This window comes from Anguilla anguilla, chromosome 2 (genome assembly GCF_013347855.1).
Source record: "Anguilla anguilla isolate fAngAng1 chromosome 2, fAngAng1.pri, whole genome shotgun sequence".
NCBI lineage: Eukaryota > Metazoa > Chordata > Actinopteri > Anguilliformes > Anguillidae > Anguilla > Anguilla anguilla.
The window spans coordinates 67,364,685-67,503,401 of record NC_049202.1 but is presented as its reverse complement, the minus strand read 5'-3'; the positions used below and the strand labels follow the sequence as shown (position 1 = coordinate 67,503,401).

The following is a 138,717-nucleotide window of genomic DNA, read 5'->3' as shown; positions in this document are numbered from 1 at the left end:
TGCACACTGGTAAGAAATACACGGAGCACTGGCTAACCTGACCCCTCCTCCACGCTTCCCTAAGACAAGTGTACTGGTGGGTGTATTTTTAGTTTTTCTTTTTATGTGATTTAAAATAAAATAAAAAAACTCAGCACAGGTTTCCTTTTGTTGAGACTTTTGTTGAGATTTTTTCATTTTGGTTCACTTACACTGTTTGTACCATATTCTTTGCGTTTTCCACACCTCTGTCTCTGTTATTTATTGTAGGCTGCTGTGCTTGTCCTTTTTGGTCGATGGCAGGTGGAGGCAAATGGAAAGCCCCTCCAGACGAGCACAGTGCTCAAGCTGACCAGAGGACAGCCTGACAACTGTAAAACAAGGATCCCTGAAAACGACTACCTCCGCACACGGGATGCACACATAAACTGTGGTGAAGCAGCCCTGCAAATAACAGTTTCTCTCTGTCTCACCGACAGACTGACAGAAGAGGCAGCTTCCCCAAAGTAATGGCAGTACTTTTATAGGTCCACCAGATGGCAAACATGCCATAATAGCAGGTTCCTCTCAGGCAGGGTTGAACAGGGTCCACTCTTGCCCATGTTCAGCTTAAAGACAGAGAGAACCTATGTGAAGGTTTGTCCACATTAGATAATATCACTTACAGTATCAATGGAATCCAGTTACCAATACCGTAACTTACATAACTTTCCATAACTTTTTCAGACTTCTCTGAAATTTTCCATGTAACCAAGCCTTGTAAGTTTTGTTAAATCTAGTGTCAGACAATCAAGTCAATACAAAATTTGACCTTGACTTACTTACAGACGCAATTTATTTCACTAATACGGCATTACTGTTCTCACTGTCTGCTTGCTTCATCTCAATCATGGCCCCTCCTATCAACCTTAAATGTCAAACACTCACATAATTCATTTATGCTGTGTGAGCCACTTGACACTGCAGCTAGATGTCCAGTTGCTATCTCGTGAGGCATAATAGTAAATACACAATCCTGTGACCTCGCCCATTAATGTGCACTTACAGTTCAAGATTTCTTATCAACGACACCATGTTTTGTGACATTATATTTTCAAATAAAAATAGTTACACTTGGATCGCATTGCTGACATGTGGGAACATGTTCTGTATTGCCACAGTTATGTTTTCAGTATTATTTACAAAGAATCATAATCTGGTAATGGCATGCTATACACACTTGAATGAAACTTAAAATGTCTAACTTTAGGTTCTGTTTTGGTTCTATGCCCTTCTATTGTGGATCACTGAGTGACAACTGTATTCCAAATAAAATGATACAAAATGGTTCTTATTAAAATAAAATCTGTGTATTTCACAAACAAATGTTTCAGTTATTTTTGCTATTTATGGTGCTTAGAGAAATTTGCCGTATTGTCTAAAATTAACTACCAAACACAAGTAGGCTATAAGGAAAATGACATCACCTTAACTCATCCACAACATTTTACATTGGGAAATATATTTCAAATAGAAGAAAGATAGTGTTGCTTCACACACTACACAAGCAGTCAATATATTGAAATCACTTTTTAAGAGTAATGTCTACTTTTAATATAAAGAATGATAACAGCATTGCAATGATGCCATCTTATGGTGAGTCACAGTATGAAAATTGATCAAAGAAGGTTCTGTTACTGTAATGCAGTTGTATCGTATTTCTTTGGCAAATACCATGTGTCATGAAAATAATCTATGTAGTTTATCTTCATTGGTCAAATGACATGTCTGTCTAATGAAAGGCAGCATAGTGTTGTTTGAGTACTCAAACCAAGCCATTTTTCAGTAATGGTGTGCAATTGAACTATTGTTCTTCAGCGTGTGCAATAGGCTACTTGCTTACCATCATGTTGGCATTCACATTATGTTAATTAACAGACGCAATTATTCTAATGAACCTCTATTTTAACCAGGTGTGTGGCTTACCCCAGAAGGAGCAGGAGCAAAATGAAATTTAACCGAAGTTACGAATAACTTCGCCTTACGTTCACATCGCCTGGTAAAAGTGACCCACTTCCGATTTTTTGCTCACGTGGCACATATCGGATATACTATGACGTGTAAACAGGAAAAAGCACAATAGCACATGGAATTGGATATTTTCAGATCCGTTTTTGGGCCACATTCATATGTGGAAATAAATCTGATAGGCATCGGATATCTGACTATGCGACAGTCATTAACGCATCCGCTGGTAACCGTAAACGTTAGAAGATATGTTTAAAAAAGTTAAGTGGAGGATGAAGGCTCAGTCCAGTGGCGAAAACCAAGGTTACGTTCGTAGGTTTAAGTATATGGGGCATAGAGTCGGTACAGGCCAAAAATGTTCGTTGCAGACCTAAGACGCTTCAAAAAGCAATAATTTGAATAATTATTTTTCTCTCTTTTTATATACATTGTAGATGGCGATATGTCTGTGTTGGCGTGGTTTTTTACTTTGGTATCGGTAACCAAACCATTGTGTGCGCATGCGGGTTGTTCCACGTGTAAATCGTGTGAGCACTGGTATCGGATATGGGTCACTTGAAATAGTAGATGTAAACAGGCGCTCCGGAAAATCGGATGTAGGGAAAATCGGAACTGGGCATCAAGACCTGTCGTGTAAACGTAGCTTTATTCAGCATAGAGTGGTAATCACACTGAGGTAGTAGTGAAAAGTAGTGGGTAGAATGTTATCCCCATTGAGCACATGATGCTTCCAATGAGTATTGTGTAAGTAGGGCCGCCAGTTTGTCTCCACCATGAGAACTGCAGGGTTTGAAATGTGTAATTCAGTGGTTATCCTCCAGGGGTCCCAAACATGAATGGGACTGAACTGGCAGCTGGACAACCGGGAAGAACATTAAAGGTAAGCAGGGACTGCCAATGTCACTAGTATTCATGCTAAGCAAAAACAGTGACTAGACTCCACAATATACATGCTGGCATGTGCAGCATATTATTATGGTAGTACCAAAGGATGCCCAACACATGCTGTGCCTGTATCACACACACACACCTTCCAGCCACATCATTATTCACACCAGGGATGTAAGGACTAGACTAACATTTCACCCCAGATGGGACTCGAACTCACAATCCTTGGCTTAGGAGGCCAGTGCCTTATCCATTAGGCCACTGGGGCACATGATGCGCAAGATGAAGCAGAGAAGAGAAGCAACTTTTTTTGGTTAAAAAGTCAGTTTTTGATTGGTTGAAAACAGCAAATTAGCACTGTTTTTCAAGATGATTAAATAAAGAACAACCGTTAAACATAGCAGAGGATGGTTTCGATCCATCGACCTCTGGGTTATGGGCCCAGCACGCTTCCGCTGCGCCACTCTGCTAGGTTGCTCTCTTATGTTTAGGCCCACTTGCATTCTGGTCATGCTATGAATCCTAAAAAGTTCCAGTTACATTATCAACCCTTGAAAGATTCATAAGTTGATTGTAGGTTTGTATGGTCTGTACACTTGAGAATTTTGATTGCTGTGTGTAATGTTGTTGACAAATTTACCCACCTGTAGGCTTGTTCTGCAGGCCTACAGGTGAGTAGAGGTGCGCCTAGAGGTGGGTATTTTTGTGAAAATAGTACCCACCTGTAGGCCTGCAGATCAAGCCTGTGGCTGGCCCAAGCCAGTAATAGTAGTCCAATGATTTAGGGCCTACCTTGTGCTCATGTCACAAATTCAGGTTTTGAATGGTTGGATACAATTAGCACTGTTTTTCTAGGTGATTGAATAAAGCACAACAGTTAAACATAGCAGAGGATGGTTACGATCCATCGACCGCTGGGTTATGGGCCCAGCACGCTTCCGCTGCGCCACTCTGCTACATTGTGTAGACCCACTTGCATTCCGGTCATGCTATGAATCCTGAAAAGTTGCAGTTTCATTATCAACCCTTGAAAGATTCATAAGTTGATTGTAGGTTCGTATGGTCTGTACACTTGAGCATTTTGATTGCTGTGTGTAACGTTGTTGACAAAAGGAAAATAGTACCCATCTGCAGGCCTGTAGAACAAGCCTGTGGCTGGCCCAAGCCAGCAGTAGTGGCCCAAGGATTTAGGGCCTAGCTTGTACTCACGGCACTGTCTGAGTAATGAGCAGGGCTGGGTAACAAAAACATGGTCAAAGTTAAACATAGCAGAGGATGGTTTCGATCCATCGACCTCTGGGTTATGGGCCCAGCACGCTTCCGCTGCGCCACTCTGCTACACCGTGCTGTCACAATGTTTAAGGTCCACTTCTGGTCATGCTATCCTGAAAGATCCCAGTTACATTATCAACCCTTAAAAGATTCATAAGTTGATTGTAGGTTTGTATAGTCTGTACAATTGAGAATTTTGATTGCTGTGTGTAATGTTGTTGACAAATTTACCCACCTGTAGGCTTGTTCTGCCGGCCTACAGGTGAGTACAGGTGGGCCTAAATGTGGGTACTTTTGTGAAAATAGTACCCACCTGTAGGCCTGCAGAACAAGCCTGTGGCTGGCCCAAGTCAGCAATAGTAGTCCAAGGATTTAGGGCCTACCTTGTGCTCACGTCACTGTCTGAGTAATGAACAGGGCTGGGTAGCGAAAACACAGTCGCACTACAGCACCGGTTCCCATATGACCGGTACCCATCGGACCAAATTGCGACTTAGATTTTGATGTTTCATATTGGTGCCGTCTTGGCTGATGTTACATTCGTTCTATTGACTAAGTCAGTGACAGCAGGTACCATTAGCATTCTAGCTAATGCAAAATTTGGTCAAAATGTCAAAAGCGAAACTCTACTGCAGTGGTTCCCAAATTTTCAGACCCAAGGCACCCTTAGAAATAATTTCCACAAGATTACATTGCAAAGAATCTACAGTATGTGCAATGTGTTTCAATTTGCAACACCTTAAAGCTCTAATATTCACACAATCAGCTTACAAATGCTCTATTGTGACTTGACATCAGCTGACCTAACAAATGCTTCATTATCAATGGAAAGTGTGGCTAACTTACCGAAAATTTCAGAACAGGAAACATGTCTGTAGTTCAACATAATGTTTGACTTGATTCATGGTCAGTCTTTTTTAACAAAGGTATGACAGTCCCAAAGAACACCAAACACATCGGGAGCACGCATCTTTGATAATTTGCTTTTCTGTCGCATTGTTACTCAAATCTGAAATGCAAGGACTAGGCTAACATTACACCCCAGATGGGACTCGAACCCACAATCCCTGGCTTAGGAGGCCAGTGCCTTATCCATTAGGCCACTGGGGCACATGATGCATGAGAAGAAGCAGAGAAGAGAAGCAACGTTTTTTGGTTAAAAAGTCAGTTTTTGAATGGTTGAAAACAGCAAATTAGCACTGTTTTTCTAGGTGATTGAATAAAGCACGACCGTTAAACATAGCAGAGGATGGTTTCGATCCATCGACCTCTGGGTTATGGGCCCAGCACGCTTCCGCTGCGCCACTCTGCTACATTGTGTAGACCCACTTGCATTCTGGTCATGCTATGAATCCTGAAAAGTTGCAGTTTCATTATCAACCCTTGAAAGATTCATAAGTTGATTGTAGGTTTGTATGGTCTGTACACTTGGGCATTTTGATTGCTGTGTGTAACGTTGTTGACAAAAGGAAAATAGTACCCATCTGCAGGCCTGTAGAACAAGCCTGTGGCTGGCCCAAGCCAGCAGTAGTGGCCCAAGGATTTAGGGCCTAGCTTGTACTCACGGCACTGTCTGAGTAATGAGCAGGGCTGGGTAACAAAAACATGGTCAAAGTTAAACATAGCAGAGGATGGTTTCGATCCATCGACCTCTGGGTTATGGGCCCAGCACGCTTCCGCTGTGCCACTCTGCTACACCGTGCTGTCACAATGTTTAAGGTCCACTTCTGGTCATGCTATCCTGAAAGATCCCAGTTTCATTATCAACCCTTAAAAGATTCATAAGTTGATTGTAGGTTTGTATGGTCTGTACAATTGAGAATTTTGATTGCTGTGTGTAATGTTGTTGACAAATTTACCCACCTGTAGGCTTGTTCTGCAGGCCTACAGGTGAGTACAGGTGGGCCTAAATGTGGCTACTTTTGTGAAAATAGTACCCACCTGTAGGCCTGCAGAACAAGCCTGTGGCTGGCCCAAGTCAGCAATAGTAGTCCAAGGATTTAGGGCCTACCTTGTGCTCACGTCACTGTCTGAGTAATGAACAGGGCTGGGTAGCGAAAACACAGTCGCACTACAGCACCGGTTCCCATATGACCGGTACCCATCGGACCAAATTGCGACTTAGATTTTGATGTTTCATATTGGTGCCGTCTTGGCTGATGTTACATTCGTTCTATTGACTATGTCAGTGACAGCAGGTACCATTAGCAAGCTAGCTAATGCTAAATTTGGTCAAAATGTCTAAAGCGAAACTCTACTGCAGTGGTTCCCAAATTTTCAGACCCAAGGCACCCTTACAAATAATTTCCACAAGATTACATTGCAAAGAATCTACAGTATGTGCGATGTGTTTCAATTTGCAACACCTTAAAGCTCTAATATTCGCACAATCAGCTTACAAATGCTCTATTGTGACTTGACATCAGCTGACCTAACAAATGCTTCATTATCAATGGAAAGTGTGGCTAACTTACCGAAAATTTCAGAACAGGAAGCATGTCTGTAGTTCAACATCATGTTTGACTTGATTCATGGTCAGTCTTTCTTAACAAAGGTATGACAGTCCCAAAGAACACCAAACACATCAGGAGCACGCATCTTTGACGATTTGCTTTTCTGTCACATTGTTACTCAAATCTGAGATGCAAGGACTAGGCTAACATTACACCCCAGATGGGACTCGAACCCACAATCCCTGGCTTAGGAGGCCAGTGCCTTATCCATTAGGCCACTGGGGCACATGATGCATGAGAGGAAGCAGAGAAGAGAAGCAACTTTTTTTGGTTAAAAAGTCAGTTTTTGAATGGTTGAAAACAGCAAATTAGCACTGTTTTTCAAGGTGATTAAATAAAGAACGACCGTTAAACATAGCAGAGGATGGTTTCGATCCATCGACCTCTGGGTTATGGGCCCAGCACGCTTCCGCTGCGCCACTCTGCTATGTTGCTTTCTTGCAATGTTTAGGCCCACTTGCATTCTGGTCATGCTATGAATCCTAAAAAGTTCCAGTTACATTATCAACCCTTGAAAGATTCATAAATTGATTGTAGGATTGTATGGTCTGTACACTTGAGCATTTTGATTGCTGTGCGTACCGTTGTTGACAAATGTACCCACCTGTAGGTCCACTTGTACCCACCTGTAGGCTTGTTCTGCAGGCCTACAGGTGAGTAGAGGTGCGTCTAAAGGTGGGTATTTTTGTGAAAATAGTACCCACCTGTAGGCCTGCAGATCAAGCCAGTAATAGTAGTCCAATGATTTAGGGCCTACCTTGTGCTCATGTCACAAATTCAGGTTTTGAATGGTTGGATACAATTAGCACTGTTTTTCTAGGTGATTGAATAAAGCACAACAGTTAAACATAGCAGAGGATGGTTTCGATCCATCGACCTCTGGGTTATGGGCCCAGCACGCTTCCGCTGCGCCACTCTGCTACATTGTGTAGACCCACTTGCATTCCGGTCATGCTATGAATCCTGAAAAGTTGCAGTTTCATTATCAACCCTTGAAAGATTCATAAGTTGATTGTAGGTTTGTATGGTCTGTACACTTGGGCATTTTGATTGCTGTGTGTAACGTTGTTGACAAAAGGAAAATAGTACCCATCTGCAGGCCTGTAGAACAAGCCTGTGGCTGGCCCAAGCCAGCAGTAGTGGCCCAAGGATTTAGGGCCTAGCTTGTACTCACGGCACTGTCTGAGTAATGAGCAGGGCTGGGTAACAAAAACATGGTCAAAGTTAAAGATAGCAGAGGATGGTTTCGATCCATCGACCTCTGGGTTATGGGCCCAGCACGCTGCCGCTGCGCCACTCTGCTACACCATGCTGTCACAATGTTTAAGGTCCACTTCTGGTCATGCTATCCTGAAAGATCCCAGTTACATTATCAACCCTTAAAAGATTCATAAGTTGATTGTAGGTTTGTATGGTCTGTACAATTGAGAATTTTGATTGCTGTGTGTAATGTTGTTGACAAATTTACCCACCTGTAGGCTTGTTCTGCAGGCCTACAGGTGAGTACAGGTGGGCCTAAATGTGGCTACTTTTGTGAAAATAGTACCCACCTGTAGGCCTGCAGAACAAGCCTGTGGCTGGCCCAAGTCAGCAATAGTAGTCCAAGGATTTAGGGCCTACCTTGTGCTCACGTCACTGTCTGAGTAATGAACAGGGCTGGGTAGCGAAAACACAGTCGCACTACAGCACCGGTTCCCATATGACCGGTACCCATCGGACCAAATTGCGACTTAGATTTTGATGTTTCATATTGGTGCCGTCTTGGCTGATGTTACATTCGTTCTATTGACTATGTCAGTGACAGCAGGTACCATTAGCAAGCTAGCTAATGCTAAATTTGGTCAAAATGTCTAAAGCGAAACTCTACTGCAGTGGTTCCCAAATTTTCAGACCCAAGGCACCCTTACAAATAATTTCCACAAGATTACATTGCAAAGAATCTACAGTATGTGCGATGTGTTTCAATTTGCAACACCTTAAAGCTCTAATATTCGCACAATCAGCTTACAAATGCTCTATTGTGACTTGACATCAGCTGACCTAACAAATGCTTCATTATCAATGGAAAGTGTGGCTAACTTACCGAAAATTTCAGAACAGGAAGCATGTCTGTAGTTCAACATCATGTTTGACTTGATTCATGGTCAGTCTTTCTTAAAAAAGGTATGACAGTCCCAAAGAACACCAAACACATCAGGAGCACGCATCTTTGACGATTTGCTTTTCTGTCACATTGTTACTCAAATCTGAGATGCAAGGACTAGGCTAACTTTACACCCCAGATGGGACTCGACCCCACAATCCCTGGCTTAGGAGGCCAGTGCCTTATCCATTAGGCCACTGGGGCACATGATGCATGGGATGAAGCAGAGAAGAGAAGCAACTTTTTTTGGTTAAAAAGTCAGTTTTTGAATGGTTGAAAACAGCAAATTAGCACTGTTTTTCAAGGTGATTAAATAAAGAACGACCGTTAAACATAGCAGAGGATGGTTTCGATCCATCGACCTCTGGGTTATGGGCCCAGCACGCTTCCGCTGCGCCACTCTGCTATGTTGCTCTCTTACAATGTTTAAGCCCACTTGCATTCTGGTCATGCTATGAATCCTAAAAAGTTCCAGTTACATTATCAACCCTTGAAAGATTCATAAATTGATTGTAGGATTGTATGGTCTGTACACTTGAGCATTTTGATTGCTGTGTGTAACGTTGTTGACAAATGTACCCACCTGTAGGCCCACTTGTACCCACCTGTAGGCTTGTTCTGCAGGCCTACAGGTGAGTAGAGGTGCACCTAGAGGTGGGTATTTTTGTGAAAATAGTACCCACCTGTAGGCCTGCAGATCAAGCCTGTGGCTGGCCCAAGCCAGTAATAGTAGTCCAATGATTTAGGGCCTACCTTGTGCTCATGTCACAAATTCAGGTTTTGAATGGTTGGATACAATTAGCACTGTTTTTCTAGGTGATTGAATAAAGCACAACAGTTAAACATAGCAGAGGATGGTTTCGATCCATCGACCTCTGGGTTATGGGCCCAGCACGCTTCCGCTGCGCCACTCTGCTACATTGTGTAGACCCACTTGCATTCCGGTCATGCTATGAATCCTGAAAAGTTGCAGTTTCATTATCAACCCTTGAAAGATTCATAAGTTGATTGTAGGTTTGTATGGTCTGTACACGTGAGCATTTTGATTGCTGTGTGTAACGTTGTTGACAAAAGGAAAATAGTACCCATCTGCAGGCCTGTAGAACAAGCCTGTGGCTGGCCCAAGCCAGCAGTAGTGGCCCAAGGATTTAGGGCCTAGCTTGTACTCACGGCACTGTCTGAGTAATGAGCAGGACTGGGTAACAAAAACATGGTCAAAGTTAAACATAGCAGAGGATGGTTTCGATCCATCGACCTCTGGGTTATGGGCTCAGCACGCTTCCGCTGCGCCACTCTGCTACACCATGCTATCACAATGTTTAAGGTCCACTTCTGGTCATGCTATCCTGAAAGATCCCAGTTACATTATTAACCCTTAAAAGATTCGTAAGTTGATTGTAGGTTTGTATGGTCTGTACAATTGAGAATTTTGATTGCTGTGTGTAATGTTGTTGACAAATTTACCCACCTGTAGACTTGTTCTGCAGGCCTACAGGTGAGTACAGGTGGGCCTAAATGTGGGTACTTTTGTGAAAATAGTACCCACCTGTAGGCCTGCAGAACAAGCCTGTGGCTGGCCCAAGTCAGCAATAGTAGTCCAAGGATTTAGGGCCTACCTTGTGCTCACGTCACTGTCTGAGTAATGAACAGGGCTGGGTAGCGAAAACACAGTCGCACTACAGCACCGGTTCCCATATGACCGGTACCCATCGGACCAAATTGCGACTTAGATTTTGATGTTTCATATTGGTGCCGTCTTGGCTGATGTTACATTCGTTCTATTGACTATGTCAGTGACAGCAGGTACCATTAGCAAGCTAGCTAATGCTAAATTTGGTCAAAATGTCTAAAGCGAAACTCTACTGCAGTGGTTCCCAAATTTTCAGACCCAAGGCACCCTTACAAATAATTTCCACAAGATTACATTGCAAAGAATCTACAGTATGTGCAATGTGTTTCAATTTGCAACACCTTAAAGCTCTAATATTCGCACAATCAGCTTACAAATGCTCTATTGTGACTTGACATCAGCTGACCTAACAAATGCTTCATTATCAATGGAAAGTGTGGCTAACTTACCGAAAATTTCAGAACAGGAAGCATGTCTGTAGTTCAACATAATGTTTGACTTGATTCATGGTCAGTCTTTCTTAACAAAGGTATGACAGTCCCAAAGAACACCAAACACATCGGGAGCACGCATCTTTGACGATTTGCTTTTCTGTCACATTGTTACTCAAATCTGAGATGCAAGGACTAGGCTAACTTTACACCCCAGATGGGACTCGAACCCACAATCCCTGGCTTAGGAGGCCAGTGCCTTATCCATTAGGCCACTGGGGCACATGATGCATGGGATGAAGCAGAGAAGAGAAGCAACTTTTTTTGGTTAAAAAATCAGTTTTTGAATGGTTGAAAACAGCAAATTAGCACTGTTTTTCAAGGTGATTAAATAAAGAACGACCGTTAAACATAGCAGAGGATGGTTTCGATCCATCGACCTCTGGGTTATGGGCCCAGCACGCTTCCGCTGCGCCACTCTGCTACGTTGCTTTCTTGCAATGTTTAGGCCCACTTGCATTCTGGTCATGCTATGAATCCTAAAAAGTTCCAGTTACATTATCAACCCTTGAAAGATTCATAAATTGATTGTAGGATTGTATGGTCTGTACACTTGAGCATTTTGATTGCTGTGTGTACCGTTGTTGACAAATGTACCCACCTGTAGGCCCACTTGTACCCACCTGTAGGCTTGTTCTGCAGGCCTACAGGTGAGTAGAGGTGCGTCTAAAGGTGGGTATTTTTGTGAAAATAGTACCCACCTGTAGGCCTGCAGATCAAGCCAGTAATAGTAGTCCAATGATTTAGGGCCTACCTTGTGCTCATGTCACAAATTCAGGTTTTGAATGGTTGGATACAATTAGCACTGTTTTTCTAGGTGATTGAATAAAGCACAACAGTTAAACATAGCAGAGGATGGTTTCGATCCATCGACCTCTGGGTTATGGGCCCAGCACGCTTCCGCTGCGCCACTCTGCTACACCATGCTGTCCCAATGTTTAAGGTCCACTTCTGGTCATGCTATCCTGAAAGATCCCAGTTACATTATCAACCCTTAAAAGATTCATAAGTTGATTGTAGGTTTGTATGGTCTGTACAATTGAGAATTTTGATTGCTGTGTGTAATGTTGTTGACAAATTTACCCACCTGTAGGCTTGTTCTGCAGGCCTAACGGTGAGTACAGGTGGGCCTAAAGGTGGGTACTTTTGTGAAAATAGTACCCACCTGTAGGCCTGCAGAACAAGCCTGTGGCTGGCCCAAGTCAGCAATAGTCGTCCAAGGATTTAGGGCCTACCTTGTGCTCACGTCGCTGTCTGAGTAATGAACAGGGCTGGGTAGCGAAAACACAGTCGCACTACAGCACCGGTTCCCATATGACCGGTACCCATCGGACCAAATTGCGACTTAGATTTTGATGTTTCATATTGGTGCCGTCTTGGCTGATGTTACATTCGTTCTATTGACTAAGTCAGTGACAGCAGGTACCATTTGCATGCTAGTTAATGCTAAATTTGGTCAAAATGTCAAAAGCGAAACTCTACTGCAGTGGTTCCCAAATTTTCAGACCCAAGGCACCCTTACAAATAATTTCCACAAGATTACATTGCAAAGAATCTACAGTATGTGCAATGTGTTTCAATTTGCAACACCTTAAAGCTCTAATATTCACACAATCAGCTTACAAATGCTCTATTGTGACTTGACATCAGCTGACCTAACAAATGCTTCATTATCAATGGAAAGTGTGGCTAACTTACCAAAAATTTCAGAACAGGAATCATGTCTGTAGTTCAACATAATGTTTGACTTGATTCATGGTCAGTCTTTTTTAACAAAGGTATGACAGTCCCAAAGAACACCAAACACATCCGGAGCACGCATCTTTAACGATTTGCTTTTCTGTCACATTGTTACTCAAATCTGACATCCAAGGACTAGGCTAACGTTACACCCCAGATGGGACTCGAACCCACAATCCCTGGCTTAGGAGGCCAGTGCCTTATCCATTAGGCCACTGGGGCACATGATGCATGAGAGGAAGCAGAGAAGAGAAGCAACTTTTTTTGGTTAAAAAGTCAGTTTTTGAATGGTTGAAAACAGCAAATTAGCACTGTTTTTCAAGGTGATTAAATAAAGAACGACCGTTAAACATAGCAGAGGATGGTTTCGATCCATCGACCTCTGGGTTATGGGCCCAGCACGCTTCCGCTGCGCCACTCTGCTATGTTGCTCTCTTACAATGTTTAGGCCCACTTGCATTCTGGTCATGCTATGAATCCTAAAAAGTTCCAGTTACATTATCAACCCTTGAAAGATTCATAAATTGATTGTAGGATTGTATGGTCTGTACACTTGAGCATTTTGATTGCTGTGTGTAACGTTGTTGACAAATGTACCCACCTGTAGGCCCACTTGTACCCACCTGTAGGCTTGTTCTGCAGGCCTACAGGTGAGTAGAGGTGCGCCTAGAGGTGGGTATTTTTGTGAAAATAGTACCCACCTGTAGGCCTGCAGATCAAGCCTGTGGCTGGCCCAAGCCAGTAATAGTAGTCCAATGATTTAGGGCCTACCTTGTGCTCATGTCACAAATTCAGGTTTTGAATGGTTGGATACAATTAGCACTGTTTTTCTAGGTGATTGAATAAAGCACAACAGTTAAACATAGCAGAGGATGGTTTCGATCCATCGACCTCTGGGTTATGGGCCCAGCACGCTTCCGCTGCGCCACTCTGCTACATTGTGTAGACCCACTTGCATTCCGGTCATGCTATGAATCCTGAAAAGTTGCAGTTTCATTATCAACCCTTGAAAGATTCATAAGTTGATTGTAGGTTTGTATGGTCTGTACACGTGAGCATTTTGATTGCTGTGTGTAACGTTGTTGACAAAAGGAAAATAGTACCCATCTGCAGGCCTGTAGAACAAGCCTGTGGCTGGCCCAAGCCAGCAGTAGTGGCCCAAGGATTTAGGGCCTAGCTTGTACTCACGGCACTGTCTGAGTAATGAGCAGGACTGGGTAACAAAAACATGGTCAAAGTTAAACATAGCAGAGGATGGTTTCGATCCATCGACCTCTGGGTTATGGGCCCAGCACGCTTCCGCTGCGCCACTCTGCTACACCATGCTATCACAATGTTTAAGGTCCACTTCTGGTCATGCTATCCTGAAAGATCCCAGTTACATTATTAACCCTTAAAAGATTCATAAGTTGATTGTAGGTTTGTATGGTCTGTACAATTGAGAATTTTGATTGCTGTGTGTAATGTTGTTGACAAATTTACCCACCTGTAGACTTGTTCTGCAGGCCTACAGGTGAGTACAGGTGGGCCTAAATGTGGGTACTTTTGTGAAAATAGTACCCACCTGTAGGCCTGCAGAACAAGCCTGTGGCTGGCCCAAGTCAGCAATAGTAGTCCAAGGATTTAGGGCCTACCTTGTGCTCACGTCACTGTCTGAGTAATGAACAGGGCTGGGTAGCGAAAACACAGTCGCACTACAGCACCGGTTCCCATATGACCGGTACCCATCGGACCAAATTGCGACTTAGATTTTGATGTTTCATATTGGTGCCGTCTTGGCTGATGTTACATTCGTTCTATTGACTATGTCAGTGACAGCAGGTACCATTAGCAAGCTAGCTAATGCTAAATTTGGTCAAAATGTCTAAAGCGAAACTCTACTGCAGTGGTTCCCAAATTTTCAGACCCAAGGCACCCTTACAAATAATTTCCACAAGATTACATTGCAAAGAATCTACAGTATGTGCAATGTGTTTCAATTTGCAACACCTTAAAGCTCTAATATTCGCACAATCAGCTTACAAATGCTCTATTGTGACTTGACATCAGCTGACCTAACAAATGCTTCATTATCAATGGAAAGTGTGGCTAACTTACCGAAAATTTCAGAACAGGAAGCATGTCTGTAGTTCAACATAATGTTTGACTTGATTCATGGTCAGTCTTTCTTAACAAAGGTATGACAGTCCCAAAGAACACCAAACACATCGGGAGCACGCATCTTTGACGATTTGCTTTTCTGTCACATTGTTACTCAAATCTGAGATGCAAGGACTAGGCTAACTTTACACCCCAGATGGGACTCGAACCCACAATCCCTGGCTTAGGAGGCCAGTGCCTTATCCATTAGGCCACTGGGGCACATGATGCATGGGATGAAGCAGAGAAGAGAAGCAACTTTTTTTGGTTAAAAAATCAGTTTTTGAATGGTTGAAAACAGCAAATTAGCACTGTTTTTCAAGGTGATTAAATAAAGAACGACCGTTAAACATAGCAGAGGATGGTTTCGATCCATCGACCTCTGGGTTATGGGCCCAGCACGCTTCCGCTGCGCCACTCTGCTATGTTGCTTTCTTGCAATGTTTAGGCCCACTTGCATTCTGGTCATGCTATGAATCCTAAAAAGTTCCAGTTACATTATCAACCCTTGAAAGATTCATAAATTGATTGTAGGATTGTATGGTCTGTACACTTGAGCATTTTGATTGCTGTGTGTACCGTTGTTGACAAATGTACCCACCTGTAGGCCCACTTGTACCCACCTGTAGGCTTGTTCTGCAGGCCTACAGGTGAGTAGAGGTGCGTCTAAAGGTGGGTATTTTTGTGAAAATAGTACCCACCTGTAGGCCTGCAGATCAAGCCAGTAATAGTAGTCCAATGATTTAGGGCCTACCTTGTGCTCATGTCACAAATTCAGGTTTTGAATGGTTGGATACAATTAGCACTGTTTTTCTAGGTGATTGAATAAAGCACAACAGTTAAACATAGCAGAGGATGGTTTCGATCCATCGACCTCTGGGTTATGGGCCCAGCACGCTTCCGCTGCGCCACTTTGCTACACCATGCTGTCCCAATGTTTAAGGTCCACTTCTGGTCATGCTATCCTGAAAGATCCCAGTTACATTATCAACCCTTAAAAGATTCATAAGTTGATTGTAGGTTTGTATGGTCTGTACAATTGAGAATTTTGATTGCTGTGTGTAATGTTGTTGACAAATTTACCCACCTGTAGGCTTGTTCTGCAGGCCTAACGGTGAGTACAGGTGGGCCTAAAGGTGGGTACTTTTGTGAAAATAGTACCCACCTGTAGGCCTGCAGAACAAGCCTGTGGCTGGCCCAAGTCAGCAATAGTCGTCCAAGGATTTAGGGCCTACCTTGTGCTCACGTCGCTGTCTGAGTAATGAACAGGGCTGGGTAGCGAAAACACAGTCGCACTACAGCACCGGTTCCCATATGACCGGTACCCATCGGACCAAATTGCGACTTAGATTTTGATGTTTCATATTGGTGCCGTCTTGGCTGATGTTACATTCGTTCTATTGACTAAGTCAGTGACAGCAGGTACCATTTGCATGCTAGTTAATGCTAAATTTGGTCAAAATGTCAAAAGCGAAACTCTACTGCAGTGGTTCCCAAATTTTCAGACCCAAGGCACCTTTACAAATAATTTCCACAAGATTACATTGCAAAGAATCTACAGTATGTGCAATGTGTTTCAATTTGCAACACCTTAAAGCTCTAATATTCACACAATCAGCTTACAAATGCTCTATTGTGACTTGACATCAGCTGACCTAACAAATGCTTCATTATCAATGGAAAGTGTGGCTAACTTACCAAAAATTTCAGAACAGGAATCATGTCTAGTTCAACATAATGTTTGACTTGATTCATGGTCAGTCTTTTTTAACAAAGGTATGACAGTCCCAAAGAACACCAAACACATCCGGAGCACGCATCTTTAACGATTTGCTTTTCTGTCACATTGTTACTCAAATCTGACATCCAAGGACTAGGCTAACGTTACACCCCAGATGGGACTCGAACCCACAATCCCTGGCTTAGGAGGCCAGTGCCTTATCCATTAGGCCACTGGGGCACATGATGCATGGGATGAAGCAGAGAAGAGAAGCAACTTTTTTTGGTTAAAAAGTCAGTTTTTGAATGGTTGAAAACAGCATATTAGCACTGTTTTTCAAGGTGATTAAATAAAGAACGACCGTTAAACATAGCAGAGGATGGTTTCGATCCATCGACCTCTGGGTTATGGGCCCAGCACGCTTCTGCTGCTCCACTCTGCTATGTTGCTCTCTTACAATGTTTAGGCCCACTTGCATTCTGGTCATGCTATGAATCCTAAAAAGTTCCAGTTACATTATCAACCCTTGAAAGATTCATAAATTGATTGTAGGATTGTATGGTCTGTACACTTGAGCATTTTGATTGCTGTGTGTAACGTTGTTGACAAATGTACCCACCTGTAGGCCCACTTGTACCCACCTGTAGGCTTGTTCTGCAGGCCTACAGGTGAGTAGAGGTGCGCCTAGAGGTGGGTATTTTTGTGAAAATAGTACCCACCTGTAGGTCTGCAGATCAAGCCTGTGGCTGGCCCAAGCCAGTAATAGTAGTCCAATGATTTAGGGCCTTCCTTGTGCTCATGTCACAAATTCAGGTTTTGAATGGTTGGATACAATTAGCACTGTTTTTCTAGGTGATTGAATAAAGCACAACAGTTAAACATAGCAGAGGATGGTTTCGATCCATCGACCTCTGGGTTATGGGCCCAGCACGCTTCCGCTGCGCCACTCTGCTACATTGTGTAGACCCACTTGCATTCCGGTCATGCTATGAATCCTGAAAAGTTGCAGTTTCATTATCAACCCTTGAAAGATTCATAAGTTGATTGTAGGATTGTATGGTCTGTACACTTGAGCATTTTGATTGCTGTGTGTAACGTTGTTGACAAAAGGAAAATAGTACCCATCTGCAGGCCTGTAGAACAAGCCTGTGGCTGGCCCAAGCCAGCAGTAGTGGCCCAAGGATTTAGGGCCTAGCTTGTACTCACGGCACTGTCTGAGTAATGAGCAGGGCTGGGTAACAAAAACATGGTCAAAGTTAAACATAGCAGAGGATGGTTTCGATCCATCGACCTCTGGGTTATGGGCCCAGCACGCTTCCGCTGCGCCACTCTGCTACACCATGCTGTCATAATGTTTAAGGTCCACTTCTGGTCATGCTATCCTGAAAGATCCCAGTTACATTATCAACCCTTAAAAGATTCATAAGTTGATTGTAGGTTTGTATGGTCTGTACAATTGAGAATTTTGATTGCTGTGTGTAATGTTGTTGACAAATTTACCCACCTGTAGGCTTGTTCTGCAGGCCTAACGGTGAGTACAGGTGGGCCTAAAGGTGGGTACTTTTGTGAAAATAGTACCCACCTGTAGGCCTGCAGAACAAGCCTGTGGCTGGCCCAAGTCAGCAATAGTCGTCCAAGGATTTAGGGCCTACCTTGTGCTCACGTCGCTGTCTGAGTAATGAACAGGGCTGGGTAGCGAAAACACAGTCGCACTACAGCACCGGTTCCCATATGACCGGTACCCATCGGACCAAATTGCGACTTAGAATTTGATGTTTCATATTGGTGCCGTCTTGGCTGATGTTACATTCGTTCTATTGACTAAGTCAGTGACAGCAGGTACCATTAGCATGCTAGTTAATGCTAAATTTGGTCAAAATGTCAAAAGCGAAACTCTACTGCAGTGGTTCCCAAATTTTCAGACCCAAGGCACCCTTACAAATAATTTCCACAAGATTACATTGCAAAGAATCTACAGTATGTGCAATGTGTTTCAATTTGCAACACCTTAAAGCTCTAATATTCACACAATCAGCTTACAAATGCTCCATTGTGACTTGACATCAGCTGACCTAACAAATGCTTCATTATCAATGGAAAGTGTGGCTAACTTACCAAAAATTTCAGAACAGGAATCATGTCTGTAGTTCAACATAATGTTTGACTTGATTCATGGTCAGTCTTTTTTAACAAAGGTATGACAGTCCCAAAGAACGCCAAACACATCGGGAGCACGTATCTTTGACAATTTGCTTTTCTGTCACATTGTTACTCAAATCTGACATGCAAGGACTAGGCTGACGGTGCACCCCAGATGGGACTGGAACCCACAATACCTGGCTTAGGAGGCCAGTGCCTTATCCATTAGGCCACTGGGGCACATGATGCATGAGAGGAAGCAGAGATTAGAAGCAACTTTTTTTGGTTAAAAAGTCCGTTTTTGAATGGTTGAAAACAGCAAATTAGCACTGTTTTTCAAGGTGATTAAATAAAGAACGACCGTTAAACATAGCAGAGGATGGTTTCGATCCATCGACCTCTGGGTTATGGGCCCAGCACGCTTCCGCTGCGCCACTCTGCTATGTTGCTCTCTTACAATGTTTAGGCCCACTTGCATTCTGGTCATGCTATGAATCCTAAAAAGTTCCAGTTACATTATCAACCCTTGAAAGATTCATAAATTGATTGTAGGATTGTATGGTCTGTACACTTGAGCATTTTGATTGCTGTGTGTAACGTTGTTGACAAATGTACCCACCTGTAGGCCCACTTGTACCCACCTGTAGGCTTGTTCTGCAGGCCTACAGGTGAGTAGAGGTGCGCCTAGAGGTGGGTATTTTTGTGAAAATAGTACCCACCTGTAGGCCTGCAGATCAAGCCTGTGGCTGGCCCAAGCCAGTAATAGTAGTCCAATGATTTAGGGCCTACCTTGTGCTCATGTCACAAATTCAGGTTTTGAATGGTTGGATACAATTAGAACTGTTTTTCTAGGTGATTGAATAAAGCACAACAGTTAAACATAGCAGAGGATGGTTTCGATCCATCGACCTCTGGGTTATGGGCCCAGCACGCTTCCGCTGCGCCACTCTGCTACATTGTGTAGACCCACTTGCATTCCAGTCATGCTATGAATCCTGAAAAGTTGCAGTTTCATTATCAACCCTTGAAAGATTCATAAGTTGATTGTAGGTTTGTATGGTCTGTACACTTGAGCATTTTGATTGCTGTGTGTAACGTTGTTGACAAAAGGAAAATAGTACCCATCTGCAGGCCTGTAGAACAAGCCTGTGGCTGGCCCAAGTCAGCAGTAGTGGCCCAAGGATTTAGGGCCTAGCTTGTACTCACGGCACTGTCTGAGTAATGAGCAGGGCTGGGTAACAAAAACATGGTCAAAGTTAAACATAGCAGAGGATGGTTTCGATCCATCGACCTCTGGGTTATGGGCCCAGCACGCTTCCGCTGCGCCACTCTGCTACACCATGCTGTCACAATGTTTAAGGTCCACTTCTGGTCATGCTATCCTGAAAGATCCCAATTACATTATCAACCCTTAAAAGATTCATAAGTTGATTGTAGGTTTGTATGGTCTGTACAATTGAGAATTTTGATTGCTGTGTGTAATGTTGTTGACAAATTTACCCACCTGTAGGCTTGTTCTGCAGGCCTACAGGTGAGTACAGGTGGGCCTAAATGTGGGTACTTTTGTGAAAATAGTACCCACCTGTAGGCCTGCAGAACAAGCCTGTGGCTGGCCCAAGTCAGCAATAGTAGTCCAAGGATTTAGGGCCTACCTTGTGCTCACGTCACTGTCTGAGTAATGAACAGGGCTGGGTAGCGAAAACACAGTCGCACTACAGCACCGGTTCCCATATGACCGGTACCCATCGGACCAAATTGCGACTTAGATTTTGATGTTTCATATTGGTGCCGTCTTGGCTGATGTTACATTCGTTCTATTGACTAAGTCAGTGACAGCAGGTACCATTAGCATGCTAGCTAATGCTAAATTTGGTCAAAATGTCAAAAGCGAATCTCTACTGCAGTGGTTCCCAAATTTTCAGACCCAAGGCACCCTTACAAATAATTTTCACAAGATTACATTGCAAAGAATCTACAGTATGTGCAATGTGTTTCAATTTGCAACACCTTAAAGCTCTAATATTCACACAATCAGCTTACAAATGCTCTATTGTGACTTGACATCAGCTGACCTAACAAATGCTTCATTATCAATGGAAAGTGTGGCTAACTTACCGAAAATATGAGAACAGGAAACATGTCTGTAGTTCAACATAATGTTTGACTTGATTCATGGTCAGTCTTTTTTAACAAAGGTTTGACAGTCCCAAAGAACACCAAACACATCGGGAGCACGCATCTTTGATAAATTGCTTTTCTGTCACATTGTTACTCAAATCTGAGATGCAAGGACTAGGCTAACATTACACCCCAGATGGGACTCGAACCCACAATCCCTGGCTTAGGAGGCCAGTGCCTTATCCATTAGGCCACTGGGGCACATGATGCATGAGAGGAAGCAGAGAAGAGAAGCAACTTTTTTTGATTAAAAAGTCAGTTTTTGAATGGTTGAAAACAGCAAATTAGCACTGTTTTTCAAGGTGATTAAATAAAGAACGACCGTTAAACATAGCAGAGGATGGTTTCGATCCATCGACCTCTGGGTTATGGGCCCAGCACGCTTCCGCTGCGCCACTCTGCTATGTTGCTCTCTTACAATGTTTAGGCCCACTTGCATTCTGGTCATGCTATGAATCCTAAAAAGTTCCAGTTACATTATCAACCCTTGAAAGATTCATAAATTGATTGTAGGATTGTATGGTCTGTACACTTGAGCATTTTGATTGCTGTGTGTAACGTTGTTGACAAATGTACCCACCTGTAGGCCCACTTGTACCCACCTGTAGGCTTGTTCTGCAGTCCTACAGGTGAGTAGAGGTGCGCCTAGAGGTGGGTATTTTTGTGAAAATGGTACCCACCTGTAGGCCTGCAGATCAAGCCTGTGGCTGGCCCAAGCCAGTAATAGTAGTCCAATGATTTAGGGCCTACCTTGTGCTCATGTCACAAATTCAGGTTTTGAATGGTTGGATACAATTAGCACTGTTTTTCTAGGTGATTGAATAAAGCACAACAGTTAAACATAGCAGAGGATGGTTTCGATCCATCGACCTCTGGGTTATGGGCCCAGCACGCTTCCGCTGCGCCACTCTGCTACATTGTGTAGACCCACTTGCATTCCGGTCATGCTATGAATCCTGAAAAGTTGCAGTTTCATTATCAACCCTTGAAAGATTCATAAGTTGATTGTAGGTTTGTATGGTCTGTACACTTGAGCATTTTGATTGCTGTGTGTAACGTTGTTGACAAAAGGAAAATAGTACCCATCTGCAGGCCTGTAGAACAAGCCTGTGGCTGGCCCAAGCCAGCAGTAGTGGCCCAAGGATTTAGGGCCTAGCTTGTACTCACGGCACTGTCTGAGTAATGAGCAGGGCTGGGTAACAAAAACATGGTCAAAGTTAAAGATAGCAGAGGATGGTTTCGATCCATCGACCTCTGGGTTATGGGCCCAGCACGCTGCCGCTGCGCCACTCTGCTACACCATGCTGTCACAATGTTTAAGGTCCACTTCTGGTCATGCTATCCTGAAAGATCCCAGTTACATTATCAACCCTTAAAAGATTCATAAGTTGATTGTAGGTTTGTATGGTCTGTACAATTGAGAATTTTGATTGCTGTGTGTAATGTTGTTGACAAATTTACCCACCTGTAGGCTTGTTCTGCAGGCCTACAGGTGAGTACAGGTGGGCCTAAATGTGGGTACTTTTGTGAAAATAGTACCCACCTGTAGGCCTGCAGAACAAGCCTGTGGCTGGCCCAAGTCAGCAATAGTAGTCCAAGGATTTAGGGCCTACCTTGTGCTCACGTCACTGTCTGAGTAATGAACAGGGCTGGGTAGCGAAAACACAGTCGCACTACAGCACCGGTTCCCATATGACCGGTACCCATCGGACCAAATTGCGACTTAGATTTTGATGTTTCATATTGGTGCCGTCTTGGCTGATGTTACATTCGTTCTATTGACTAAGTCAGTGACAGCAGGTACCATTAGCATGCTAGCTAATGCTAAATTTGGTCAAAATGTCAAAAGCGAATCTCTACTGCAGTGGTTCCCAAATTTTCAGACCCAAGGCACCCTTACAAATAATTTTCACAAGATTACATTGCAAAGAATCTACAGTATGTGCAATGTGTTTCAATTTGCAACACCTTAAAGCTCTAATATTCACACAATCAGCTTACAAATGCTCTATTGTGACTTGACATCAGCTGACCTAACAAATGCTTCATTATCAATGGAAAGTGTGGCTAACTTACCGAAAATATGAGAACAGGAAACATGTCTGTAGTTCAACATAATGTTTGACTTGATTCATGGTCAGTCTTTTTTAACAAAGGTTTGACAGTCCCAAAGAACACCAAACACATCGGGAGCACGCATCTTTGATAAATTGCTTTTCTGTCACATTGTTACTCAAATCTGAGATGCAAGGACTAGGCTAACATTACACCCCAGATGGGACTCGAACCCACAATCCCTGGCTTAGGAGGCCAGTGCCTTATCCATTAGGCCACTGGGGCACATGATGCATGAGAGGAAGCAGAGAAGAGAAGCAACTTTTTTTGATTAAAAAGTCAGTTTTTGAATGGTTGAAAACAGCAAATTAGCACTGTTTTTCAAGGTGATTAAATAAAGAACGACCGTTAAACATAGCAGAGGATGGTTTCGATCCATCGACCTCTGGGTTATGGGCCCAGCACGCTTCCGCTGCGCCACTCTGCTATGTTGCTCTCTTACAATGTTTAGGCCCACTTGCATTCTGGTCATGCTATGAATCCTAAAAAGTTCCAGTTACATTATCAACCCTTGAAAGATTCATAAATTGATTGTAGGATTGTATGGTCTGTACACTTGAGCATTTTGATTGCTGTGTGTAACGTTGTTGACAAATGTACCCACCTGTAGGCCCACTTGTACCCACCTGTAGGCTTGTTCTGCAGTCCTACAGGTGAGTAGAGGTGCGCCTAGAGGTGGGTATTTTTGTGAAAATGGTACCCACCTGTAGGCCTGCAGATCAAGCCTGTGGCTGGCCCAAGCCAGTAATAGTAGTCCAATGATTTAGGGCCTACCTTGTGCTCATGTCACAAATTCAGGTTTTGAATGGTTGGATACAATTAGCACTGTTTTTCTAGGTGATTGAATAAAGCACAACAGTTAAACATAGCAGAGGATGGTTTCGATCCATCGACCTCTGGGTTATGGGCCCAGCACGCTTCCGCTGCGCCACTCTGCTACATTGTGTAGACCCACTTGCATTCCGGTCATGCTATGAATCCTGAAAAGTTGCAGTTTCATTATCAACCCTTGAAAGATTCATAAGTTGATTGTAGGTTTGTATGGTCTGTACACTTGAGCATTTTGATTGCTGTGTGTAACGTTGTTGACAAAAGGAAAATAGTACCCATCTGCAGGCCTGTAGAACAAGCCTGTGGCTGGCCCAAGCCAGCAGTAGTGGCCCAAGGATTTAGGGCCTAGCTTGTACTCACGGCACTGTCTGAGTAATGAGCAGGGCTGGGTAACAAAAACATGGTCAAAGTTAAAGATAGCAGAGGATGGTTTCGATCCATCGACCTCTGGGTTATGGGCCCAGCACGCTGCCGCTGCGCCACTCTGCTACACCATGCTGTCACAATGTTTAAGGTCCACTTCTGGTCATGCTATCCTGAAAGATCCCAGTTACATTATCAACCCTTAAAAGATTCATAAGTTGATTGTAGGTTTGTATGGTCTGTACAATTGAGAATTTTGATTGCTGTGTGTAATGTTGTTGACAAATTTACCCACCTGTAGGCTTGTTCTGCAGGCCTACAGGTGAGTACAGGTGGGCCTAAATGTGGGTACTTTTGTGAAAATAGTACCCACCTGTAGGCCTGCAGAACAAGCCTGTGGCTGGCCCAAGTCAGCAATAGTAGTCCAAGGATTTAGGGCCTACCTTGTGCTCACGTCACTGTCTGAGTAATGAACAGGGCTGGGTAGCGAAAACACAGTCGCACTACAGCACCGGTTCCCATATGACCGGTACCCATCGGACCAAATTGCGACTTAGATTTTGATGTTTCATATTGGTGCCGTCTTGGCTGATGTTACATTCGTTCTATTGACTAAGTCAGTGACAGCAGGTACCATTAGCATGCTAGCTAATGCTAAATTTGGTCAAAATGTCAAAAGCGAAACTCTACTGCAGTGGTTCCCAAATTTTCAGACCCAAGGCACCCTTACAAATAATTTCCACAAGATTACATTGCAAAGAATCTACAGTATGTGCGATGTGTTTCAATTTGCCACACCTTAAAGCTCTAATATTCACACAATCAGCTTACAAATGCTCTATTGTGACTTGACATCAGCTGACCTAACAAATGCTTCATTATCAATGGAAAGTGTGGCTAACTTACCGAAAATTTGAGAACAGGAAACATGTCTGTAGTTCAACATAATGTTTGACTTGATTCATGGTCAGTCTTTTTTAACAAAGGTATGACAGTCCCAAAGAACACCAAACACATCGGGAGCACGCATCTTTGATAATTTGCTTTTCTGTCACATTGTTACTCAAATCTGAGATGCAAGGACTAGGCTAACATTACACCCCAGATGGGACTCGAACCCACAATCCCTGGCTTAGGAGGCCAGTGCCTTATCCATTAGGCCACTGGGGCACATGATGCATGAGAGGAAGCAGAGAAGAGAAGCAACTTTTTTTGGTTAAAAAGTCAGTTTTTGAATGGTTGAAAACAGCAAATTAGCACTGTTTTTCAAGGTGATTAAATAAAGAACGACCGTTAAACATAGCAGAGGATGGTTTCGATCCATCGACCTCTGGGTTATGGGCCCAGCACGCTTCCGCTGCGCCACTCTGCTATGTTGCTCTCTTGCAATGTTTAGGCCCACTTGCATTCTGGTCATGCTATGAATCCTAAAAAGTTCCAGTTACATTATCAACCCTTGAAAGATTCATAAATTGATTGTAGGATTGTATGGTCTGTACACTTGAGCATTTTGATTGCTGTGTGTAACGTTGTTGACAAATGTACCCACCTGTAGGCCCACTTGTACCCACCTGTAGGCTTGTTCTGCAGTCCTACAGGTGAGTAGAGGTGCGCCTAGAGGTGGGTATTTTTGTGAAAATGGTACCCACCTGTAGGCCTGCAGATCAAGCCTGTGGCTGGCCCAAGCCAGTAATAGTAGTCCAATGATTTAGGGCCTACCTTGTGCTCATGTCACAAATTCAGGTTTTGAATGGTTGGATACAATTAGCACTGTTTTTCTAGGTGATTGAATAAAGCACAACAGTTAAACATAGCAGAGGATGGTTTCGATCCATCGACCTCTGGGTTATGGGCCCAGCACGCTTCCGCTGCGCCACTCTGCTACATTGTGTAGACCCACTTGCATTCCGGTCATGCTATGAATCCTGAAAAGTTGCAGTTTCATTATCAACCCTTGAAAGATTCATTAGTTGATTGTAGGTTTGTATGGTCTGTACACTTGAGCATTTTGATTGCTGTGTGTAATGTTGTTGACAAAAGGAAAATAGTACCCATCTGCAGGCCTGTAGAACAAGCCTGTGGCTGGCCCAAGCCAGCAGTAGTGGCCCAAGGATTTAGGGCCTAGCTTGTACTCACGGCACTGTCTGAGTAATGAGCAGGGCTGGGTAACAAAAACATGGTCAAAGTTAAAGATAGCAGAGGATGGTTTCGATCCATCGACCTCTGGGTTATGGGCCCAGCACGCTTCCGCTGCGCCACTCTGCTACACCATGCTGTCACAATGTTTAAGGTCCACTTCTGGTCATGCTATCCTGAAAGATCCCAGTTACATTATCAACCCTTAAAAGATTCATAAGTTGATTGTAGGTTTGTATGGTCTGTACAATTGAGAATTTTGATTGCTGTGTGTAATGTTGTTGACAAATTTACCCACCTGTAGGCTTGTTCTGCAGGCCTACAGGTGAGTACAGGTGGGCCTAAATGTGGGTACTTTTGTGAAAATAGTACCCACCTGTAGGCCTGCAGAACAAGCCTGTGGCTGGCCCAAGTCAGCAATAGTAGTCCAAGGATTTAGGGCCTACCATGTGCTCACGTCACTGTCTGAGTAATGAACAGGGCTGGGTAGCGAAAACACAGTCGCACTACAGCACCGGTTCCCATATGACCGGTACCCATCGGACCAAATTGCGACTTAGATTTTGATGTTTCATATTGGTGCCGTCTTGGCTGATGTTACATTCGTTCTATTGACTAAGTCAGTGACAGCAGGTACCATTAGCATGCTAGCTAATGCTAAATTTGGTCAAAATGTCAAAAGCGAAACTCTACTGCAGTGGTTCCCAAATTTTCAGACCCAAGGCACCCTTACAAATAATTTCCACAAGATTACATTGCAAAGAATCTACAGTATGTGCAATGTGTTTCAATTTGCAACACCTTAAAGCTCTAATATTCACACAATCAGCTTACAAATGCTCTATTGTGACTTGACATCAGCTGACCTAACAAATGCTTCATTATCAATGGAAAGTGTGGCTAACTTACCGAAAATTTGAGAACAGGAAACATGTCTGTAGTTCAACATAATGTTTGACTTGATTCATGGTCATTCTTTTTTAACAAAGGTATGACAGTCCCAAAGAACACCAAACACATCGGGAGCACGCATCTTTGATAATTTGCTTTTCTGTCACATTGTTACTCAAATCTGAGATGCAAGGACTAGGCTAACATTACACCCCAGATGGGACTCGAACCCACAATCCCTGGCTTAGGAGGCCAGTGCCTTATCCATTAGGCCACTGGGGCACATGATGCATGAGAGGAAGCAGAGAAGAGAAGCAACTTTTTTTGGTTAAAAAGTCAGTTTTTGAATGGTTGAAAACAGCAAATTAGCACTGTTTTTCAAGGTGATTAAATAAAGAACGACCGTTAAACATAGCAGAGGATGGTTTCGATCCATCGACCTCTGGGTTATGGGCCCAGCACGCTTCCGCTGCGCCACTCTGCTATGTTGCTCTCTTACAATGTTTAGGCCCACTTGCATTCTGGTCATGCTATGAATCCTAAAAAGTTCCAGTTACATTATCAACCCTTGAAAGATTCATAAATTGATTGTAGGATTGTATGGTCTGTACACTTGAGCATTTTGATTGCTGTGTGTAACGTTGTTGACAAATGTACCCACCTGTAGGCCCACTTGTACCCACCTGTAGGCTTGTTCTGCAGTCCTACAGGTGAGTAGAGGTGCGCCTAGAGGTGGGTATTTTTGTGAAAATGGTACCCACCTGTAGGCCTGCAGATCAAGCCTGTGGCTGGCCCAAGCCAGTAATAGTAGTCCAATGATTTAGGGCCTACCTTGTGCTCATGTCACAAATTCAGGTTTTGAATGGTTGGATACAATTAGCACTGTTTTTCTAGGTGATTGAATAAAGCACAACAGTTAAACATAGCAGAGGATGGTTTCGATCCATCGACCTCTGGGTTATGGGCCCAGCACGCTTCCGCTGCGCCACTCTGCTACACCATGCTGTCCCAATGTTTAAGGTCCACTTCTGGTCATGCTATCCTGAAAGATCCCAGTTACATTATCAACCCTTAAAAGATTCATAAGTTGATTGTAGGTTTGTATGGTCTGTACACTTGAGAATTTTGATTGCTGTGTGTAATGTTGTTGACAAATTTACCCACCTGCAGGCTTGTTCTGCAGGCCTACAGGTGAGTACAGGTGGGCCTAAATGTGGGTACTTTTGTGAAAATAGTATCCACCTGTAGGACTGCAGATCAAGCCTGTGGCTGGCCAAAGCCTGCAATAGTAGTCCAAGGATTTAGGGCCTGCCTTGTGCTCACGTCACTGTCAGAGTCATGAACAGGGCTGGGTACTGAAAACTCAGTCGCACTACAGCATTGGTTCCCATATGACTGGTACCTATCGGACCGAATCGCGACGTAGATTTTGATGTTTCATATTGGTGCCTTCTTCGCTAACGTTACATTCATTCTATTGACTAAGTCAGTGACAGCAGGTACCATTAGAATTAGGTAGCTAATGCTAAATTTGGTCAAAATGCCAAAAGCCAGAATGTCTAAATTAGTGGTTCCCAAACTTTTCAGACCCAAGGCACTTCCACGGCGCCCCAAAATGATATTTATAAGACTCTACAGTATGTATAACATGTTGCAATTTGCAACACTTTAAAGTTCTATCATTTTCATAATGTGCTTACAAATGCTCTATTATGACTTGACATCAGTTGACCTTACAAATGCTCCATCCTCAATGGAAAGTACGGCTAACTTACCTAAAGCTTCAGAAAAATAAAGCTTTAGGTAAGTCAGTTCCTCTGTTTACAGCTAACATAATTCTAGTTTCTGTTTTTAAAAAAAAATTAATGGGATTGCATTTGGAGCTGGACAACCGGGAGGTACGATAAAGATAAGCAGGGACTGCTGACATCGCTGGTATTCACGCTAAGCAAATACAATGACTCGACTACACCCCTTTAAGACCAAAGCTGGCATGTGTAGCCTATTGTTATATAGCCTGTCCGTAGTTCAACAAGCATATTGACTTCATTCGTGGTCACTCACTTTTAACAAAGTCATGGCAGTCCCAAAGGACGCCAAACACATGCTGAGCATGCATCACACATCATTGCTCACACGAGACATGCAAAGAAACAGATCATTCCACCCCAGATGGGACTCGAACCCACAATCCCTGGCTTAGGAGGCCAGTGCCTTATCCATTAGGCCACTGGGGCACATGAAGCATGGAAAGCCCTCAATTTTTGCATGGCTGGCTTTAATAAATTAGTATGCTGTGTATAATGTTGTTTACAAAAGGAAAAAGCACCCACCTGCAGAACAAGCCTGTGACTGGTTCAAGCCTGCAATAGTAGTCCAAAGTTCTAGTGCAGTGGTCTCCAACCCAGGTCCTGGAGAGCAACAGGGTCTGCTGGTTTTCAGTGACTCTTCACTTCATGAATAAGTTAGAGCAGTTGATTGCACAGTTAACTCAACTCACCTGGTGTCTTGGGTTTCAATTGGGTGCTGATTTTAAGGTGAAAACAAAAACCAGCAGACCCTGTAGCTCTCCAGGACCAGGGTTGGAGACCACTGTTCTAGTGCCTACCATGTAACCCACTGGTCTAATGTGCAGCAACGATACTTGTCCCTAGTAATGAAAAAAAATATGTGGGGATTGCATGACAGAGAATGCATTTCAGAAATACAAATGAACTTTCCACTACAATTATACAGCTGTAAAAGCAGTAGTTTTTGTCAATTGTTAGTTAGCAAGCTAGCTAGCTTCCACACACAGACAAAAAAAGACGAAGACCAGTTTTTAAAAACACGTTCTACTGGTTGAAATAGCATAAAATGTGCACTTCCGTGTATGTTCATTTTGTATCCAAGTATCCTGCAATTGGCTACATTCATCAGACTACTCTGATCAAGTTTTGTTATTGGAAGATGTAGCTAAATGTCCTAAGGGGGAGATTTATGGACTGCGGGACTGGAGCATTTGCGATACAATCGGAAGGGAAAAGGAGAAAAAGGCAAAAAAACCCACGGTTGGGGGTTCATTGTGAGTGCGCGTGAGGTCAGAAGGAACAGACGTTAATGTTCCTGAGAGTCTGTGATCGTTGTGGTTATTTTTGTAGGAAGCCCCGAAAAGTGTCAAATTCTCGGTGCAGTATAATTTGTCGGATGGCATGCCTGCCTTCCCAATTAAACGCGTATACGGCCCAAAACGGAATTTCTTATCGTTTTGCAAAACCCAACTTTCCTAAAATACGATCTTTGATGCCATCTTCAAGTGGTTCAGTGGTTAGACTAGCTGCAAATGTCCAGTTTCATTTAAACGCTGTCACTGATATTGTAGCTACCAGTCTCGCCGAAATTAACCAAATTGAAGCATACGGAGGAGAATGTAAAAAAAGAAATTATAGATCTTTGGTATAAGAGAATATTAACGTGATAAGGTGTCTTTTTTAAAATGTATAAATATCCGATGCATTTTTGACATTTATTTCCTTATGAAAGAAAATTAATATCTGGAAATGTTTTGTTATTTTAGCTAGCCTAAGTGGTTAGCTATCCTTGCGTGCCATAGCCTACGTGTTAACATTGGTGCGTGCATTAACTCACGTCATCTGGATTTTTTTAGTCTGAATCGGTTGATTATGTTAAGAAAAAAACCAAAACCAGCAGACTTGGTTCTCCAGGACCGGGATTAAATATCACTGCAGTTAAAAGAAAAATGCTTCCATATAATGCTGGGGCGTTCCATTTTATCCTGAAAAGGGCCGGTGTGGCTGCAGGTTTTTGCTTTTTCTTAGAGGTTTGATTGAAGACCATGATTAGTTAATTAGTTGAATCAAGAATCCTGCTTCTAAGCACAGTCCACCAACGGATTCTTGTGGGCTGCTAAAAAACTGCCTTTCGAAAAAACATGCTGTCACACGCCATGACCACCCTGGTAGGGACAGGTTATTTGTAACATAATCCAGGTGTGTGCCTACTTAACCAGTAGGCGTGGTCCTCTAATTGCCCTGAATTCCTCCCGCAAAGGTATCTCATTGGCTATTAAAAGGGAAAACTATGCAGGATTTTTTAGTTTTGCTGTCGTCCTGTGTTTATAATCAAAGTCTCCACAACCCCATCAACTTACCTCCATTTTAGATGAGTTTTCATAACCTTTTTATTTTTGTATCTTTGTTTTTCAATAGCTGTCGCCATTGAGGAAAGACAGTTTAACAAGCCTTGTCGGGTTGTTGTTCTCTCACTGGGAGGGTATTTAGTTCTAGTGGCAACATCATGTCATGCCACCGAGCATCGCTCAAGGCATAAACGAGATTGACTAATGTTTCTGGCTGAAAACACATAACAGTAGCTGAGTAGCCAGAGAGCAAGTTTGCTTTACACAAGGGTCAGGACCCATGCACACTAACATAAAAGGGAATACTTGGAAAAATCAGTTTGTGCTTAAATAAGCCTTTTTTTCTGTTAATCTACACTTTGTTTTGTGTGTGCCTTGTGCTCATTCAGTGTGCACTATTTCTGTCTGTGTATCCCACATACCCCACTGAATGTTTTGGATCTGTTGAAAAAAATATTGTGCACAGGGGAGACATTTTGTTTACATTTTCATGCTTGGTCATGGAGCCAATGTGCAACAGTTTCTTTTTATTCTACAGTTATGCAATAGTTTTATATGTTGCATTCTTGTTTTGCACACAGGTGTTGTTTTTTTAAAATTTTATTATTTGGAACAATATTTTGCGCAAGCATAGGTTTGTCTGTGCATTGTTACTGTTTTTTTGAGTCAGCTCCTAAAAGACATTATGCATAAATTTTGTACATTTGATTGCACTAAATATAGGCTGTTCACAGTAGTATAGGATTCTGATTGCAAATCACTCTCTTAAGCTATTTCAGAGAATGCATTAATACGAGATATGTATTATACATACCTAAAAATCTTAAATATATATATAGTTTGCCATATCGCCCAACCCTAATATTTAATGTGATATTTAACATTTCCTTTTTAATGTGGGCATTTCCCACTGCTTCTAACAAAACCCATTATGCTCCTGTATAACATTTAAAAATACTGCAGCATGTCCACGCTAGTAAGTAATCAAACTGAATCTAACACGTGAGTGTCACTTTTGAACACTGTCAGTCATCACCTGTGCTTAATTAGTGGCAGTTACTTAATCAAATTAGTTCATTGATGTGGCGCAAATGGGTAACTTGTTTGAGAAAGGGCTTGACAAAGAAGCTATCACAACCTCTAGCTGGTGGAGGACTGATGTACAATAGGAGACAAACTGGGGGCCATAATTATAAGAAGAAGGACCACTCATATGTCTGACAATATTGATGCTTAACTATAACCAGTTGTGGAGATCTGTGAGTTTTTCAAGTGAGAGCATAAAGCTCTCAGTCTGCCTTTAGGCTAATTACTACATATCCTGAACTTAATTGAACGTCACCGGTTTGCTGCCTCACAATGAATGTGAAGTGCACAAAAGCAATGCTACCATACTTTAATAGGAAGATTTAGGAGCTTGCTAACCATGGGAAACACACTGGGAACCATTATGTGTACTTGGGAGAGCTTTTGTTTATCTCAGTGGTGTCAAACTCGTGCCATGGAGGGCCGTGTGTATGCAGGTTTTCATTCCAACCAATTAATGCTGCCTTAATTGAGTCCAATTACTCATTCAGCCATATGCGTTTAACTGCATTGAAGCACAGAATATAAGAAAATTTTTATTTAGACAATGCGGGTCACCATAGACGTCGGGTCACCATTGTGCACAAACCTGCATCCCTAATTCAGCAAATAATTTAACTAATTATATAATCAAGATCTGAGGCTGGAATGAAAACCTGCATACACACGGCCCTCCATGGCACAAGTTTGACACCACTGGTTTATCTCCTTTGATTGATTGTAGCCGAGACATGTTGGCAATACTGAACACATTCAACCAGGTTAGCATTCATTTGATACTAAAATATTTTTGTTTTTTCATATAGAATATACAGTATAATCTAGTCAGAAAACTCTCTCTCTCTCTCTCTCTCTTTCTCTGTCTGTCACACACGCATGTATGTATGTTTACTAGATGCTTTTTAGTAGTCAGAGTTAGTGGGAGTGTGTAGAGAAGCAAAAATATTTTCATATGCAACAATACATTTTTATTTTTGGATTTTTTAAATGTAAATGTCACCAAATATAGAATGCAGCAATCTGACAAAAAATTGGGGAATAAGTATTCAGTTGTTTTGATACAGTAAGGTATAAAAGTAAACAGGGACACTGAAATACCTTACTGTATCAAAACAACTGAATACTTATTCCCCAATTTTTAGTCTAAATATTTACTTTTGCAGGTAGTGAGTATCAATACATTTCACCCATAGCATTACAGCTTTACTAGGATATCATAGTGTTATCTACAATTAGGCTACAAGTTCAAAATTGCACAATAATCTGCACAGCAATATTGTGCTTCATTTTTAATAATTTCATAATTAGAAGTCTGCAGGGGGACTGTAGCATATAGGGTTACAAAAATGATTAATGGTGTTAATTGTTTTTACAGTATTAAGAATGTTTGCTTAGCACTGTAAGCCAATTTGCAGCACTTCTGATAGAGTTTTCTGATTCCATATGGGCCACCCCCGCCAGGCCTAAATCACTTAAAACCACTGAATAATCATGTTGAAAATAGATATTTTTCAAATGTAAATTAGGTATCAAATTTTATTTGCTTTTATAATGTATTTATGTATAATGTATAATGCATTATAATGTTGCCTTTGCTTTTTGCCATACTTCATTATTTGGATTTGTATTTATTTATTTATTTATTTATTTATTTATTTATTTATTTATTTATTTCATTATTAGTATTACTTTTATGTTAATACAAGTAAGAAAAAATGGCTTGGATGAACTAAGTCGTGGTACAGGATCAGCACTCTCCCCTACGCTCATCTGGGTATACACTTAAACATTGTGAAAAACAGACAGGAGTGTACAGCTGAGTCTGCTCAAATTGGGAGCTCTGCATGAGGGACTGCGCGGTTACGTGGAAGGGCGTTAGTTGAGAAGTGGGATGGTCGAGACGTGCTGACGTCACCAGTCCGTATGAGCTGTCAATAGCATGACAAAACGAACAAGGAAAAAAACTGGAGGCTATCTACATTCTGAAGGGGTCTAAGGGATTAAGACAATAAAATGACGCTATCCAGAAATTCCGTAGCCTTTAGTTACTGTTGAAGGATTAATACATAGCGACACAATAATAGATCTCAGGTCAATACTCAAGTGCCTACTAGACCACAAAGAAAGTACGAAGACTTAGCAGAAGTGTCCGGCCGATACAGGCATATGCGACGGTTTCAAGGTAGTTGTCTGCGTGTATTGATTTGCTTGTATATTTCTTTTGAAGTACTGTTGGTCCGTACAAAAGTGTTACGGAAACTCCCTGCATTCTTGTTCATTGTGTTGGCATCAATGAGACGGGCAGAAGTCTGGGAGGAAGATTACCTATTTGCTGTAATATTAGCTAGTGTTGAATTTTAAAAATTAACCTAACCGTTTTCCGTAAAGAGATTCGCTGTTTCTTGAATATTAACCTTTTTTGTTATTTCACATTTTCTTAGTCGAATAGACACGACTCAACACGAATATAGGCTACTTGTCAATCTGGATAGTGTTGGTTGGTTATACCCTATACCATAGCTACACCAAGCTGATTTTTGTCGTACGGGTTGCCATATTTTTTATTTCCTTTTTTATTCAGAGCATGCTACTGCACTGTGAATGGATGCATTTAATGTAGCCTGTAGTTAATTCATCAGCAGTCTGTGTTTGAAATTATGTGTAAAAAATTAGCGTAAATCGCGAGCTACATTATTTCACCGGTTTTGGTAGGATAATTCGCCTCGTATGATTAGCAGTGGAAATTTATGACTGCAGTCTGAAATATGTGGTTGAAGATAAATGTAAATGGTTTCACATGATCTTTTTCAGTCGATTCTGGAAGGCACTGAGACAGGAATATAATAATAGACTATGTCCAAAATGCTTCTGACCAGGTGTGGTTTTCATTTTAGTAAGCTTTTAATTTCAGGAGACAAGGAAAAGAAAATTCTGCTATTATTATTATTAGTAATAATAACAACAACAACAACAATACTACTACTACTAATAATAATAATTATTATTATTATTATCAGTATTAGTATTAATATTAATAATATAGTCTGTAGGCCCCAGGTTTACTCGAAAAGCTATCAAGGTTCTGCTGAGGATGTAATGAACAAATAATTGCCCAGGGCCAGTGCAAAGTCATATCAGTCGAGTATTTTAAGCACAGAAAGGTATGGATGCAAATTATTCTAATCTGCAGGCATTGTGTGGGAGGTAGGACAGAGGTTAATGTGATTGTTTTGGTTGAAAAAAAAAAAAAAAGGTATTTTTTAGATAAGGTGAAAGCGGTTCAACGCTGTCGAACTTCAGCTCCTAATCAGTCCCTAATCCTCAGTAAACACCTTGTGCCTTAATAGCCATGGTTGTGGTGAGATAAACCCTCTCAAACGGCCCTGGAATTAACCATAGGTTTGTGGCCCTGCGCCGTTTCAATCTCGCACATGCAAACAGCACAAACCCCGCCATACTGGAAGATGGATCCTGTAGTGTTTGCGATAGTGTTTGTCATCGTAGCAGGTTTCATACAGACTGCCAGAGGGCAGATAACGGACAGCTCTGGGACTCGAGAAGCACCGTTCCAAAGCACATTAAGAATACAGAATCCACTTTCCTTTAATCTCCCTTCAGGGATATTTTTTTCGGGCTTGTTGGTGGGGCACACGCTACTACTGCAGTTCAGTACCTCTCTTGGCACCATTTGTTTGTAACGTTTGTGTGTGTGTGTTTTAAAAAAAAACTTTTCTAAGTATAGAAATCCTGTCCTAGGGCAGTGGGGCATTAAGGCCACCTGCTGTGACACTGCAGAAGTGATTCGCTGGGGAGCTGAGGGACATTGACCCCGCTGCTCAGACACAGGATCTGTCACAGTGCTGCTCTTGTCTCTCTTCCTCCTCTTTCTCTTCTTTCTTTCGCTTCCTTCTTCCAAGTTCTTCAACAGATATGTTTGGTTGAAGGGCCTCTCTTCTGCTTCTCTGTTGTGTGTCACGTCTGTTCGCATATCCAGAGTCTACCCACCCCTACAGTAAATGTCTGATCCTCCTTTCTCATTTTTTTGTTGACAATTTGTTTAAAAGTTTCTCCATGCTCTATCGCCTTCCCTGGCACTCGCCCTCCAGTCCCTTCTCTCTCTCTCTCTCTCTCTCTCTCTCTCTCTCTCTCACTCGCTCTCTCTCTTGCTCTCTCACTCTCTTTCTCTCTCTCTCTCTCTCTCTTTCCCCCCCCCACTCGCTCTCTCACCCAGTCTCCCTGCTTTTCCCTCTCAGGTGTGTGGCGATGGAGATGAGAGAGTGGGGTGTGGTGGCCGGGAGTTTTGCGGGGTTCCAGCTGCTCCTCACCGTGGTGAGCCCCCGCCTCTCCCCTGCCCTGGCCCCTGGATTCAGCTGCCTGGCCCCAGGCAAGCACACAGAGTGGAACTCCAGGTAGGCCACTCATACGGACTTCCAGGTAGAGGGCTGGTCTGTCATCGCTCTCTTCAGGATTAAACGCTGGTTGTAATCTGAGTGATGGCTACTTCAGTTTAGTACATATAATCCAGGTGTTTGCCTTGGATGCACATTTACGTCCGTCCATGCGTTATCTATACCCGCTTATCGTGGGCGGGGGGGGGGGGGGGTGCTGAAGCCTATCCCAGCATGCACTGGGCGAGAGGCAGCAATGCACCCTGGACAAGGCTGCCAATCCATCGCATCGGGGCTGCACATTTACAATGTCGCCGTAACAGTACACGTTACTGCGGTGAGCCCTACAGGACGTGACACAAGAGCTGTTAATGAATACAAGTACATGTTCCAACTGCTGTTGATGGCAGAGGTATTTTATATTTTAAAAACTAGAAATTAATGAATGACACCCTTTATGTCAACAATTTCCATACTGTTGCCAAGTGTATGAGAGATACTTGCCCATTCATGAGATGGACTCAGTTCTTGGTGCTGGAAGCGTTGGTCTGCTTGGTCTGCTGCTGCTATCGTTCCAGTGAATATAGGTGCTCATGTATATTCACATAAGGGGTGTGACCACGACGTGTTTGGCTCTAATTGCCATCTATTCCTGTAGAATCGTTACGTCTGTAAATCATTCAGAAACACATACGAGCCAAACCTGACAGCTCATGGATATTCATGAGCGTAAGGGTAAAGAACGGTCAGTTCCGGAAGCCTTTGTGCCGAGACCAGAAATCCAGCCATGCACTGAGTGCGGTGCGGCTGGGTCTTTGTCTCGCTGGAGATCCAAGAGATTACTGACTGAGAACGTTTGAACTTTTGAGTGTAAAATGTAACCGCAAAAATGTCAAAAGTAAAGGTTATTACTAAGAGTTATGTGCTGCGTTTGCATGAAGCATAATTTGAATTCACCTTATTTAAAATGAATATAAGCAAATTAAAATGAATGGCAATGCAAGGTATGGATTGTATTCAGTTAATCAAGGTCAGAAAATTTGTACAGAAAATTGATGTCCATACAAACGTTCAGCCTAGTAGAAAACGCTGGCAGATTCACAATTCCTGAACTGCCCGTGTTTGTGTACTACCAAGCTCTAACGAGGAGAAGCCCCTATACACCGTGCTGTGCATTTTCCTAAGCTTATCCGTGACATCATATCCTGTGGAGCATTCAGTGACATGCAGAAAGGGAAGGATTTCCAATCAGTATTTCACTCCAGTTTTCATTCGGTCTTAGCAGTGACTGATGCCACAGCACCAGGTGATGCAGATGGCAAATGATGCACCGATGCAAAATCTATGGCTGTCTCGCCAACTTTTATTACTACTTGCTGACAACGCCGCCAGAACCGGCGCTGGCTGGCTCTTTCGAAGGATTGCGTCTCCACGATGCTTCCCACAGCTGCGGCTGTAGCGAAACGGTATCACACTGAATACCGATGTCTACCCGAATGGAAGTAACCACACAAACTTTATTTGCGGTTGGCCGTCTACCACTGACAGTTTTCTGCGACCAGACCGCGCCACAGCTGATTACTGTCCCCTTTTCAAACTCTTTGACATACTTGCGGTCCAACTGCTGTCCTGCGTGAAGGGAAATGCAGGGGGCAAATCTGACTGGAAGGTTTGTCTTCCATTCGGGGCTCTGCACACATTGCGGGGAGTTCTCTTGTTGTTTCTGTATGGCTCCCTGACGACTCCTCCTCCTTTATATTTCCACATTAAGGTCCTGCCTCATTATCTGTGTGTGTGGATCTGGAGTGGGCGCTGCGCTGGTTCACATCGCGTCCGATTACATTACGTGGATTTAGTTCATCTTAATGATCCGTGCCCTTTATCAGGAAACGTAAGCAAGGAATATGCATCATCATACGAAAATATTTGGTTTTTAATATCCCAACAGCCGCGGTTAGCGGGTTTCGACTCTGGCAGCAGAAGTTGTGCTCTTCAGCCGAACGAGATAACAATGCAGGCCAGGGCGTTTCAGTCCAAAAACAACCACTGCTTGTTTAGCATGTTAGCGTGACCTTAATGCCAGGGCTGAGTGAAGCAATATAACGTGCCGACTCTCTCGAAAAATAGGCCAGAGCCAGTGCCTCCGCTCAGCCGAGCTGACCTGGGTCAACCTGACAAAGTGATAGTGGAGAACTGTGGAAGTGATCTATCATCTACGCCAGCGCAGCCTGGATCCAGCTGCCCGGTGAAAGTGGGCTATTACTTGTGTTTCTTGTTTATAGGTTCGTGTCCACCGTCCATGCGCTGATAGTGGGACTCTTCTGTCTCTACATCCTGTGGTTTGATGACGCGGTCAACGCCGACCCGGTCTGGTAAGAGAGCGAGAAATAAGGCACTCTCTGTTGTGGCCTGGTGATTAATTCTGTCTGTCAGCTGCTGGGTCGGGGCTCATTATAGCGATGATGTAATGGTGATGTAATGGCGCTGGAGCAAGGCCAGTGCTGGAGGTAGTGCATTGTCGTGGCGGAATCATCGCCTGCTGTTTCTCTTCTGTCATTTTTCTCTGTTGAGAGAAACAAATGGAGTAAGTTTAACTTCTCTCTTCCACAGCTGCTTTCACATCACCCACTCTCTCTATGTCACCCACTCCCTCTACATCACCCAACCCCTCTACATCACTCACTTCCTCTACATCACCCACCCCCCTCTACATCACCCACTTCCTCTGCATCACCCACCCCCCTCTACATCACCCACTTCCTCTGCATCACCCACCCCCCTCTACATCACCCACTTCCTCTGCATCACCCACCCCCCTCTACATCACCCACTTCCTATACATCACCCACCCCCCTCTACATCACCCACTTCCTCTACACCACCCTTCTCTCCCCTTCTTTCTGTTACCACTCTCCACATTACCCTGAGATAGAAACTAGAGCTTGGCTCTCTTCTTTATTCCGTCTCTCTCTCTTTCTCTCTCTACCTCTCTTCTTCTCTCTCCTACTTTCCTCTATCTCTGTCTCACCCTCTCCTTCTCTCCTGCCAAACAAGGCTCCATTCTTTTCATGGTGAGCAACAGCAGTGCAGTGTAGTCCCTAGCCTGGGTCCTCGCCATATGGCACACCCCTCCCCACACACACACACACACACACACACACACACACACACACACACACACACATACATACACTCACACACACACACACACTCACAGACTCACTCACTCACACACACACGCACGCACGCACACACTCGCACACGCACGCACACACACACACACACACACTCACAGACTCACTCACTCACACATACACGCACGCACGCACGCACGCACACACTCACACACGCACACACGCACACACCACGCACACACACACTCGCACACACGCACGCACGCACACACGCAAACACACTCACACACACACTCACACACACGCACACACTCACACACACACTCGCACACACGCACGCACACACACCACGCACGCACACGCACACACGCACACACCACGCCCTGCTCTCAGTCTGATCAATACCCCAGCTCTCTCACTTCCTTTGTCTCCCTCGGCCAGCATATCTAATGGAGGGAGCAGAGAAAGAAAATCCCCTCTTTCTCTCTTTTTCTCTCTCTCTTTCTCGCTTCCTCTTTTCTGTCTGTTCACCCTGCCTCATAGGACTCCCAAGCCTTTGTGGAGTTCCAGCTGGCTGTTTCTTTTTTGCTTTCATTTGCTTCTTTTGTACTTTCGCTTCTCTTCCTCCTACTGTAATCTGTCGCTAGATTTTCTCTTTAGTTCTATTTAGCTGTCTCATTTTTTTTTTTTTTTTCTCAGCCAGTTAAAAAAAAAAAAAAAGCACTGTCCTCCCCTCCTTCTGTTCAGTGGATTTTTTCTGTTGTCTCTTTTCTTTTTACATATTTATTCCCTTTCTCTCTTACTTTTTTTTGCTGATTGATTTGGTAAATTTTTCACGTTAAGTGTGGGATAAACATTCTTTGTTATCTGATGGCTTCATAATTCTGTGCAGAATGAAAGACACACTGGCACTGCTGTGCTTTTAAATAATTAACTAGAGTGCCATTTGGTAGAATATATACCACTGATACCCTTTACAGCTGTAACATGAGCCCTAAAACAAAAATCATTTCTCCTTTGTCTCAAAGACAATCATTTCGCCGAGCAATCATCCAAATCTCTGTCTGTTTTTTTTTTCATGGCCAGGAGCAGACAAACTGAGATCCAGACAGATTGTATAAACCCCACCCGTCCTGCCACTGGCAGGGGTGTTAGGGCACAAAACCTTGCCCCTCTGCCTGACAGCTTAGCATCCCCACGTTAACATTACTTTATTTGACCGTTAGTGGTTGTCAAGTACTCACATTGGTTAATTTAACGCCTTATTGACTGCGCTTGATAATATACAGGGTGTGTCTAAACACAAGCAGCAATCAGTGCCAGCCTCGTTTAGCCTTTAAGTCAGAACATAATGTTCTGACTTAAAGGCTAAATATAATGCCTTTAAGTTAGAACATAATGATCTCATTGGTACGTATCTGTGGCTGCGCAAGGCATAGGACATGTTATTAATACTCTGTAGTGCGTTGGTTTATATATATATATATGTGTGTGTGTGCAATTACATATTCTCATCCTTATCTAAAAGTCTTTCAACCCTGTACAATTCAAATATGACTAAATGAATGCTATTAAACCTCCATTCGTTTGAAATGTAGAACAATTGTAAGGCATGCTAGCTGATGGAGAGGATTTATCAATCAAGTACAGAGGAACCAGAGTCTGTGTTTTTCATGTTCTCGATCTCATTTATACCAGCCAAATATATAAAGTCTGAAATGTAGAATTCCTATTTGTCAAGAGAAGGAAAATGTTTCGTAAACATCATAATTTCAGTGATCTCACATTTTAGAATTTCTTTTCCCCACAGTGCAGAAGAAATCCAGTCGCGCAGATCGTTGTTTTCACTCGAAGCATTTTTACTTCAGTAACCAGTGTGTTGTTCTGCAGGGGGGACCCCAGCCTCGTTAAACTCAATGTGGCTATAACCTGTGGCTACCTCCTCTACGGTGAGTCGCCGTGTCCTATCGCTAGCGCATTATATTAAATATTTTAAAATTTTTTAAATATGTATTCAGAAGAGATACTGGGAGGTAAGTGCACGTTTGAGCACGTTGTGGCTGTGCTTGGCTTTGTGTAGAAGCTTTTGAAAATGGAGACCTCAGATTTTTTTTGTTGTAAAAGTCATTTTCAGAGGTGGCGGGGGGGGCACCACAGAGCAATTTAACCGGCAGTTTGCTCCTCTCAACAGCAATATAGCGGGTTTTGCTGAGCGGTGACTCCACGCAGTAATGCAGGGTACATCTCTCTCTCCCCCCCCCTCTCACCATGTCACACAGACCTCCTGCTACTGGCCTGCCACTGGAGCACCATGGGAGACGGCTTTTTCGTCTGTCACCACTTGGCGGCGCTCTACGCTTATGGATTCGTCCTGGTGAGCCGTTTACTGTAACTCTGACTCCAAAGGCTTAACGATAAACACGGAGAAAGTGGCGGCTCTGGTATTTATACGAAAAGGGGGATTTCGTGTGGATAGATGAATAAATATTTTTTTTCCGTATGGCCGTGTGTTTAGATACAATTCTTATGTGTCATTCACAGTGTTGACATGTTCTGTAAAATAAGTTCGCTATAATGATCACTGCTACAAGTGTACTTACTACTTATTTTGGTATAAGAAACCCTGAAAGGTCATTTACTGAACTGAATATATGTTTTCAGCGCTGGGCTAGTTTGATTTGTCTGTGTTTGTGTGTGTGTGTGTGTATTACAGAGTCGGGGAGTACTGCCCTATTTTGCCAATTTTCGTCTCATTTCAGAGCTGTCCACCCCATTTGTCAACCAGAGGCAAGTCCTTATGCTGCCTTTGCTTTCTTCATATTCTTTCCTCCCTCCTCCTTTTCTGTATCTCTGGTCCAAAGAGAACCTTTCAGAGAGAAGTTATCTCTGCCTCCTCGTGGCTGCCACTGAACTGTGCATTGTTTTCAGTTGTAAGTGTGTGTACATGCATGCTCCCTTGCCCTCTCCTTTCTGCAATATGCCTCTTTCTCCTTCCTTATTTCTGTCTATTATATCTGAAAAAAAGAAACTGAAATCCGCGCCCACCCTCCCCCCCCGCTTTTCCCCGTCTCTCCAATTTCTAAGGTGGTTTTTTGAGGCCCTCTCTTACCCGCGCACGGGCAGCCTGGTGGTGGCCAACGGGGTTGCCATGACGGTGGTGTTCTTCCTGGTGCGGATCGCCGTGATCCCCTCCTACTACTCCAAGGTAGCGGCCACTTTCGGGACCCCCGCCTTCACCCGGCTGGGAGCCGGCCCGCAGGTGGCCTGGATCCTCTCCAGCGTCAGCCTGGACGTCCTGAACCTCATCTGGATGTACAGAATCTCCAGGGGCTTGTACAAGGTCCTGGGCCGGGCGCTGGGGAGAGCCGGGGGCAGCTGCCCGGAGAAGCAGAACGACCTCCCCAAATCTCACGGCAACAGCCACGCGGACTGAGGGGCAGGGGGCGCCACCGGGGCCCTTCCTGTCTGTCTCTGCAGAGGTGTGATCGCCTCCAGACCGCTGCTCAAACAGTGTGCCAACCCCACATTCCCTCCTCCACGAGTGCGCCTGTGATCTGTTCCCCTGGTCGCTGTGGATGGAGACGATGGGAGGTACTGCATGGGCTGCGTACTAGCCTGCTTTCTCAAGGCCAAATCATTTCAGATGGATAATGATGCTAAGATGGCCCATCCCAGCCGTTTTGCTCCAAGTCATATCCCTTGAAAGCCTAATCAACACCTTCACTCAACACCTTTGTACTCAACACCTTCAATCAGCACCTTTGTACTCAACACCTTCAATCAGCACCTTTTGCTCAACGCTTTCACTCAGCACCTTCACTCAGCAGCTTTTACTCAACACCTTTAATCAACGTCTTTCACTTAACACCTTTACTCCACACCTTTTACTCAACACCTTCACTCCACACCTTTTACTCAACACCTTCAAGCCACCTTTCACTCAAGACCCTCACCCACCCCCACACCCCTGCCTACTTACAGTATTACCCAACCCTCTCAGATCCTTTCCCCTGAGTAAAGCAGCACTCTTGAGAGAGAGCTTCCTACTGCTTACAACACAAGGACCTTAGCCACTCTCCCTGCTGCTTACAACAGAAGGACCTTAGCCACTCAGTATGCTGTTCCACAGGCTCCTGGGTGCCTCTTGTACAGATGCCTTGACCCCTGCATGTGAAAAGCTCCTAGTGTCTGCCAGTCATCCGCTCACAGCACAGCCAGTCCTCCTTTACCTGAACCCCCCCGGTCCCCGCTGCACACCTGAGCCAAGGGAGCAAGCCGGTCGTGACTGGAACCCTGAGCAGGAAGATCAAGGAGCTCTGGGGAAATGGGGGAATGTGTGTGGTGAGGTCTGACAGATATTCCCATGCAGTGTGATGGCAGTGGAGTTTTATGGAGCTGGGGCAGTTCTGCTGCCCCCCCCCCCCCCCCCCCCCATTCCTCTGCTTCATAATCAGGAGCCGCTCGCATTTCTTCAGAACTGTCGTGTGTTCTAGAACGGTCCAGTGGAATCCAGGTCCGTTCACTTTAAGTCATTAGGAATCACCTGCTACTTTGCATCCCCTTTTATTAGGAATGGCAGGTACGCCATCCACCAAGTTACGTGTTGGAGGGGCATACTTCATGTCCTTAAAAAAAAAGTGTTTGGCATTTCATTTGCCTTGGTTCAAGTCATTCATTTCATTCACGAAAGGAAAAAAGGTAACTGCTTTCATATGTGTGAATGTACCTGCCCTTTACTGCATATCTCCAACCTTTCAGAAGAATCATTTCTGATAATGAGCCACTTGGTGGTTGTTCTTTTAAGAATTTTTTTGCACACATTCCTTACAGTTACAAGCTTGGCATTTCCACCAGAAATACACAGTGAGATGTGCTTGCACCCGACAGAGAGAGAAATTGAATGGGATTTCTCTGCTGGATGTTCATTTTCAGTGACAGGAAAACGGAAAGTCCCATTCATTTAATGGGGAAAGGTCAGAGGAGATTGAAGGAGAATCAAATTGAACTGCTATGGTGAATTACCCTTAACTCCATTTCAGGGATGTTAGTTTACACCTTCCCCCCCTAAAAAAAAACTAAAAAAGTGATGTTGGTGTCTTGAACATCACAAGGTGCTTCTCAGTCTTCCTTCCTGGATCCGAAGTGGATTTGCCATAGGGACCAGCTGTGTGATATACATATTTTGTTAGCATATTTTTTGTTTACTTCTAATTAACGGTAGGAAACGTGGGTGTTGTTGCAGATGTTTGATAACTCCGTTTTAATCATCATTGTGATGGACTTCCATTCGGACGACTAAATTGCTGATGATTATGTTTGTTATTGAGCAGAACTTGGATATCTGATGAACGTGTAATTTCTGCAGTATTCGCTCTTCTTTCAACTCACAGTGAAGTTGTAAGACTCAACAGGATTTTCCCAGGGCCGTTATTTCTAGGGGTTGAGTTAAGTGAGCCTCTAAACCCTGCCCCGCCAGTGGTCTTGTGCCTTGACACAAACAGAAGCTTGTATTCAGGCAAGCGGAGACTAACATGTATTTTATAAGCCGGCGATTTCATTATTGCGGTTAATGGTTTGTAGGTTTCACTGTTTTCCAAACAAGTATGCTGTGAAGGACTCTGCCAGTAAGGTCTTTTTTTGACGGTTTTGAAGGCCGGGTTTTTTTTTTTTGCCAGTAAGAGGAAAGAGGAACCCCATCCAGAGGCCTGCTATGAGCCATGTGCTGTTTACAGCCAAGCTAGAGGAAAGTCACCAGTGCAAATGGGTGGAAGTGGGCGTGCTCTGCTGAAGATGGGAGATGAATGCCCGAGTTACTACTTCTACTCCACACAGTTTCAGGAGAGCTTGAGAATGCTGTGCCATTTTCTGAAAAAGGAAGTGTTTTGCTCATTTTCTCTACCGGTGAAACTGAGGTGAAGACGCATTCAGGTGCTTAATATGAAATAGTAAAATGAATCAGAAGTATTGAACTTATGCATGGGAGTCTGGTCCTGCTGCCAGTATTAAATTAAATCAGGACTGCACAAGCACCAGATACACTTGCCATAGCCAAACAGGTGGCCTGAGTGCTGATTATTAATACTGGGGGTTTTTTTTGTTTAGTTCTTTTTTTGTATGGGGTACTTTATTATCATTGATATACGTGGTTTATCCTGAATTTATACTGGAAATGTGTAAAAATTACAGCAAATTTCTCAGTGATTAATCAATTCTAACGGCATTTGTATTTGTCCAATGGGGACCAAAATGTAAAAGTTGAAAGCACTCTATTACAGGTGACTTTATACGTGGCGTTTTTCTGCATGCTTAGAAACTGGATGGGAATAAGGACTTATTCCTCCCTTTCTCTGCTGATCTAAAGCAATATGGTGCAGGAATTTAGTTTCAAAGCTACATATTGTAAAGTAATTCTATGTGCACAAATGCATCTTATGCACACTTGTTTTAGCAAGAAAAAAACATACATGCATTTTTTTTTTGTGTGTGTGTGTGTTTACTTGGTACAGTGGTGCCCACATGCATGAGTATGAACTGTGAAATGTTTCAGTGTTGTGGCATGTCCTTTGTTGCACAGACGACGGAAGGACTTTTTGACTTCTGCATGTGACCTACGTTAAAAACAGGAGGGTTGTCCTGGATGAACTTCATAAGCAGTACTGGTTGTGATTGAGGTTATGCTGGTGAAACAGAAAATTTAAAACTTTGCCTGGCATTGCAAATTTCTCAAATGTCTTAACTGTTCAAGTTAAATGAATGTCATAATAAGTGAAATATCATGTGCCATAGGTCAAACTGCTAACTAGGGAAATGTACATGTGATGTCCCCCAGGACAACCATCAAATACAAATAAACAGGTTTTATTTGATTTTATTTTTGCTTTATTTGTCATGTTGCTCCTTTAATCATTGTATGTGAAAGGAACAATGCGACTGTCTCCATCAGAAAACTAAATCATACTAACTGTTGTGAAGAGCTACTTCTACTTTACCAGTAGATCTGGAAGGGGAGATTTACTTGACAGTACTGTAATGTGTTACATTAAAAGAGAGACTTTTGTATTAAAGTGTGATAGAGGCAGAAGATGAGAAATTTGATCGTCTAGACTTTTTGACAGGTTCGTCTAATTTAACAACTGTCAGAGCTGTTATATTTCCAGCGCAATGTCTGAAACTGTTTTACTATAGTTTCTATGTGAATGGCCATTTTTCTAACCTAAATGCTTTTTTTCTAGCCAGCTGCATTTTGTATAAAACATCTCTAAACCTACTGTATGTTGGTGATGTGATTTTTGGGTGTGGCTTGTCACTGATAAACAGGCTTAACAGTTAAACAAATGGAATCACTAGCTTTTCCTACTGTACTGCATATATACGTACCCACAGGAGTACACAATGTTCCATGTCCTCTTCCAGCTGTCCAATTTTGGAATATGATATAGAAAGTATAATGATGTAAAGTCATCTGAAACAACCAACGAAGTAATGGTGATATTTTAAAATAGTCAATACCTTGATATGTTAAATTTATTTTTATTTTTTATGGTCAGATTTCCCAAGCTCATAAAATGAACTTATAACTGCAATACACTACATTTGAGTAATTTCTCTCCAATATTGAATTTTTTTTTTTCTGGGACGGCCAAAATCACAGCAACGGTCACAGTGTGTTGTAGGCATTAATAAAAAACACATGCACTTATAAGCACATGGCACTTGCAATATTAGATGAGGTTCGCGAAATTCCTGTACTTGTGAGCACAGGCGCAGGGATATGTGAACACTGGATGTGTTCATTTAGGGCTTTTTAGAAAAGAGTAAAATGGGGAGTGACTGGACTAATGTGTCCTGACTGATTCCAGCTTTCTACGTCTCTGCGGTGCTGTGCATTGCAGTCCAGAGGCTGGGAGAGTGACTAGAGTCTAACGTGTCTTTTTTTTTTACCAAACATGGTCACAGAAGCAAGACCAAACGAAATCCTCTTCAGCACAAACGCACCCTCTCTCAATCATACATCTTGACACGGAGAACGATTCGTCAACACCATGTGATATTCAACAAGATATTCAAAGAGAAATGGATGTGAAGATTTTTGTCTGACTTACCACACCATATTTGAATAATTATTGGCCTGGGTAGTTTCCTTCCTATTAGTATGACATGGTATGCAGTATGCAGTTTGTTTTTTATAAAATGGTGGCAGTATCTCAGATAATGACATTTTCCCCAAAATAACCCCATATTGCCACTACAGAAAATATGTTGTGTTGTGTTCAGCCATCTCGCCAGTAACTTTATTTTTTCATTCATTTGAAAGACAATATCCTTCTGGGTCATACTGAACAAAAGCCAGTTAGCCCATATGGAAGGCAACTGCTAAAATAACTACTTGAGTAATTCTGAGTAGTACATAAGCCTGTTATTCTTTCTTTTCTTTTCAGATTTTATGAAACACATGATAGCTGAAAGGCATAATACACGTGTAGGACATTCCCAATTCTTTCAATCTCCATCCAAAACATCTGCTAAACTATTAGAAGAAGAATTTTTCGCCTTATTATGGAATGGACACAAGTTTTTTTTTTTAAAGGGTTATTATACAAAGTATATAAATAAGGACATGGGAAACACAAGTATTTTCCAAAATGTTGTGGTATAATCATACGCAGGGTACAATCAGGGGCAATCTACATAGTTGCTGTAAAATAGTAAAAGTAAAATAAGGGTTACATGCACACACACTCACACATAAAAACACAAATGGGCCCAGACTCTTACATTCTTCCCAGTCTCGCAGGTTGAGGGAACCTTTTCCATAAATAGCCAAGCAGCTCTGCATAGAACCAGTGCCCTCATATGCTCTCTCTCTCTCTCTCTCTCTCTCTCTCTCTCCCTCTCTCTCTTTCTCTCTCTCTCTCCCTCTCTCTCTTTCTCTCTCTCTCTCTCTCTCACTCTCTCTCTCTGTGCTTACATAATACTCTGGCCTCTTTACCTTCACTTCAGTTCAGTTTCATTTGTATAGCCATTTTTTTTACAAAAGAACATCCCCCCCCACCTCTGGCTGTCTCTCCTCAGCCTGTCTCCTGCTGCCATGTTCTCTCTCCCTGTACCTGTCTCTTGGGCTCCTGTGCATTTCTCAGCCTCCATTAGTGCCTGTCACCCCTCGCCTCTCAGCGCCCCCCCCCCCCCCCCCCCCCCCCCCCCTTTACCAGGTGTTTTCAGTTCTCGTCCCTTTTGGGATTTCACCTCAGCTCCTCTTTTGATTTATGTCTGTGACGTCTCTGAAGCCATTGTAAGATTTTCTTCTTTTTCTATTATAAAAAAAAACTGACGATGCTTTACAATATCAAATGATATCACTTCAGAGGGTTAATATTATTTTAATCCCGGAAATGAAATAATTTGCCCTTTTAAAGCTTCTGCGACTTGCGATCTGACTGAAATACCATCCTTCGGTAAATAAGCGTTTTACTAGCATGTCTGGCCATCAACAATCTTCCTCCCTCATAAATCAAGCCAGTTAATAAGTTATCCATTTACAAGCACACCTTAGCTGTGCCAGAAACAAAGAACACGACTAAGACCTTGACAGATGAAGCATACAGGCTGCATGGTAATATTCCCACAATCACCCCACAGTACAGTCACCTCTTGTTTTCTCTGGGTATTCAACTGCTGAATATTTTATAATTGTATTATTTTTTACTATATTATCATATGCATTATTATGACAAGTAAAGGGTCAATACCACGCTGCAGAGAAACTATTTGTCTGCTTCCCAAAGTAGAAAGTTTTAGTAGGTTTGATGGCATAAACAATGCATCACATACCAGAGACCCTTATTTTGTGTACTGTCTGTGGTACAAGTTTCAGTAAATCTAGAAGTTTAAAAACACATCCGTGAATTCACAGGGGAGAGAGACTGTGATCGTGCACACGGTGCATGGGGTTTTAGTAAATTAGGAGCTGTGTAATCACTGGAGACATTATAATTTTCACTAAAAGTTTTGGAAGTTTTTTTTTTTTTGACAGTTCAGGGAATTAACACAGCAGAAAAACCACACGCCCGCATGCCGTATATGTATCAGCCAAAAGAGCATCCTACAGATTTCCTACAGTATAAAAATACAGCAAGAAAGTTCAACCCCTGACGTGGTTTAAAATTTAAGTTAATACAACATAGACACCTCTGTGATGTCATGGTTTCCAGTAATACGCTGGTAGCTTTGCATTATTAGCTGCTTTCCCACTTGCTCTGGCTCGGGGGATCTAAATAATGGAAAAAATATGCAAAAACCCACCGCCATTTTTCATACTGTGTAACACTAGCGACTAGAGCAACTTGTTTTGGGAATCTCGCTAACTCAGAGGCATAAAAACATGAAAAGCAACACAGGAATAACTGGAACTCATTTGTAAGCCTTTGGTGAGTAACTAAGAGGAGGCTCCTCTGTCGTCCACTCCAGTATGCTACTTATGGGACTGTATCCTTCAAATCCCTCTTGTGTCTGCTACGGCACTCAACATTACGTGGAAAACTTAATGTCATGCTGTAAATGGCTTACTATCTGGTGTGAAAATATAAGTGGGATATTGATTTTACTCAATCTTTGATTTTTGCTTAATCTTGCTGCCAAACTTAAATGCGCATAAATGTGTTTTATGATGTAATATTTTTGGCTCAGACAAAGTTCTGATGGCCAAAATATTAGCACTTTTCAACAGGACAATAATGGATATACAAGTTGACACGGCAAAATGGCCTGCTGTTGCCTGAGCAAGGAACTAACAAATTGGATTGAGGCAAAAAAAAAAAAAAAAAATTAATTAAATTTGCACAGACTGCAATGAGCAATTCCACAATGTCCAGGAGCATTCACACCATAAGCCTACTGTTGTCACCTAAACAGGACCCTGTGTATCTGAGAATGTGCTGGTTCTAAGGATGCATTGCAGTAGAAAAAAAAGTTTATTAAATATGTTCTTGTTGACTCTGGGAATTCTACAATGGCAGCCTGAGAGAATGATTTCCTACTAGGAGTGAAGTAGATGAGCAGGATCAGCTATGATGGCATGAACAGATCAAGGAGAAGAAAAGGTTTCTGTAGCAGAAACGCGTTGGGGTATTTTATTGTTTCTGTTTTGAACCTGCTAATATAATAAAGCCATTTTAACTTTATATGGGCAGAGTGGTGCCTTGGTGCTGTTTTGGTTTTTTGATTCATGTTTTTTTATCCCCATTAAAGAGCACCTCCCAGTCACTAAAATTTTTTATTTATTTATTTATTTATTTGCTGTGTATCTGTGTAGTGCTCTTTTCTCTGCTTTATTATTCTTAAGTATTTAAAACCGGTTCCCTTGAAAAGACTAGTTTGTAAAAACCTTTAGTCAATTGGTGAGGAATAAATATGAATAAGAGGCTCATTTACATTTGTGTTAAGGAGATGTTGTAGAAGATACGATTTAAAACACTGTATCTTTGTTTAAAATGTTGAGGTATAATCAATAAAAAGAACATACACCAGAGACTGGCTTTTAGTGGTGACTAGATACAAAAACTATCATAACCATTCACCAAAGCAGTAGAGGTGATTTGTGTCAGTCACTGAAGATCTCAGTTACCGTGGTAATTGTTGTCAGCTTAGTTAAATGCCATTTTGGACATCAGCCACTTACAGACTTCCACTATGTTGAGATTTTTTTTTTTACATTATAATTTAACCCCTTCAAACCTGAAGTGTTTGGCCACCCTACTAAATTCTTAAACTCATCTTCAATTTTTTATTTAAATTTTTTATTTTTTTTACAAAACCATCCATTTTATTTGAGATCAATAGAATGAATCAAAAATTGTAAAATCACCCTCAGACAGATTCCCATTCAGACTTGGCTTCAAGATCCAGCCAGTTGTAATGCTTGGCTGTGCCTCTATCATGCCCAAATAAAGCCTTCACATTCCAGTAGGCTTTTCTCTCTCCCCCAGTAAGCACATTGAAGCAAAGGTCTCGTAAACATCTTTCCTTCACTTTCTTTCTCGCTCTTTCTCAGGTCCTGGCCTTGAGTTCATGCTTTAATTCTACCTCTCAGCCAGTAGTTGTCACTACAGTAATATTGCTGTGTATATATATATATTTTTTAGACAAAAAATATATATGAAAAAATGTATGTATCCATATAGCTACTATATGCTACTTTTTAATCGATATTTTGCAGCCTGCAATTTTCTTGTTTCTATTTGCTGTCTGACATTACAAAGGCGTGTGTCATGCTGAAAGTTCAGTCGATGGTCAGCTTTTTGTAAATTTGAAATCTGTGACTTCTAATTTTGGCCACAATGTCCACACTAATCTGTGTACAAAGCCAACATAGTTATGCACTGGTTAAATCATGTTAAGTTGACTTAGTACCTCTGTGCCCCCATTATATTTATTTAATATGGGACATGCCCCATCAACCATTAACATAGCTGGTATGGCATAAAAGCCATTCCAGTACATACTACTTTTGTGCACAATATTACAAGCAAAATTCTATTTTAGTGAACATAACATATTTCAGAAAAGGGAGGGTATTTAAACATAGCCCCACTTGGAGACAAATTCTGCTGTTTGTTCCTAAATAATATCTTGAACATCAGAAAGGTAATTTGGCTTATTGTCTGGGTTTCCCTTGCCCATGCATTCTGAACTTGTAAAGAAAATGCTCAAGGTCCTTGTTGATGAGGACAGAGTATAATCTGCTTTTTAAATAAAAACTCAAATGATTAATTGGATCTCCATTTACTCCTAGAGCTCTAATATTACTTAGGTGTATTTAATTTAAATCTGTATTTTATCCATAACCATGTACAGTAATTTGTTCATCATTAAATAAGTGTTCTTATTACTATACAAATTGTGTAAAATGTTATGAAATGCTTAGCTCCTCTATTGCTATCTGTCTTCCAGGAACTTCCCTTAACTGCCTTTTTAAGATCCATATTCCAGTTTTCCCATATGGGCTACATTTTTGTCAAATCCCATTAGGGAATGACTGACTGCAAAACACCATAATAAAAGTTTTAATAATGTGTTCATTTATTTCTATTCAGGGTTGAACAAAAACTACTATTTAGGCCTGAGAATGATTCCCTTAGACCTAATTTACCATTTGGTGACCGCCAAAAGCTAGCACTCAGTTTTTAGGAGGAAGGTCACATATATTTTTGGGGCATAAACTTTTTTCAGGGTCATACACTGGGTCATCTAATGACTTGAGATGGTTCTTGAATTGTTCTTTAATGGTTTTTATTTTAGCGACATGATCACTTGATTGTGAGAGACAGCTAACATAAAAACAATCGTTCTTGAGAACATTTCCTGGTTTCATTTTGTTTTAAAACTTTTATTTGTGCTCATTTTAGGCAGATACAACATCTGCCCAGTACTATCGGTTTCGACTCATATGTCAGTAACAATAATGGACGGAGTGTAGCACAGTAGGTAAGGGACTGGGCTTGTAACCAAAAGGTCGCAGGTTCGATTCCCGGGTAAGGACACTGCCGTTGTACCCTTGAGCAAGGTACTTAACCGGAATTGCTTCAGTATATATCCAGCTGTATAAATGGATACAATGTAAAATGCTATGTAAAAGTTGTGTAAGTCGCTCTGGATAAGAGCGTCTGCTAAATGCCTATAATGTAATGTAATAAAAACATCATCCCTGTATTGTTGCCGTGTCTATAATTGTATACTTTTGTTTCTAAATCAGATAATGAGACGTTGTATCTTTGTGTAATGGTGAGTTGATTTTTTTTGAATGGCCATCCTATTGTCTTGGGAAGTAAAGTCGCCTTTATGTTTGAAAACCAACCGTGCTGAACCCACGCCAGCCTATGTGTCCGCCTCTGCAAACCTGTCTGTCGATGTGAGTTTGTGCAACCCCTGAAGTGAGGCTAAAAATGGGGTTAAAACCAAGTCCAGCGAGTTACATCTCATCTCGTGGCATTTCCAGACCCTTCTGTAGATATATGGCTTATTAATAAACAGTGCTGCCAAGTACATCTCAGACAGGGACGCACAGAGTGACTCATCCACCCGAGGGAGGTGGGCTGCGGGGCGGTCGTAAAAGGTTCTGCGGCCTCTGCCGGCTCATTCCATCCCCCGTCCCTTCCACACACCGCAGCGATACACAGGGGTAAAGGGGGACAACCACCATACTGCTGGTATTAGCAGGTGAGGCTCCGCCCCCCCCCAAACCTGACTCATCACCGCAGAATAGGAGCATGTGGGAATGGATTTCCACCAATGTCTCTCTCAGCAGGAAGGTCCCTACGATGGCGCCGTTTGTCGGAGGAAATGAGACTGCAGATGCAGTTACAAAATCGCTAATTTTAAGTGATTTTCATGAAAAAATAAATAACTTACAGATATGCTTTTGAACAAATTGCACATATTAAATACAAACCGTAGGCCTACTTAAAGTGCTAGACTAAAAACCCAAATAATTATACATCATAATCACACATTGCTCTTTTCAGTGGCTTTGAAAAGAGCAATGTGTGATGAGCTTTGTAGATTATAAAATGACACTTTACTGCTTGAGATAAAAGTAAAACAGCCCAAATTTAAATAACATCTTCGCATTCCATTTGTGCTGGTTTTTACTCACATCGCACATAAATTAGAGAAACACCACACGAAGCAAATTGTTGTGATAAAAGTACTATATAACTGCTTTTCTTAAGTTGTTTTGTTTATGTACATTCCTAGTTTAGTGCTTTGAACCTAGGCACCTTCACCTAAAGGTGGAAAAACTTACACGACTCGAGCCTAATGCCATCTCGGTGACATCACTGAGACGAAGAGGCATCGTCGTGATTGGACAGTGGCCCTAGCCAATCACGGTCTGCTTTACGCAGGCACAGATGGGAAGAGTTTAAAAAAGATTGAGTAAAGTTCTGTGAAGTGGTCCAGCGTGTGCGTAGGGGAGCAAAGAAATAACAACAGAGGTAGAAGCAGAAAATATATAGGTTATCATCATTTAATTTCCCCCTACTGCACATAAAAACTAGCTTTCAACTCATTTTTCTTTTTAAACGATTTATTTCAGACTGTTTTCATCCTCTTCAATTAATTACTAATTTGCTTCAATTACTAAAATCGGTGACGAAATTACAAAGGACACAATGACAACACATTTCAGCAAAGGACCAACATTCGGACTGTCAGCTGAAGTCAAGAGTAAGGTAGGCTGGGTGCTACTGCGATTAAAACAGAAATGCATTTTTTCATCATACCCATTGCTTCGTTGAAGTCAAAGTACGTCATCTCTCTCTGTTCAAAGTAACCATCTCTGTGATTTGTTACATTATAAAAGGTGCGTGGCGATTGAAACAATTTTGTTTTTGTTCCCACAAAACAAGATGACACAAATGGCGTCCGTCTTCTGTTCCTATGCTTTTTGCTTGAAGTATTAACGATAATATTACTACAGTTTGTGATGTACGTTCTGAACGAACTACGTAGCACGTGCAACTAACTCTGACACAAAATATGTGACTTAAAAATATATATTTAAGCCAACGTTTTTAACATATATATTATATATCCATAATGTAGTTTTTAATGTAGTGTTTATGCTACCGTTGCACGTGAGTGACTGGGTAATGATGGGAATCGTACTGTAGATGGCACACACACAACAATAATATGCGCCTCAATGCTGTGAGGAGGACAGGAGATGAACTTGCTCTCATATAACTACAATTGATGTGCATCTTGCAAGAGGCACTGATTCTGATTATTATATCAGTTTTACAACTGAAACAGTTTCCATTTGTCTTTGCACATACATACCACTGCTGAATGCGTCTTACACCATAGAATTCAAACATTCCTGTTAATGTGTGATATGATTATCAGTGTTATCTTTCTTCCAAATACCTTATTAAGACTGGTTAGTATGAAAGGCATGAATGGTTTTAAAATATAGCTTTCATATCATCTCAGTAATGATGCTATATTGGTGGCAATTGTTTGGGCACTGGAAGGGAGCAATAGACATTGAACAGACAGTCTGTCTCCCGTTTCTTCATAGATCTGTCAAGCTATTAAGATTTATGTTAAATTAGCACCCATTTCTTCCTTACGTTTTTAAATTAACACATAACAAATTCACACATATAGCACTGATTGTGTGTGACGTACTGATTCCAAAATGCAGAGTAGGATAAAGGCTGTTATGGTCCTTTCATAACATTATTGTAACTCCTTGTCTGGCCTGAAGTATTGTTTCATTTTGAGTTTTTGCAAAGCTGGGTTTTGTCCTCAGGACCCACACACGTAAAAGCACTAGAGCCCTTTAAGCACTGTGTAAAGTAAATATTTAGAGCTATCACATCTACCAGACAGCAGCAGCAGAACAGAGACAGCAGCCCTTTGAAACAGCTGTCATCAAACACCAGGCAGAGGGACCTACAGTATTCCTCTGGTCATTTAAAACAGTGTATGCCAAAGTGAACCAATACACCTGCATTTCATAACAGATCCGCATTGTACTGCTTGTCATTGTAGAAAGGCTGCTCGCTATTGGATGTCTCTACGTACACAGCGCAGTCTGTAAATGCTAGTGTCCTTGTATCATTAGTTCATGCACAGGTAAACTAACAAAAGCTAAACAGTTGATTCTGGTTGCGGCATTTGCATTTGTTGCTGATCTCTCTCTCTCAACCTTGAAAACCAAAGAATTGTCAATGGCAGTAAAGCAGGCTATCTTGAGGCTGAAAATCTGAATCAGAGTCATAGCCAAAACAGTGGGTATGTCAAATCAACAGTTCGGTACATTTTTTAAGACGCAAGAATGCGCCGATGAAGCTCAGCAATAGCAAATAACCTGCTGTTCATGATCCAAAGCATGCTGCCTCTGTGAAACATGGTGGAGGTAGTGCTATGGCTTGGGCACGCGTGGCTGCCACTGGAACAGGCTCACTTGTCTTTATTGATGATGTAACTGCTGACAGCAGCAGCGGGATGAATTCTGACGTATGCTGAAACCTGCTGTTTGCTCGGATCTAACCAAATGCCTCAAAAGTCACTGGACGGTGGGGCACCTTGCAGCTGTACTTCTTCTTCTTCTTCTTCTTCTTCTTCTTTCAGCTGTTCCCGTTAGGGGTCGCCACAGAGGATCAGATCCGCATATTTGATTTGGCATATGTTTTTACGCCGGATGCCCTTCCTGACACAACCCTCTCCATTTATCCGGGCTAGGGACCGGCACTAGGAATGCACTGGCTTGCGCATCCCCACCTTGCGGCTGTACAATTAGCCCAAATATACTGCTGAAGCAACCATGGAGTTTTTCAGCGCCAAAACGTGGAATGTTCTTGACTGGCCAAGTGAACATGAATCCAAATGAACATGCATTTCACTTGCTGAAGACAAACCTGAAGCCAAAATGCCCCTGAAAAAAAAAAAACAGGAACTGAAGATGGCTGCAGTACAGGCCTGGCAGAGCATCACCAGGAAAGATACCCAGCATCTGGTGATGTCTGTGTGTTGCAGACTTCAGGCAGTCATGGGATGCAAAGTGTCTGCAACCAAATACTAAACATGCTGACTTTATTTATGTTAATTTGTTCAATTACTTTTGGTCTTTTAAAATGGGGGGACTGTTTATAAAAAAATTCTTGTCATTCGTACACAGATACTCTCAAATTAAAGCTGATTGCCTGCACTTTAACCTCATATTCATTTTTTTTTTATTTCAAATCCAATGTGCTGGAGTACTGATAAAAATATAATGTTCATCGTTTATTTTTGAGCTGCAAAATTAGTCCCTACTCCTTGACGTTGAGCACTAGTAGAAGGATCACATTTTAGATTTACTGTGGGTGGATTTTCGAGACTGTCTGCTGCAGACGGACGGTGTTCTGGCGGTGTGTGTCTGGTGGAGACTGAGGGGGGGGGGCCAGATAAGATGCCCAGCGAGTGATGCTTCACACGGGCAGCCAGGTGCTTCTGCTCCCGTGACCTCCTTTTATGGAGCGATCCTTCACTGTCCAGGGACTTTATAGGATGACCTGCAGTTAACAGTCTCAAGTAGGCTGGGCAGAATTTAGAGAATTTAATTTGGCTGCGGAAGCAGAATAGTGTTTGCTTGGAGTTCACGCTGTATAGTTTTGCAAAAAAAAATAATATATGGACACGGAGGAGCTAAACGGATCACTGCTGGTCTTTTTCTCTTTTCTTCAGTATCCTCTGTCTGATCTCTCAGAACTATGCGTCTGGCTTAAGGTGGTATACTTTTTTACTGCTGAGATTTCCTTTTACGCTGCCAGTTTTCATCACCTTTTCAACAGGATTCAGTCCGGATTTTAAGAATGACGCAGTCTACTTTGAATTCAGACAAGATCATTGCTCTCGTGGAAATATTCTGACTGAAACAAAAAACTGCAAGGTGAACTATTAAACAAAAACAACCGGAGAATCCTGTGTCCTGATGGCCCCTTGGTCTGACGTACACATGGTTTGCATGGTTGTGTGAGTGTTCAGCCAACTGTAAAAGGGAAAGATCCGGAAGGCCCACAGAGGAAAAGAGGGAGAGAGCTGTTTCTTCCTAGTTTGGTGTGTTGGACTGGAAGCAACGCAAGCCGAGCGCTTTGAAATACCTGTTTGTGTTGGCTCTCCCTCTCCTTCGCTCTGTTTAGCAGAGAAATAATTCTTAAAAGGCGAAGGGACCGGGGAGGGTGGAGAAGTAGGCAGCTGTCCCGGAATTTTAAAAATGGGGCTGTCGAACGTGCCAACAAGGAAATACAAGGAAATGTAGAATCACTGTGATTCCATGCAGGAATTTCACTTCGTCTGTTTCATTTAATTTCTTCTCTCTCGTACTTTTAGCCTGGCCTTGCAAATAAACTGATAAGGCAGTGCACACTGGCATGCAGAATAGGAATGGAAGTAGAGAGAAAGAGAGGAGAAAGAGATTGGATCATGTTTTGCAGAGATTCTGGTGTTTTAGGAATGGATTCCAGATGGGATGAATATAAGCAGTTGAGTCCTTATTCATTGAATGTTCACTTATATAACACATATCCTGGCCTATGGCACAGGAATCGCAGTAATCATAACCAGTACTGTAGGTTAGTTGGTAACCTAAATGTTTAGTTTATTCGTTGAAATGTTTTCAGAATGGAAGACAGTGAACATTGAAAGGATGTAGTCAATTGAAAGATAAACAGTACCACACTCATCATACACACAGGAACTGCCAGGGGTGCCCATGGGATTGCTTCAAGTATGGAGGGAGAAGTCCAGTAACGGTAATTGTAGCAAGGCGGTTCAATATCTAAATTTTAATGTAGCAGAGGTATGCAGCATACATTGGTGTCCAGTAGAGGGCGCCACTGGCAACTGTAACACAAATGTGGTGAAATAACTCCACACTCGTTTTTTGTAACTTGCTGACTTTAACCAGTGACCGCTGTTCTCTGCCTCCAGTTGGCTCAGAAGTATGACCCTCACAAAGAGGAGGAGCTTCGCCTGTGGATGCAGGAAGTGACAGGACGCAGGATTGGAGACAATTTCATGGAGGACCTGAAGGATGGGGTCATCCTTTGCGAGTGAGTGAGAGGGGAGCTGACACTGATACTGCTCTCCCAGCTTTCACTTTACATTTTACATATATGTGTTTTATGTATTTAAAACCCTTGTGTAATGACTTTTCCTTGCTTTTAGAATGTTAACTAAGCTATAAGATGTTCTTGCAAATGGACAGAGGAGGGAGAGACATTTTGTCATTTATAAACACAGGAGCTGGGGATCTGACACATTGTGTCCATTCTATGGATTTTCATTTCAAGTTCACCTCTGACTGGCAGTCCACACCTCCACAGACACACCTCCGACTGGTTCAAATCTAAATCACTGTGTCGCTTACACAAGCAACATGGTGAGCACAAGGCCTAAACTAGATCATAGTGCAGTGATACAATAATATTAAGCCCCTATTATTCAATTAATTATTTAATTTTAAAAAAAATTTTTTAAAGTCTTGTAATAAAATAAGCAGGATGGATGGATGGATGAATAAATACTATGGGCTTAATATCATTGTATTTATTTTCCTTGTGTATTATATGCATATACCATTTACTTAAAAAAGTAAAACCCAATAACAGCAGAAGTGTACCGCAGTAGAGAGGTGAACTGAAATATTGACTTTAATAAGAAGGAAGGGAATGATTACAGTCTGTGTAGATTACCTGGCTGTCCATTCAAAAACACATTTTCTCACAAAAGGCTGCAATGAAAGCCAGTTATGCCTGCGGACCAGACCAATATGTTGTTGTTTCCCAAAACAGAAGCGTCTAAACTGCCCGAAAACAAGCTCCTCGCTGGCTAATGACGGCTCTTGTGCCTGCGCTGTTTTCTTGCCTGCTGTCTAGGCTGATCAACACACTGCAGCCGGGGTCCGTGAAAAAGATAAACAACTCCACACAGAACTGGCACCAGGTAATTTGACCCAACAGGGCAGGTGAAATACGTGGCTCGATTCTACGGAGGGATTAGTGAGGCTGAATACATGTGCGAGGCAGCAAGAGGGGGTTCCCTGCAGCAGTACATAGCCACACTTACGCTGTTTGTCATGGAAGATATATGTGTAAACACACAAACACACACGCACACGCATACAGACACACACACATACACACAGGCACACGCACGCACACACACACACACACAGACAATGCTGTTTGTCATGGAAGATATATGCATAAACACACAAACACACGAGCACACGCACACACACACACGCACAGACAATGCTGTTTGTCATGGAAGATATAAGCGTAAACACACAAACACATACGCGCACACGCACAGACACACGCACACACACACACAGACAATGCTGTTTGTCATGGAAGATATATGTGTGAACACACAAACACACACACGCGCACATGCACATGCACACAGACACACACACACACGCACAGACACAAACACACGCACACACAGACAATGCTGTTTGTCATGGAAAATATATACATAAACACACAAACATACGTGCACACGCATACAGACACACACACACACACACGCACACGCACACACGCACACACACACACAGACACACACACACACACACGCATGCACGCACACACACACACACACACACACACACACGCACACAGCTGTGTGTATATAGCCTCCGTGCCAAATAGCATGTATCTGACTTTCTCTGCAGTCTGGAATGAAATGTGCGCTGATTTAAAATAATGTGTTTGCATTCCGTGTCTCTGCTGGGCTGTTAATGGAGTTGATATTTGCATCTTGCCCCTGTTTGGAGGGAACTTGGCAGCGCCGGCCCTCTGAGACTTCTGGGGACAAATGCACGGCTTCAAATTTATTAGCCCAATGAAAGTAAAGTATAAATAACAGACAAAGAAAATGCAATAATAATAATAATGCCCAAAGCCAAAGCCAACTTACAAAGGGTGCGTTTAACATGGTTAGAGAATCGACCACAAAGCTCAGAGACAGATCAAGGTTCAGTCGTTACACAATCAATACTGATTTATAATTAATACTTGAGTTCCATGAGAGCTGGAGAGAACACCAGCTTCATGGAGGCACAGGGCTGTGCAGCAGGAACAGACACAATGCAGATATGGCAGCGCTAAGAGCAACCCGTAGTCTGTTTAAGTGTGGAAATAATACTAAAGTCACTAAAGGTGACTGTTTCATGAATACATAGACATAAAATCATTTTATTAACTTACTTATTTGGTTCATGTTGTTATTGAATTGTTCATCATTATTTCGGTGTCGTTCTCCAATCTCATTTACCATTCAGCTGGAAAATATAGGAAACTTTGTCAGAGCCATAACAGACTTTGGACTGAAGCCACACGACCTGTTTGAAGCCAACGACCTGTTTGAGAACGTCAACCACACCCAGGTGCAGAGCACGCTGATTGCTTTGGCAGGAGTGGTAGGTACAGCACACGTCTGTAAGAACACCACACTATCGGCATGATGATAGCCAATAGTATAGCTATCATCATGCATTGTATTATAGCCATACTATTGGGAAATACACCATTTCAATATACATGGATGATATAACGAGATGCCATTACTGCTGTGATGCATGGATACTTTTATGTGGGTGTATATATTTAATGTCAATTGTATATTTATGTCTTTATCTATCAGTGCGCAGTTACACCATTGCTCTGTCTTTCTCTTGTTTTAGTGTTTGCAGTCGTGTCGTATTTTGACATTATTTTCACCTTGCCAGATGATCTGGTGATTATATTTCGATCGTCACTTCTGTATGTGGTGGAATTGTGACAGTAAAGGTGGTTTTCAATCTCAGAAATCACACGTACTCACACACTCTCACGTAAAAACACAAATGGGCCCAGACTCTTACATTCTTCCCGGTCTCGCACGCAGGTTGAGGGAACCTTTCCCAAAAATGACCAAACAGCTCTGCGTAGAACCAGTGCCCTCATATTCTCTCTCTGTCTCTCTCCCGCTCTCTTTCTCTCTCGCGCTCTCTCTCTCTCTCTCTCTCTATCTCTCTCTCTGTCTCTCTCCTTCTATCACTCTCTCTCTGTTTCTCTCTCTCTCTCTCTTGCCCTCTCTCTCTCTATATATATATATATATATCTCTATCTCTCTCTCTCTCTCTCTCTCTCTCTGTGTCTCTCCTTCTATCACTCTCTCTCTGTTTCTCTCTCTCGCTCTCTCTCTCTCTCTATATATATCTCTCTCTATGTCTCTCTCTCCTTCTATCACTCTCTCTCTGTTTCTCTCTCTCTCCCACTCTCTTTCTCACTCGCTCTCTCTCTCTATCTCTCTATGTCTCTCTCCTTCTATCACTCTCTCTCTCTCTCTCTCTCTCTCTCATTCCAGGCAAAGACCAAAGGTTTCCACACTAAGCATGACACCGGCGTGAAGTATGCCGAGAAACAGCATCGGCGCTTCAACGTCGAGAAGCTGAAGGAGGGGCGCAACATCATCGGCCTGCAGGTCAGACGGGCAGCTCGTCCCGATCTGTTAGCCCCCCCCCAGCAAAAATAGACCAGCTTAAATTACCCTACAAACGTTTGTTTTTGTGGCAGTGTCAGTATTGATCATTAGCCACCAACACATTACTTACTTACTTACTTAGGCCTCATCGCACCAAGCGGCGCATAAGGCCTCCACTACATCAATACATACTGAGCCATTAAATGGCCCAATGATAATTGTAATTAGCATAAATGACTCTGTGGATAATTTGAGTATCTTCTTACTTTTCTCGATCCAGATGGGCACCAACAAGTTTGCGAGTCAGAAAGGAATGACATCATACGGGACACGCCGCCACCTTTACGATCCCAAGACGAGCATGGAGAAGCCGCTGGACCAGTCCACCATCAGCCTACAGATGGGAACCAATAAAGGGGCCAACCAGGTGGGGAAACTGTTCAATTCAGTTCAATTCAATTCAATTTTATCTGTATAGTGCTTTTTACAGAGAACTGTCACACGAGACACTTCACAGAGTAGCAAGGCAAGAGGCAGAGCAAAAAAGAGCGAACAGAGCAAACCCCAGGCCCAAACCCCCAAATAACAAGTACATTAGGTTAAAAAAAACCCAGTGGAGAGAAAACCCTCAAATGGTGGCGAGAACCACCCCCCATGCCCCCCCCCCCCCCCCCAATAGGAAGAAATCTTGAAAGGAACCCTGCTACTGACCACCGGGTGTACAGTAGCAGACATAAAATAAAGTGGGTTAAGCAGGTTACAGCTGAGGTGAAAGCTAACAAGAATAACAGAAAACCAAATGGTATAGTTCAGAATAGCATACAGGAAGCAGATTTAGAGTAGAGTATAAGTATTTCTCTTCTCTGTCATTTGCTTATTGCAGTATAATTGGCTGTGTCCTATTCAGATATCTCGCATTCAGCTGTGGAACACTTATAAACCTAAAAAAAAACGTAAAAAAGAAGCTAAGCGATCAATATTGTTCCAGGGCTTCCCTAATTGCTTTTACTATGTGGCTGTGGAAACGGTGCTTTATATTCTGCTGGGTGGAAACAAATGTCAGGCCTTTAGCCAGAGCTTTCAGCCGCATTAATACTGGACCATCACGGCTATTTTACTCCGGGGTACACCTCAACTAATGCGTGTTCGGCTTTTCGGTTCAAAATGGCCGAAGGGTATCATTTCTATTGTGAAGAAAAATGATATGAGGTCCGTGAAAGTTGCTGCTAAAGCACAATTCAGTGTCAGTCGTTATTACTGTTACAAGAGCAGTATCCCGCTGGGAAGTGAACCACACAACCAGCACTGTAATTATTGTGTCCAGGACAAATTGCTGGTAGAGATATGGCGTATAGAGTATAGTGTTGTGTGCTTTTACTACCCTATGTAAATAATTTACTCGACTGCAATTGCAGTTTAACTGTGATTTAGTCTTTTCTGGATTTGCTTTCCATCTGAAAAAAAAAAATCGAATTAACTTCAGTGGTTAAAGAAATATAAAAGAGGCTCATGGATGTTTTTGTCTGTGTGTGTGTGTGTGTGTGTGTGTGTCTGTATGTCTGTCTGTGTTTGGATGTTTTCTTTGTGTGTGTTTGTGTCTGTGGGTTTGTGTGTGGATGTTTTCTTTGTCCTAATGTGTGGATTTGTATGTGTGTGTGTGCGCACGTGTGTGTGTGTGTGTGCGCGTGTGTGTGTGTGTGTGTGTGTATGTGTATGTGTATGTGTATGTGTGTGTGTGTGTGTGTGTGTGTGTGTGTGTGTGTGTGTGTGTGTGTGTGTGTGTGTGTGTGTGTGTGTCACCATCTCTCCAGTCCGGAATGACGGCACCCGGCACCAAGAGACAGATCTTCGACAAGAAGGTGGACTTGGAGGCGTGCGACACGTCCACCGTCTCGCTGCAGATGGGCACCAACAAGGTGGCGTCCCAGAAGGGCATGACGGTGTACGGCCTCCCGCGCCAGGTCTACGACAGCAAGTACTGCGCCGCCTCCGACAGCCACGTCAACAATGGCGAGGAGTACGACTACGACGGCTACAAGTACTACCCCGACTAGCGAAGGTGGAGCGCCCCCTAGACCGCTGTCTCCGCCCCCCAGTCTCGCCCCTGGGCCTTGCTGGCTGGGGCGCATTTCCGAAGATCAACCAAGTACTCCCAAACCCCCCCCCCCCCATTTCCATAAAACCCCTCTGCACTTCCAAGCAACTTAAAGTCACTGCTTTTTCATGGAGGGGGGGGCGGCTTTTCTACTCTATATTTTGCAGATGCTTGAGCCCCCAAAACAGGTCACTGCAGTGTCAGTCTGTTTTTTTTGTCATTTTGTTTTTGACAATTAGAACAGATAGTCCGCGTCTATGGCGTCAATTTTGTGCCAAACGTAGGCACAAAATTGACGCCATACTGAATTTAAGACTAGAAATACATCTGTGAGAAACGGCACAGGTGATCTAGTTGTAACGCAGTTCTCTGGAGTTTTAACTGTAATTTTAAACTCAGACTAAATTTGTTCTTATTGCCCTGTTTAGTCATATTTATTATTGATAGTCAAGTTTTTTATTGAGGGTGTCTAAGATACCTTTTCCATTCTAGGGGTAAGTCAGAAAACATAAAAGACCCACATTCTACGTGAATTCAGCCATAGAAAAACTATTTTGCCCTCATAAACGTCCCTCTTAATGCTGACATTTGTAGCAATGAAGAGCTGGGAACGGGTTCACAGACAATGAATATGAGAGGCTTTCAGTGTGGCCTTCCGAACACTGATAGCAGTGTACCTGCCAAACTCCACGTTCCCATTGGACACCGACCATCAGACACAGTCTTCTGGCCCGGAAGATGGAAGGTCAGCTGCAAGTATATCCTGTTGTTTCAGACTAACATTCCTGATTCTTAGTTGTTTTTGTGATCTCTGGCTCACAGAGCAATCAGAGATAAGACAGATTTTCCCACCAGTGCAGTGCTTGACAAATTATTTTTTATACATTTCTGCTGTCGAACTGGTCAAACTGATGACCAGTAACATCACACCACCTTGATGACAAAAAAAAAAGTGATTCTCCGAATTATAATGATTTTCCACAGTTTTTTTGAGCATGGGGCCTAGAATATAGGCTGTGCTTTGTCCTGCTCGAGCATAATCTCCCATCTGGTGTTTTGCAGTGTTACTCAGTTGTAGATACACTGTTGGTGCTATGAAACATAAGCATAATTAACTCATTCATGCTGATGAACGCCGTCTGAAATGGCATTCCTAAACATTATGATCCTGGGCCCCCCAATATAAATTTCACTGCCCTTTCATGACCCGTCAGACTGCAGAAATAAATGCTGGATGTGCGGTATACAAACTGTTATTTGTACAGAATACCCTACAATACATTAAAAAGGGACATGGTTTAAAAAGCATTTGAATTCTGATTATGAAATAAATGATTTCCTACTGACAGACTGACTGAAAAAAGCATTGTATCCAGTGTTTATTCAAATTAATACTGTTTATACATAATGCTTAATGTGACTGTGAAATAAAATTTACACATTTCTTTTGAGACAAAAATGCATGATTTACTGATTGATTAGTATTTTAATTAAGTGTCATTCACCCTACTGAGAGGGTCTACAACACACTTGGTGAAACATTCAATGTGTACATGTCACATATTAGGCTGTAGCTTAGTTATACTGTTTGAAAAATCCCTAGAAAACCTAGTGCTGTGAAAAAGTATTTATATTACTTATTCACTTGGGTGATATGGGTTTGATAACTTTTTCATTAAATAAATGAAATTATTTTCAAAATGTGTTCAGTGTTTCCTCAGGTTCCCTTTGTCTAATATTAGATACTATATGCAGTAATAGGGCCAATACTTTTTCACACCAGTGTAAATAAGACAAACATCAGTTATCAATTCACGTTTTGCCTTCAGTACCAAACTTTGTGAATAAAATCTCTTTCACTTTCTGAAAAGCCATTCAGCGTTCTCCCATTTGCTAATCGAAATAATTTAGGCTTCCTGTCTGTCATCCCTGTCATCGTGTAAAGTGCAATAAAACATAAAATGGAATTCATTTTCTGTGGCCCCCAGGCCCCTTCCCTCCTCAGCATTACTGAACCTCTCCACTTCAACTGCCAGTGGTCGGGTTCCAGTTCTCAGTTGGGCTCACAAGGACCTCCGACTTCTTCTCTGACACTATGATAGCAAATGCTGACTGCAGTTCATTTTCTGCTCCTATAGTATAAACTTGCCTGGGCCCCATACCACATATTAAGAATAAAGGTGTGGTTAACACCTTCTGACTGCAATGAAATGCTGGAAAGCAGTGACCAAGTGAAAGAGCAAGTACAGATTCACTTCAGCTAAATTTGAATTTGTTATATTAATCGTGACCCCCCCCCCCCCTTGGATTTAACATAGGGTGCATAAATGTTTGACTAAATTAGTTTTGCTGGTTTGATTATCAATCATTTGATTCTTAAATGACATAGTATTAACTGAAAACATTGTTAAAAAGGATGGTTCGCCCCCGTGTAATGTAATTACATCCATCCATCCATTATCTATACCCGCTTATCCTGGTCAGGGTTGCAGGGTGTGCTGGAGCCTATCCCAATGTGCATTGGGTGAGAGGCAGGAAGACAACCTGGACAGGTTGTCAATCTATTGCAGGGCGCACACACCATTCACTCACAAACTCATTATGTAATTATGTTACACTAAAACAGTGAACAAAATATAAAGAAATGAATGCATGTCTGCCTAAGCATTTACTACCCTTACAACTGAATCAAACTCTAGAAATTTTGGAAGGAATCAAGGTTTTGCCTTTGTGAAATCAATTTATTAATTCAATGATCAAAAGAAAAACCAAAACACAGGATCAATAGGGACAAATACTGATCATTTTCATAATGGCACCAGGTTGTGTCAACCCTCATTTTACTTTTTAGTTAAATTACAACATGCAGAAAAGAATTCATTTTTTTACAGATACCAAACCAAGAGATTTTAGTTACTTTATGAAATTCATAAAATGGTGTGATTCAGTACAAAACATTTGAATATGCGGACTCAAGTGAAGGGATCAGGCTATTACAAAATAACAATAATATACTGTATTTCACGAAGAAGTCCAAAATTGTACATCTGACAAGGACTTCCTATGTTGATTCAGGAGGAAATCTATTTTTTACCAAGGCAAAAAAAGAAAGAAATTAATAACAGGCAGGATTTGGAATCAATTACAAATTCTCTGATATTGCAATTTATTCATCATTTGATAATATAAGTACTACGATTAGCCCATGGTTTCTTTGCACGAGCTAACCTTGATGGTGCTAACTTTCAAAAAAGGAATCAAATAAAATCAACCAAACATAACATGGTGGGCTGCAAACTTCTATATTTAGCCTGTTCAAGGCTGCTATGGGTGACTATGCGTTCACCCATAAAGAGATTCAGCAGGAGGCATCAACATCATCCAGAGGTCAGTTCTACACAAAGCACGGCATCTGAATTAGCACTGGTTCATTAAAAAAAAATGGGTGGTTGTTTTGTAGACGCAATTCTGCCAAATCGGGGATTCGAAATTTAGCCTATATTAATGAACAGATACCTTCATTGCCCATGCATTGATTCAGATAGGTTACTCTTTGAAGCCAGATGGGCTGCACAGACAACCATTTCCCTAGATAATACGAAGAGACTGATTCCCATAAGACAGCGCTTTGGAGAACTAGGCTATAAGTGAGTCACCTTCAGGAGGCGTGCCCATTCAGAGTCAATGGAATAAATCTGACACACGAAACAACACTACTTTTCTATGTGTAAAGAACAACATATTCAACAAATGACTCCAGATGCCTCCTTAAGGTTTACTGTAGCTGAATTTAAGACTAGAAATAAATATGGACTAACACAGACAGTGGTTCAAACTACTCTAACTAATTTCCTTTTTTTGACATTCATTGGAATGACTGGGAATGCTACTGATTGGCAGCCTCACAAGCGTCTATCCAATCACTATAAACGTCCACAGGTTCTGAAAGATCTTGAAAGGTTCATTAAGGAAATTAAATTGGCAATTCAGGATGAAAAATATATATGCTAAGGAATTTTTCACTATTTAATTCCTGGGCATGTTAGTGACAGGCACACAATGGCTGATACATATGTAACAATGAATGAAATTGTCATTTCAACAACACACGTTTATTTATTGTTTTGAAAAGCCGAAAAGAATATCTCTATGACAAGAGAAGCCCAAAGGAACGGCTGTTTGGGTGCAACAGTTTATAAAGCTGCTTTATAAGGGCCAAACCACTTCGTGAATTGTTGAGAGGGCACATTAACATTATTCCTGGATTTTAGGATTTAGAATGTGTATTTGATCAAAAATTAATAATAAGCTCCTATCAGATGAATGGTACACCTCATCTACAACATGAATTTCAGAGAACCACTTTCAGTGTTCTCAGAAAGATCTGTATGCTGGAGTTTACATTGCAAGTCATTCTGGAGAACAGCATATCAGTAAAACAGCATCAACCCATCACTTAGGCCTACCTACTATCTTAACCATGGTATCATCAACATGGCATTCTCACCAGTACACAATCTGTTTCCACACCCAGTAATATTTTCAAGTCATTGCAAACAATACTGCAGATTAATGTTTGCATTGACTGTACAGAAGGATACAGGTAATAGGGGTCTGGAATTCTTCCAAGCAAACTGTACAGGATATTATTCCTGTATTTCTACTGCGTTCCCTGTGGGAAGAAATAAATACGTCAAACAATTAACATAACAGAGCCCAAGAACACATGGAAAGCTCAGCACAGTGGCACGAGAAAATTAACATTTGCAGCGAGCGAGCGAAGATGTCCTTAACATTACATTTTGACGTCACATGACTTCTCGTGGTTGCAAAATGGACAGGTGAACTGGGTGTCCAGATTTCCCGTCAGCTTCTTCTTAGGAGGTGGCTTCCGTTTTGACTTACGTCGACCCATATTCTTCCGATTGTTTAAAAAATAAAATAATATTAGATTGAGTTAGATCTAAAATCGTGTTAGATTGTAATCACACCTCGTTTTTAATATTGACAATTAGCTGGCTATCTGCAGTGCTCACCTAACTTGGGATTCTATTGTTATTAACTTGTCAAACGTGTGAGTGATCACAGCTTGAAGTCACTGAAGCTGGTTTAGATATTCGTATATAACGTTATTCTAATGCAGTATTACGTATTCCGATTAGTTATCATATATATCTAAGGTTAATGAAATATACAAGCCACTGTACATAGCAAACTCGAAAAAGCCATTTTGGACTGCACAAAGAATCAGAGTATCTTAGTTAATCTTTAGTTATAATAAAGCTGGATACTAACTCACAGTTGGGCAACAAACAGCATTAGCCAGCTAGGGCCTACAAAAAGCTAGCTAAAAGTTAGCTAGGTAGACACTTCAAGGGCTCGAGGTGAAGAAATAGCATACATTCTTACATCTGGTTACGGCAATCATGCAACCTTTGGAAATGTTCTACTAAAATTCCACCATGCATAATTTAACGTTGAAGGAACTATTAGCAAAATTTAGTTTACCTTCTCGTTCGGTCAATGCACGCACTCAGTAAACTGTTGTTTCAAACAGGAAATTCATAACCGGAAGTTTTGGAGAATTCTTTCATTTCATTGGGCACAAGGTTACACTTCTACGTATTCCATTGGTTGAACTCATGTCTCTCACTGTAAGGCGTATTTCAATTGTATAATATTCTGCTCAAATTTCTCGAAGAATTGGTCGTTTCATAATGTAATGTTTGGTCGGGTGATATTTAATGACTTCGTGTGGTGTATATAGTAATGAGCGAAACGGCTAGAATTTCCTCGAACCCAGCACAGATTTATGTGGATCCCATAGATCCCAACCAGATCCCAACCCGAACTGACTCAGGAAAATGAGTGACACTGACAAGGATGTTTTCAAAATAAAGGTTTTTCCAGTCAGACTTGCCTTGTAATGCAATTTGTCTTTTATCTTAACTACATCACAACATTGAAAAACAATGCTTAACGTTGTTGTAACTGTACGGAGTTTGTTTTGATTCAGCGTTTTACTTATTTTCCTTGTAAAAGACTCGTGTCATATAAATTCTGTCCGTAAGTCAAATGAATGACATTCAATTTGGCATTTATTCCACAAGAAGACACCTTCTGGTCATGTTTTAGTTATATGTGGACAAACATATGTCGACGTACGAATGATTCAGGCCTCCACAATGACCGGCACATCTACAGCCACCTACTGGAAGCTAAAGGCAGACGCTATCGAGCGTGGCACGCGGGCGACCCTAGATTCGGCGCTGGAATAATTGTTTAGTTCGACAACGGGTTGGCTCTGCGCAAGTAAAACATTTTATGTTAATTAGTATAGCGCACGCAGATGACTTTTTTATTTTTAATTACAGAGTTTTAAGGACATCTAGGAAAAACATAAAGTACTGTGAGTCCATGAAGAAAATGTCAGAGCACACAATGGTGTTGTCCGTCCACGAACAGGCCTTAACAGCAAGTTAAGGGTCGACCACGATTGAGAACGATTTCAATGAGTTAGCTAAAGTTCCAGAGCGGAACTATAATTTTCAAACTAGAAAGTTCAGATCATAATTGGGCTCCTATAAAATTAGTCTATTAACCTAGCTTGTGCTACCTAAATCCTATTTTGTAATTTGATGAGGGCAAATAAATTAATCTAAATCTAAAAAATTAGCTGAGCTGCCACTATAAATAGTTAGATATGTTACTTGCAAGCTTACTTGCAGCCATTCACAACTGAATAACGATATTTACACGCCAGGTCCGATTGATTGGGCAAAGGCCTTAGTTTAAGGTCCATGTAGACTGCTTTAAAGGAGCGTAGCTAGGCTTATAGCTAACCAGCGAGTCTCTACGTTAGCTAGTTACCTGCTATTTATAATTTTCATTGGCAGCTAGCCTTTAAAAAAAATGATATAGCCATCCCAACCAGACCCTTTAGAAAAGCTGGAAATCAGCAATTCACTCACCTATGGATTTTTTAAATTGTTCTGTTAAATATAAACTCGTACACAGGAAAGTGTCACCCTGTTTTCATTTGTGAAAAGTCGTCGTTCAGGTACGTTAGGTTGAAACTAAATAAATTGGTTACCGTTCTGTAATTAAGCATTATTAAAATGGTTAGATTAATTTGATTAATTTGTGCCTATTCTGGAACAGGTGCATTTTTGGATGTTAATTAGAAGAGCAAGGTTAGATAAATGGACTGGGAAATCCATTATATCTGCATATTGCCAAGGCTTGTGTAGTTAACTGAAAGCTAAAATGTACCATTAATCAAAAGATAATTTGCCGCTGTGAGTCACTGGATTTGGAAGGAAGGGTACACTGTTAATTTCAAAAGAAAAAGCATGGCAGCATCGACATATTCATTTTACATTTTGTCTGTATGAAACCACATTGTTGACATGAATAATACAATTGTTATGACTGCATCTCATTACAAGTATTACCACTATTACTGAACATTATAGGGAGCTGTAAGGATGTCATGCAATGTTCAGCAATTTAAAATCTCAGTGAATTCCTCACTTTTGCCAGGGTATGCAACAAACAATTGAACCTAAAGCTTGTAAAAGCATGTAAAACACACATTTTAATTTGCATTTCCCTCAGATATACACTATATTTGAGAGACCAGGGCTTTTTAAACAGCACCCCCTCCCAAAATGTATTGTTTCCCGTTTTTCTGTATCGTCTGGCTCAACTTTACTGGCTCTCCTCTCGAGCCTCGCTCTCTTCCTCTGTGGTTTCTGGCGCGTTGTCGCCCTGGCAGATGTCGCTGCGGCGCACGGTGAAGGTGGTCGGCCTTGGCGCCCTGGCCCTCACGCTCAGCGTGGAGTGGCTGGACTGGCTGCGCCGCCGTCTGCGGTGGTGGCGACGCGGCCACCAGGGTCCGCTGAAGGAGGTGCTGTTCTTCCCCACCGCCATCACCTGCGTGGAGCACCTCTACACACCTGATCCCAGAATCGCCAGGTAATCCGTAATACTTAAAATTCTTTTTTTCTTTTTTTTTTAAAGCTATTTTGTGAACTTCTGTTAATTTAGCAATTTCTTAAGTCAGACACCAGTTCAGTTGATGTTTTTTTTTTGTCATTTTATTTCTGCCGGGCTCTCCTCTCGTGCGTTCTTTGTTTGAGCAGCTTTCCATGCATGGGTTAATTGTTGTGGAGGGATTGGTGCTGATGGGCATGTGTATGTCTGTAATTATTATGTATCCGCACGTGCTCAGTTACACCCATTGCCCTGTTTAAATTGCCCTGAGGCGATTTGATAAAGTTCTTTCGAACTGAATCGAACGCCATCGTCCACCTGTTCAGTGGTGATGTCGCCTTCCCTGTCCCGGGTTGGGCTAAGTGCTTGTCTGTTTGGCAGCCCCTGCCCCTGCCCCTGCCCGCTGCCGCACGGCCTGGAGACCTCCTTCACGCGGCTCCTGCGGCACCTCCTGTCGGCCGCGGCATCGCTGGACCTGTGCGTGTTCGCCTTCTCCAGCCAGGAGCTGGGCCGCGCCGTGCTGCTGCTGCAGGGCCGGGGCGTGGCCGTGCGCGTGCTCACCGACAGAGACTACATGCGCATCACCGGCTCGCAGATCGGCGCCCTCCGCAGTGCAGGTGCTCTCCGTCGCCGCCGCCCCCTCCGTTGCCGCCGCCGTTCCTTCCTTCTCCCCACAGCCGCTCTCCCTTCTCCCCACAGCCGCTGTGCCAAGGAGCAGCATATCTCACAGTCACTGAAACAGGTTAATCATTCACAGCTAAATGGCGAGCTACGCAGTTGAAGTCGTAATGCTGGAAAAAGTAGTATATTAAGCATGCTTGATATAAACGTCAATTATACTTCAAGTATTCTGAAGTAGAAAATAGTAAACTTAAGGTATACGTCAGCATACTATTTTCTTTTGCATTGGGAAGGTAAATCACTCGGTGTCAGTTTCTCAGTCCAGGTGCACTCTGTTAACTCAGGAGAAAAAGGTTTCAGCCCTAATGCTAGGCTTGTCAGATTCCTTTTGAATGAGCTACTCAAAAGTCTGTGGAGTCAGGGCTGACGCATCGCACCGGCTTTAGTAGCTGCATGCAGTGTGTGTGTGTTGCCACCTCAGTAGGAAGTGATTTCCGGACCATTTGGCACCACCTGCAGGTCAGTGCTGATTCCATTAGAAGGTTATGAAACGGTGACCCCGGCTTTCTACCGAGGCACCGACAGCATTTATTCTGTTTATGATTTTCGTGGTGGCTGCCTGTGGACACGTTACAGTAGCTAAACCCTCACGCTATCAGCACAGTGCCCCCGTCTTCCCATGCCTCTCCAGCGTGTGTTAGCATTAGCTAGCTGCCGTGTAGCTTCGCGTGCAGTCCCATTGCTTCTGGCTGTGTTTCCCTTCAGGAAGCAGCTATGGGAAAACAGCTTATTCTTGTTTGTGCATTGCACTGATGAACAGATCTTTTTCCATGGCTGCAGAAGGTCCCACGTAGCTTGTAAAGCCTCACACCGTACAGCATTCAAAAGGTTCTTCAGATATTGAAAGAGCTGAATCAGGGCTAAAATCGTAATGCGTGTGCAAGCCTTCAGGGGGACGTACAGGTACGGTACAGGTACGGTGGTGTCTCTATAACCACTTTCACATATCAGGGAAAGCCGCACCTATGTGTCTGCCTTTCTTGGAGCCACTTATAGAGTTGGGTATAGTATTTTTGGAGCTTCTTAGTATATGGCTAAGCAGTGATTGTGCAAGTGTGAAGGGTAATTCCATTTAAAACAGTCAATGACCCAAGATATTGGTTTCTAGTTAATGTGTCCCATAATTATTCTAAGCAGTTAGCCTTGCCTGGTGCTGTGACAGTGGTACCACACCATTTGCTAGACAACTGGAGTAAAGCCACTTTTTGTAGGAAGCAAACAGCCAAAGTATTTTGAAGGGGGATTCTTTTGTGAGGCCCTTCTCAGAGCGTTAGGTTTTTTACAGACATGAAAAACAGACGCAGCAAATGTCGCATCCCCTGCTGCAGTTACACGCTGGATGGGCGGGGCAGTTGGCAGACACTGGGTTTTTGCACTAAGCATGTCCCCTATCAGTTAGCCTTAGAAGTTCAGAAAATCAATATAAAGCTCTGCGTATTGATAAATGCATGCATCACTTTCTTCTCTGTTTTGTGAGCTACGCTCTCTCCACTCTGGAGATGTCTTTTGACCTACCCCCCTTATGATTGTCTCTACTGTATACCACTGGATTGTCTCTATTGAAGTGTTTTAGAAGGCCCTTCAAGTAAGATCACACACTAGTCTGCAGGAGATGGAGGCAGTCAAAACATGTGATCTCCGGTGAATGATAGATTATATGGATTATATTTCCAGAGCAAGATTTATGGTCTCGGCATAATGGCCTGCTGGCATAAACCAGTATGGCTAAAAAAAAAAAGGTTTGGGCACTATTCTAGAAAAGTGCGTGTTCACCTTTTCTGGGATTAAAAAGAACGTGTGGGAAGCGGAGAGGAAAAATCAGTTGTGTGAACGAGCGCAGGAGGAGGGGAAAGGAGAGATGCTGAATGAGTTTGTCTCGCCACTGCTCGCTTCCTAATCAAAGTTACATCATCAGCACTAATGGGCAGCTGGACGGCATACAAGGCAGTAATTTAATCTGTGGGTGGGTGGGTGGGGGCTGAGAAGTGACAGATGGGGGGAGGGCAAGATAGATGGAGGAGAAGAGCGCTCTGAAAGAGAGAAAGGTTGGATCCTGAGGAGCAGGAAGAGGTGGCGTGAGAGTAAGAAAGGAAGAGATTTACCACATTTATAAATAACTGTATGCCTGCCAGATTTATAACATAAAAATACCTTAATAACTGATGTGTGTCTTTCTGTTTTTTTTGAGGCTGGTGGTATTTGACAAAAAATTTTTGGGTGTCGTCTCTTGACAAGTTGAGGTGAACACATTTAATTTTAAATTATTAGTTGGTCAATTTGGGATGATACCCATTTGTGCTAATTTGAATTCTGAATATGAAATAATAATAATGGATCTCTGGGAGCATGGTAATCAGCCCTTTACCGAGCACTTCAAATAATGCTTCATTTACTCTTAAGCCTAATTGAAGTTCAGATAAACAAGTCTTAACTGTCTCTGTGTATTGAACACAACTCAGCTGAAACTATTACAGGGACAAGTGTATTTAATGATAAAAATCCACCAGCCTTATTTATGCTTTTGTTTTTGTACCTCTGCAGTACCTTCCCTCCCCCTCCTCCATAGCTGCATCTAGCCACAATGTCGCTGCCCAATTGCGTACACACAGTCCCGTCCTAATCTTTAAGAACATAAATTCTATGGCTGTGTCTACCACTGTTTTCTGTTCCCATGTGGTTGCTGGGGGCTGACCACACCCACATTGTGTCTCCTTGGCTGTCCCAGGGATCTGTGTGAGGCACGAGATGGGGGCGGTCCACATGCACCACAAGTTTGCGGTGGTAGACGGGCGGCGTCTGATCACAGGCTCGCTCAACTGGACGCTGACGGCCATCCAGAGCAACAAGGAGAACATCCTGGTGACCGAGGAGCCGGACCTGGTTCTTCCTTTCATCGGGGAGTTCCAGCAGCTGTGGGACGCCAATGACCCGGCCCGACACTACCCCAGGGCCACTCCACCCTCTGACACACTGGCGCTCCCCAGAGAGACCGCTCCCTCTGTTTAATCATCCGTATGCTCTCATGCTGCGTGTCATACAGCTATGGTGATGTAATCTATTGGATTTTATACCCTGTAGTTTGGTCCTCCCGCAGCAAGAGGCCACTACACTAAACTTATGATGCAGTCCCCTATTATGCAGTCTGTGAAATATCCCTGTGCATGCCTTTTTTTATTAAAGACAATCAATACAAATATGTATAACAAATATCAGTTTTGCAATAATAAGGATTAATACAGGACATAAAATTGTAGCCATTAATATAAAGGAAAACCAATTTAACACAGACAAATACATTAATGTAGGATGATATGACATTAACAAATAAAATAATAAAACAGTTACCCAGAGGATACATCATTTTACCAGGGATATAATTCACTATAAAGATTCTCTGCTCATAATTGTGTTTAGAATGTTTTCCAGTACTTGGTATGTTTTAATTGGTTTCTTGTTTTTAATTTTGCTGAGGGAACAACCAAATGATTTTAGTTCAACACAAAATAATTTAAGTTTACAATGAGTCACTGTAGACTTATAAATATGAGATTTGCCTGACAGACACACAATCTTAATAGCATAATCAATACAGCAGGATCCAAAATTACAGACTAGGAACAAGGTAATTTCTTTATTAATCACAAATAAATTGTTATAGCTAATGAAGATAAGAAAAGCATTCTCCCAAGCAGATCTAAAGGGGCATTAGACCCCTGTACAATCTCATTTAGGATAACAAATAGTAGTAGCACACATTTGCTCATTAATCCAATGAAGGCTGCTCACTTAAACATTTGTCAGTTTAATTCCACGATATCCATAATGGCAGCTTAATAGTTTGATCTATTTGTGTGGCCATGCTTTGTCAGCTGGTTACTTTGTACTTTTTATTAGTTTTAAGGTGAAAAAAAGAAATTAGTCTGTAGGCATATTGGAATATTTTTTTGTGTGAACAGACACCATAAAGATTCCAAATTGTTTAAAAGTAAACTTTAAAAGGAAATGTTTGTACCATGTAATGTCCATATACACGTACAGTACAGTAGGTGAATTTTTGCTGCACGGTGTTTATGTTGCTTCTTTCATTGTGAGAGTTCTACAGTAAGATGCTTTCTGTTAGTGCAATACTTTGTTGGATTGCACAAAACTCATTAGGATTGGCCTCTATAAGTAATCGCCATTTAATCACAGTTAATTACCTTCTTACGTTTCAATACGAGTAGCTATTCAGCCACGGTTCAGACTTCTAAATCTGGTTGTCGAAAATGCAGGGCCCCTTGTACAATACATCTACCTAATTCTGTCCAGTGGCCATAAATATGAACATTACCTTAGTATCTTATGTCCATAATTAGAAATGTGCTGTATTTAGACCCTTTTTCTAACCCGATAATTAAAACAATGAAAGAAATTACTTTAGCCTCAAAGCCTGAGAGTGCGTTGCAGGTGAGTCACAGAAGAAGCTGCCTGCTGCATTGTGTTTAGGGAGCTGTAAAGGCTTGCTCCTCTGAAAACCGTACAGTCGTATCAGTGCTGCAGTCTGGCAAGCCTCATTTTCAGTGCCTGGAGCTGCACTTTTATCAAGTAGAAACTTGATTAATGAAAGCAGCGTATGACGGGAGCCAGACCTCTGACGTTGCGCAAGCTCTCTACGGCCGGCCACCCAGCTCCTCCCTCTGCCAGCTGAAGCAGCCGAGTGAAGATTCTCGGTAGAGATCGGGCGGCGTTCACCTGCGATCTTTCGCTGCAGGGGCGCGATGAAGCCAGTGTGTCAGAAACTTGGATTCGAGGATGAGATGCGAGATAGTGAATTGGCGAGCTATAGGGTGACCACAATTTGGTCGTGAATGCGTCTTGACCAAAGCCGAAACCCGGTGCTCCTCGGCTCGCTCCTAATTTAGTTTATGTGGTCACGCATTTTAAGTGGCTGTTTATGTGTGCACTGTGCACCTTCCTAATTTCCTGTCTTTCCATGGCTTCAAGATAATGACTGTGCTACATGTGCAATGTCGCATTGCTGACCAGCAGCCGCGAGGCCGGCCCTGGTGGAAGGCCTGCTTTTAGTGAAATGAAAGCTGCCTCTGTCAGTTCTCATCATAATACACCATGTTCACTGCACCACAAAACTGCTGTTTGTGTTAGTCATGGCCTGCGTTGAGCACGTGTTACTGTATGTTCCAGTGACGTGACGTTGGATTGTACTGCATATGCATAAGCGTTATGATGGATTACTTATAACCTCAGGCTTTTATGGCTGCCATGTCAGACTGTAATTTGTCCCCGTGTCTGTATAATTTGATGGTAACTTGTAGACAGGTGTTCAGCGCTGTGATCTCACAAAATGACTACGCAAGGATAGGTGGGTAGAATAGGTCAAGTAGTATGCAGTATACAGTATGTGTAAGCCTATTGTTCCACCGTATGCACAGAGAAAGGGAAAGGGTGGGTTTGAGATATTGCATTTATGTGCATGGAGAATTAATTTTTAAGTTCATTCTGTTGTATTCTTCCCGTTCTGGATGATAAACCTTCAGTGCATTTCTGAAAATTAATGACAAGGAAATGCTGCTGTAAATCATGTAAATCACCAATGACACAATAATTTTTCACATGCACTGTCCTTGCTCAGTTATCCTACTTTGTGATTCTGTTCGTCCTGGTTTACAGTTTCCTGTTTCCCCTCAGCAAGGGCTAACAGCTCACTACAGAGCCCAGATCCTATCCTGTGTAAATTTACAGGCAAGTTGGTGCGTCATTGTCATTGTACTGGCAAAGCTTAACGACCAATTTCTAGACTATACACATCTCCCTCTTGAACTATAGCTTATTTGGCAATTTTTTTCGGGGGAAAAGGGTGGGGACTGTTTTTGAAATGAAGATATCTAGTTGAAACCTGACTATAAATAGAAAAGGGTAGTCAGGTGGGAGAATATTCTTCATGAGGGGACAGCTTAATTTGTCAACTGAAAACAAACTGTTAACGGCCATGTCAATGTAACGGACAGTTAAATTTGAAGAAAGTAAAAAAAAAAATATTGATTTCATTGCAACAACCGAGCACGATGCTTTGTGTCTTCTGCATGACCATGTAAATCTACAGGTATACAGTGTTACTGTTTAACTTTGCTGAAAGCGATTGGATAGGGTAGTGTTTCCTCTCAGACGCAGATAAATTTTTTTGACACACTTCCGTATTTCAGTACAGCAGACGGAGCAGCATTAGTACGAGATCCGGGAGCGCAGCATTCAGCGGTAAGCGTGTGAGGGTGGGAGTGGATAAGGAAAAGAGGATTCATACGCCTGGAAGTACACCCTTTTATATATCAGTTTCGAACACGAGCGTACAACTTGAATTAAACCACTAGGCTAAAGAAGGATTCCCCAACCAAGGTGGGTTGATTTGTTTCGTATTCTATCTTTACGAGTATGTGATTGTAAATGACTTTTCTATTGGGCTTCCTATGAGCGAATAATAAACATTATTTCGTGGTGGAAGCGACCATATGGTAGCCATGGGATGAATGCGTGAGACAAAAGTCGGGAAAACATAGACTAAGGATCAACAGTTTCAGAACGGATTCGTTTATATAAATGCGTCTAGACTTTTATAACTTTATTTTGTCAGCTATTCTAGCTATACCAGTCGATATGTGGTTGGTAGTCTGGTAGCTAGCAATATTTCGTGACTGAGGATGTCAGGAAGACGCACTAGATAGCCTATCAAGCAGATAGGTTGCTCCCGTGGTTAATAACTTTGGCATTATATTGTAGAATTTATTCAGTTTTATTCTAATGAACAGTATTTTCTTTCCTTCTTCAAGGGTCTTTAAGTAATTTCGTGAATAAGTGGACCTTGCATTACAATTAACTTTTTCATGTTTTCTTTAATTAATTAATTTGCCATTTAGCTTTTTGATATTAATATCTATTTTAATGCTTTGCGCGTTGACTGAAAAATAGGCATACTTTTGCTACTCTGTGGTACTCCCTGGTGAAAATCGTTGCGATAGCCTATGCTCTTGATAAGAAAGAAGATTTAATAGTGGAGTTTGTTATTCTACTAATTGTTGTTTGTTCGTAGAACATAAGTGCTTATGAGACTTAATTGGTGGCTGTCTATGTAATTGCCCCGAAGTCAAATTTGTTGGGAATGGAAACGGCTTGCTCAGCGAAACTATAGCCTACGACTAGCGAGGAATTCATTAATTTATGAACCCGCATTAGTGACCAGCCTGTTCAATGGAAAAAGATCAGAGACGCCTTTAAATTATTTACATTGGACCAGAGGTTAAAATGACAGTCCACTTTGAAAGAGTTTATTTAAACGCTCCAGTTAATAGCAGGGACGTGTGCCAAGAACCAGTCTAATTAATTTGGCATTTATCTGTGAGGCTTTGAGGTGTGTCATATCCTGTTTGAAAGACATACAGTACATTGTTGGGTGGCACCATTTTGTTGCCAGATCCACCCCTAAGACTGAATATGTTAATGTATTTTTCATCCATCTCTAAGGCACCTTATTTTGGACAGAAGCAGAGATAAATCCTTTTGAATAAGAAAGGACGTCAAACATAGCCTTCAATAAAATATGTAAATACAAATGAGTCACATTGTCTCGACAGGGCTGCTTGGTTTGGGGTTCTAATGGAACACAATAAGGCCAAATAAATCTGTTGTTCCTCTGGTGCCATCCAAGATAAATAGTATGCATGATAATTGCCGTAAAACGTCTGTAGTGGAGACAATTTCAGCTCTCATATTTAAGTGCTCAATAAGGGTCAACAATGTTAAACAAGGTTAAAGTGTGTAGGACTACATTGTACTACATGCTTGTACTTACTTAACACTTTCCTTGCATTTCTCACTTGCATACCTTGTGCGTTGTGTTTTTTTTATAATGAAACAAAATGTAGGCTACTTCTTTCTTACAGAAGAAAATATATTTTGTAAAATAGTTTTCAGCCCTCATGAGTAGGGCCAAGTATCCCTCTCTCCCTTTTGAATGTTTAGAATAATGTACCTAACAGACAAACCTATTAGTAGAATGTTTACAACTGTTTTCTCAATGTTTGCTTTTGCATTTAAGCTTTATGAAAGTCATATGTTGTGGGGTTGACCCTTTGGGAGATACAAAACAAAAAAAAAAACTGGATAACAAGGATGTGACTAATTGCAAAAGCCATCTATGATTTCAGTGTGTGTGTGTGTGTGTGTGTGTCTGTGTGTGCACTTCAGTTTCAGAAATTCAACCCCCATCATGAGAGGATTACATTATTTATTTTATGTCAGGTTGCAGTGAGTAATACGTCGTGTTTCACAGTAAACAAATTGTATTGTTTGAACTTATTGTTTGCCATATTGTTCTAAACTGATCTCAGATTTTTCTGGTATTTACATTTGTTCGCTGGAGGATCCTGTGGTAATTTAAAAGGGGGAAGGGAGGGGTCATTGCATGCATCAGCCTCTTAGGGATTATGATGTCATTTCCGGATATCTGTGGTATTTATTGGTTAGCTTGCTGTGAGTTTTGTAGGGGTGTACATCTGCAGATTGCGTATGTAGCTTATGTTAATTTCTGTCATGTCAAGCACATCTACCAATTTGTCACCCTTATCCACAGTCAAAAATACATGAAAGTTGATTTATTTTTTAAATACTTTCCTTCCTTTTGTAATGTGGGTTTCAAAAGAGTGAGTCATGTGGCTAATCAAACAGGCTGCATATGTGGCTGATGAAGGGCTAGTTAACAGTTGCATCATCGCACCGTCCATTGGGTATGGTCTTCAGTCATGTTGGGAGTATTTCTGTATTTTGTTCTTGCCACTGTTGGCACAGAAATGGTTTATTGGCAAGACGCACATTTGTGTGCAGTCCTTTCCTTTATCGACACCGTCCCGTTTGCCTCAATCATTTCAGACTTCATAAATTCGGTGTGTATCAAAGCCATCTGTTCTCACAACGTTTATTTAAGTTGCTACGCTTAGAATACAATTGAGGGGGAATAAACTGGCCTCAGTCACTCTGTGCGGATTCAACAGCAGCGCACCCAGGTTACAAAGACCGTTATTCAGTTGCTATATCAGCTTAGTATGGCTACTTAATTACTTAATATCAATGAATTTTCATGCCATTCACTGTGTATGCAGTGAACCATGTCAAATGGCTATCTGCAGTTGGTGGGTGTATGGACGGCATGTGTCCGTACAAAATGAAATAGCCTAGTTCCGAAAGATTACACCAGGCAGTGTTTCAGTTTTCAGATGTAGCAAATCCCCCAACATGGGTATCTTACACTCGCAACATAATAAAAACAACAAGCTATGTAAATGGACATGAAAGGTTGACTAATTTTTTGCAAACATGACAAACAATGTGATTGGTAATTAATAATGTTCGCTAGTATCGGCTGAACTCAGTTGGAAGGTCAGGTCCTATACTTGCTTTAAAGATAAAGGGCATGTATAATTTTTTTTTCTTTGCTGCACACAAAATATTCATCCTGAACTTGAATAACTTGCAAAAAACACTTAGTGGAAATTTCATCCGCCGTAGGTCTTCAGCATTCAACGGTAGATTCATCATTTGTTCCTAGCGGTAACATTCCCTGAATTTTCCCCTGCATTGCAGTGTTGTTACTGGGATAATTAGCGTGATAAATGTAGCCTCTGAGCCAGTGATTGACACAAGCCCTCTTGCTTCTGTAGCAATAATAGCGCAGACGCACGTCCCTGCTTCATTGTTTGAGTGGTCAGTTGTGTCAAATTGATTTATCTGCTTTGATCATAAAAAAATTTGTCCTCTGTGGAGCGTCTGCAGGTTTATACTTTTATTTGTAGGAAGAGAAAATACTTCTCCTGAATAAACCAAGCAACTGCAGAATTTGCTACTAAAACAGAGTATGACAACATGCTTTTAGAATGTTAAGATGGAGATGAAACCATTCCTTCCTTCCAAGCACAACCAAACCTTCTGGTTCGGGGAGCTTGTGTTTCCGTTAGAAGGGTATCTAACAGCATAAAACTTTTCAAGTGATCTGTGCGTGATTCGGTCTGTACCCCAACATGTCTCCCACATAAAAAACCTGGTGAGGGAAAAAGAGAAAATGGGTTGCTGGAGAATGTCTGCAATTGGTATGCCCATCAAGTACAATATGTCCCTGCTTAAAATGCTGCTGCACCTGTCATTACAGGAAGAAATACGGGCCTTTCGCTGTGTTCACACTGAGCTTTTCCTACTTAGATTACTCTTAAATAGGCTTCAGGTGCATTAATGCGCTGGAGAAATTATGGCCTTACGCCATTTCTGTCAAGCCTTTCTTGAAATAAAAAACAGATGTTCCCGTACCTACAGATGACTCATTACGTCTCACTCTTGAGATAATGAGAAAGATCCTCTATGTTCTCCAAGCTGTAAATCTCTTAATAAAGTGTGGCGGACAGTAGGTATCCAGCTGAGCACACATCTTGCTTTGTTTGCTGGGTAACGTCTGCTGCCTGCTTTTCCAGTTGTGTAATATCTTTGTCTCCAGCAGTGATCTGTGCTGAGTGTGTGCTGGCTGGCTTTTAACAGGTCTGGATGCTTTGTGCTGGGCTGGTTTCCAAGGAGACAGTCGTAATCAGGGGAGAGTGGTCCTGAGCTCCTCTGATTTATCAGCAGTATTCAGGGTGGGTGGGTGGGTGGGGGGGGGGGCAGGGTGACGGGGGCGTGTGTTTGAGGGGTAGGTGGTCAATGAAGGGCAGAGACTTAAACACCCTGCAGCATCTGAGCTGCAGTGGTTCACACTCAAAGAGCCAAAGATTTCCTCAAGGCAGCAAATTGTCAGCAGCATTTCTGTCTGATGGGCTAAACCACTGCATCGATTGGATAATACCTGTGTTTGTCCTTCCCTGGGTCTCAAGGGTCAGGTCGGCCTCCATAGCTCTGTATCAGGGCATCAGGGACACCCTGCCCTCAATTAACGGTAAAAAAAAGAAAAAAAACAAGCACGAAACCATCCGGACCCATGGTGCACCTGTACAAAGTGTCATGAGTAAAACTTGGCTAACTATATAGCTAGCTACCTATGGCATGTCCTCACCTCTGTAACGTTATTTGTTGTCCTCCGTGTGTCCATACATCTGTATTGGTGGTACACGCTAACTAGGTTAACTAAAGTAGGCGAAAAGCTAACATGTTAGGGTTAGCTAAAGCAATGTTAGGCGATAAAACTGCGCTTAAAAATCTCGTGCCGTTCAAAGTGGTGATTTTGGGAGATGCACGTGCGCATGCGTCATACTAAACGAAGCACCACCTGCGCATGCGTCCCACCAAACATCCCTCTCAGGTCGTTCATGAGTGAGTGAGTGAGTGACCACAATTTGCCACGCATAGCCCACGGCGGCAGGCAGTCCTGCGCGCCGTGGGAAAAAAAAACGGTTGTTTTGTGGTTATACCCCATCTGGACCGTCGCTGTTCTCTCCTGTAGATGGCCTCCGCAAATGACTCCCGGCAGCAGCAGCAGCAGCAGGCCCAGAAGGACGCGGCGGACCAGAACTTCGACTACATGTTCAAGCTGCTGATCATCGGGAACAGCAGCGTGGGCAAGACCAGCTTCCTGTTCCGCTACGCCGACGACTCCTTCACCTCCGCCTTCGTCAGCACCGTGGGCATCGACTTCAAGGTCAAGACCGTCTACCGCAACGACAAGCGGGTCAAGCTGCAGATCTGGGTGAGTTCAGCCGGTGGGGGAGAGGGGAGGGGGGGCCACGGCAGGCAGGGGAATGAGGGTGGCCTCTGGGAGCTGGGGAGTCACGGTACACGACGCACCTGCCGCCGCGTAAGTTCTGGGGCGGATCGGTCTGACGCTGCTTTCCCTCATGATTCAGCCGTCAATTGGAGACCGTGGGAGAAAGTGCACTCTCGGTGATTGGACATTGTAGGGTTATTGTGAGTGAATGCAGACCCATGTTTACAGGTCTCTTTTCCCAGTAATGGGGGAGTGCTTGTGCCCTAAAATACTGCTGTGGTAGCTAGGGAAAGCCAGGTTCCACAGTGTGCTTGCGGTGTTTTATGTGTGCCGTAATTTTGTATTGAGGCACCAGGAGACGTTACTAGCCCATTGAGGTATATGAAGGAACAGGACATTATGCTGCAAACAAAAAAAAAGTACTTCTGAAGCTGAGCATTGGCATACCTTTTCATGGCTGCTGGTCAGTTTAGGAGCTATTTTGGATGGATGAAGTAAAACTGCACCCAAAAAAAGTTTTGAATATGATACATTATTCTGTCCCTACATATTTTAATCTATTTTTCAGCCTCAGATCAATGGACTACTCTGTTACATTTGTTCAAAATGTTTGTGACTGCAGAAATATCCTGCTGGGGACATTTTAGGTCGGATACACCAATCTGTCTTATGCTGTCTGCAAAATCGAATGAACCCTTTGAAGAGTGGTTTTTTGGAAAGTTTTTTCAAAACTCAAAGTCTGTGTTCTAGAACTCCATTGCTTTCTGTTACCAGCAGTGATTGTGACCTCAGCATTAGAATGTTCAGTTAAGAACATTCTAAGCACATAGGCTTTTGTGGTCTTCCACCTTAAAGGGTTAATGTTGACCCCCCAATCAGCCACACTAGAGAGAAGGTTGTCCTGACAGTTGTCCTGTTCTCCCTCAGCAGAATGGTTGGCTCTATCAGACGTGTTTTCCGCTCTGGTGTCTGGTGTAATCCCAGAGAGGCGGGTCCACTGTGTGCCTGTCTTAGTGTACACAGAGGGCGTGGGACCAGCCTGGGCCTCTGAGGGAGATTTCTGACAGACTGGCAGCTGTTAATGATCAGCTCTGTGCTGGGCAGACTGGCCTCTGTAAAAACCCTTTCCCGTTAAGCGCTGACCCTTAGCTCTCCCCATCAGGCCCGTGGCTGCTGCCCATGCTGGTGACTGTGGCCAATCCTGGAAGATTTCGGCTGAGCTGGATTAGAGTTCCACCGCCTGTCAGCGGTTTGGTGTCCACCTCTCGTGGCTCAATGAAAAAGCTCCATCAAGGGAAATGTAGAGCTTGACTGTAGTTTTAGACGGGGAGCTCTGATGGCCTCGCATGGAGAAAAGCATTTGCAGTGTATCCCTTGCTTCGCACACGGGAGTGTACACGTCTGTGTGTGTGTGTGTGTGTGTGTGTGTGTGTGTGTACATGCGTTGGTTGCCATAGCGCTTAATCTGGCTCCCTGTGTTTGAAGTGAGGAATTAGTGCGTGGCTCCTGTGGAGAGAATGGGTGAAGCCCAGGCAGAAGTGCAAACATGACGCAGGGGCGTTTTGGGCGGAGGCACCCTGGGCTCCTGGGCCAGGTATTTGCCTGCCTGAGGTCATCCAGGATGTGTGTCAGTGTGCTTCCATTGATGCTGCTGACTGTCAAACATCTGCAGTTCCTCCCTGGCAGGAGCAAGCTGAGCCAAGCCCGGGCCCCTGCCAACACAGAGACCCGGTTCGCTGCTTCATTTTACTGCCATTTGAATTGTAGTGGCGAGTGTGTTGCTGACATAAACACCTTAGCAAGCGGGGAACAGGTCGTTATGAAAACCTAAAGCGCTAAAGCTCTCCTTTCGCAAACACTGTTTTGTCAGCCAGCGAGAGAGAACGGGTGTGTGGTTTGCGCAAGCAGGCTTGTCTGGATGTGCAGTAGGCTACTGTAATGGCTGCATAAATAGCTACGCCTCAGTGAATGTGGAAAAAACCCCCCACCCGTACAGTCTCCATCGTGCTGAGGCTGTTGATGCGGTCTGACGTTGTGTTATTGCTCAGGTCGTTAATGTTGCTTAGAGTCAGGACTGGGCACAGACCTGCAGGCTGGTTTTACTCAGTGAAACAAAAAAAAATATTAAAAATACAGTAAACCTAAACGCATCTGGGTCTGGTTCTGGTACAGATCTGATAAAAGGGTATGGTATGGAATTACAGACCACGCCTCTGTTTCGTGAAGCCTCGTGGAAACACAATATAGGTTGTAAGTAATCAGTTGAGACTTCCTGTCTTTAAAGCCAACAAGGAATTTAGAGGTTTGTTCATGACTGTCACTGGTGCCTTATTGGACGGAGTGTAGCACCGTGGGTAAGGAACTGGACTTGTAACCGAAAGGTCGCAGGTTCGATTCCCGGATAGGACACTGCCGTTGTACCCTTGAGCAAAGGTACTTAAGCGAAATTGCTTCAGTATATATCCAGCTGTATAAATGGATACAATGTAAAATGCTATGTAAAAAAGTTGTGTAAGTCGCTCTGGATAAGAGGGTCTGCTAAATGCCTGTAATGTAATGTAATGTAATGTAATGCTAATAGACCGGCTTGTCCACCCGCTGAGCATTTCCTCCTCTCTGACCTCGGTTGGTGTGCGGAGCATGCTTGCAGGCGACAGCACCGTCGGTGGTTGTTTCTAGCGGTTGAGAGAGAGCGCTCGGCCCACGCCCGGGAGTCGGCCGCGCTAGTCTTCTCCGAGGCGCCGGGGGGGCTGCGAGATCGACCGCTTGATTCGCCGCTCTGCCGTTTAATGGAGCCGCGGGGACCCTGTGCTTTCACTCGTCCCGCGTAAGTGAATGTGCGCGACGGAGAGAGGCTCTCTCCGTTCGGCTCATGTTTCAGTTCACCCGGAGACGCACCTGCCCAGCGCACGCTGGCTGATGCGTCCTCGCCGTCTTGTTTGTGCCCCGAACGTCGGCTCGGCCCGACCAGATGTGTTTAAATGGCGCTCTGAACAAAATGGCTGTTGCAACAGAAGGCAGAGCAGGCGAATCAGAAGAGTTTTGGACACGGTCTGGAAGATCTTGTGGAGAAAGATTATATAGATCATAGGCATAAAGAAACTGTAGAAAGAAATTTTTTTTAAATGGTTGCGCAATTAAGTGGTTTTTGACCTGAGCAGGAACTCCCTCAAAAAGATAAATCCCCCGTGTCACGAAGTTGCGAGATTCTGCGGCGTCTGATATGAATATTTCCTGGAAGTGGCAGCGCTAGAATTGCAGGTAGGCAGGTCATATGGGGTGAGGTTTGGGTGGAGTGCAGTCAGGTTCAGACTGGGTACCTGTGTGTGTTCAGAGGGTAATCACCTGAGGCTCAGGCTTCCCCCAGGACTTCATTTAGCTTGGCCTAAATTAAATAAACACACTTTGTGCTTACGTTGAGTCGAATATGTTTGTCCCAAAATATAAATCCCGGGTGTGAAAACCACCCTCACTCTCAGACACACATCAAAGCGACCAGGTGTAGTCGTCAAAGTGGAGGTGGATCCCATGGAAAGCGTCATGGCATGGACAAGTGTTGATCATTAACAACTTGTTGGCATCAGCCTTGTGGCATGAGTTGGTGGTATCACCAACCCCCCCCCCCCCCCCCCCCCCCCCCCCAAGGATCTTCTTAGGAGCATTCAGAGCAAGTTGGTGGACTTCTTTTGGTCAGGTTATCTCTGCCTAAGGGACTATGCAGGAAGGCTGGTTAGGTGGCAGCATTCCTTCCTCAAGCAGCCCTGTGTTTTCTGTACGTGAGGTGGCCTGTTACTTAGGATGGGCGAAGGATTGCGGCTTGATCACCACTGGTTCGTCATGAGCTTAGGCGGCGTTGATACTGGTGCCATTATGCTTCACTGGCATGTGCTTGAAAACTCAAGGTGTGGGAGGAGCCCCTTTTCCCCAACCCACTGTTGCCATTAGCAATGCTAGACTGAGCGGCTCTGCACATTGCATGGGCAGGGGTATGTAAGGTGGCTCATCAGACTACTGGAGGGTGCTGGGGGCTGGAGATCAGTTTAGCACTTGGCTCAACAAACAGACGTGTGCTGTAGAAGACTGTTGGAGCAGTTTTTTGGTCAGTGTCCAGTGGGCTTTACCACTGCAAGTCACAGATGGGCTGGAAGACGCCTCACCTGGTCCCTTTGAGCCCCCCCCATACAGGTATCACTGGCAGCGGTTGAGTGGCAGGAGGGTCCAGGGAAGCTCTTGACTTCTGGTTCCCCAGAGCTGGGAAATTTCCAGAATGTGAATAACAAATCACTGCACGTGGCATGCACAAAGGTTCGTAATATGGCGGGTTTAACTGATGCAAAAGGAAACCAGAGGCAGGCTGATGTGGAGGACCGCTCCTCCACTGGCCACAGGTGCAGGGTGTCGTACAAACAAATCTACCAAAGAGGTGAGGGGACCTCAGGAGGGAAGGAGGGAGAGATAGAGAGATAGAGAGGGAGGGAGGGAGGGAGGAATAGAGAGCGAGCGAGCAAGCGAGCAAAAGAGAATGGCTGAATGTCATCTGGGCAGTGACACATGAGTTCGTGTTTTTGTTTATTTAAGAGGGGAGGGGGAGGAGTGGGAATCACACTTTTGTAGGCATGGCAACGGCACAGGTGCTGATCCCAGCATTGTTTTCTGCACTATTCATACTGTGTCACAGGACCATGTAGACTAAGACAAGCGCATTTTTTTTTTTTTTTGTGGCCCACCCCTGCCACGTATGGTACTGATACTTTGAGGTGACCAGTTATCTCTGTGCCTGTAGTTTTCCTTAACTGCTTGATGTAGTTGTATTCCCATAATGTACAGTAGTGGGCCTTTGTGAGCTTTGCATTTGGGACAGGGGCCATCCATATGTAGATTATAGGAGTGTAGTATTGCCTGATAAGTGATTTAAACTGGAGTAGTTTATTGATGGTTGTTCTGAAATGTTGTCCTGCATTTTTTCCTGGCATTATGACCAGTTGAGTCAGGCTGGGGGAATATTTTGGCCCTCAGTCCAGCGCAGTTGTCAAATGAGTGATAAACTGCTGTTGTAGAAATGCTGTAGCTTGTTTTTACCTGCAGTGTCCGTAGTTCTGCTTTGTATATGTACTACATGGCCAAAAGTATGTGGACAGCTGACATCCAACATCTCATCTAAAATTATGGGCATTAATATGGAGTTAGTCCACCTTTTGCTGCTATGACAACCTCCACTCTTCTGAGAAGGTTTTATACTTGATGTTGAAGCATTGCTATAGGGATTTGCTTCCATTCAGCTAAAAGAGCATTAGTGAGGTTGAGCACTGATGGGGTGATTAGGCCTGGCTCGCCAGTTGATCCCAGAACTGTTGAATGTAGTTGAGGTCAGGGCTCTGTGCAGGCCAGTCACGTTTTTTCACACCATTCTCGACAAAAACATTTGTATATGGACCTCACTGTGTGGCAGGCATTGTCATGTTGAAAAAGGAAAGGTCCTTCCCCAAGCTGTTGGGGAAGCACAGAATTGTCTGGAATGTGATTGTATGTTGTTGCATTAAGATTTGCCTTCACTGGAACAAAGGGGCCTAGTCCAAACCATGAAAAACAGCCCTAGACCAAGGGGTGTCCAGATACCTTTGGTCATATAGTGTATATGGGGTCTGGTCCATGAAATTTTGTATATAGGTTGTTGGTTACCACAAAGGTGCTTAGCTCACATGTTGAAGTGAAGCTTGAGCTACGGTACGCAATCAGAAAACGATCAATGGTGATGACGTTGATCGTGAAACTGAAACGGAAGAGCGCGGGGCCTGTCCCTCTGTCCTGTGGGCCCCAGACGAGGGAAGATGGCGTCATTGCGCTAATTGATGTGCAGACGTGTCTCCTTTTGTCTCTAAAGCCGTATCTCCCATGACCACTCTGACCCACGGTGAACGCACGCACGGCCGGAACAGGCAGCGGCTCGAGTGACCCTCTGTTACCTGGGCAACCCCCCAAAGTGATGTCAAAACCTCATGCGTAAATTGGGACTTGAGCCCGGTTACCAGGTAACAAGATGAGCTGGTTACCATGCCACTTGGATTCACTCGCTGATTGCCTCAGATTATAATCGGGTCCTTTTTTGTAGTCTCATTTATTTTTGGACAGTATCCGTCTCTGTCTCTGCCTGTTTTTGATTCACGTGATTGGGCAGATTAATGATTTGGAGATCTGTGACACAGAATAAAGCTCTCTTTCACACAAATGACTGTGCAGGTGTACTGTGGTGTGTACTGTGCTGGCAGTTGTATTTAAACAGTGAGCTCCATAATGTTTGTGATGGAGGCATATTTGTTTTCTTGTTTTGGCTGTGTACTCTCCACGATTTTAGATTTAGAATTAATTCAGCTGTGGTTACAGAATCTCAGCTTTTATCAAAGGATATTTTTATACGTTTTGGTTTCACCATGTGGAAAGTACAGTTCTTTTTATACATAGCCCCCCATTTCAGGTCATCATAATGCTTGGGACAAATGGCTTCACAGGTGTTTATGATAAGTCAGATGTGTTCAATTGATTTCTTAGTGTGGATATAAGAGAGCTTTCAGTATGTAGTCTTGATTCTAGGCTTTTGTTTTCCTTTGGAGTCTGTTATTAACATTGAGGAAGTCTAGGAAGCCATTATGAGGCTGAGAAATAAGGCAACTAGCCTCTAAAACAAGCAGGAGCTGAAGATGGCTGCAGTACGGGCCTGGCAGAGCATCACCAGAGAACCACCTGTGATGTCTATGGGTCACAGCTTTCAAGCAGTCATCGCATGCAATGGATATGCGAAAAAAAAGAAGTACTAAGCACCGCTAATTTAGTTTACATAACATTAATATGTCCGAAATATTGCGGTGGCCTGAAATGGGGTGTCTGTGTATAATAAAAGGGGCGTCGTTTCTACATGTGTATAAAAATACCCTTGAATAAAAGCTGAGAGTGTGCACTTTCACCGTACGTACTGTGAGTTTTGGGACGGCTCAAAGAAAGGACCGTGCCGTCGGCATCCGTTGCCGGTACAAATACGCGTATCGCTAATGGCCATGTCTGTTATCTCCTCGATGCGAAAAATCTTAGACTAGTAAAAACAGGCTTTGTTTTTGCAGCTCACTTCCAGGTCTTGTTGAGAGACGTTGCTCACGACGCCAGTGCGGTTGGCTCCAGCGCAGGCCTTTCCGGCACCCGTTTCAGTGTATGGCAACGGTACCAATACAGTCAAAATACGCCAGTTATTTTTTTTTTCTTTTCTTCTTTCTAATGGCTCCCTACGTGGCATTTTGTTAGCCTGTTGTGTCATTTGGACAGTATTTTAATGTTTTGTGGACGAACTGGGGACAGTTGACTTTGCTGCTGAGTCACTTGAGATCAGCAGTATCTCGCACGCTTAGTGAACGACCTGGAGCCTGCCCGGTTTTCAGGACCATATAAGCCCCCCCCCCCCCCCCCCCCCCCCCCCCCCCACCCCGTTTTTTTTTTACTGCGCAGTATCAGGCTCCAGTTTGTGCAACATGGGGGCACAAAAAAAACTGCACCTCTGGGATCTGGTCATAAATATTATTTTAGATTATTTATTTAGTTTTTCACAGTTTGGGTGATGTTTTTAAACTGTGAATTTGTCTCTTCCATTGTTAGGACTCATTGTGTGTGACTCGCAGGTGTTAAGGGTCATTCTACGCTGTCGCAACATTTGTGATGTGTTGAAACTACTTCTAACATTAATCATTTGTTCAAAATGCTAGTAATTGGTGTCTTTTTACTTGTACTGTCCATTTGGTAATTTTAGGACCTTCAGTAATACTGATTTTTCACTTGTGTTTTGTGTAGTAAAATGGGTCTTAAATCTCATTTCATTTGGCATTTAAAAGATCTTTAAAAGTCTTACAATTCATTTGATGAAACCTGCATGAACCCTGAATGTTGGGTTGTTGTAATGCCAGGCTGGCATAATGTTGGCTTGCCGTAATGTTGGGTAGCAGGATTTCTGGGTTGCTATAATGAGTTTCTGTAATGCTGGGTTGGTGTAATGTTGGGTTGTTGTAATGTTGGGTTGCTGTAATGTTGGGTAGCAGGATTTCTGGGTTGCTATAATGAGTTTCTGTAATGTTGGGTTGTTGTAATGTTATAATGTTGGGTTGCTGTAATGCTGGGTTGTTGTGTGTATGTCGACCACAGGACACAGCTGGGCAGGAGCGCTACAGGACCATCACCACAGCCTACTACAGAGGAGCCATGGGCTTCCTGCTCATGTATGACATCACCAACCAGGACTCATTCAATGCTGTGCAGGACTGGTGAGTTTGGAGAGTCTCCTGCCCATGTGTCTGTCCTCTGCCTCTCCCTCTCTCTCTGTCTCCTACCCCTCACTCCTTTACCCTTATCTCCCTCTGTGCACCATCTCTCTCAGTCCTCTAATCTTCACGTGCCCTACCCATCTTTATTCCTCTATTCCTCTGTCCTTCTCTCCCTCCGTTCCTGTCTCTCTGTCCCTCACACCCCTCTTTCCCCATTGCAGGGCGACACAGATAAAGACGTACTCCTGGGACAATGCGCAGGTGATCCTGGTGGGGAATAAGTGTGATCTGGAGGATGACCGGCTCGTCCCCACTGAAGAGGGCCAGCGGCTGGCAGATGAGTTAGGTGAGCTTACGCCTACTGGCTGACCTGCAGAGCACACGCACACACACCTGCACGCACATACACACACGCACCTACAACCACGCATACACATACACGCACGCACATACAACCACGCTTACACATACACGCACACACGCGTACACGCACATACCAGCACGCATACGCACAGACACGCACACATACAGACATGCACATATAAGCAGGCATACACACACATGTGCACAGACACGCAGATACATACACGCACATCCACGCACACATACAGACATGCACATATAAGCACGCATACGCACACACACGCGCGCACACACTCTCTCTCATTCACATTCAAATTGGCTTTTTTTGGTATAACAACCACACACTTACGTTGCCAAAGCAAATTCAAAGCATTCAAAGTTTTATAGTTGTACATAATTAATTTCTCTCATTTATTCTTTCTATCTTTCCATCTTTCTCCCTCTGTCCCTTCCTCCCTCCCTCCCTCCAGGTTTCCAGTTCTTTGAGGCCAGTGCCAAAGACAACATTAATGTGAAGCAAGTGTTTGAGCGTCTGGTAGACGTCATCTGCGAGAAGATGAACGAGAGTATGGATGGGGAGCCCAGCCCCCTAGCCAATCACCGGGCTCCTACCCTGCAAGACACGCCCCCTGAGAGCCAGGGTGGCTGCTCCTGCTAACCTAAGCTCCGCCCCACTGAATGCGACATGAAATAACCCCAGAACACAATAACCTGAGATGACACACTAACCCAACGCCCTCATTTGGCCCCCCCTGACAGTCCCCCCCCACCATCCCCCACCCCCTGGATGTACTCCCTCTGATGCCAAAACATTGAGTGACTCTTCCCCCCCAAGCCTCTTCATCCGCTTCATACAGCTCCTCGAATAACCGTGTTGTTGCCTGAAACTCGTGTGAAATGCACGCTATCTTGCCTGTAATGCTTTCTAAAATGTACCACAATTTCCCTTCCAATTCCCCCTGCCCCCCATATACAAGTTCATCAGCTTTGAGAGTCTGCCCCTCCCATTTTTATTTAACACCATGCCACCTGTTTGAAATAACTGAAGGGGGAAACGGCAAACACTGTGAATGCTCCCCACCCGTCTGGGTTTCCACTACCCCTGGAGCCGTGTTATTCTGCCTCTGTCACCATGAACACACGCTGCTTAGTGTCCGCAAAGCAAGTAGCAAAACCAGAAGACTTAGTCGTAAACACTGTTTCAGCACTCTTGCACTACTATCGTGTTTTTATTTTTAAGAGATAATAATATACCTAACACCCGCCGCACGTCCTTTTCTCCGCGTTTAAACCGTCTCACAAGTGCACGAGAGCGGTCCGCCCGAGCTCGCTCTGACCCTCACTGTGCGTTTAAGTGCCCGTGGGAGGCACTTAATGTCATGCCGTTTCCCGAAAAAAAACTGCGCGGGTGTAGGTACCGGAAGAAAAGCGGCCTGCCTCTACCGGCGGGCTTTGGTGGAGCCGAGCTGCGGTCGTCAGCGCTCTGTCAGGTCGCACGGCGTCTGCGTAAGAAGTGCCAGTTTGACCTGCTTCCGCGCTGTGAAGGTCCCGCCAAGCTCCTGTGACTCACCCGATTTGCTTCGCAAATGAGTCGTTTTACTGGAAAAGCATTGAGAAGCAGGATCCAGCGGGTTTCTGAGTGTTTGGAGAGACGGGGGCTTTATTAGAGCCTTTGAGGTGTGCCTGTGAGACCTTGTGCACATTATATGGCTTTTTTGGAGGGTCATGTTTTTTTTTTTGCTAGTAAATTAAATTAAGGTCCCAGAGGATTGTCAGCAATGTTGTGTGCTGACATTTATATAAATATTTTATTTTATTTTATTTTATTTTATTTACAGGTGATGTCTGTTTGGATTATTAATATTCATACTCCCTAAATTTTTGAATGTAGCGATGGATATTGTGCCAGGGAGGTGTAGCCTTACAGTTTAATAAAAAAGTATAGTTTGCTTTAGAGTGCAGTGCTTCCTCCTAGTGGAGGCTGAGTATTATTGCACAAAGCAATGTCCTGGTTTTGACTCTGTTTCTGTTGGGGTTTTTTTGTCTAACTTAAGCCCTGAATCTAGTGCTTTTTAGAATTCCCCTGACATTTTTCATGTTTAATGAAGTACAACAAAATTTCTGTATTGCCCCACACTTTTCCCCCTCTCTGCCAACCCATCTCTTACACAGATGCTGGACAATGGTCACCCTAGTAATCCTCTGAATGTTGGCAGCTGGACAGAGCTGACTTTGCTGCTTTGCAGTGATAGCACCAACAGAAATGTTTATGCCAAAATTCTCTACTAGTGGGTGGTTTTATCATGACTGACCAAGTTTTACGTTGTGTTATTTCCTGAATTCTTTTAGGTTTTCAGGAGAGTGGTATTTTGATGTAGTTAGTCTCATATTTTCTGAACCCCCAGACAACAAGGTTAACTGTTGACGTGAAACCGTTCAAGCCTCTGGACAGGAACATAATTCACATTGAGGCAGAAATGAAATTAAAGGTTACTAAAAGACACGAGCCATGTGGTTATTTCTTTTAGTAATACGGTCTTTTGAGTTAAACTGAAAGAGCCAAACCTGTATGTGTGTGCATGCACGTGTGTGCACTGCCAAACCTGTATGTGTGCGTGTGTGCATGCGTGTGCGCACCACCAAACCTGTGTGTGTGCATGCAGGTGTGCACTGCCAAACCTGTGTGTGTGCATGCATGTGTGCACCACCAAACCTGTATCTGTGTGCATGCGTGTGTGCGCCACCAAACCTGTATCTGTGTGTGCATGCATGTGTGCACCACCAAACCTGTATCTGTGTGTGCATGCGTGTGTGCACAGCCAAACCTGTGTGTGTGTGTGTGTGCATGCGTGTACCTGTGTTCTCTATAGTTTATCGAAGCATGGTCTTTGGCTCATACAAAACACCAGGAGTCCTAGTGCGTTGTGTTCGTTGGAATACTGTTGTTTTGCTCATTCAGGAACAGCTGGATCAGTTGAATGGGACAGTTTATACTTCATGCAGCAGTATGGTTTCCAATAAGCACATTGGCTTCACCTAATCAAGTAGTCGAGGGAAACGACCAGTAAAGGCTTAGATGTTAACACACTGGAGACTTTGCAATGTTGTAGGTGCGTTTTCGTAATTTAGGTTGACCATAAGTGTTGATTAGCCATTTCTTAAAGGTAAGAGGGAACACATGCTGCATCTTACGATTCTGCTTTGTGCGGCTTTGCTTTCTGTATTTTCGTGGCTGAAAGCAAAGCCAGTGGGAGATGTGGGGTTCCCCACACTGTCCTGATGAAACCCGCAGTATGGAGTAAGGCATTTCAATCTCTGGAAGTGTTTTTTGTGTTCTTTATGGATTCTTTATGTATTTTTAAGCTTGTCCATTTCAAGAATGCCAAACCACAAGGCAAAAAATATAGCACTATATTTTTTATGTCTTGTTTTTGTTTAGAATATGAATGTATTTGTCATTTAGCAAGAAACATGTACATGAAATATAAAGAAATATTTGTTAAAACAAAATAAAGATTGTATTCATTACCAGACGTTCTGCTGTGCTTTAGTGTATTTCTCATGAAAATGCTCAACATTCAGTCCAGGTTAAAAAATTTAAATAAAATAAAAATGTAAATATCTTACTACACAAAACACAAGGCTGCATTTTCCCTCACCAAAAGAAACAAACCACTTCCTGTACTGGTGGCCTTTCCTGGTCTGTTTAACGAACCCACACCATGCCAAGCTGGGTGTTAGTGTTCTGTAGGCTATATTGTAGTCGAATTTCCTTTTCCTAAATAAGGGAAAATAACGTTTAAGATATGCTTATTCACATCATGAACAAAAACTGATGAAGAAAAACCAAGGCACACATCTATAGATGCACATCATAAAGTGCTTTTATTCCACGTTACAGGAAACAGTTAAAAAATTGAGAGCATGCAAATCCTATAATTACATCTGCAGTTCGCTACAGTGATTTGCTAAGATTACACCCTCACCTTTTTGCGTAAACCTGAAGTTTACGTATAAACTACCCACTGCAGCAATACTGACTGATGATCTCAAGTTTGCAACATAACTGAACCTAAATACCAGAGAAAGTTCTATAAAGCGGGAAAACTCAAACATGGCGCATATCTCTAATGGGGAGGCCTGCAGGTCTTGAACTGCTGATAACGTAAGCTACGCGCCAAAACTGAACGCTGTAACTTGCTGATAAGGGCCATTTTCTGTTATGTTACTACAGTGTCCCAAAAACATATTGCACATGTGCATTTTTGGCCACGTATCTGTGTCCAATATATTCAGTGACGTAGGTAGGATGCGTAGAGTTCCTTCATTTTGATGTTATGACTTGCTCACTTACCTACGCTACCGGTACCATATTGTATTCGTGCATTTTTCAATATTATAATTATTGCTACAATTACAGCTTTTATCTGGCTATATGTGTCATACTGTCGAACAGTGCATTTACGCAACCAAACTATTACCGTCGCAATTTGCAGCCAATTTATTAACCTGTGCGGTCGTATTTGTTTATTTGTCTGGGCACATGAGGGGGCGTATTTCAAGCATAAAAACTCATCAATGGTTCGGTCGTATTTCTCTGTTTAAAGGTGTAGTTTTTATGCTCCTCCCCCAAAGACCTGAAAAGGGTAAACAGTTTGGTTTGGGAAATGTAGGCCTACGACTGCTGCACACGTTATCTTCGGTGACACACGTAATATCGTGTGCTCCTTCATATCTCTCCAAGCAAGCTGTCACAACTCTAGTGCTAGAACTAAGGCGGCGTGTAGCGCACGAGTTCTGTTATGGTGAGCGTTACGGAGGCATATTATACGTTGAGCTGGAAAAATGAGTAAAGTTCCACAATTATATTACTGTGGTTTATTTATATTTTTTTACTTTCAAAATGGTTTCTTCGCCCAAAGTGACCGAGATTTGGAGACCAAAGGTACGTATACAATTTAATATTAAAACCTCTACTTTTCAGAAGACGTCTGGTATCATTTCTAGCCTAATATTAAATAAACAGTTTGCCTATATCTAGTAAAGTAAATTGTAAAATTAGGGCTAATTATAGCCTTACCTGTAAACTGAAAAACGAGTTACACTTCCTCTATTACTGTAATCTTTACTGATGTACAACGGTTTGACAATAGCATAGCCAACTGTATGCTACTTCTTGAGCGCTGCTTTGATGTCGACAGTATTCAGATAAACATGCTTTTGAGAGCGCGCTCGATGCGCAGTGGACGAAGGTTAATCTAGTCGTCTTCCAGATGTCTGTAAACTAAGAAAAGGGTGATTACTGTAGAAATCAGCAGGATTATTGATGAAATTGTTTCTTGCCATTTTTCTTTCTCGCTGTTTTTATTTCTACATGTAACCTAAAGTAAATTTAAAACGCATTTATTGTGTTGTGCCGTGACTCCTAATCCAGTTTCCGTAGACGAATATATATATATATATATATATATATATATATATATTGTTTTTTTTAATGATAATCAATATCACGTTTCATAAGCACGTTTTCTATCAACACTGGTTTAAGCGGTCTACGCATTTTCAAATGGTTAAAACCTATGTTACTGTGGTCATGAGATAAGAAATCGTTTTGCAATTAAGTAAAAATGGAACTACAAAAAAAAATAATAATAATAATAACTTTGCTATTGTTCGGACGGGTTTTCAAAGTCTCCCATATCCCACAGTGGCCCTGTTGCTGAATGCTGAGCCTGCAGACCTAAAATGCTTTGCCTCAGGGAAGTACGACCTAACCTGCTTTTGGGAGGGTAACGTCACTCCTGAAGAGTACACCTTTAAATACACATATCAGTGAGTTTCATTTACTTTCATATTTTTTAAAAAATTGGATACTATAGATTATATTTTAGGTTTTTGAAACAGCTTTTGGGATTGTTCAGTGCCTTTATGGGTAAATGTCTACAAATGTACTTTTTGAAAAGTAGGTTCCTCAGTGAACTGTATACTTTTTTATTGCTGTGCCTGTGTTTTATGGTACCTGTTGTGGAAAGAGTATTCTCCTGATGAGAGGAGATTAAAGTATCTAAATGTAATGTGAACTTCAGAGCTACTTTTCAAATTTTGACACGTTAATCCTGGAATCTCATGGTTAGTTAGAGTTTTTACATTTATCAGCAGCTCAAGATGATTTTCAAGTTCTGTTAACCTGTTTGTGTTCTGTTCCATTTAATTCCTCTTTGTGACCCTGCAGAAACGAGCAGAGTATGGACTGTGCTGTGAGGGCCCAGCCAGTAGGTGGCGGAAAAACACGCTACTTCTGTAAGCTGTCCAAAGTTCTGCATTTTTTTCCTCTGGATCTCCACGTGTTTCGGGCCGGAGAGCAGATCTTCAACCGAAGCATACTCGTTGACCGCGTGTGTGAGTTGGCGGGCTGTGGGCTTGGCTGACATTTTCGTCAGTCTCATCTACGTTTCTAAGCATGGCGGGTCACGCACAGCCTCTGACAGTTTCTTCACCTTTGACCCCACAGTTCTGCTGGATCCTCCTGCCAATCTGACAATGACACGGACAGGGAAGCCAGGTCAGCTGAAGCTAACATGGCTGCCCCCTCCTCTCAAGTATATGGACGACAGCATGATGTATGAAGTCAACTACTTCGCCGCTGGCAGCCCGATGGGCAAGGTAGCGTCCTGCCTTTTCTGTGGATATGTCTGAACGCTTTTTCCCTTCTGAGACAGGGAATGTCTGGATAAGTGTGCAGATCATTGTAATGAGGGCAGTCGTGAGACAGGGTGTAGCAGTGCAGTGTAGTAGACTAGTGTAGTGTAACACTTCAGCGGTGGAGTGCTGACATCCAAGGTGGGGTTGCTGTTGTATTCTTAAGTGAGGCACTTAACCCATATTCAGTTTCTTCAGCAAAACAATGTAATGGATATTATGTAAAATTGAGTTGCTGCGGATAAGTTCATCTTCTAATCAAATAACTGAACAGCATACAACATTACATTACATTCTCATTAGTGGCCGCTAATGCACAGCTAAGGAGTTCCAGTTACTGTTTGAGAGTCTAGAGGTGCTGCAGTGTTGCATGGCATTCAGTGTAGAATATAGAGCCTGGAATCTCATTTCACTCATGGTCTTTAGTGTACAGCTACTGATGTACTGTACATGAAGTTCTGTGTGAACATGTATAGGAATTCTATTAAAAGTGCCATGACTCCTCCCTGTCCCTAGAGTTGTTTAGAAGCAATGAGGCATCGGTAACCTGTCTCTCCCTCTTTGACAGCGGGAATTGGTGAAGGCCCAGACAGAGACTACTCTGCGCGGCCTGCAACCAGGCACAAGGTACGAGGCACGGGTTCGAGTCAAATTCGACGGCACCATCTATGACGGGTACTGGAGCGCCTGGACACCCACGGTCTCCATGGAGACGCCTCACAGGGGTGAGTGGGCCCAAAACGTGCTCTCTTCCACAATTGTGAACTCTCTCACTGGTGGCCTTTCTCATTATGACCAAGACAGGGGCGGTGGTGTCACCTCATACTCTGGTTTTAATGGTGCCCCTCTCCTCTGTGAACACTGTAGACACAGACCCACTCATCCTGTCCCTGTGCCTGGTCATCTCCTTCATCCTCATGGTGCTGTGTCTCTCTGTGCTCCTGTCCCGTCGCAGGTCAGTAACACGCCCTCTTCATCCCAAAATCCCCGTGTCATTCTCCTTCTTCCTTACTGAGTTTGAGAGTCTGTAGTTATAACATCAGCACTTCACCAGTGTGTCAACATCTTTTATGCTCGGAAGAAGGATTATTTTCCACTTCACTTTGCATAAAGGCCGTGTCTCCATACCTTGAACTCAGGTTTCTGTTGAAGAAAATGTGGCCTCTTGTTCCGAGTCCTGAAAACAAGTTCCCAGATCTCTTCACGGTCTACGGAGGTGACTTCCAGGTGAGGGGGGGGGGGGGTGCTCATTTCTGGTCACGGGACAGCTGAGAATAGGGACTCTTCCTTGTGGCCTAAAGGAGAGAAAACCAGCTGTAACTCTGTTTGCCACTAACAAACATCTGTAGATATACTTATATGGCCATTTGAGATCTGTCACTTCTGTGCTGTCTGAAATGATTGTAATTTTGACTGTTGTCAGGCTTGGCTGGTCCACAGCACCGGTGGCTTGGGGTGGAGGTTTTACCTGGAGGAACTGTTTTACCTGGAGGAACACCCGGCCCCGCTGGAGGTGCTGTCAGAGGCCAGTATTGGGTCGGCTGTCCCCGCCTGTGCCGCTCCCTCCAGGGCCTTGCGTACCACGGGCGCGGAAGGTGAAGAAGAGGAGGGAGGAGGCGGGAGAGTGGATGCCGGGTTGCCGTACAGTTGGAAGGAGAAACCCCAGGAGCGGTGGCTGTTTGAGCAGCTGCGGCCCCTCCCCTGCCACCCTCTCCCTCCCTTCGGATGCGCCCCGCTGGAGTCCAAGGACGCCTACGTGATCCTGAACCAGGACTCCCAGCGTGACGTCCGGCAGGGTCCCCCGGACGACGTCTCGGAGGAATCTGTGCCGCTGCAGGTCCTCTTCACCAGCCCCGGGACCCCCACATCCCAGTCGGACCTGGGGTCTTTCAGAAACAGCTCTGGGACAAACAGCAGGCTGTCCTCTCAATCCAGCTATGAGGACTCCCACAACCCCTGGCAACCCAAGGTTCCCGGCTACGCTTACTTGACCATAGCGGACTCGGGCATCTACATGGACTACAGCCCAATGAGCTCGGGCAGGACAGTGGGGCCCGGGACGGGTGGCATCTACGCCAACGAGTACGAGAATGAAATCCCCCCTCACGGGTTGCCTCACTCTGGGCGACCCATTCACTCAGAGTGCTGAGGGTCCCGAGATACGCAGGCTCGCAAAAGCGCAGCCAGTCAGTCGTCAGTCTTTACGTCGTTTAGAACTGTCACGCAGTGCTTCACTACTGGACTCAAAAACCAGGAAAAACCCCCACACATCTGAGCCAATGAGTGGGGAGACTGGAAAAGCCACACACATCTGAGCCAATGTGTGGGGAGACTGGAAAAGCCTCACACATCTGAGCCAATGTGTGGGGAGACTGGAAAAGCCCCACAGATCTGAGCCAATGGGTGGGGAGACTGGAATATGACCCCCTGACCTGGTGAGGTGTGTTCAAGCGTCCTCCTGGAAAAGGGTGAGAAACCAGCAAGAGCAGCACATCCACAGACACTAAACAGAAGCAAAAACAGGCCAGCCTGTTTGAGGGAGTCCAGTCAATTAATGAAGCTCAGTTTGTACAGGAAGTCTTGATGGACCGGTCAGCTAGACTTACGAGGTTAAGAGACTGTGAGGTTATTTTCTCTACAATTGTTTTCCTGTAAAGGTGTCTTGTCATCAGACACATCTTGTAGAATTCCTGATAAAGTACTAGCAGGCAATGCAGGACTATGTATCCAGCATCCTGGATAATGCACTTCATATCAAAACTGGCAGCTGTTGTTGATAACAAAGGCAGGTATATAAAAAATTTTTTTTGTAACTTGTACCTTTCTACCTAAATATGTACATTGCATCACTTTATGTCCATGTTAATGTATGTTCACATAATAATGTTTGTTTTTGTTTTGTAGCATTAGGGTTTATTGACTTAGCTAAAAACATCCACTCACTGTGGGGTGCCTGTGGGGATGGTGTATTGATAATAAATATGTACCTGCAATGTACACTACTTTGTGACTCAGATTGAATAGCAATTTTAGCTATTTGCATTCACCAGAATTCGCCCAGAATTCCGATATGACCCTTCTTCTGTTTTTCTTTTTTTTAGCTTTAACCTGTCCACCTCAAATGGATATGTATAGTGTAGTGTTTTCTTATTTTAAACAGTAGGTTGATCACGCTGACTCCATCACAGATTAGGGGATATTGCTAAATTATTAAGTGAGTCAATGTATTATGATCTTTGTAGTTATGAGTGCCTTAAAATAGCATGCGCCATAAAACCACTCCTGGTCTTCCACTGTTATTCTTCTCGAATATTACACTGATGTTCTTCCTTTAACTGATTCAAAGATTGGCACGTAGAGAGTTCAGAAGTCAAATCATTCAGGTATGAATAATTTATTACTGTGATAATCATTTTACATTACTGAGACTATACTTAATGTCTGTCAATTGTATCTTTTTGTGTATTTTAAACTGTCGATTAAAAGATGCAATAAAACACAAATCATTTGGGCATGTTGTTGGATTTTGTGCTCCCATAAAGACATGTACCGTAACAGGAAGTCTTTTCACTGTAGTAAAGCGTGGGTTCAGGCTTCCTGTTTAATTTCTCTGCAGCTATTGTGTGGCGCTACCCGGAGTGACACAGAGTCTTGCTCTCTGAGTGATAAGCTTATCTGGCCTACAAATAAGGGGGCTGGTGGAGAGTCAGGGACGCTGGAGAGATCACTACGGAAATGGCGAGGAAGGTGCGAAAGAAAAAAGCACGCAAAAGATCTAGCGTGGGCTCATTGGTTTTTTTGAGGGGGGGTTTTTTTGGGTTTTTTTTGTCACACATGCACCGAAGGGGATCTCATCAGGGCGGTCAGCTTGACCCACCGTTGTGATGACTTTGTAACGATAGGCCAGGGCAGCGAGCTGTGGGGTTATGCATACCAGTCTGGAGAGAAAACCCTGGGCTGAGATTATGTGTATCCTACTGGGGCAAGAACCACCTCATGGGCACAGACTGACCCAGCGCTTCATATAGGAGCTGGAAAATGTGATCTCATTTACAGTGGGAGGAGCATACGACAAATTCATTTTTTTAATGCAAAAGAAACACTTGGACCATTACCTTGAGTCAATATTCTGAATTGTGAAAGAATGGAAAAGATTACTTTTTTAGACTGACTTCTCATGTCTGACACTCGAGATTGAAAGCAAATTTTCCCATTCCATAACTAGCAAACTTTAACCTGACATGGCAAGTGTAACAAAGACATCTCAATACAGACCAAGCACCTCTTTTTCACCGTGTTTAAACACATGCCCTTGCTGTCCCTGATTCTGCCTGATGAAAGCACATTTGTGGCGGTACACCAGGATTTTCCCTTACTCTTCTGATATGATTCATTTGAGTTTGTGTCGTCATGGAATTTGTGTGTGTGTGAGATAGAGAGAGAGAAGAGAGTGTATTTGTGTGTGTGTGTGTGAGAGAGAGAGAGAGAGAGAGAGAGAGGGAGACTGTTTGTGTGTGTCAGAGAGAGAGAGTGTGTGTGTGTGTCAGAGAGACTGTGTGTGAGAGAGAGAGTGTGTGTATGTGTGTGTGTGAGAGAGAGAAAGAGAGAGAGAGTGAGTGTGTGTGTGTGAGAGAGAGAGTGTGTGTGTGTGTGTCAGAGAGACTGTGTGTGAGAGAGAGAGTGTGTGTATGTGTGTGTGTGTGTCAAAGAGACTGTGTGTGTGAGAGAGTGTGTGTATGTGTGTGTGTGTGTGAGAGAGAGCGAGAGAGTCAGTGTGTGTGTGTGTGAGAGAGAGACTGTGTGTGTGCATGTGTGCATGTGTGTGTGTGTATGTGTGAACATACACACACACCTCAAGGTGTGACTTTGCTCACCACTCCCTCCTCTCGTTTTATATATATAACCTGCTCTTCGGTGACCAACAGGAAACAGATAAAGACCTTTATCTCTCTCTCGCTCGGCTGGTCCTCTCACTATTCTACAGTACCTGGGTGAAGGTAAGAGCACGAGCTCTTTCTAATTCTGTCTCATTCTGAATTCACAGGGGTTATAAGAGTCTCCTTCACTCTAGATAAAGTAACTGTTAAAACTGTGACTTTCATTAATTGACAGCAAACCTGAATATTGAAGGGAAACAGTGAAAATATCAGTCAGACCTTTTCCCTTTGATAAGCGACCTTGTCCTGCTCTCAGAATTCTTAAGCTATATTTACACTTTGATTATTAGTCATACAATATGTACGGTAACAGCTACAGAGGGATGATGTTTTCTTCTTACAGGAAGCACAACCCACAATGGATGAAAATTGACATTAGTGGTCCCTTTACACATTAACGTACAGTTGCTGATGCTCTCTGTTTTAGAGTTGCCTATGTCATTTTGTCTTTAAACTAACATTTTTTGATCCTACAAAATGGCTGTTCTGATTGCTTGATTATAATTATCCCCCTGAGTCCGTGAGATAACCAAAGAAACCAAAAAAGAAAAAACAAAAACAACAACAAAAAAACAAAAACATTTCTAACAGAAATCTACAATTAGTCACTTAATTTGCCTTCACAGTTCGATATTCAATATGATTGCTCTTTCAGCATATTTTTCCTGAAGAAAATGTAAATGGTGTACTTCAGCATAACCTTAAGACAACTTTTTGGGACATTGGAAATGAGCAGAAAAAGCTTACCATAAGCAGGGCAATTATGATGGTAAGAGCGTCTGTGCATAATAAGTCACCGATTTAGCCTATAGACTAATGATCGCTTATCTTTAAAGACACAAATGCAGGTACAGTATATTCTTGAGAGCATGAAGTCTTGGGATTGTTGGAGAGATGTTGCTATGACCTAGGCATTCATTCACGGAGGTTCGGGATTCCCCTGTCAATGTTTACAACCTCCCCTCCTCTGTTTGGTGAATGTTCATCCCAGGCCCGGATGCTATAATCCACTTGTCTCTCATTCTAAATGTGTGTTACAATAAATCCCAAGCTACGTATGAAAGTTAATACTTTCATACTGATAGTTTATACCAAAACTTTACCTTTTCGATGTTTGCTGTTTTAAAGATATTGTTCTTGCGGCATTTATTGTTATTCATATGTCTGCAATGGGAACCCTGTCGACAGACCCCATCCCCAACCTTGCCCACCCCCCGCTCCAATTGAGTCCCTCCCCCCTCCCGTCCATTGGCTCAGCCACCCCAACCACGTTCCCCCTCTGTTTTCTTGACACAACAGCCATCGACCTGTGTTCAAGTGGACTCCAGATATTTCAATTTAAATAATTAACCACCCATGTGACACCCAACCATGGGAACACAGCTGGTTTATCAGTACAAGGAAAAAATGATGGCGTGACATAATCACCGATGAAACGGCAGCCCTACCGTTTCCTTGTTCTCGCTAAGAGGCCAGTAAACCCACAGTGTGCTCACTCAGGCCGCATTTATGACCCATTTCATGTGCTGTCAGTTGCCTTTGTAATGTTTTTGGTAACTTTCTTCTCAGTGGAACACACGGATAGTGCAAATACAGCCGAGAGTGACGCACAAAGGACAATGAAGAATTTACGGCTAGGGCTATAAAACCAGCCAGGAATAGATCCATAGATTGCAGCTGTAGGCCAAGAGAAGGCAGACTCGAAGTGGTTCCTGGTAGCTATATTTTTTCCCCTTGTGATGTGCGGCCAACTGACACTCTCAACCAGGAAACACTTTGTTTCCACGTCCCTGATTATTCTCACAGTAGCTTATTTTATAGCGGGACAATTTGTCTACATGTGATCGGGGTAAATATTATAATTTTACAACAAATTTAAGTTAGGTCAGACAGCTAAACTTAGTTTCACAACACACCTCACTGGCTGTTGACATTTTATAATGGCTGGTTTAGCTTTGTTACCGGTTGTCCACAAAGTGTCCTAGAATATCTTTCAAAATGAAGGGAAAGGACATTAGCATTTTTTTCCTAGCATACAAAGTCACTGTAGCAAGAAGTACCCGAAGACTTGTTCAAGTATTTCCAACTGTAGCATCAGTGTCTTTCTCAGACATTGACTTCTGAATGAACTTTCCTTGACTGGTTAACATCATTACTTGGAAAAACTGATTGTGTTTTTCTTAACAATTCTTCTTGAATATTTGAGTCGGTGTGAAAGATTACATTTTTATGTGGTTTGAAGGCTTTGAGAAATTACACGATCTTCAAGAATTAAGGTAATTCACTTAATATCTGTGTATCAATGTATATCTAAACCGTCCTTATGAATTATTTTCTCTTTTAATTTATTTTCAGAAAGGAAAAGAACCTCAAAATGGATTGCTTCGAGTTTCTAAAAATAATGATGTTCCTGTTCAACGGAGTCATCTTTGTAAGTGTCAACTGTTTTTTTTAGCATTGTACTTGTCTGCATTTCACATGTTCCATTTTAAGATGCCATATACAGCCAAGGGAAACCGCAAGAGCCCTGCTCTCCAGTGAACTGTGGTCTTGTGATAAACTCCCTCACATTGCCCAGATTAAGCCAGTTATCTGGAGTAGCTTGTGTTTCTCAAGGTCACTCAACAGGTGTGCCTGAATGACCGTGACGTTTCAGTTTCTGCTGTGGGGAAAACCTTTTTGTCAGCAAACGCTGTGGAAACTGGCACCACAGATATGTAGATTACAATAACCTATATTTAAAAAGTTTTAGCACACTGGAATCGGCGTGATAGCCATGGGGCTACGTTAGCTATCAGGGAAGGAAACTATAAAATGAACCTGATGTACTGTAAATGGTATTTGCTCAGCTATGACCAGACAGTATAACAATGTAACAGACAATGTAATTGAGACAGCTTCCCTGCTTTGTAACCTGGTTGTTATGCACCTGCATTATGGTCACATTCACATGTAGGTTTGTTCCCTCTCTGTGTACAAGTAGCCGAACGGCAGCGTTTACAGTGGCTGAATAGATTTATGGTTGAGTTAAGTATCTGTGAATTCTGTGAACTGAACTGATAAAGCTTTCATTAGATTAATGTTTGATGGGTCTTGCTCAAACTCCATCCATTTCCTTTCCATGATCGCTTTGGAATCTCACAAATGTGTAAATGGACCATATAAACTCAATGTTGTGTGCAATAAGACCTGCCGTAGACTCCCTAAAATGGCTGCCTTGCGTAACCGCGCGACCATTGCCGTCTCCCCCCCCCCCTTCCTTCCTCAGCTGGCCGGTGCCGCTATTTTGGGCGTGGGGGTGTGGGTGAAGGTGGACAGCAGCTCCCTGCTGTCGGTCCTGGGCAAGATAGAGAGCGCCCCGCCGGAGCTGGACCAGCTGCTCAACGTGGGGTACCTGCTGATCGCCGTGGGCGGCGTGCTGCTGATCATGGGCTTCCTGGGCTGCTGCGGGGCCATCAAGGAGAGCCGGTGCATGCTGCTGCTGGTGAGTTGCTGGTCCTGGACTCCAAGAGAAGGCCACTGGAAAAAAAAAAATCTGAAAATCACACTTTGCCGTCGTCACTGTCTCCAACAGCTGCTGGAATCATTTTGTCAGCCCTGTGAGCAATTTGCAGTGAAGCGATATGAGTGTGGGTTAGTTGGCAGGGCACACGTTTAGGGATGTTATAGTTAAATTCTGTGTGCAGGTTTCTCTTTACACTGCATCACCTTATGTCACCATGTTGGTTTGGGATTTTGGAGGAAGACTCCCAGAGTCCTCTGAATCAACAGCTGGGCTACATTGCTGGTGCTCGACACACTGATGTCTTTCCGAAGGGTCATGATTTCTGTCGATAAAAGATTGTTTTCGATGACAGGGAACTACAGCTGCATGACGAAAGCATTAAACATCAATTTAAATTTTGTTCTAAACTCTGTCTTCCCCATCATCCAGTTCTTTGTGGCGGTGCTGGTGGTATTCATTGCGGAAGTGGCGGGAGCCATTGTGGTCCTGGTCTTTAAACCTCTGGTGAGTCGCAAAATGGCGGTCACAGTCTGTAGCGGGTGAAGGGTTCTGGCAGTTTTGAAACTGTGATGGTTATGTATTCGAACTGTATTTTACAGGCAGAGAATCTGGTTAGCCAGTTGGGTGAAAAAGCTGTTGAAGTCATCAAAAAGGATTATGGAGCAAAACCTGACATCACTGGCCCTTGGAATGTCACCATGGATGGGGTATGACATCATGCTCAGACAGGGCACTTTGAATTATATGCATCTAATGTGGAGTAGAAGGAGAAAAATAACTAACAAACTGAATTAATTTATAAATAAATATGTGTGTACATGATGTGTAGTATGTATTATAAGTAACACAATAATACAATGTAAACTCTTTGCAGAATGGACAGTTATCACAATAGATTCCTGCTGCCCCAGTAAAAAGGTGTCGCTAATTTGTGAATTTCGGTTTGGTCCTTTTAAAAGTTATTCATCACAATATTTCACCTGTGTTTTCTGTTCCTTCCAGTTGAACTGCTGTGGATTTTATAATTACACGGACTTCGATAATTCTCCCTTTTACAATGACAGTGGCATGACCTATCCAAAAGAATGCTGCAGAAACGTCACCTGTAATTCTGAAAACGCTGCTAAATCGGTAATTATTGTCTAATACCATGTTTTTTTTAAATGCAATGTTTTCTATTTCGTCTGTCCCCTCTGTACTTTGACTGCCTCATCCCTGTTTCTTTAGCCTGAGAACATTATTTGTGTTGGCTTTCTTTCCTTGTTACCTGCTGTGACCCTCTTGCGGGCTATTTAGTTATTTTTAAAATTAGCTTTATATTCCTCTTATTGATGTTTTTCAATGACCCTGTCGTTGCGATTCTTGTAAGTTTTTTTTCAGCTATCTCTCCTTAACTCAGCTATATCACCGTTCCCTTTTCATGTGTGTCTTTGTATTTCCCTGGGCTCTTGCAGAACATCCCTGGCTGTTTACCTAGAATGATAAAACTAATAGATGACAACATAGTCATCATAGGAGCTGTGGCACTGGGAATAGCCGCTCTTGAGGTACAGTAGAACAACTCCCACCTCAAAGTCCCACTTTGAGAGAGAAGCATGTTCACACAATCTCTCTCTCACTCACTCTCTCTCTGGATGAATATTAATTGTACAAACTACCACATGAAAGTCATGCGACAGACAATGACAAAACAGAAACGTGTTACTACTCAAGCAGCAACGACTGGCGATCCAGATACATGTTTGTGTTTTTTCTCTTCTTCTCCAGATTGCAGCCATGGCCGTATCCATGTCAATGTACCGCCAAATAGGCGCCAAGTAGGGACAATGCCAGAGGACTCTCGCTATCTTTACACCATTAGCCATAATCAGCAGAGATTCTAAATGAAGGGCCGCGAATGGCTTTCAGTCAAATCAACAGCCATATGTAACATACACAAAAAGTGGTAAGATGCTGTTCGTTGATGTGAGAGCCAACAATTTGATGTGTCTGCCTTGCACGTCGTATTATAACGTCGTGTTTTAACACTTACCTTTTGCATTACTTTTTCTAATCAAGCATCAAACTATTCCTCTTTTTACCCAAGCTGAGCACTGTTTTTATACTGTGTGATGACGTTTTCCCCATCGCATATCCATATCACAACTGTATTGTTTTATATTCAATAATGATATGGAAATAGTATTACTCTATTGTCTTCAATCAATTTTGCAAATGTACATATATGATATTTACAAAAACACACAAAACAAAAATTACAACATTTATGATACTGTATGTTTTTGATTTCAGTTGTCGTGTATTTCATTCAAATTATAAATAAATTTTTTTATGTCAATAGTATGTACTAGATCATACTTTATTTAAACTATTTTTTGTTTCATTTTTGTCCTGTGTATATTTGTTGCATTTAAAATAATGCTGAATTGAATAAAATACGAGATGAAAAACTGAAATATTTTGAGCTTTGTGTTTCTGATAACCATATCATTTTTTGGTGACTTTTTTCTGACATCCTGGGCATTATGTGTGTTGTAAATTTCTGTAATGAGCTATATGCCATTTAAAAATAATACAATAAACCAATAACACTGCACTGATGATTTAGGTAGAGTATTCAGATAGTGTATGTGCTACAAACCAGCAGGTGCCTATACCTTCCCAGCTAGAATAGGTGTGGAGCCTTCAGATATTTTTAGCACCACGGGATGCTTATTTATCTTAGGAGCTGAAGTTCACTGAATTTCGGGATGCAGCCAAGGAGAGGATCTATAGTCATCGATACCAATTTACATTCTCAAATCTTGCAGATCTAAGCATAGAATCTATAACATTATTATTCATTATTCAGGCTGACATAAACACGTAAATATTTTATTTGAAACTATTGCTGATATGTACATTACAGTGAAAAGAACTGAAATCACCCTTTTGTTTATTCAGTTTCAAGATAAATCAGCCATTCAGTGCTATTGTTTTTCCAGTGTCAGACAATAATGTAAAAAAAAACACTACATGTAATATCAGATCTATCGGTATTTATCCACTCTTTCTTTTGAATACCCTAATACCACTTCAGGCCTTCCATCCTGCCAATTAATAAACAAGCGTTTTCTCAACAAAAGTTGTTACCAAAATTGTCAGTGATGTTATCTAAAAACTCTTTGCCTTCAGAAGTGACTCTAACATTCGAACAAACAACTGCCCAAACCCAGCTTAACTGCCTCACAGATTGCTTTATCATGTGCATCTGAAATGGCTAAATGAGACGTTTCTGATAACATTAGATATAAATTAATTAAACTGCATGAAGAAGGTGAAAGTCAAAGGAAAATAAGTGTAACTGAAGAAAAAAACAGCAGTTTACAAAACTGTAGTTCAAAAGACTCCTAACAACCATGCAAGAACTGATAGATCACTGAAACTATCACCATCACAAAGACAGCACTTACAGATGATGAGAGATGTGGGAAAAAATCACGTTCCACTCTTGCTACAGATCTGAAGATACCCACAGGTGTTTCTGTCAATCCTTCCACTGTGAGAAGACAACTCAATTCAATGGGTCTAAATGGATGCGTAGCTGTCAAAAAACCGCTATGCCGAGAAAAGGAAATAACCAAAAGAGAAGAAAATGTGCACCAAATCTGGACACCTGTGTATAAGATTTTATGGACAGATGAGTCTGAATGAGAGATTTTTAGAAGTGAGAGAAGGCAGTATGTACGCCGTCAAAGCAATGAAAGGCTCTCAGCATGGTGGAGGCCCAGCGCAAGTCTGGGGTTCTAGAACAACATCTGGAGTTGACGATTTGGTTTTGATTGAAAGCATCATGAACGCTGATGACTAAAAACAAATATTGAAATATCATTGCAATACCCCCCCCGGACAACGTTTTATTGGGAGTAAATTCCTTCAGCAGCAAGATAATGAACCCACACGCACTGCTAAGAAGAAGAAGAAGTTTCTGGTGTTCCCAGAACAGTGGATTGGCCACCCCAGAGCCCTGACCTCCTCATCATTGAATATGTTTGGGATTACTTAGATCAAGAGAAGCAGAAAATGCAGCCAAATTCTTTGGCGGTGTTTACAAGAAGCATGGAAAAATATCCTTGCAGATTTCGTCGAAGAACTCAAAGCAGGTTTCCCGATAAGAATGGAAGCTGTAATCAAGGCAATGGGTAGACACACTAAATACTAAAAGTATTTGATACGGTACATAGTTGTGGAGATTTTTGTGTAATTTTGTATTAAATATATGTTTGCTACATTTTTTTCTGACACTGAAAAATAAATAACTTGCACTTAATGACTGTTTCCCAGGAAAGTAAATAAAAGAAAGGGTGGGCTCTGACTTTGCATATGCTAAATCATTATGTTTATAATTTTAAAAATAGCTGAGAATATATTTTAATGCTTGACATGTTCTTAGCTTCAACTTCCGCTGCATGCTGTCGCTAGTTAAAAAAAGGGGTGACTTTATTCTTGCGGACATGATAATGCCCATGACAGGACGTTCTTGCCATTAAGTTGTATTAAGGGTTTTAAAAAAAACAACAAAAAAAACGAATTGTAATATTTTTTGCCAGGTGGGATTCAAAGCCAGCCACAAAAAATGTTGCATTGGAAATGCAATGGAAGCTTGCTTTTGTTCACGAACGCGAGAAAGTGTGTAACATAACCAGTTCAATAGCGCCCTCTTGTGTGAAGTCATCGTTAAAATTTAATGTGCATCCGTAAGGTTACCAACTCCAGCAATGTCATCATAGTTTATGACAGATCCACAAGGGATGAGCTGAGTTTCAGTCTTGGGGAGATAGAAAGAAGCAAATAGCTCTGCTAAGCAAAGAAGGGTGGATGACCTCATTCCATCTGACTCGCTGAACTAGGAGTCAAGATACATACCTTATTAAAGTGCCTTCAAGTGGACAGACGAGGAGTTAGCGTGTGTGTGTGTGCGTGTGTGTCCGTGTGCATGGGTGTGTGTGTGTGTGTGTGTGCGTGACAGAGAGAGAGAGCGCTCCATTTTTTTGAGGAATGAGCTACTGTACGACTGAACAGACACTAGCTGCCTTCTGCCGCCACTACCCCCCACTGGCACTTTTTGTGTTTCCACCAACTCGTGGGAAAGCCAGAAGCAGAACCTATGTGACCATAGCCAGAGCAATTATCAGGCTGTTGTTTCATTGTGTCGTTATAGGGGTCAGACCTGTACATTGTTTTACCAGTTGTTTAATAAATGTACTTACCAATTGTGCTATTCTCGCCGCACGAGCACACTGAACATTGTGTGCTGCACTTAACTTCGTTATAGAATTTGTATGTGCGAGAGCTCTCGAAAGTCTGCCTGGGTAAGAGCTTCTGGCAAATAATTAACTATCTGTACCCAGTAATCGCATGCAGATAAATATATGTGATATACTGGTGATCCATCACCTTTTAAAATCATGAATTAATGCAGCCGGCGTTCTGTCAGCGGCCCGTATGACAGGGGGCATAGCGGTGAACCTGAGTCACTCGAGAGTTGTGCAAGATAAGAAATATTTTAAATGTGTTTGACTTTGGGGCTGTTCCATCGTCTCTCGTGTTCCTTCCCCGCCTCCACTGTGCGTGTGTGCCATATTACAGAATTTCATCGCAATATTCGGCAAAAGTGTCTCGCTGCCCCTTTATTTTCTGCGCAACGCTTGTCAGTCCTAGGGCCCTCATTCGAGTGGAAAGGTTTTCACTAGCAACCATTTGTTCTGTATGTTTACAAATAACATAATTCAAACAAAAAGTAGATTCGTGTTGGCGTGTTTAGATTTCAATATAAAAACAACACACTGCAGCCTTGGCAAATTGATTCCTCGTCTGTATTTTCAGGCGCATTGTAAAGCAACAGTCACAAAAGTCAAATTGCATCTTATTTCCGCAAATGTCGCTGCTCAGTCAAAAACAGCACTGCCAGAGACTCTACCCCAGAGCGCAACTAAATTTACGTGAAAGTTGAAGAAGCGAGTGAAACCTACTCATATTTAAACTGCATTGCACCTGTGCAACGCATTTAAACAATGTTTTCAATTTCAGAAAACTCAATGGTTCGTTGGTAACAATTGTATGGAATTGCGTTATTCACCTTATTTGGTGAAGACGAAAAGGTGTGCGCGTGAGGGAGTGCAATCTTTTGTGTGCCTGCACGAGATGTTAAGGAGGAGTCCACTTATGCTGCAGTATGTATCTGCGCAACTGGAAGGCAGGTACTTCGTGAGTTGGTGCTTTCGGTCGCTACCGTGCGTGTTCTTTTATGGTTCCGCAACTTTTACGCTCATAAAATGTATTGTTAACTTTTCAGATATGTGAGACCGGTGATTTTGAAGAAACAGGCGCGTCAAACAAGGACCGTGAACTAGTCTGCTGGATATTGGAGATCAACGTTGTTTCTTCTGTTATCGCACTCCATTGCCAAGGTGTTTTGGTCAGTTCCCGAGAGAAGATGTCAAACTGCGAGAAAGATGCGCGTACGACCGAGAAGTAAGTAACTTACAGAAACCATTTCCGCCGAAACGCTAACAGGAAGTTCCTGCGATGCGCTGATAAACACTAGTGGAGTCATATGGGTTGGCCTCGACTAATTTCAAACGTTTACGAGATTTGACTTTTAAAATGTTTTAAAGAACAGTTACTGGTGGAGAAAATATAACTTTCACGGTCTACTAGTGTTTTCTTTTGTGATAGAGGCTTCACGTTGAGAATGTCTGCACATGGACTGTGGTTTCCTCAGATCAGGCCATTTTTTTCCAGGGTTCTCCCCCAAAACTGAGCTCAAGATTTTCTGGTTTTTCAAGCCCCTCGGGAAAACATCCTCCGTCTAGCACCATTATAAGCTGCAAAGAAAAGCATTATTACTCGCCAACAGTTAGTCACCACTGCAGGACAGGGTTCTTCTACCAGGGTCTCTGGGTTAAATTCGTCTTGAGAATATGACATATAACACAGAAGAGGTCTGCACTTTTTATGCAGATGTAAAGTCTGATTTATTGAACAGACATTTCTCTTGTCATGGCTTGATCAATGTCAATGCATATTATAACATCATCATCACTGATCAGTGTCACTTGATATTATTATATAGTGGCAGTGGCAAGTGTATGTGACACCTTTTTTACTGCATGGCTAGCTTAAATGAGCTGTGCCAGTATGTAACTGTTTTGTGCTCTAAATCCTGCGGATACAACTATTTTTTTATGTGTGTTCGTATGTGTGTGTGTGTGTGTGTGCATGCGTGTGTGTGTGTGTCTGTGTGTGTTCAGACCCACACCACTCACCCTGCAGGCATGTCTGGAGGAATGCATGGAGGCTGTGGACCTCTTTCTCAACAATCACTTCACCGAGAGCCTGGACAAGCTGCAGCCAAGGTGAGAAGCAGAGGAGCTCATTTCTCCTCTCTGTCGTCCTCCCCACTCCTTCCTCCCTTTCGCCTGCAACTCTCTTCGTCTCCACAATCCTTCCTTACCCTTCTCTTCTCCCTATCCCTACTCTACTCTTGCTGTCTTCTGTGCAAAAATGACAGGGGAAAAGTGAAGGAAGTCTTCCTACATTGAGGAGAGATTGACAGAAACGTGAGTCATATTCTTCTAGAAGAAGAAGAAGATATCTTAGAACCAGAAATTCCACATAATTTCAAACACCTTTTTTCAGTTTATAAATGTACCAAAATGCTTTAGTCACATGGGGGGTTCTGACCCGTCTTTATTGGTTCTGATTTTATGAGACACTTAGTGTCCCTGATCTGCACGTCAGTGAATGGCAGCATGGGCTCTCTGTCCAGGATATGCAGTGTTTACTGAAGCTACTGCCCTGGGCTTGGATAGAGGCCCTGACAAATAATGAACAAGGGTGTGGCTGGAAGGAGATGGAAGGGAGGGAGGGATGCATTGACAGAGAGAGAGAGAGAGTGAGAGAGGATGAGAAAAAGAAAGGCCACAATTTAGAGTGTGCAATGATAGTAATAATGGAACAATAATTTAATCAGGAGGATGTGTTAACTATGTGAATGTCCTGTGTGCGCTTGCGTGTCTACTGCAGGGTGAAGGAAAGCATGTACCACGCTCTGATCTACGCCACTGTGCTGGAGATGCAGGCCATGATGACCTTTGAGCACGATGACATCATCAGCGCCGGGAGCACAATGAAGAGTGCCCAGGAAGTCTGCCACAGGTGGACACGCCCGAGGGGGGCCGGGCGTGTGGGAGTCGATAAACACAGGCGCACAGGCGCACGCAAACACACACACATACACACGCACGGGATACTATGCACAAGCACAGGGGGGCTGGCTCACCATGCACGCACTCACAAACACAAAATAAGGGTAGCGTGAACAGGCACGTGCACGACCCGGCACGTGCACGCAAGGTGCGCTCTGCGGAGGTTTGATTGGTCGTGCCTGGCTCTCCCTGATGCTGAAACTGTGGGTGGAGCACTGGCTGCGCTGACGGTGCTGTTGACTCGGGTAGCGAGCGGTGGCGGTGGCTCTGGGACTGCCCGATTGGGCTTGTTGATGTAAAAGGTGGGGCCGCGGGCAGAAACGCTGTGTAAATTTACGGAGTCCCTTCGCCGGGCGTGCGCGCAGTTCCTCTGCGCCTGCTCTGCTGTGAGAGGGCTTTTTACAAGGTAACCATAGCAACTATCTCTGCTGCCCTGTGCAAATTTGCCTGTATTTACATGCCATCTTAATGGTAGCAGAGTTTGACTATGGAGCCCCGCTCTCTCACACACATGAAAATGCACGTGCTCAGGCACATACATCTGCAGGTGCTCACGCGCGTACATGTACAGTATACTGATGCATTGTCTAAAGCCACCTGTGTGACATCACAGTTGTAATCTTAAATGTCCAGCATTTAAAAAAAAAAAAAAAAACATACAACTAAATCTTTATGGCTGGTCTGAGGTACTGAAAATAGCTGATTTAATTGCTCACGTAAATGTTACTTTTGTAATCCGCTGTCAGGTTTCGGAAGAAGGCAGCCTTGGGTGGTCCTGTCACCAACTTTAGCCGGTCAGCTGGTGACAAGCTGACTGAAGGTATGGGTTGGCAGTGGACCAGTGTTTCCATGACAGACAGGCACGTCTATTGCGCTGGTACTGTGCGAAACTGATTTGTATTAATTGTGCCAGCTTTTTTTTTTTTAGAGGTTTGGGATTATAGACTGTTCTGGTGTCTAGTCCTGGGTGGTGTATGTGCGCGTGTGCTGAAAGTGCCACAGGCTACCATGGGAAGAGTAAATTCTGACCTGTAGTGTAAGTGCCTGGAACATGGTGTCTTTGAAGTGTGTGTGTATGTGTGTGCTTGTGTGTGTGTGTGTGTATGTGTGTGTATGTGTGTGTGTATGTGTGTGCTTGCGTGTGTGTGTGTGTGCATGTGTACTTGTGTGTATGTATGCGTAGGTATGTGCGTGTGTGTATGTGTGTGCGTGTGTGTCTGCATGTGTGGGTGTGTGTGCATGTGTACTTGTGTGTATGTATGCGTAGGTATGTGTGTGTGTGTATGTGTGTGCGTGTGTGTCTGCATGTGTGGGTGTGTGTGTGTGTGTATGTGTGTGTGTGCATATGTACTTGTGTGTATGTATGCGTAGGTATGTGCGTGTGTGTGTGTGTGTGTGTGTGTGTGTGTGTGTACTCGTGTGCATGCGCACGCTCACACTGCTCTGTGTTTTGCAGAGGAGCTCCATGCAGAGTTGTGCTATGCGGAGTGCTTGCTGCAGAGAGCTGCTCTTACATTTCTACAGGTAAAGCAGCCCTGTGTCTGGGTCAGGCTGAGCTCTAATGTCTCTGCACTCCTTCTGAGAGGATGTGCTGTTCCAGCAGCATTTTCAACACATGCATCGAGGCGTGTTCATGTCATAATTCTTAATATCTCTTCATTATTCTACAGCATTATTGACATCGGAACAGCACGTAAGCCTCATCTGGCTGATTAGTGCTCAAATGGCTATGCAGAGGAGGTCTGGTTTCACTGATTTGGCTGAAATATGTTTCACGTGCAGTACAGGACGTTGTGGGCCCTGCTGAAGGTGGTTAGGCAGGTCAATGTTGCAGCGTCCAATTAATTTCAACTGATATTTCTGCTGCCACTTTCCCCCTCCCTCTCTGTCCAGGATGAGAGCCTGGTGAGTTTCATCAAAGGGGGGATGAAGGTGCGCAACAGCTACCTGATCTACAAGTGAGTGTCCCGAGAGGAGACCACAACACACTGCAGGGGCCTGAGTGGAGGATATTTATATCACCACTTTCATTGTTAGGAGTAAATGTGTATAATATGGTACATTTTCTTCTCTCCATCGTCAGAAACCCCCCATCTTTGTCACATTTTCTTGTTTAATTAACCGGTTTAATTATTTATTAATTTTTTTTATCTAGGGAGCTTAATGCTTTCATTCACTCGGCCAATTTTTGCAAAGGACCAAACCACTTGCACTTAGAAGGAGGGGTGTCCCTTGGGATAGGAGCCTTTAATTTGGTAAGTCCCAAAGACTGGGTTTTTTTTTTTCTGAGCTGGAGCAGCGTGTGTAAAACCTGGTGCACCTCATTGCGTTGTGTTCTCTACCAACGACAGACTCTGTCCATGTTTCCTGCGCGGATTCTCAAGCTGTTGGAGTTTGCCGGTTTCTCAGGGGACAAGGTGAGCCCGGCAGGTTTAGCGCTGACTGCCAGTGTGTTTGCGTGCTCTGCCTGTCGGCATCTGTTCTGCATCAGTGCGTTTGTGCTGGACTATGGTCTCGAGAGTTGGTTTGTACTTTTGTGTGCGGTCTCTCAGTCAGGGTGTATCACTGAGCAGTGGAGTCTCTCAGTTGGGTTGTGTGTGGGTGTATACATGAGTGTGGTCTCTCATCCTTAAGCAGTGTTCATTTGTGGATTTCTGTGCACCTGTGCGTGTGTGTATGTGTGTGTGTGTGTGTGTGTGTGTGTGTGTGCGTGCGTGCGTGTGTGTGTGTAATGCGTGTGTGTGTGTGTAATGTGTGTGTGTGTGTGTGTGTGTGTGTGTAATGTGTGTGTGTGTGTAATGTGTTTGTGTGTAATGTGTGTGTGTGTGTGTGTGTGTGTGTGTAATGCATGTGTGTGTAATGTGTGTGTGTGTGTGTGTGTAATGCGTGTGTGTGTGTGTAATGTGTGTGTGTGTGTGTGTGTGTGTGTGTGTGTAATGTGTGTGTGTGTGTGTGTAATGCGTGTGTGTGTGTGTGTGTAATGTGTGTGTGTAATGCGTGTGTGTGTGTGTGCGTGCGTGTGTGTGTGTGTGTGTGTAATGCGTGTGTGTGTGTGCGTGTGCGTGTGTGTGTGTAATGTGTGTGTGTGTATACAGGATTACGGTCTCTCCCAGCTGTATGAAGGTGCCACCTCTCATAACCTGCGCTCCATGCTGTGCGCCCTGCTGCTGCTCTGCCACTACACCTTCCTCTCCTTCATCCTGGGTAACACACTGCCTGCACACTATAGCTGAGAAACACACACACACACACACACTCACACACACACAAACACATTACACACACACACACAAACTCACACATAGAAACGTGCACATACACAAACACATTACACACACACACATGCACTCACAGACTCACACACACACACACATACACACATACACATACGCACCCAAACACACACACATGTGCACAAATGCATTCACACACATATATACGCATGCACACAATCAATAAACAAACAACACATACAGTAATAAACTATCCTGTGTTTGTAACAGTGGATCCAGTAGGATTAGGGTCAAGGTTAGGGTTTTCCGCAGCAATGACCCCTCTCTCTCTCTCTCTCTCTCTCTCTCTCTCTCTCTCTCTCTCTCTCTCTCTCTCTCTCTCTCTCTCTCTCTCTCTCTCTCTCTCTCTCTCCCTCTCCCTCTCTCCGCAGGCACAGGAGAGGGGGATGTGACGGAGGCGGAGAAGCTGCTGAAGCCCTTCCGGGCGCGGTACCCGCGAGTAAGAGCAGCTGCTCCACCCCACACACACCCTCCCGGCACAAAGCACAGGTCCCCACGAACACACTGAGTCCCGATAAGGGCAGCACATTCAGCACTGCAAACACACACACACACTCAGGGCTTCTGTGTGAGAGCACAGCGGACAGGGCACTGAGGCTGGGGAAATGATGGTGAAGTGTAGTGTACATATAACAACAGAAGAGCATTAGCAATGTGAAAAACACTATTGCGGAATCGGCAGAGTAGCCATAGGAACTTCACACAGTGTAGACACACATTAAACAAGCTTGTGTTCAAAGCACTGATCACATGGGAACCAAATCACAGGTTGGACTCTGCCATTAAATGTATCCTAGGAAGCAATAAGGACATATGGACATATACACTGTTGAGTAAATAGTAATTATATGGATACAGCCACTGTACTTGTGTATGGCAGCCTGATTGAGTTAATGTGATTTAAAAAAAAGAGATTAGTGTGAAACAGCAACTAAAATCTTTGGAAAAAATTTATTTAGAATCATAAAATGTGGAATGCAAGTAAAAGCTTTTAGTGCAGGAGTGCAACATCTTGAATTTGTTGTACAGTTTAATCTTTATTCACTGTTCATTTCCCATGACTACGTTGCTGTCATGACAGTGCACATAGCATGGTAAATGGTAAATGGACTGCATTTATGTAGCGCTTTTATCCAAAGCGCTTTACAATTGATGCCTCTCATTCGCCAGAGCAGTTAGGGGTTAGGTGTCTTGCTCAAGGACACTTCGACACGCCCAGGGCGGGGTTTGAACCGGCAACCCTCCGACTGCCAGACAATCGGTCTTACCTCCTGAGCTATGTCGCCTCTAGCAAAGGCAAAGCCAATACTCTAATGCATTACACAAACAAGGGTGTAGGTTTTTATCAGGGAAAACTGTGATGACAGGGCTCTTGAGTGGCGCATCCTGTTAAAGGGCTGTTTCTCGCCCTGTCTTATTCTGTGCCCACTACCAGTGCCTGCAACGCCCTTTGGGGCAGTGCATAATCGGCCTTACCTTTGTCCAAGGACAAACTGAGTTTCAGTCAACGAGAAATATGCATTTTTTAAAAATCAAGGCCTTTTTAGCCTTATTGGCTTATGGCATAAAGCCGCTCACTATAAACGCAAGCTGAACTCTGTAAGCTGGAGGCTAAGTGTTTAGCTGATTGTGATTGGTCAGCCAAGCCACAGGCTTCCTCCCAGCTGAGCACACCGAGGCGGAGGTTAACCGAGTTCCCACAGCACAATCGCCCCGTAGCTACTCATTAAGCGCCCTCAGTTTGCCAGCTGTAATGAGTGACAGATATGCCTCTCCTTTGATTAATATTGGTGTTAGCCTTCCTGTTGTTTTACTGTGTGACCTTTAGTGACACTCAGTGTGACTCAGGGATGAGTGTATGGGAGAAATGCACTCGCTTCAGCTGTGGTATTCCCTGCCATGGGGTACGTGGCACAGTGGTACATTTGGCTTATGAATGGTACAAAAAGTGGTACATTTGGGGAAAAATGTGAGGATGTTGTGGTTGCTCTCAAACGTAACACGGTGGGGGGGGGGGGGGGGGGGTTGGGGTAACACCCAAAATATTCAATCAATTCATAATCTTTCATTCATCATCATCATTATTATTATTATTATTGTTGTTGTTGTTGTCATTATTATTATTATTATTATTATTGTTGTTGTCATTATTATTATTATTCATATTTTTATTTTTAATCTGCCTTTCTCTTGATTTTACAGGGGGCCATATTTCTGTTTTTTGCAGGGAGAGCTGAAGAGATAAAAGGGAACATTGATGAGGTGTGCCTGTCCCAAAAATCCCCACGCTTTACTCAAACTCTACTTTTCTCTGACCGGGCTCCGTGATCCCTTGTAGCTCTTAGGCTGGTGTTTTATAGGGACGGGAGCAGTCTGTGTGTACATGGCGTGCTTTCGAATGTGACCACGCATGCATTTGCCTGTCATGCCCCTCTCTGGCCAGGCGGTGTCGCTGTTTGAGGACGGCTGTAAGGCGCAGCAGGCCTGGAAGCAGTTCCACCACATGTGCTACTGGGAGCTGATGTGGTGCTTCGCCTTCAAGCGCGACTGGAAGATGGCCTACTTTTATGCTGACCTACTGAGTCAGGAGAGCCGCTGGTCCAAGGTAAGGCAGCGGTCTGAGACGCCGGTACCCCTGGGGTTCTCCTTGGGAAAGCTGGGGGGGCTCGTCCGGTCTTATCCAAAAAGAGCCGGCGTCAGCAGCTTGGGCTCAGGTTTTTGTTTTAGCCCGGCGCTGAGACACCTGATTCTACTCATCAAGGTCCTGACTGAATTTGTTGAATCAGATGTTGTAGTGCAGGTCCAAAACAAAAACCTGTACCCACACCACCGTGGGAATACAGGGACACATGATCACTCCCCGTGGTTCACTTTTCTACAAGATTTTTCTTACGAAATTTACTTTCCTTTTTTTTATCTAAATTTCCATGTAAGCATATAATTTAGCATTCTGATTCATTTGATGTTCATTTTTCAGAGCGCAGGTCTTAAAGTGTATGCTTTACTCATGTAATCTAGTCCTTACCCCCCCTCCCCCCAAAAAAAAGCCTGCAGTCCCGCAGTACTGCACGGGATTGGACGTTAAAAACGCAGACCTAGCGCGGTGATTGGCTGAAACGAGCTCTGTTTGAGTGCTGCGGGCGTGCTTTGCGATCTCTTCTCTCCTCCCTCCCAGGCCATGTACGTGTACATGAAGGCGGCCTTCCTCAGCATGCTGCCTCCGCAGGAGGCCCGCCCCTTCGGCGAAAACGAGGTGGAGCTCTTCAGGTAAAACCGACCGCGGGAAACGCGCGCGTGTGCGTTTGCTCCTTTTCAAAACGGCCGCACGTTCACCCGAATTTGACCGTTGAACCGTGCCGTGAGCAGGACTTTGATTTCCTCTCGGAAGCCCGAGCCCTGCCACACGGTCTCTGAGACATTTCTGAGCGATTTCTGGTGGGGTGAGTTTACCCACCGCGCGCGTGTCGTTTTTGGTTAAATAAAAGCACCGCTCTGGCGCAGCGTCTGTTGGGAGACCTGATCGCGCGCCCCGTCCCTCTGCCCAGGGCGAGCTGTGCCTCTCACCCTTCGTCTCTCTGCACCTCAGGCAGGTGCACTCCCTGAAGCAGAAGATCGCGGGGAAGTCCCCGCCCACGGAGAAGTTCGCCGTCCGCAAAGCCAGACGCTACCGGGCCGGCTGCCCGGTGAAGCTGCCGGTGCCCGCTCTGGTGAGACTACCCCCCCTCCCCCCCCCGCCCCCCACGGCGCTGTACACACATTACCCATCTGCTAAACGTTAGCGTGAGGGGGCTGTGACCGCACCCCTGACGGCCATTTTTTTTTTAATTTCAGGAGATGATGTACATGTGGAACGGCTTCACCATGATGCGCAAGAGGCCAGAGCTGACCGAGGGGATGGTGGAGACGCTGGCCGAGGCGGAGCGCGCCCAGCAGGACACTCCGTGTACTGCAACTCATTACCCTGCATACATTAACCCTTTCCTGTCAAACCGACCGCGCAAAGACTTAACAAGTCCCACAGGCCACAGTGGTATCAGAAGTCTAGATCTCCATACCCAAACTGCTCACTTCATTTCCTGTGTTGCAACTTGCATCTCAGGGCCCTGCCACAACTGAGCCACTAGCGTATCACCACTGCTTAGGCCTTTATCGCAGCCTTGTGCGTGCATTCTGTGCTTCATTTAATCACAATGCCGACCGCAGGTGAGCTGCTAGCACACCACAGCTACCTCAGACACACAGTCAGGCCTCTTCCGGGACCTCGTGAATGTGTCTATATCTGGACTTCAGAACCACAGACAAAGTCTCAGAGTCTTTCTTTCTCTCACTAATGCGCCTGTGGTCCCTCCCCATCGTTCGGCCGCCCCGCGTGACTCTCTCTCCTGTCCCTGCTCTGTGCTTCAGTGAGCGAGTACACGGTGGACGACCGCTGCGTGGTTCTGCTGCTGAAGGGGGTGTGCCTGAAGAACCAGGGCAGGACTGAAGAGGCTGAGGACTGCTTCAGCAAGGTGCACAAGAGGTGAGGAACAGGGCCACGATGAATGGGCCTTTATGTCCTACGGAGACAGTGCGGTCCCAGTGGAAGCCATATATCCATTCTGGCGTTTAGACCGGATAATATCAATGTATGTTTTATTATTATTGCCTGCCACACAGACACAGACACAGACACACGCACACACATGTACACAGACACACACACACACACACACTCACATCCCTGCAAGATTCCAAGAGGGTGTTCACACAAAAAAAAAAAAAAACAATGGCTTGGTTTTCGGATAGGAAATAGTTTTTGGTGTGGTCACAGTGGCAATTTTATTGCTATTCATTACTCAGCGATGGAATTTGCATGACTCACAGCTAAGATAAGGCAGTCGCAGCTGACCAGACCTGCAGCCGAACTGCTTAACGAGGGCAACCTGCATGTAAATGCAACAGATACACCGAGTTAAACAGAGGCCAGGTAAAATGGCCTCACTGGGATCAAGACCAAGGACAACAGACAGTGCTGTGTGCAGAATGCGCCTCTGCTGTAAGAGCATACAGACAGCCTGTGGAAGACAAATATTTGAATTCAAGGACATTCTATCTGTAATTACCTAATGTAAAACTGTACAGGTAATGTACCACCAAGAGTAATGCAGTCCATATGGAGCATTTCTCTGTATGGTGCATGTATGTGGCCTACAGAGTGGCGTGTTAGTGCGGATATTACGCTCAGTCAGGGAAGTGTCCGTGTCCTCAAAACTGCAGCTCTTTCTCCCTCTCCACCGCGCAGCGAGAAGAAGATTAAGTTTGACCACTACCTGGTGCCCAATGCCCTGCTGGAGCTTGGGATGCTGTACACACAACTGGGGCGCAAAGAGCAGGCCGTCAAGCTGCTGCAGAAAGCCAAGTGAGTGTCGGACCTCTGTCGCCATCTGCTGGCCGTGCCAGAGACACACAAGAGCGTGGTTTCGCCCAACCGCAACATGGCTGCTCGCTCATCCAAAAAATATAAACAGGAAATGAATGAAAAGGGTAGTGGGGAAAATTCCCTGACTGGACAATGTAAACTATGCAAACAAATATATGCATCGTACCCAGTGTTCAGAACAGATGACACAAAATAGCTCAATACGCATGTCACTTGAATGAAACATGGAATCAAAATGCACTGCATTACTTGACTACATATTTTTCAATGTATGTATATATATAATTATTTTTTATTATATTTTTAATTTTAATTTTTTATTGCAAATATGGTCACTCCCCCTTTAATCATCACATAAATTGCATTTATGATTTTATCTTTATGTTCTGATATCACGGCCATGTGAACATGACTTTTTTCCCCCTTTGAATCAGCTACTTTATCCTTTCTTTCTTCAGACACAATTACAAGGACTACTCCATGGAGTCTCGCACCATGTTCAGGATTCACGCCGCCCTGTCCAAACTGAAAAGCGACAGCAGCGAGGAGGAAGAGTACACTGAGTTGTAGCGCGCGGCACTTCCTGCGTAGACAGGACACAGCGGCTGCACCTCCACCGTGGCCCCGCCCCCCTTCTGAGCTCTGACCTCTGTCCAGGACCACCCAGCTGCTGGGCCTCAGTTCTTCTCCCTCTGTCTGGCAGGGATCAGGAAGTCCCCCCCCCCTCGAGCCGTGTGATTGGCTCAGCTGAGGCGCAGTAAAAAAAAAAACACGTGCGGGTTACTGTGGCCATTTTTCTTCCACCCTTGCTGGGCGTGATTCAGAGAGTCCCTCCTCTGTCCCTTTCCCCCCAGACAGGGCACAGGAACACCAGTGCAGAGGAGCGTTTTTTATCCAGGACATTGCACAACTTTCAGCTGAATCCATCTGTGTCCATATATTTATTTGATGAAGACATGCAGGAAGTTGCTGGGCAGCCCCTGCTCATGTGTAGCCTGCGTGGCACCAGTGCAGTAGGGGGTCAGTACAGGCCTCTGCAGCCACAGCCCTGCACAGCTTCAGACTCGGGTCCATGGCAACAGAACTAATCAAGCTTTGGTCTGGTTGCCAGGGGCTGGTGTCACACTCTTTAGTAGGCCTGTGTACTGGGGCAGATTGTACTTCTGCGATCTGCTGCAATTTAAAATACCGTGTTTTAATTTCTCTGTGTGCTTTGTCACGAGCAATCCGCTGTAAAGCCATATCCTGGCCTACCCACAATTCCATGTTTAAAGTTAACGCGATCGTATTTGTTACCCTTGTCAGATTCTGTCTACCGTTATGCAGGGTAGACACAGGGCAACGTGTTTTATTGAGAAAGTAGATTCTTATACAGTACAGAGTGCAACTGTAACAGTGACAGGAACATGTGCAACATGCTAGGCTAGATTTTTACATTTAAGATGACCAACAGTTAAGTCTGCTACACAAATCATTGTAATGCCTGTCACTTTAATGATAACTTTATTAAATGTTATGTCTGAAAGGCACTTGAATGTCAGAGGCCCCCACGGGAGATTTTGAAGAGCCCCACACAGAGGTCGCCGCGTCTTCCGCCAGTTTCACAATTAAAGCGTTTTAATGAGCATATTGCCAACCAGCCTTCGCACGGATATCTGGGCTTTTATAGAGACCAATGACTGAAATGATCAGAAGTACAACAAGCACGACACTGGGTATAGTTACACTCCAATGTCAGTCACAAGGAGTTGTGGCACATCACAGGAAAACAGCTAACTATCCAAAGTAGACCAGCTGTGTGCGTGTTTTTTTAAAAAACAGAATACACATAAATGTTGTCTTGCAATGACTTGCACTGAACGTACCCAACTGTCACTGAAGGAATAAAAGGGATTACATAACCTTAACATTTTCTCCTCATCATTTAATTCACTCATGAGGAAAGTGTGTCTCAAACAACCTCCATTGCACTATGACCTTAACTTACGCAAGTGTTACCTCTTTATTCAATGCACACATCATATAATGACTTTGATCATCACAGACATAAATAAAACAAAGCATGCTTCATAAGAATAAAATGAAATACAGTCAGTACTGTTTAACTGGGACTCAGCTAATGGGCAAAGGGTTCAGCAGTTAAAAGGACCTGTTTGACACAGTCTATCGGCATGTTATTTCTTACACAAACTGATCACTGGTTACATGCGCTTTTTTTCAACAGACTGCTTGTCCAGGAGTTCATTTCACTCATACAACAATAATAGCATTAGGCTAACATGACAGTACATGCATCTTTTTGCGCCAGCACATGTAAAAACAGAAGGGACACATACATGGAAAATAATATTACATTATTTTACAGTACAGTTTCCTTAGTTCTGCATTCATATCTATGATATAATCCTTTGAATGATCATATGTTTGATCATGAAAATTCATGATCAAAGAAATCTCAAATTATTCAACTCATAATTAATGACCATCAAAAATATTTCACTTAAGGGTAAATTACGATTTCAAACAAATGCATAAAAATAAAACTACATTTTAAAAAGTATTGCATTATAATACTCGTGGAAGGCTTTTCCTCATTTTCCCTCTAATCACCAAACTACAGGGCCTGTAAGCTCAAAGCGTCTTAGAGAAAGAGTACCGGTCCAGGACCAGTTCAGCCCATAATTTCATAACGGGGAAGGACAGACACGGACAGGGGGATCCTGGTTCTAGATTGGCACTCCCGCTTGGAGAAGCTTTCTGTGAGGAAAGTGTTTGTCTTATTTCCTGGTTGCATTATGCTCAGCCAATGCCACACAAATTCATATTGACATTCATACAGCACATACATTTTTATTTGAGTTCTGAAATCAATTCAGTTTATTCCTTATGTGCAAGGTCAGGCTTATTGCACATGCTAATCCCATGTATGTATGCACAGGCATACCTATGAGGGGAGGCTGCTGAAAGCCTCTGTGGGAAGCGTGTGCTGTCGCAGTCACGTGTTTTAGGGCACACGGGCTCAATGGAAGGCCTGGGATGTTCTCCTGCCTCCTGTCCTGAGCAGGCCCCATTAACTGGTGTCAACTACGCTCGATTAAATCCGCAATCCAGTGTTGCTACTCCATACACGTTTGTATTTTAAATGATGATAATCTTCTAAATAAATACGCTATCTTAGGAAAATAGCCATGAAACCAAACAATTACCTAATACCTTTAAAAATGTTTAAGATGTCTTGGAAAAGTTTCTTCAGAAAAAAAGAATGAAGGCCTGCGAATGGTGCATATTTGTCACTACATTCACACAGCATTCTTCATACCAAGATGTATTTCATACGGTGCATGAGAAACTATTTGTGGGAGATTTGATGGACAATTTGGCTGTTTGCTGAAAACACACAGTCTCCGCCAGAATTTAGAAAGCATACACTTAAAAACAACTGCAGATCAGATTCAAAACATGCACACACGCAATATTTAAACCTATTTTTTACTGCAGTCAAAAAGTACAAATGGAAAGTAAAAAGCAAATGCAGCAAATTTCAGCTTGTCAATGTTCACGTGCAGTTTTGTTTTGCATTTTGGTTCAATATTTATAAATCGCTGTACTTCCATCGACGCGGCTTCTGTCTTTTACATTCTACTGTATTTTCTTATATAAACTCACATTATTTTAGCCATAAAAGGTGGTAACTGAGAATGGCATGAAATCCAGGGTGTGAGTGTGTGAGTTCACCTTTGCACGTGTGGGGTGGCGGGGGGGGGAGCGGGGGGGTGTGGAATACCCAGCCAGGACCGCTCAGGTCCCTCAGGTGTCACGGGCAGCAGCGGGGGGAACTCGCACCGCCGCGGGGCTGCCAGCTGCTCGCGGCCAGGTGTGAGGACAGGTACCCCCGGCCTGGGAAAGCGCCGTGGAGAGGGAGAGAAGTGGCGAGAACGTTAAGCCCGAGGGCTAATTAGCACTCACATACCACGGGAAACACCAGCAAGGCAGGGAAGGGGAGGGAAGCCGTGGCATCGCGGAGGGCCGCCCATGCAGAGCCTGGTGAACATATGATAGACCTGTTGCAGACTGGGGCAAGTCCTTCTGTCGGTTTACTGGCCGTTAAATTTAAACTGGCCGTTTAAAAGACCACTTGCCCTGCTGTATTTTAAAAGACTACTTGCCCTGCTGCGTTTTATTTATGCTCATAAATCTGAATCTGCAGTGTAAGGATAATACAAAAATCCAAAACTTATTAATAAAAACCAAACGAGCTATGAGGGAACACAGTCCATCCTTATCTGATGAAGCATACTATTAGTTCTGTGATAATTAACTCAAGATTGGGAGATGTTGGGAAGGGAGACTTATTTGGAGCCAGTATTGGCCAGCAGCACCACCGTATCACTGCACAAACCAGTAGGCTATTTCCACATAGTTTTATAGGATTATAAACATATCCGTCACCTTACTGTAAATTACCTGCATTTGCTTTGATGCAGCCATTGTGCAATATGAACCGTTCGTTTTTTAAGGAAACGTGTATTTGCACAAGCTCTTTTGTCCTTATACCGCTATCCCGTATCATATAGATTGAAGAACAGTAGCCAGAGCTAACACTTTAACAGCCTTGTCACCCCCTATCGAAAACTCACCTGTTATAAACTAGATCCTTTAATGTTTGACATTTCCCTTGTCATATTAGGCAGGCGCGAGATGTGTCCGGCAATTAGTATGGGAATATTGGCACCCTCTAAATTTTCCTGCCATGTCTGTTATAAAAGGGCGACAGCGACTACAGCGTCTCATAATTTCGACAGCAAGGTAACACAAAGTAACCTTGAACCACATAACAAAAACGGAACATTAATTCACGTTAGCGCCAGAATAGTTGTTTTCTGTGTTTTTTTATTTTTTAACTAATTGCATAATGATTTTATCAGTCAGCTACGTGTTTCTGGCGGCGTCTTGTGCTGTGCTTCACGGTTTCCCCCACTTCGGATTTAAACGTCCCCAAGACGGAGCAAGCGATTTCGAATCGTCAGGCAACGGAGCAGAGGAACCTATTCAGGGAAGAGTGAAAGTAGTCCAAATTAGCCCTAATTTCCTTCGTCAGTCCGCCTTGTTTAGAAGGGGTGCCGCTATCCAGAACAGCCCGAGCCGAAGAGGGCCTTTGCCTGTTTTCTTGTCGCACGGGCGACCGGGCCCTGCGCTGTCTGTCAAGGAAACGCGACCTTCTGCACCGTTCCAGCTCTTTGGTGCGAATATGAAGCGAAGACAAGGGCAGGAGATGTGGCAGAAGGCGATGAACAAAAACACTCAAGACAAGGAGGTGTTGGCATTGCCCATTAACCCAAAGGACAGCTCCAAGCAGAGCTGTGCCGCAGTGCCTTTCGCGCAGGTAAACAGAAGCTACCCAGCATGCCTTTGGCCCATAACCTACAAAAACAAATGTTCTAAAATCAGTCAGTGTTAACGTTTTTGCTTTTGTAACCTATCAAATTTTCCCAATAGAAAATTTAAAACGGTACATTATTTTTTTTCATTAAAACATGAAAAAACACATCGCCTATACTGGATTGCTGAGCTGCGAGTGGGCTGTCTTTAATGCTTGTTTTTCTTTGGCAGCGAGTGTCAGCAGCGGGCTGTGAGACGGTGACGGTGCAGAATAAACTGTGCTTTGGTCAGTGCAGCTCATTGTACGTGCCACCTGGCGGGGAGTCTGTTGGATCAACAACGGGTGGTGGAATCAGCTCCCCCTGCTCCCGCTGCGCTCCCTCAAAGGTCAGGTCCATAGTGGTGTCCTTGCGCTGCCGGGGGAAGGCCGAAGCGCGGGAGATGCGCGTGATGGTGGTGGAGGAGTGCAAGTGCGAGACAGGCCGCGAGGAGGAGAACGTTGAGAGGACAAGGCCTCAGCTGAAACGTTGATAAATCTGGAACTACGATTTCCATTTCACCAAGTGAAGTACCTTCCCATATTTAATTATTTATAGATATTGTAGCTTTATAGATATTTATGTTAGAAGCAAGCTATTACAAAGACATGGAATTCTTAGATAGGAATTCTCAATTATTATTTAAATGTAAAAACGTTACATGTATTCAGTACCCTTGAAATTGACTGGTATGTAGGGCTAGACTAAGCCTACACCAACGAGTTTATAAATTAAAACATTTGGTAAATATATCAGTTGCGCAGGGTAAATATTGTATGTCAATAGTTATTTGTAAGCTTTCATTTTATACAATGATTTGTAAGCAAATACAGCCAATTATTGTTTGTGACATGACATGTGAACCTGAAATGTATGGTTCATGAAATTGTTTGTGACATAGTGGTCTAGCCACGGCCTTTCAATATTGAGTCTTCCATAATGGAAGGTGTACTTTTCTATTCAGTTTTTTATTTTATTTTATTTTTTGTTGGACCCATGCACTGATTAAATTATTCAGTGAATGAAAGGTAATTTGAGTTGCACCTTTTTCACAGGTGTAATGTTCAGTCTTTGACAATGTTTGACTTTATTGCATGCAGAATAGGATTCTTCTATTCGAGTGTGCACACTTATTCCGACTTGTAGCTATTGCTATATGACAATCTGTATTTATATATGACTCAAATTTGGTATGTAATTTCGGATTTGGCCTCCTTAAAAATTGTAATGGAAGAATTAAAAGATAAAAATGGAAAAAATGTATTTTTATTTCTTTGAATAGGAAATATATATCAGTATGTTATGACATAACAATGCACAAATGTAAGGGAAGACAAAATGTTGCAATTCACCCCATCGCCTGTGGAAAAAAGGATGGTCTAAGGCAACTAAATGTTGTCACTAAATGTTTATCTGATAAAAAAACTGTACATTTTTTTATTAACAAGTCAATTAGTGGTCCCATATTTGACCAGTTTTGATGCTTATCATGAAGTCTATTTAGATGGCTTTGTTTTACCTGTTTTGCCTCTATGTGTAAGAAAAGACCGATTGTGTAGCAGAGCAACGCTTTCCTGGTTTATTGTGTTTTTTTCATTTGGATGTTTCGCAGTGCATTATTGCATCTCAGCTACTGTTCATATCTTTAATTTTGAATTTGAGCAAGTGTACATTTATAATATGTGACCCTGACAGGCCATCATGTGAGTCTTAGTAATGCTCTAATTTCAATTTGTGAAGACAAAATATGTTGTAATTTTAATATTAGAAAAAAATTTTGTTGGCAAAATATTTTAGATTTTGAATAGTAGTTAAACACACAGAAAAAAAGAACATTTGCATGCAAACAGAGCACTAAAATGAACATTAACTGCTTTAAAGTTCTTAGCAAAATGTAGAATTTTTGCAGCTTTTATTTTTATTTACTTTCCCATGTGTACCAATAAACCATTAATTTTATCCATGATGACAGAAGCCCTCTTTTAATAGGAAATGTAAAATTATTAGATTATCAAAAAAAAAAAAAAGAAGAGCTTCTTGTTTGAGCAGTATTCCTGTGTACATGCATGTGAAGTCAGGAGTTGCATTTTTGAATGCAATTTGGATTTAGGCTTGTGTTCATGTTTGATAGATGAAAAAAAAAGTTTCGCATTTTAATTGCGTTAAGCATGCAGTTAGACATGCGTACCTAACGCAGTTACGCTCGACGGGTCTAGAAGTTTTTATTTATCCGTCTTCTCAAAAACAACAAGGATCATGGCTGCACATATCTAAACCACGCTAATGATTGAATTAGGTCACTGGCCCTCAGCTGGGACCTAGCCGCTCTCCTGCCAGCTTTTATTGAATGGCGAGTTGTTTAATTTAACACCTGCTGTTTGTTCAGTCGCATATTTACCTCACGCCTGTCATTCCCTTTTTCGTTTATGACGCTGATTGTGAGCGGCAAATCCGCACAGTCTGATTGAGACTAACATGCACTAATACCTGAAACCTGACATGCTCTAGGAAACGGGGCAGTGTTTTTTTGTCTTACGTTGTCCTGCATTCAGAAAAGCACTGTGGAGAACATACAATCTACCCCGCACTCCCACCAAGCGCTCTCGGCACTGTATGGGGGCATTAACCACAAAATTTACTTGGAAAAAATATGCACAATTTCAGATAAAAGCTGAAAAGAAGCTTTATGTTTTTTCCTCCTTTTCTGTTTTAAGAACCCAGCGCATCCCCCCCCCCCTTCCCACTTCTTTTATTCTTCATTTCTTTTCAATAGAGAGTGATAGAACAAATGAGGCGTACTTGAGTGCGGCACTTAGTGAGGCAGATGTCACAGCTTTTGTATGGCGGAGCTGGTGTAACTCTCCGGTGTCATTAAAGATGCACCGTTCCCATGACGGGAGAGGGCACAACAGGGGCTTCATTTGGCAAAGAGGTGATCCGGTGCCAAATTAGGAGCTTTAGGGATCAAATCACCGTCAGTCATTTGTAAATAGGCTTGTTAGCAGTTAAAAGGTTAACAATGACATGCACACAGGGTTGCTGTGTTTGGGAAAAGTTGGTGGGAAAATGCAAATATAAATTTTCATTGCATTTTATTAAATGAGTACAATTTTTAAATGTTTAAATGTAAATAAAGTTAAATGGAAATAAGTATGAAGATGAACCGAGAGTGGAAATGAACCTACACTTTTACGTTACACATTGCATGAGGATACTAATTAGTGATTTCTGTTTCCCGGCTGTCCTCCGCGGCCTCGAAAACGACCCAATCCGTGAGACCGAGAATCTGAATCCAGATAGGTGCGCAGAGCAGAAGTTTCAGCGTGTGAGAGGTCGTTGGACTGGCTGCACACAGGCTTACTTTCCGCTGCCGAGACGTTTGTGCCGTGCTCTTTAAACCGCGGTAATGCTGATTAAATCCCTCGCGGGGGGAGCGTTTCGCGCTGCTGCGGCTGAACTTCAGCTATTTGAGCGCGAGCGGGATGCCGGAAGAAGGGCAGCGAGACCGGAATGCGTCTGCGAGCCTCCAGGCCTGCGGGGCCGAAATGCCAGGGCCAGGTCAGCGGCGGCGTGGCGGCGATAGGTCGCCTCTGCGCCCGCGCTGCCGGAGTACACACGACCAGCTGGCGACCATTGGCACCCGCCGGCCTGCGGGAGACAGCGCCCCGGGCGACGGCAGCTTGGCGTATACTGTGGGGAGCGGTGCTAGGTACCAGCGAGTGCGGGAATCTGCTGCCACGCTCGACTCACTAATGAGCGAGGAGGTCTGTGTGCCTGTTTGTTCAGGTATTTATTATGGACAGAGCTCTGCATTTTTCTTGCAGAGAAGTAACATTTAACCAATTGATAAATAGTAATAATAATAATAATGCTATTGACGCTGTAATAGTTATTCTCTCATCAATATTATCTGATATGGTAATAACAATATTACTGCTGCAAGCACATATCTCAGTATCTGGGAGATGAATTGTGGGATGGCCTGTCTGAATCGTCTGGAGCGTGAGTGAAGCAGTAGAACGTCTATTCTCGCCATCTCTTCCCGCCAGTGTCTGTTCTTTTGCTTGTTTTTCATGGCGTGTTGTTTGGCTCTGCTGAAAGCACTAAGCCCCACACCCATTCTCCACCATGCTGAAGCCTTTAAACTGGCACCTGCTGGCGTCCCGGCTGTATGTGGGGCAGTCCCAGAGGGTGGCACTAATTGAAGGAGGCTCTGGGTACTGAGTGTGCCCGCCTTACCAGGATAGCACAGCGCCACTGAGGGGGGGTGGGGGGGTGGGGGGGTGGGGGGCGGGGGCGGGGGCGGGGGGGGGGGGGGGGGGGGAGCGTTCAGGGGCCGCAGAGCAGAAAATTCACACGCTGAGATATCCTTACTGGAGAAACGACCCATATGTCTCATTATTAAACATTTAAAACCTCCCATGCTTTTAAGTAATTAAAATTTATTTTTTTCTTTTAATCTGACCGTCTCTTTTCCTGTTTTCTGTGTTATCGCCTGTCCCCCTGCCGCATCGTGTTAAGTGGAGTGGTTAAGTTGCCGTTGTGAAAGGGAAGTTTAGTTCTCTTTAGAACACTTTCGGATTCGATTCCCCTGCAGTTTCACGACTGAGTGAGCGTGTGGAGATCCCTGCTAGTTTGTGTGTAGAATGGCCTGTTCGTGTATGAGTACAGCACGGCCTGCAGAACTTGGGTCTGTAGGCATATACAGGAGGCCCTCACCATTACAGGCTTTTTGCTAAATCCTGACTTGATGTTACTCAATTACTTATTAAAGATAAGAAACTGCATTACTGGTGTATTGCATGATGGTGTTTTTAAGATTATGACAATGAACATGGTGATGACCATTACTGTAAAAATAGCAATAATAACAAGAACGATAATAATATTAATGATGATAGTAATACCAAAATAACTATTTTTGTCTTCGTGTTTTAGTCTTCAGTGACGGTTCAATACACGACTGCTTTCTCCCAATTTGTGGAGGGTAAAAGTTGTTTCCCCAGGGTCCTGAAGAGCGATGATGTAATTTATGATTCAGTTTATGATTTGAGTTTAACCCATTGCAGTCAGGATTTTGATTCTCATTTCTTTTTCAAGCAAAGTGTGAGCGCAGGCTATGCCCATGTCTCCGGTAATTCAGCTGCCCAAGAAGGGCAGAATCTTTAGGCCTCAGTCCTTCAAACTCAACGTCAGACGACATCCTGTGATAAAAGGAGACAACAAGGAGGCTGTTTAGATACGGCGGGATTCTGTGACTTTAATTAGCTCAGAAGCATATCAGGTATCTGGGGCGCTTCATGAGAAGTGCTGAATAATTCGCTCTCGTCCGTCTCTAACAAACGCCTCTTTCATACTTGTAATCTGCCTCTCTCACAGCCCTCCCCCCCTCCCCCTCGCTCTTCAGCCTGATCTTGTGTTTCTCAAAAGATTAAAGAAAAGAGTACTCATTTTGATAATATTAATATGGCCCCACAAGTGACTGTGGGAGAAATAAACCATCTGGCTGTCTTGCTGTGTCCTTTTTGTGTACTCGACTTTATTGGGACGTTAAACTGTACTTAACAGTTTTAAATATTAGGCTAGGTCATTGTGAAAATGCCTTGCTGAAAACATTTTTTTTTTTGCTGATTTTTGAGAAACCCCAGGAAACATGTCTTCCTGAAACTTCTTTTTAACTTCAGTGCATTTGCTATTCAATATGGTATGTTTGGTGCAGACAAGTGTACAACAAGCTGTAGTTTGTAAGGTTTGGTCCCAATGATGCTGATGGGAAATGTAGTCCAGAGCTGTGGGTCATTGGGTACATTCAATCTGGCTGTAGACTTCAACTCCCAGTAGCCCCCCCCCCCCCCCCCTCCAGGGCATACAGGAAACCTGCAGGCCTCCACTAGGCCATTCTGTGGCAGATTAAGACCTGAGAGAGTCAGGCGATGGTACCTAGCGATGCTAATGAGTCATTAAGACCAGGCGAGGGAGGGGAACTCAGAGACAGTGATGCAGACCGGTGAGGTTGGAGATCATGACCCAGCCAGCTTTAGCCCCTGTGCGCATGTACAGGGTGCTGTGTGCTGCCTCTCCCTGTCTCTGGTCTCTTTGAGTGGGGCATTTTGTTATCGCATTGCGCCCCACGAACTCCGACCACCCTCGTTGCCGCCGCCTCAACAAAACAACAAACCAAAAACAACACAACTTGCAGAGGGCCCACTTCAGATGCACTTCAGTGAGCGTTTCTGCGGAACGGGAGGTGGGGGGGTGGGGGGGGTTGGGGGGGGGAAGGAGCCATTTGCCAGGTCCTAATGGAGGCGGGTTTTTGTGTTCTCTTCTCGCTGAGACTCAGCTGGTGGCGGGACACAGTCGTAGGGGTACGACGCCGCCTGCGCCTCCGGGTCGGGAACAAGGGAGAGAGGGAGGGAGGGAGGGAGGGAGGGAGGGAGGAGGGTCGGTGATAAAAGCCCTCTTTAAGAATTCATCCATCTGGGCTGTGAGAGGCGCGAGCGCTTTAGTTCTGCTCGGTTTGCACAGGCACACGAGCGCGCTCGACGCGGAGCGGGGCTGGCCTGTGCCGCCTCTCCCCCCCCCCCCCCCGCTCCCCAGCCGCCGGTCCTCTCGCCGAGCGGCGGTAACCGGCCCTGCTGCTCGGCGGCGGCGGCGGCGGTGGCGGCGGCCGAACGCGCGGAGGCGAACGCGCGTAGGTACGCGCAGCTGTCGCGCTCGCGGTGCTCGCAGCAAGAGCTTATCCAGGCTGACTCATCCAATCTGGCCCGCCGGTCCCGGGATCGCACGCGCGCTACGCTAACTTTTCGCTGACGTCCCGCTGGCCCCCCTCGTCTCGTTCTGTCTCCAGACCGAACGCCGCTGTCGTCTGTTTCTGTTTCGCGTGGCTCTGCGACTCGTTCTCTTCCTGCTCGCGTTTTTAAGTGTGGCTGATACGGGTCCTTCTGTGTTAGAAGGTCTGCTGCTCTGGGCCTGCAGAGACACAGTCTGCTGCTTTTAGTTCTCCGCTTCACATCAGCTACCAGCTCAGATCCATTAGACCAGGTGAGGATAATTGAAACTTATTTAATTTATCAAGTAAATCATTATCGGTGCATTAAAAAAG

General features: G+C 43.4%; 9 protein-coding genes and 28 non-coding genes across 47 annotated transcripts; 8 read left to right on the top strand and 29 right to left on the bottom strand.

Annotated features, from left to right (window-relative positions):
• Positions 1–2,136: 2,136 nt before the first annotated feature.
• LOC118221127 (TLC domain-containing protein 4-B-like) lies at positions 2,137–47,188 on the top strand. 2 transcript variants are annotated; one of them, XM_035405865.1, is made up of 7 exons: positions 2,137–2,866; positions 36,653–36,808; positions 39,070–39,159; positions 41,812–41,870; positions 42,201–42,295; positions 42,635–42,708; positions 43,006–47,188. In XM_035405865.1, the coding sequence occupies exons 2-7, from the start codon at positions 36,663–36,665 to the stop codon at positions 43,352–43,354; spliced, it is 813 nt and encodes a 270-aa protein (XP_035261756.1). In that variant the 5' UTR covers positions 2,137–2,866; positions 36,653–36,662; the 3' UTR covers positions 43,355–47,188. The 2 variants fall into 2 exon arrangements, with proteins under 2 accessions (XP_035261756.1, XP_035261755.1); XM_035405864.1 differs by lacking the exon at positions 2,137–2,866 and adding an exon at positions 34,280–34,581.
• Positions 3,070–3,142, bottom strand: trnar-ccu. Its single transcript has one exon. It is a non-coding gene; the product is annotated as a tRNA-Arg (tRNA).
• trnam-cau lies at positions 3,273–3,344 on the bottom strand. Its single transcript has one exon. It is a non-coding gene; the product is annotated as a tRNA-Met (tRNA).
• trnam-cau lies at positions 4,141–4,212 on the bottom strand. The gene has a single exon. It is a non-coding gene; the product is annotated as a tRNA-Met (tRNA).
• trnar-ccu lies at positions 5,184–5,256 on the bottom strand. The gene has a single exon. It is a non-coding gene; the product is annotated as a tRNA-Arg (tRNA).
• On the bottom strand, positions 5,387–5,458 carry trnam-cau. The gene has a single exon. It is a non-coding gene; the product is annotated as a tRNA-Met (tRNA).
• Positions 6,812–6,884, bottom strand: trnar-ccu. Its single transcript has one exon. It is a non-coding gene; the product is annotated as a tRNA-Arg (tRNA).
• On the bottom strand, positions 7,015–7,086 carry trnam-cau. The gene has a single exon. It is a non-coding gene; the product is annotated as a tRNA-Met (tRNA).
• Positions 7,509–7,580, bottom strand: trnam-cau. Its single transcript has one exon. It is a non-coding gene; the product is annotated as a tRNA-Met (tRNA).
• Positions 8,934–9,006, bottom strand: trnar-ccu. The gene has a single exon. It is a non-coding gene; the product is annotated as a tRNA-Arg (tRNA).
• trnam-cau lies at positions 9,137–9,208 on the bottom strand. The gene has a single exon. It is a non-coding gene; the product is annotated as a tRNA-Met (tRNA).
• On the bottom strand, positions 9,648–9,719 carry trnam-cau. Its single transcript has one exon. It is a non-coding gene; the product is annotated as a tRNA-Met (tRNA).
• On the bottom strand, positions 11,073–11,145 carry trnar-ccu. The gene has a single exon. It is a non-coding gene; the product is annotated as a tRNA-Arg (tRNA).
• trnam-cau lies at positions 11,276–11,347 on the bottom strand. The gene has a single exon. It is a non-coding gene; the product is annotated as a tRNA-Met (tRNA).
• On the bottom strand, positions 11,770–11,841 carry trnam-cau. Its single transcript has one exon. It is a non-coding gene; the product is annotated as a tRNA-Met (tRNA).
• trnar-ccu lies at positions 12,813–12,885 on the bottom strand. Its single transcript has one exon. It is a non-coding gene; the product is annotated as a tRNA-Arg (tRNA).
• On the bottom strand, positions 13,016–13,087 carry trnam-cau. The gene has a single exon. It is a non-coding gene; the product is annotated as a tRNA-Met (tRNA).
• trnam-cau lies at positions 13,527–13,598 on the bottom strand. The gene has a single exon. It is a non-coding gene; the product is annotated as a tRNA-Met (tRNA).
• On the bottom strand, positions 13,909–13,980 carry trnam-cau. The gene has a single exon. It is a non-coding gene; the product is annotated as a tRNA-Met (tRNA).
• On the bottom strand, positions 14,952–15,024 carry trnar-ccu. Its single transcript has one exon. It is a non-coding gene; the product is annotated as a tRNA-Arg (tRNA).
• Positions 15,155–15,226, bottom strand: trnam-cau. The gene has a single exon. It is a non-coding gene; the product is annotated as a tRNA-Met (tRNA).
• Positions 16,690–16,762, bottom strand: trnar-ccu. Its single transcript has one exon. It is a non-coding gene; the product is annotated as a tRNA-Arg (tRNA).
• On the bottom strand, positions 17,404–17,475 carry trnam-cau. The gene has a single exon. It is a non-coding gene; the product is annotated as a tRNA-Met (tRNA).
• Positions 18,829–18,901, bottom strand: trnar-ccu. The gene has a single exon. It is a non-coding gene; the product is annotated as a tRNA-Arg (tRNA).
• Positions 20,968–21,040, bottom strand: trnar-ccu. Its single transcript has one exon. It is a non-coding gene; the product is annotated as a tRNA-Arg (tRNA).
• trnar-ccu lies at positions 23,107–23,179 on the bottom strand. Its single transcript has one exon. It is a non-coding gene; the product is annotated as a tRNA-Arg (tRNA).
• On the bottom strand, positions 25,246–25,318 carry trnar-ccu. Its single transcript has one exon. It is a non-coding gene; the product is annotated as a tRNA-Arg (tRNA).
• On the bottom strand, positions 27,385–27,457 carry trnar-ccu. The gene has a single exon. It is a non-coding gene; the product is annotated as a tRNA-Arg (tRNA).
• trnar-ccu lies at positions 29,340–29,412 on the bottom strand. Its single transcript has one exon. It is a non-coding gene; the product is annotated as a tRNA-Arg (tRNA).
• A 7,897-nt stretch (positions 47,189–55,085) lies between the features above and the next one.
• LOC118221453 (calponin-1-like) lies at positions 55,086–66,740 on the top strand. Of its 2 annotated transcripts, XM_035406535.1 has the most exons (8): positions 55,086–55,145; positions 59,395–59,516; positions 60,342–60,408; positions 61,757–61,894; positions 62,824–62,940; positions 63,221–63,367; positions 64,752–64,999; positions 65,528–66,740. In XM_035406535.1, the coding sequence occupies exons 1-7, from the start codon at positions 55,086–55,088 to the stop codon at positions 64,992–64,994; spliced, it is 894 nt and encodes a 297-aa protein (XP_035262426.1). In that variant the 3' UTR covers positions 64,995–64,999; positions 65,528–66,740. The 2 variants fall into 2 exon arrangements, with proteins under 2 accessions (XP_035262426.1, XP_035262425.1); XM_035406534.1 differs by having other exon boundaries at positions 64,752–66,740.
• A 1,015-nt stretch (positions 66,741–67,755) lies between these two features.
• elof1 (ELF1 homolog, elongation factor 1) lies at positions 67,756–70,693 on the bottom strand. The gene is made up of 4 exons (XM_035406533.1): positions 70,544–70,693; positions 69,835–69,953; positions 69,637–69,707; positions 67,756–68,986 (listed from the first exon to the last, which is right to left on the bottom strand). The coding sequence occupies exons 2-4, from the start codon at positions 69,948–69,950 to the stop codon at positions 68,922–68,924; spliced, it is 252 nt and encodes an 83-aa protein (XP_035262424.1). The 5' UTR covers positions 69,951–69,953; positions 70,544–70,693; the 3' UTR covers positions 67,756–68,921.
• Positions 70,694–70,941: 248 nt separating this feature from the next.
• pld6 (phospholipase D family, member 6) lies at positions 70,942–77,055 on the top strand. Of its 6 annotated transcripts, none has more exons than XM_035406523.1 (4): positions 70,942–71,259; positions 72,813–73,012; positions 73,412–73,647; positions 76,437–77,055. In XM_035406523.1, exons 1-4 carry the CDS (start codon positions 71,203–71,205, stop codon positions 76,715–76,717), a joined length of 774 nt encoding a protein of 257 aa, XP_035262414.1. In that variant the 5' UTR covers positions 70,942–71,202; the 3' UTR covers positions 76,718–77,055. The 6 variants fall into 6 exon arrangements, with proteins under 6 accessions (XP_035262414.1, XP_035262415.1, XP_035262417.1 ...); XM_035406524.1 differs by having other exon boundaries at positions 70,946–71,347; XM_035406526.1 differs by lacking the exon at positions 70,942–71,259 and adding an exon at positions 71,358–71,444.
• Positions 77,056–79,295: 2,240 nt separating this feature from the next.
• LOC118221451 (ras-related protein Rab-3D-like) lies at positions 79,296–95,465 on the top strand. 2 transcript variants are annotated; one of them, XM_035406532.1, is made up of 5 exons: positions 79,296–79,963; positions 85,176–85,418; positions 93,615–93,733; positions 93,955–94,079; positions 94,567–95,465. In XM_035406532.1, exons 2-5 carry the CDS (start codon positions 85,176–85,178, stop codon positions 94,752–94,754), a joined length of 675 nt encoding a protein of 224 aa, XP_035262423.1. In that variant the 5' UTR covers positions 79,296–79,963; the 3' UTR covers positions 94,755–95,465. The 2 variants fall into 2 exon arrangements, with proteins under 2 accessions (XP_035262423.1, XP_035262422.1); XM_035406531.1 differs by having other exon boundaries at positions 79,306–80,101.
• Positions 95,466–98,767: 3,302 nt separating this feature from the next.
• LOC118221446 (erythropoietin receptor-like) lies at positions 98,768–104,307 on the top strand. Of its 2 annotated transcripts, none has more exons than XM_035406521.1 (8): positions 98,768–99,041; positions 99,805–99,928; positions 100,329–100,495; positions 100,608–100,759; positions 101,364–101,520; positions 101,663–101,750; positions 101,935–102,022; positions 102,219–104,307. In XM_035406521.1, exons 1-8 carry the CDS (start codon positions 98,942–98,944, stop codon positions 102,942–102,944), a joined length of 1,602 nt encoding a protein of 533 aa, XP_035262412.1. In that variant the 5' UTR covers positions 98,768–98,941; the 3' UTR covers positions 102,945–104,307. The 2 variants fall into 2 exon arrangements, with proteins under 2 accessions (XP_035262412.1, XP_035262413.1); XM_035406522.1 differs by having other exon boundaries at positions 99,788–99,928.
• Positions 104,308–105,592: 1,285 nt separating this feature from the next.
• LOC118221450 (tetraspanin-1-like) lies at positions 105,593–111,570 on the top strand. Its single transcript, XM_035406530.1, has 8 exons — positions 105,593–105,792; positions 108,088–108,163; positions 109,001–109,216; positions 109,667–109,741; positions 109,837–109,944; positions 110,240–110,368; positions 110,692–110,784; positions 111,005–111,570. The coding sequence occupies exons 2-8, from the start codon at positions 108,107–108,109 to the stop codon at positions 111,056–111,058; spliced, it is 732 nt and encodes a 243-aa protein (XP_035262421.1). The 5' UTR covers positions 105,593–105,792; positions 108,088–108,106; the 3' UTR covers positions 111,059–111,570.
• A 3,582-nt stretch (positions 111,571–115,152) lies between these two features.
• On the top strand, positions 115,153–128,107 carry LOC118219467 (tetratricopeptide repeat protein 39A-like). Of its 2 annotated transcripts, none has more exons than XM_035402639.1 (19): positions 115,153–115,472; positions 115,572–115,750; positions 116,530–116,634; positions 117,305–117,436; positions 118,233–118,306; positions 118,943–119,010; positions 119,380–119,444; positions 119,642–119,741; positions 119,838–119,903; positions 120,582–120,690; positions 121,151–121,218; positions 122,982–123,041; positions 123,223–123,384; positions 123,955–124,046; positions 124,366–124,486; positions 124,611–124,722; positions 125,184–125,298; positions 126,061–126,177; positions 126,657–128,107. In XM_035402639.1, the coding sequence occupies exons 1-19, from the start codon at positions 115,452–115,454 to the stop codon at positions 126,766–126,768; spliced, it is 1,878 nt and encodes a 625-aa protein (XP_035258530.1). In that variant the 5' UTR covers positions 115,153–115,451; the 3' UTR covers positions 126,769–128,107. The 2 variants fall into 2 exon arrangements, with proteins under 2 accessions (XP_035258530.1, XP_035258531.1); XM_035402640.1 differs by having other exon boundaries at positions 115,154–115,476.
• A 2,694-nt stretch (positions 128,108–130,801) lies between these two features.
• dand5 (DAN domain family, member 5) lies at positions 130,802–133,420 on the top strand. Its single transcript, XM_035406750.1, has 2 exons — positions 130,802–131,581; positions 131,809–133,420. Exons 1-2 carry the CDS (start codon positions 131,111–131,113, stop codon positions 132,106–132,108), a joined length of 771 nt encoding a protein of 256 aa, XP_035262641.1. The 5' UTR covers positions 130,802–131,110; the 3' UTR covers positions 132,109–133,420.
• Positions 133,421–138,717: the final 5,297 nt, after the last annotated feature.

What these genes read in the sequence shown, in the direction of transcription:
- pld6 (XM_035406523.1), top strand. Translation starts at nt 71,203, where the DNA reads ATGATTCAGGCCTCCACAATGACCGGCACATCTACAGCCACCTACTGG. An exon ending in CCACCTACTGGAAGCTAAAG is followed by an intron (nt 71,260 to 72,812) that starts GCAGACGCTATC and finishes TCGCCCTGGCAG; the next exon opens with ATGTCGCTGCGGCGCACGGT. An exon ending in CCTGATCCCAGAATCGCCAG is followed by an intron (nt 73,013 to 73,411) that starts GTAATCCGTAAT and finishes TCTGTTTGGCAG; the next exon opens with CCCCTGCCCCTGCCCCTGCC.
- LOC118221446 (XM_035406521.1), top strand. Translation starts at nt 98,942, where the DNA reads ATGAGTAAAGTTCCACAATTATATTACTGTGGTTTATTTATATTTTTT. An exon ending in CTGGCAGCCCGATGGGCAAG is followed by an intron (nt 100,760 to 101,363) that starts GTAGCGTCCTGC and finishes CCTCTTTGACAG; the next exon opens with CGGGAATTGGTGAAGGCCCA. An exon ending in GTGCTCCTGTCCCGTCGCAG is followed by an intron (nt 101,751 to 101,934) that starts GTCAGTAACACG and finishes CCTTGAACTCAG; the next exon opens with GTTTCTGTTGAAGAAAATGT.
- LOC118221450 (XM_035406530.1), top strand. Translation starts at nt 108,107, where the DNA reads ATGGATTGCTTCGAGTTTCTAAAAATAATGATGTTCCTGTTCAACGGA. An exon ending in TCCTGGTCTTTAAACCTCTG is followed by an intron (nt 109,742 to 109,836) that starts GTGAGTCGCAAA and finishes TGTATTTTACAG; the next exon opens with GCAGAGAATCTGGTTAGCCA. An exon ending in GGAATGTCACCATGGATGGG is followed by an intron (nt 109,945 to 110,239) that starts GTATGACATCAT and finishes TGTTCCTTCCAG; the next exon opens with TTGAACTGCTGTGGATTTTA.
- dand5 (XM_035406750.1), top strand. Translation starts at nt 131,111, where the DNA reads ATGATTTTATCAGTCAGCTACGTGTTTCTGGCGGCGTCTTGTGCTGTG. An exon ending in CCGCAGTGCCTTTCGCGCAG is followed by an intron (nt 131,582 to 131,808) that starts GTAAACAGAAGC and finishes TTTCTTTGGCAG; the next exon opens with CGAGTGTCAGCAGCGGGCTG.
- LOC118221127 (XM_035405865.1), top strand. Translation starts at nt 36,663, where the DNA reads ATGGAGATGAGAGAGTGGGGTGTGGTGGCCGGGAGTTTTGCGGGGTTC. An exon ending in GTCAACGCCGACCCGGTCTG is followed by an intron (nt 39,160 to 41,811) that starts GTAAGAGAGCGA and finishes GTTGTTCTGCAG; the next exon opens with GGGGGACCCCAGCCTCGTTA. An exon ending in CTGTGGCTACCTCCTCTACG is followed by an intron (nt 41,871 to 42,200) that starts GTGAGTCGCCGT and finishes CATGTCACACAG; the next exon opens with ACCTCCTGCTACTGGCCTGC.
- elof1 (XM_035406533.1), bottom strand. Translation starts at nt 69,950, where the DNA reads ATGGGTCGACGTAAGTCAAAACGGAAGCCACCTCCTAAGAAGAAGCTG. An exon ending in AAGTCATGTGACGTCAAAAT is followed by an intron (nt 69,708 to 69,834) that starts GTAATGTTAAGG and finishes TTCTTCCCACAG; the next exon opens with GGAACGCAGTAGAAATACAG. An exon ending in ATTCCAGACCCCTATTACCT is followed by an intron (nt 68,987 to 69,636) that starts GTATCCTTCTGT and finishes GAACCTTTCAAG; the next exon opens with ATCTTTCAGAACCTGTGGAC.
- LOC118221451 (XM_035406532.1), top strand. Translation starts at nt 85,176, where the DNA reads ATGGCCTCCGCAAATGACTCCCGGCAGCAGCAGCAGCAGCAGGCCCAG. An exon ending in GGGTCAAGCTGCAGATCTGG is followed by an intron (nt 85,419 to 93,614) that starts GTGAGTTCAGCC and finishes TGTCGACCACAG; the next exon opens with GACACAGCTGGGCAGGAGCG. An exon ending in GCGGCTGGCAGATGAGTTAG is followed by an intron (nt 94,080 to 94,566) that starts GTGAGCTTACGC and finishes CCCTCCCTCCAG; the next exon opens with GTTTCCAGTTCTTTGAGGCC.
- LOC118219467 (XM_035402639.1), top strand. Translation starts at nt 115,452, where the DNA reads ATGTATCTGCGCAACTGGAAG. An exon ending in CTGCTCTTACATTTCTACAG is followed by an intron (nt 119,011 to 119,379) that starts GTAAAGCAGCCC and finishes CTCTCTGTCCAG; the next exon opens with GATGAGAGCCTGGTGAGTTT. An exon ending in AGCTGCCGGTGCCCGCTCTG is followed by an intron (nt 124,487 to 124,610) that starts GTGAGACTACCC and finishes TTTTAATTTCAG; the next exon opens with GAGATGATGTACATGTGGAA.
- LOC118221453 (XM_035406535.1), top strand. Translation starts at nt 55,086, where the DNA reads ATGACAACACATTTCAGCAAAGGACCAACATTCGGACTGTCAGCTGAA. An exon ending in CAGCTGAAGTCAAGAGTAAG is followed by an intron (nt 55,146 to 59,394) that starts GTAGGCTGGGTG and finishes CTCTGCCTCCAG; the next exon opens with TTGGCTCAGAAGTATGACCC. An exon ending in TGATTGCTTTGGCAGGAGTG is followed by an intron (nt 61,895 to 62,823) that starts GTAGGTACAGCA and finishes CTCTCATTCCAG; the next exon opens with GCAAAGACCAAAGGTTTCCA.